The following is a 141,220-nucleotide window of genomic DNA, read 5'->3' on the forward strand; positions in this document are numbered from 1 at the left end:
GATGGCTAAATATAAGCAGTTCTAAGGATTTAATTAATGGTTTATTGTTGCACTTTTTGAATGATGTTAGTCAACATTGTTTGATATTAGTTGAGTTGGTTGTAGCACAAATTTCAACAAAAGTATATTGATTACTTAAAATGGTATAATTTCAAATTTCGCTTATAAGAATTTACTATTCTTCATATTCTCCCGTTTTTAAAATTCTTGTTTCTTTTCTTTATATTTCTCGTCAATTTTATTTTGGTGAAGACATCATTTGGTCACTTTCATTTATGCCATCAACTTTATATCTTTTTGTTGACTAATATTTAGTGTTGTCAAAATGGATTAGAATTTTTTGGTTAATTCGACTCACCACGAATTTAATTCGAGTTGGGTTTGGAAAAAATAATTTTTCTTATATGAGCCAATTTTTAATCTGGTTCACTTAGAATCTAGTTCACTCGGGTTAATCCGTGATGAGTCAGATTGACTCACCAACTTATCTAACTTAATTTAATTATTTATTATTTTGTGGTTTAATATTATTAGTTAAGATTTTTTTATAGTATTGTAAATGAGAATAAAGAAAGATATTTCTAGAGAGAAAAATATTATAAATTTATCCATTCAAGACTTTAATCTTATAAATAGATAAATAATATAAAAATTATCAATATTATAAACTTATTTATTTATTTTTCGGGTTTGTTTTTGGATTACATTTGAGTTGTATGTTAATTTTTTTTTTATTTTGAATTGTCTTTGGAATTTAACATCATTTTATGGTTAAATTATTTAAATTACAAAGAAATTGTATTTTTTTTGGATTAAAAAAAAAACTTGTAATTAAGTGAGCAAGTGAGCGAACACATTTAACTCACCAACTCGTGACTGGGTTCAAATATTTTTGACTCACTAATAAATGAACTGGGTTGGGTTGACTCACTAAGTGACCAACCCATAATGTGTTGGGTCAGGTTGAGCCGGGTGATCTATTTTGAGAGGACTAAATATTATTGATGTTCTCTCATATTAAAGTTGAATTCAATTAGTTTTTGATAGTATTTAGAAGTCTTTGTGAAAGCTATATGGGTCAATGTTATTTTTTCAATTAATATTAGTTAACCTTTTTTTTTATAACGTTTTAATGTTAAAGTTTCAAAAATGGATTAATTTTATTTTCAATTTAAAGTTAAATAACAAAGAACATATTTAATCCATAAAATATTAAACAATTTGAAAGAAAAACATTTTAAATCTAGTGTACTCAAATTTCTTGAAAATTATAAAATTAAACTCTCATGATATTGTATTCTTTTTATATTTACAAATATTTTATTTTCTCTAATAATTAAAAGAATCGCACTTTTTAAGAAGTGTAAAGGAATAAAATGTTGTTAGGTTTTAGGAATTAATTATTCTGGTTTTTAAATATAGATCTAAACTTTAACTTTGTACGAGTGATGTTTCCATATACTATACCTTTTCTACTTATAATTAATCTTTTACCTATTTTTTTCAATTTCTTTGCTCTATTTTCTTTTATTCCTTTACCATCACACTGTATGCTATCATAGTTTCTCTTATCCAAATTAGGTAAAAATGATTAGTTTTTGGAGTCTAATCTTAGATATATCTCATTTATTTAAGTGGAAGAAGTCAAATGTTTCTCCCATGAATCATCTTTTCCAAAAGCTAAACTTACGAAGAGAATATTAGTGAATTGTTCTACATTATATACGTAATAGGTAGAAGCTATGATTGATCAAACCCATTGTTAATCATCTAGGTTATGTTACTTGATTCCACTGTAAATTTTATCATAGTTCCTTGTGTTGTGATTGCTTGCCCATCATTGCATTTGTCTGGTCTAACTTGATGAGGGGCTTTGATCAGTGGCCAGACCTTTCAACCTTGCAAAAAGAGGATCAGAGAGGTTTTGTTTGCCTTCCATGTGTTTGCTGCAAATCCTGATCCTTAGTGGCCTCATACTTGATGACTCAATTTTGGGACATCCCCTCAGTTGAACTTCCTTCAAACTTGGCATAAGGTCATGCATTTGTTCAGGCAGAGAATTCAACTTCTGACAGTAGTTGATTGTTAACAAAGTGAGTTTTGATGCTGCAAATCCACCCTTGGGAAATGATGTGAAATTTGGACAGTGCCTTATGCGCAAGGAATGCAGGGACTTCAAATTTGGACGGTTTGTATCTGATTCTGAAACAGTAAGTGCTTCAAGATTTTTACATCCCCATATATCCAAAGACTTGATGTTGGGGAAGAGATCTAAAGGCAAGAACACGAGTGAGTCACAGCTACCATGCAAGAACAATGATGTCAGTGATTGGTGACACCGAGGTGAGTGTACTTGGAATTCTAGACTCTCACAATTCTGAATGTTCAACACGCGCAGAGATGGAGAATTCGGAAGTGAACAGAGTAGACGTTTACAATCTCTGATTACAAGTAATGCCAAAGATGGAAGGTTATCTGGTAAATCCCCACTCAGTTTGGGACAGTTTCCAATATGAAACTCTCTAAGATGAAATAAAGCTTTACTTCCTGCATTTTCAGCATTAGGATACCATTTCTCCCATAATGGCATAGACTCAATCCTTAGAATTTCTAGTGCAGGAAAGTAATCACTTACATAAGAGGTTCTATTTCCAAGAAACTCAGATCCCACACTCACTAGTCCCTCAAATTTACTGATCTGGAGCTCTTTCAACATTGGAAGTTGTCCAAGGGGAGGCAGCTTGTAGCAATATTTACAGCCATTAAGCATTAAGGACACCAGATTGTAGAAGGATTGATCCCCCAACCACTCTGGAAATTCTGTTCCTGGATAGTCATAGATATCCAGCTTCTTCAAATTTGTATGTGGTTGCAGGCTGTTCAGTATGGTTTTTTCTTTCTGAGAGTTCTCAGTTTCACCATTCCCACACCAGTCCAAAGACAACTTTTCAAGACCATGCTTTTCCTTCAACTTTGCCTTTTCACAATCCTTGATACTAACAATGTGTTCTAGGCAATGAATGAACAATCCTCCATGTAAGCATGATAACTCACCCAATTCACCGAGGGAAGATCCACACCCCTTTCCCACAAAAAAGTCACTCAAATTTTGGAGGCTGTTTAACTCATTGATTTGCAATGGCATCCACCTTAAACTTGTTCCTCTAATATCCAAATGGCGCAAGTTAACAAGCTTATGAATACTTGCTGGCAGTTCAATAAGATTGTGACATCCAACTAGCTTGAGAGTTTGTAAATTGAACAAGCTGCAGATGGATTCGGGTAACCTCACAATCTCAGTATCAGCCACTTCCAGATAGCGGAGATGCTTTAGTTCACCTACTGAATTAGGTAAGCTATAGATATGTGTACCTACCAAAGATAACACCCTTAAGCACCTTAACTTTGTTAACAGATCATTTGGCATGTTGTTGTACAAATCAATGGATGTACCTACTGGTCTTATTTGCAGAAAAGTGCGTAAGCAATTTGCTTTGCTAACATCTTTCAGGTTTACGTATGAGGAACTATCTGCAATAATGTGTGACAAATGGCGAGTTCTTTCTTTGATTTCATTAGAATTGCTACATTCCATTCTGATAGAAAATGTTCCTGACACAAACTGAGCCAAATCATTTACAAGGTGATGCATTAGAAAACATGACTTGCCACGCCTTGATTGCTGGAAAAATGATCTAGATACCAGTTCACTGAAGTACTCATTGCCAACTTCTTCAATTCTTCTATGTCTTTTGGATTGTTGGAGAAAACCCTCTGCCATCCACAACAAAACCAGGTTCTCCTTCTCAAATTCATAATCTTTTGGGAAAATTGCACAATAAGCAAAACATCTCTTCAAATGTGATGGGAGATAATGGTAGCTTAATCTTAAAGCCGGAAGAATGTTACTCTCAGAATATTGCAAATCCCACATCTCACTGTCCAGTACTTTACACCATTCTTGTCTATCACTTTTACACCTCAAAAGTCCTGCAAGTGTTTTCACAGCCAAAGGCAAACCTTTGCACTTCCTCACTATTTCTCTCCCAACTTTGTCTAAACTTTGATGCAATTGCAAACTTGAATCACCATAATCAAATGCATGTTTTGAAAATAAATTCCAGGAATCTTCATTGGACAACTCTCTGAGATTATAGGGTGAAACAGTCTGCATGATGGATGCAACACACCAACTTCGAGTAGTTACAATAATCTTACTTCCATGTTCCCCTGCATGCTTAAATGGACTCCTGAACTTGTCCCAATTGTCATAATTTTCATTCCACACGTCATCCAACACAAACAAAAACTTTTTCTTCATTACATGCATTTTGAGATCCCTCTGCAGAAAATTTAAATCCTCAACGTCACAACTACAAGACGTGACAGCCTCCAAAAGGGTTTTTGTAATCTTACAAATGTCAAATTCCTCAGAGACATAAATCCAGGCTTTGAGATCAAATTCCTTCTGCACTCTTTGATCATTGTATATCAGTTGAGCTAAGGTGGTTTTTCCAATTCCTCCCATTCCAACAATGGGAATAACACCTATTTTCTCATCATGAGTCAACACCAAGTCAACCAAGAATTCTTTATCATTATCTCTTCCGAAAACATCAGATGCTTCCATTACAGATGAGGTTGGAGTCTTGTGTGCCATTTTGATTTCCTTACCCACTTTTAGATCAAGCACTTCTTTCTGTCTCATGATAAACTCTAATCTCTCATGAACATCTTCAATTTTCTCTTCAACCCCTTTACAATAAAAACTCATATGACCAGAGTGGAGCATGTTTACCTGTTTTGCCTTGATCTTTGCATCAGTGTAGATCTCATCAAGTAGGTCCTCAGCAGCAAAGGCCACATCTTTGAGTTCCTCAAGCCACTCCTTCACCGCCCCATTTTTCATTTGCTTTTCCTCAGCATCATTGAGAACAACATTGACTGACAGCAAGATGATTTTCAACCTTTTGAGCAACTTCTCACAGTTTTTGTTCTTGAAGAAGTTGACAACCTCAGTGGAAGCTATCCTGTCAAGCAACACGTTGAAAATAGCTCCCATTAATGGTCCAGCGACAAGTTCCATAGCCATGTAGTGTGTGTTCCAAGATTATAGATTTTTGGTGTATGGTAAAGTGGAGTAACTGCTGTAATTATGTTGCTTGCTTGGCTTTGCAGTGTTGAGAGATCGTAGAGTTGAATGATCATTTGAAGTCAATGTTGGTGTTCTGCAGCTGGCAACCACTCCAAAAAGTTTAAGGAATCTCTGAATTACGTGGAATCCCTTTTCTACAAAGCATAAATGTTGGATAAGGCTAATTAGCCAGTAGCTTATTTAAATAACTTCAAAGTTACTTTTACAAAAATATGTACTTAACAAAATATTTTAAACTAATTTATTTTATTTTAAGAATTTTTATTATTATTATTATGTTTTAATGTGTATCTTTTTTATTCTTTTTTAATTTTTGTAGTTTATTTTCATTTTATAGAAATGATTACTTATAATAAAAATTTATTTTTTAAAAATAAATAAAACACTAAAATATAATAAATATATAATCATATAATAAATTATGTAAATTATTAATTTTTACCTTATTTTCCCTTTAACAACTAGTTTGTTAAATACTTATAATTTAATAAGTTAATTTTGAGATAAATAGTTCCTACAATAAATATAACATATTTTATTTTTAATATAATAAAAAATTACAATTTTAATATAAAAATGTAATTTAATTAATTTTGTTTAAACTCTAATAATGATTAAAATAATGAAATGCATATATAGTATTTAGTAATTAATAAAATTCAAAATTTATATGAACATTGAATTTCTTTACACTAAAAATAAAACAAGTAAAGAAAATATTATATTTAACATTTTATTTGCTATTATTTTTAAGTTAAAAGTATATTTTCTTGTTAGTGTCCAATAAATGACATGTTAAGTATCATTATGAATTTTGATATCTCATTTATTTATTCAGATACTTTAACTTATGCAGACATTCTAAAGTTTATCAATCATTTATTATCACATAAAATTTATTAAAAGGAAATAAAAGAATATAAAGCATACGAAACCACACCAAATTCATGTAAAACTTATAATTTAGGAGACAAAGACAAACTATACCTATTATGAAAAAAATCTAAATAAATATATTGAGGTAAACCATCAAACCACCTATATTGTTCTCTATAAATGAAAGCTAAATTAGTTAATTTATCAGCGCAATGATTTCTTTCACGAAAAACATGAGAAACTTTAATTTATATATGTACAGAAATATAAGCACTGACGTTGTCTCCCTCTAAGATTCCAAGGAACCTCTTGTTGATTCGAAAAACCATGACAAATTAAAAAAGAAACACTTTCCAACCAAATCCCTAACATGTTCTAAAGCATTATCTCTCCCATAAATTCAACATAAATATAAGTTTGTATCCCTAAAAAAGTTGTAAAACTACCCACATATTTACTCCGACTTTTTCTAAAAATACCAGCACATGAAGTCAAACCACGACAAACCCTAGCTACATCATCAGTATTCACCTTAAGCTAATTAGCATGATGAAACTTGTCATATTATGTCCACAAATGAAATCATCCTATCCTCCCTAGTTTGAATATTGAAAAGTTTTAGCATAAAAAAATCAAAGAGAATAGTACTCCTTAATTTGAAAAATAGCATAAGAAAACATAATTGGATCCTGGAATCTACTATAATTTCTCATCCTCTAAATCATCCAAATAAGTGCAATAATGACAACCACTTTAATCACTTTAAGCAAAGGACTACAAGGAGGCTTCATAAAGTGAACAACCAAATCTAAAGAAGAAAATTATAAATCTTGAAAAACTTATTTCAACCATTACCGCAAATGTTTAGTAATATAACAATGAAAGAACAAATGATATAAAGATTCAACATTATTACCACACAAAGAACACATAGCATAAAATCATTCCTTTTTCCTGAACTTTCAAATCAATAGGAAAGAGATCATATAATAATTTCCAAATAACCAGAGGTTTAGCTGGTGGCACCTCATCCAACCAAATCAAGTTCACCCAATCTACATGTTCCATAATAGAAAAGAAAAGTTTTTTTGTAACTTTTTGAGAAAACACACCAGTATCATCTATAGTTCAATTAGGCACATATTCACCCTCATTAACCATTAAAAAAGAAAAGTCATATAAACTAGCAACAAAAGAAGGAAAGTTCCAATAAGTAGATGTCTAGGGTGAACTAACAACAACGTTTAATCTTACTCTCTCAGAATAAGTAATTCTAGCCAACTTAAATATGCAAATGTCAGAACACTAACGATTATTTCAAATATTAATACAATCACCCTTACATAGTGTCCAAAGACTATTTTCCAAAACAACATTATATGCATCCTTAATACCACGCCAAATTGAAGACAATTAAAAGAACATATATTTATGATATTTATACTTAAAAAATCGAATACAAATGAATTTAGTCCAAGTCATTTTGCTATAAGTAAATTCTCAAACTAAATCTAACAGATAAGTTTTATTCTCTAATTGAATATTAGTAACCAACAAATAACCATTCAACTTAGAACCACACAAGATGGACCATTTAACAGTGAGTAGTTCTCATTTCTATGTATCTCTCGTTCATACAAAATTTCTAATCTATTGATCCACCTCAAGAAGAAGCTTAATAGGTCATTTATAAACTTGAAAGCTATAAGACTATAATCCAACAATTATTGAATTTACTAGCTAAGTTCTTTCCATCATAATAAGCAACTTCTATTTCTAAGAAGTAAACTTATTATGAATCTTATCAACCAAAGGTTAAAAAACAGTGCTTTGGGAACTCCTAAAAATATTAACACTTCCAAATGCGTAAAAAGAAGAGATCCTTGATTGCAAGAAAGAAGTCTTTTAAGATGTTGATTTAATTGATTCAGATGTTCCTATTTGTGCAAATTTGCGTCACTTAGGTCCCTATATTTTGAAGTAGGTCAATTTGGTCCCTATTTATGAAAAATTGAAGCAATACAATCCCTACCATTAAATTTTGTGGACATCGTCAAAATTGTTGCTTGGTGGCTAGATGAGGTTGCATTTCATTTGACAAGTACGTGTCACATGTCATCCCCTTCCCCACCCAAAATTAGGGTTTGCCAGATTGGGGAAAAAGAACTTGCGCCGTCAGGAAGTCTCTGCGCGAGAGAAGGAATTTCGATGATGGAGATAAGGTAGTCACTCATAGTGCTTGGTTGGTTGTAGGTTTAGTTGCGCGATTGGGGTTTCTTCTTCATGGCGGCGCGATTCCTGGAGGGTGATTGTTGGGTCACTCTATTGTTTGGTTGTCTTCTTAGGTTTTCCTTTCTTTGCAGATACGAGGCTGAAGCTCGTGGTGGTGGCCTCTTGCAGATGGCGATTCAGAGTTCGAAGGGTTTCTTCGAATTGGGTCTCTATGTGTGTAATGGTCGTTGGTCCTTTGGTTTTTCTGAGTGCAGGTGGTGAGGATGGCGACACGAAGCGTCAATGGAAGATGGCAATGGTTGTGCGTGAATGAAGAAGCGGCGCTGCTCATGGTGGTGGTCCGATGCGAGCTTGGAGGATGATAAGGTGTTGATGGCGACCTCGCGATAATGGTCTACGTGAGTGAGGCTCGAAGCTTGCAAGATTTTGGGTCGTGGTGGCGGAGTGATGTGGCGGCGTTGTGGTGGTTTTGTTGGAGAAGATGAAGGTGTGAGATGGGGGTTATGCGACGACGGCTTGGGTGTTGATGATGAGTTGGAGAGGACGGCTGCCAGTGAGGATGGCGGTGACGGTGCTGGATGATGCGGCGGCTAGGGTTTCTTGGAGAGAAATTAGGGTTTGTCTGGAGATGGTGATGGTGACGTGTCAGGATGGTGATGTGGCAGGAACTTTTTTAAACTTTTTTTAAATTAGAAAATCATTTAAGTCCACCTCAGGCAACAATTTTGTTGTCGTCCACATAATTTAACGACAAGGACTGTATTGTTAGCAAAAAATTAAAGACAGAGTTTTGATGATGTACAGAATTGCACAACACATGATCCAAGAAGACAAATTGAAGATCTCTTATAATGGAAAGCTTTTGTAATAATATTAGTTGATGTATTAATGCTCAAATATGTAATAGGGGTTGATTCTTGTACTCTCTATATGATAAATTGCTGTTGAGAATCAAACACAAGCGGTTTTAATCGATTAAACCTAGTTTTAATCGATTAAAACGAGGCTAGAACTGAAAACCCAAATGGCTCTGGAATAATCGATTAACACTAGCTTTAATCGATTAATTAATCGATTAAAATCTGGATTAATCGATTAACACTAGTCGTTGGAGGTTTCAGGTTTGAAAAACTAGCCGTTGTACTCATTTTAATCAATTAATACTAATATTAATCAATTAAATGCGTTAAATGGCCAGTTTTCGTAAAATGGAAGAGTATTGGTCTGAGTCTATAAATTGGCTCACTATTTCTTTCAAAAACAACTCTTCCCTTGTGCTTAAAACATCTAATACCATTGAGAACATAGTGTTTGTACTGAAGCTAAAGAAACTCTTGTCTGTAAAGCTGAGAAGTGCTACTGCGGTGACAGAGGAATAGCTTGATCATCCTTGGTGCATCTGAGGAAGTGCTTGGAAGAGAATCATCCTTCGTGAAGTATTCGAAGGAGGTGGTCATCCTTTGTGAAGACTCAAAGGAGGTGTAAGTTCATCTCTTGTGGTTTCAAGAGAGGTGGTATTCTAAACTCTTACAAATTATTTTTCTTTTTGATTAATATTTGTAACTGTTTTGTGATGGTGAAAAAGGTTTATATTGGTTTTAAGATAAGCGACTGGACGTAGGATCTTTGTGATCTGAACCAGGATAAAATCACTTGTGCAATTTTTCTCTCTTCCTTACTCTATTAAATTCAGTTTAATTATCTGCTTTGTAAGTGAAATTGAGAAAAATATTAAGAGGCACGAAAAAGGCATATAACCAATTCACCCCCCCTCTTGGTTTGTTATCCCACGCTAATTATTCCGTTGCAGCGATTCTAACATGTATTGCTTTAATTTTTCATAAATAGAGATCAAATTGAACTATTTCAAAATACTGGGACCTAAGTGATGCAAAACTGTATAAATAGGGACCTCCGAATCAATTAAGTCAAAAATATTTAACAAATGAAACAGAAACATCAACAATATAAAAAGTGACTTTTATTAGGACTCACCCATTAAAGAGAGAAAATGTCATATTCATGGAAGAAAAATTTTAAATGTTGAAGTGTTGTAGTATACTATCTTCTCTATAAAAAAACAAATATAAATTGTATCTCTATGGGACCAACAATGAAAAGCACAAGCTTATTAGAAATAAGCTCTAAAATACTCTTTCTTAATATCTCTTCAATAAATAAAAAAGAATCCCCTTGTCTAACCCTCACTTTCAGAGTTGAAGTAATCAACTAAACCACTATTAATCCCAATAGTTAATTTATCAAATTAAAAAGTACTGTTTACAGCATAGCTTCTAAAGTAATTTTACCAAATAAATATTTGAGGTTAACGAACATCATTGGCGTTCTTATTGCACAATAAACCCATGAAACTCTATTATAAAAAGGATCGCTAAACATTTTCAATGACACATTTTTCTTTCTTTCTTCTCAATGATATATTTAATTTAAAGAAAATAAATAAAAAAAAGTTATGTAATTTAAATGATTTGATACAAAACAAAATTTATAAAAAAACAATTTCAATTTTTTTTTTACCAAAAATGAAAGGATAAATAATTAATTAATTTGATAATTAAGTGGGTAAAGTACTATCAATGTAGTTTTAAAAATTAGGTTACATATTAATTTTAGTTTCTAATATGTAGAAGGTTAGGCAATTGAGTACTGATAAGTTTGTGAGGTTATTATTATACTAAAATATATATTTAAATAAGTTGTAAGTTCTTTTAAATTTAGATATTTTTGTTTAAATTTTTATTAAACTTTTTTAGTACATAAAGTATTCAAAACTTTTAAATTTTATAATTGAACAGTTTAATTTCTTTTTAATGGAGTGTTAATATTGGTTATCTTGATAACATGATTTTTATTTTATTATGTTATCTTTGTTCACTTTTTTCTACATAATATTGTTTTATATTCATTAATAAAATCTTATAATTTTTAATACATGGAAATAACTAAGGAAGATGATAAAATGAAATAAAAAACATTTTATTAAAATAATAAGTATAAATTATAGAAAGTCAATTGAAAAATATAATTTTTTAAATATTTAATAAATCAAAAAATGAAAAAAAAAATCAATAAAAATATCTAAATTTATGAAGATTTAAAACTTAACTAAATTTAAAATATTTTTAAAAGAAAATTTTGACAATATAAGGGAAGCCGATTTTGTTATTAAGTTATAATGTTAAGAGCACTTTCAACTGTTTATACATTTAATGACTGAATTATATTTTACATTCTTTCGTATAGACTAAACTCACAATGGGTCACGGATGAAATTTCTCATATATATATATATATATATATATATATATATATATATATATATATATATATGGAGACTTGAAAAATACTTAATAAAGTAATCAAAAGTGTGCTTATATCATTTGTCGATTTTTAATTTTAATTTATGCTTTTCAGGTTTTAGTTATTGATAATTCAATCATGTTCTTTGAAATTTTGTTTTAATTTTAACAAGTTTCTCAATATATTCATTAAATAAGTTTAATTATACATTAAAGAAATATGTTCATATATTCATTAAATAAGTCTCTAAATATAATAATTCATCCAAATAACTATGTGGTTTCATAGACATGTATATCATGTTAATTACTATCGCCAAATTTAAATCTTTAATTCTATTCATAACTTCATATTTTAAAAATTTAATTTATAATAATAAATTAATGTATTTACACCTCTTTACCATTGCATCAATTTAATTACCATTACATATACTATACACAAATCTATTTATAACTAGATATTTCACAAATAATTCAACCATCTTCATTAATTATTTAACTTTTTTTTCATATTATTAACTGTTTTCATATTATAAATTTACATTACATTACATTATATATATATATATATATATATATATATATATATATATATATATATATATATATATATTAGACGGATATAATTTGTTTTTATTATAAAGTGTTAGATTAATACTTGACACATAATCTTTTTAATTATAAAACTAATTATATTTTTTTTTTGCCAAACTTATAAATCCGTTATATATGGCTCTCCTGCCTCCAATGTTGAGTGTGTGGTTTTCAATATGATTACAAATCATATAAATAGCGATTTGCATAATTATATAATATTATAAAAAAGTATTTTAATACTTAAAAGGTGATGATAAAATGTGTATAAATCTAAAAAATAATTATACTTTATGGAGAAACAAGATGAACTCTAATAATTTGTTAACAAAGAAACAAAACAACAATTTTCTTTTGTCAATGTCGAAAACACAGCATGGCATGTCGACATCCAACAATCTTAATCTGCTTTATAAAAGCTACACCATTCAAACAACAATATTCTTTACAAGGAAACAATCATCCTAACAATTATTAATTAATGAGTTAAAAATGCTTTCTATCTTCAAATTATTTTTATATGATAAATAAAATTCTATAATAATTTATAATATAACTTGTAATTTGTTAAAGAAAATGACTTACACATATAATTTAATTTAAAAAAAACGCACTTTTTAAAAATAACTTGAAATCTAAAAATATATTTAACTTCTAAATAATTAATCCTCATGTTTTGTCATTATTGAAAAAATGGTGCATGGCATGTTGGCGTCCAACCATGTGTACTCTTCGGTCTGAATCGTTACCCTATTTGTGTGCTATAACAACAGTTTTTGTATTTCTTTTTCCGTAAATTAGATCTAAATTAACTAATAATTAATTCTAGAGATAAATTAGAAACTAATTTAAATAATTGTTATAGTAATTAATTATTTTTAATTACTAAAATTGATTGTTATTTAACTATTATCTTGTAGTGATATCTTTTTAAATATTTTTTGAAATGTGTTCAAAGTACGTCCACGTTTTACGTGACAAAACGAATGCCACGATGGTGTTTTCTATAATCTTTGTCTTTTACAACTTTTAATTAGCATTTTGGCCACCTGTAAGATATATCATCGTGTTACTAATATATTAACCACATTATACTTACTATATCATAATTAAGACCACTGTTCACAATACTAGCACAATGGTAATAAACATATTCAATATCTAACTTATTAAAAAACCTTCTTCACAAACATTCTTAAGAAATATATAAACTAATTTTTTAAGAAATATCACATATTAATCATTAAATATATATACAAGTTAATTTTGTTTATAAAAAACCTTTTATTTTATAATATTTTTTATTACAAAGAAGATTTAAACTCTTTGGTTGTCCCTATTTATGGAGAGTTTTCCCATTTTCATCCCCTTCTTATTAGAATCTTTATAAGTGTTAATTTAAATCAATTGAGTCTCTGTCGTTAAATTAGCTTAACAATGTTAACTTTTTGATGAACTGGAATGTTGACATGGCTAGTTTTTGTCACATCACTCTTGTCACGTCAGTGTCATCTTCCTCAAGAAGAGAGCACCATCTTCCTCAACAACAAAACACCATCTTCCTCAACAACAGAGCACCGTGTCAGACACTTGAACCCACTTTAGCATAAACACTAAAATTAAATTGCATAACATTGGCAGCTGCACAAAGGGATGAAGCAATTTGTCTACCATGTTATCCACCCAATATTAACAACATAACACTCACCAACCAATTCTACTTGAAATTGTAAAGACTGAACTTTTACAGATATCTTCATTCCACTGAATGACAAGGAAAAACTTAGTTGGGCCAAAATAACAGCAAATGAAGATCAAAATATACTCTACTCAGAAACAACATCTAACGAATGTCATATTGCTACAACTTTAAAATCTCAGTCCAAAATAATAAACACAATAGATTGTCAAGCATCATAACTCAGTCTAACACAAAATAAAGTAATTCCCAAAGTCATTTTCATTTTCGATTTGCACCGTAGTGTTACGTTGTGAGTTCCATGGTCAAGAACAAAAAATTTGAACAAAACAATCTAATAATAGTAGAATACAAGGAGTGGAAAGTTCATCACCAACATGAACAAAAACCTGGTGGTGGTAACAGGTCGGATTGATCTCGTTAAAGTAAAGAAAAAACTTAAGAAGAAAACGGGAAAGAGAGTGGAGATTGTGCGTAACGAGGATGAAGAAGAGGCAAAAGATGAATCACGTATCTGATAAACTTGTGGTAACACAGAAACCCATCATCTATCACCACCTTCAACAACTACTAGAAAGAATCCAGATTCATGGCCGTGATACATGCCATCTCCGGACTGCCACAACGCCTCCTTCTCCTCCTATCATTGTTTCTTCTTTGAAACAATTTCACCACCTTGAAACCATCTACCACCGCAAGTCAGAAAATCAATCAACCAAGAAATCCAAAATCGCATAACCTCTCTTGTCGTCATTTAAACACCACCAAGCCAACAAACATTCAAGCAACCACTATGAGTGTTCTCGCACCACCACGATCCAGGAACCTACAAACAAACGATCCTCTTGCGAACCAGATGCCAAGAACCCTAATCGCAACCCCTTCTAAGGCGTTCAACCTCTACTATGAGAGGATCCCCTCATCCAGAAACGCACCTCGCAACGAACAACCACCCCTCTGTCGCGACGCAGAAGCGCTCCAGTGCCGCTATCACCAAATTGCTCAACCACCCTAAATCCCATTTCGAAATCCCTATTAGGGTTTATGCTATTCAGGAAGATGACGTTGACGTGGCAATAGTGATGAGGCAAAAATTGGCCACGTCAACGTTCCAACTCATAAAAAAGTTAACACTGTTAAGCTAATTTAACAGTAGAGGCTTAATTGATTCAAATTAGCACTTATAAGGACTCAATTGAAAATTCTAATAAGAAGGGAATCAAAATGTAAAAACCTCCCATAAATAGGAACAACTAAAGGGTTTAAACCTTATAAAAAAACATCACTCGAAAAATGGTTTTAATAAAGGTTAAAAAACACTTTTAATGATGGTTTCTGAAACTGACATTGTTTAAACCCTTATTAAGATCTAAGATTTTTAATTAAAATTGTCCATTAAATTGTTCTTGTATGTTTCTTATATGACGTTGATTATAAAGAGAATTTTCATTGCATGTTTACATATAATTTTAATTAATGTTGTATTGCAAAAACATATACTACAGCAAAATTACCAATTCCTAAAGTCAATTTCAATATGCTCAACAAAATAATTAATACAAAAAATTAAAATATATTTTAAAACTAAATAAAGTGGGTCATTTTTCACAATGTAAGCCAAATTTAAAACATTAGCAAAACAAAAATATAAAGAACACGAGATAACCCATCAAAATGAAGATAATAAGATGGATTGAGGACATTGATGGTGATAATACAAATTAAATTGAAACAAGTTGGTAATAGTGCAATCAATGGAGTTTTCATAGGCGAGCAGTTTAAACCATTAATGGATATAATGGATAGTAACGCAACAACAATGGACACTTTTTGCCCATGATAGCACATGTCATTATATAAAATTGAAAGAGGAAATATGAAGACTTTCTTAGTATATACAAGTGAGTACAAATTTCATATTACAAGTTGATTTTGTGAAGTTGAGTTAGATTTAAATTTACTTCTTAACATAGTATCAAAGTCATAGTTTAAAATATATCCTAACAAAATTTGTTGTTAGATAACTATTCTTCCAACTGTTATTGGGTTGGACCATCCATTAATATCTAGTTCCACGCGTGACATGTATATATCTCAACATGAGAGGGTTGTGTTGGAAGTCTCACCTCAACTAACGATAAGGTGATTTTATATTATATAAGTGGATGCGAATTTCACCTTATTAATATAAAATTGGATTACACTTAAAATTTATTTCTTAACATAAATAAAGTGTTCACAATGAATTTTATGAATATAATGATTATATAACAAAGATAAAAAAAATATTATATAATATATATAACAATGATTAAAAATTATTATTATAATATAAATATGTCAATATTATGACAAATAAAATAATTATATATATATATATATATATATATATATATATANTATATATATATATATATATATATATATATATATATATAAAGAAGTTCCAATTCAAAATGAATAATTGAGATAATAAAAACAAAGTTAATTGAGTAGAGGAATAATAAATAAAAATTCTTATTATACGATAAGTAAATTTTCAATGACAATTAGTCTTTGTTTTTTTAAATTATGGTCTAGATTAAATAAACTTTTTTAATTCAAATTTATTCTATTAGGATTAATTAAACTTTAACTAAAATTATTGATTAAAATAAGCTTTTAAAGCCTTGGTAGAAATGGTATGATTTAGATAGACGAGTTTAACTAAATAGTTTAGTTTTTTGAATTGCATTAGATGATCTCATATATATATATATACATGAGCTGAGTTTTAATATAATGTAATGCATAAACATTTCTTCAACATTCTAACTTGTGTTTGGTGTAATTGAGGTATAAGGAAGCTCATAAGTTGTGTATAGATGATATAAAGATGATTATTTAATGGATCTAAAATGTCATATTTTGGTGTAGAAAATCCAGCATAGAAGATACTCTAAGGTAATAGATTTTGTGATTTTATGGTGACTGTGAGAAATTGAGATTATAAGTTTAATGGAGAAATAAAGTATTTTCTTACATTGAAAAGAGAAGTTGATTCATGAATAATCTAGTTAGTGTATTATTAGAAACGTCGTATGGATAAATTTGTTTACTTTGGGAACCACTAAACTTTTTTAATACTTTGAAGACCCATTGGACCGTCTAGCGTGTTAGACCTTCTGCAAATAAAATTTGTTACTTTGGAGTATCTTTTATGCTGGATTTTCTACACCAAAACATGACATTTTAGATCATCTAAACTCACTGAATCCTTTGTAACAAAGTCTGTTTATATTTCTTTCTTATTGAACATTTATATGGGAATCTATCAACATGGATTGTTGATAGTTATGAAATCTTTGTGACCAAATTGGTTACTTTTTGGATCAAATGAATCAAAAACTCAAAGTTTTCATTTTTAAGAAACAAATTTGGTCCATCAAAGACTACTATAAAAAGAGGTCCAACAATGCTCATCAACTCATTACCCACCATGACTCATCACCTCATCACTAACCACTACACATCATACCATATTTTATTTGTAATTCGTTTAATTGTTTTTCGCATGGAAGGTTAAACCTTTTAGGTTGATTATCTTGTGATTTTATAGCTAATTCATAGGTTATGTGCAATTAAAGCATTTTGAAAATTTCAAAACTAAAGTCTATTTCATTTATTCTTTTCTGAAATCTAATTTCTACTATTAGGATTATTTTATAACATTTATTGCTAATTCAATTTTATTCTCTAATTAGATTCTTGTTAGCTTGCTTAATTCTAATAACATTTTTTTTGCTTAAGTCAAGAGGTAAAATAATAAAATATCACACATACATGCTTAGAACAAATTTTGATTGTGGTATAAAACATAATTTGATACAAATCAAATCATGTCATATGTAAAGGATCTAATTTATCCCATTTATCGCAAGTTATATGACTAGACAGAAACAAACATTGCTTAATTTATGCTTTGCCTAACACACACAAGCGTTGTGCACATGCATAATCCGATAAGTTGTTGTGTATAATGACACAAACGAGTATGCCCAGTTAAATGAAATTTTGCTTGAGCAAATGATAAATATACTTGTGTAACAAACAAAAACCTGGATAATTTCATAGTACATGTCGAACTTTAACAAATTCCTATTCTTTGCTTGGAGAAATGTACACTTCTTCGTTCTTTCAAGAAGATCTTACAACTCTTTGTTAACATCAAAGACCTCTTGAAGAATGTATTAAAAGCTACTTTATGTAAGCAAGCTCTCCAGAAATGACAAGATGCTAATGCTACAAAGTTAGACAATTGTGTCAGGCCATGCACTTTGCTTAAAAGTGGAAACAAGCCACATATCTAAACTAAAGAAGCCACACACATTCAATGTTATGACAAGAACATTTAATTTGCCTTGTAGTGTCTAAGCAATTAGCAAAAAGAAGAAGATGGACATCTTGCTTTAATAAAGAGTTTTGATGATAATGATTCAGGGAGAAGTGTTGAAGATTTAAAGAATGCTTGAATTCAAAAGATATTGAAGACTGAATAATTTAGTTGTTAATGTGTTGTAATTATGTATTTTATTTAAATTAGTAGATCAAGAGTCAATAGGCAAATCCCAAGCAGTAGAACACTCAGGAAAGTTTTATTTTTCATAAAAATCTCTATGAATTAATTTCAGCCTTTTAGAAAAGCCTCTTAAAAAATTGATTACCACTTATGATAATCGATTATCACAGAGAGAAAATAATTTTTGAAATAGTTTTTGGAATAATCGATTATTACTTATGATAATTGATTATTAGTGCCAATTATGAATAAACTCTTTAGTTTTCTAACTTAATTTTCAAATTAAGGGTTAAGGGTCTATATATAGTTTCTCTAAACCTAATTTTAAACTTTTCACTTAGAGGTTTAAGAGCTCTGTGCTAGAGAAACTCTCTGTGTTCTAGGAAAAAGGGATTTGAAAAACCTAGTGTGAGTAGAGTGAGAACTTTCGCTAAGCGTGTCATGTGATTGAGTGTTATTGTTGTTGCGAGGAAAATTGTTCATCATTTGTATGTCGAAGGAGATGTTGTTTATCTTTTTTGTGTTAAAGGAAGTGTTTTCTAAACTTAACTTTATTCTCTATTATTGTTGATAGGGGGAGCACTGTGTTAGTTGAACCCAATCCCTATGATGTTGATTTTTGATGATGACAACACATTGATAATAAAAACACATGAATGTGTATTGTGTTATATGTTGAATGTGTACATGCTTACTGTAACGTATATTGTGTTTGTCAAATTTGTTGGACATATTGTGTTGATTGATGCATACATTATTGTGTTGGTGAAGTAATTATATCTGTGTATACACAATGTATGCTTTGGTGATATGAAAACCACATGCACAAAAATATATTTGCATGACTTAATTGATTACAGTGTTATGATAATCAAATAAGGTCATCAGACAACTTGAGTTTTAAACTGTGGCAAAACAACTAGTTTTGAATCGATTACCTTAGTTGGTGAATCAATTAAAACTCGTGTGTTTGCAGATATCTTTTTCAAATGTGTTGTGATGAGTTTTTAGAAAGAAAATTTTTCAAAATTCTTCTAAGTGTTAAAGCTTAATCAATTACATGCTTTATGTATTCAATTAAGTCTGTTATAATTTGAAAACTGACTTATGCTTGTCATAACTGCTATAACGGTCATATTTTTAAATGTGTTTGACTAAGCATTTAATGAAAATCGATTGCATTAATTGAACATTCAATTATGTGCATTGACTGCTATATTTCTGTTACATGTGTTTAATGTAACCGATTACATTAGTGTAGTAATCAATTGCTTTGTGTCAAGACTGATATAAGCTATATATTGACGTATTGTTTGATTTTCTGAACGATTGAACATAATTACATTTTCATATTTGATTGATTTTCATCTGAGAGGTTTCATAGATTGATCAAAAGCTCCAAGAATCAAGAATGAGAAGAGTTTGACAGATCTTGAAGCATTCTTGAGAAGCAATTTGACTGGACTGAATTGATTGATCATGTCTGCACAACTGAAGGTGCATCTTGTTTGATCAAGAAAGAAAACTTGCAATCTTGGATTTTCTATTTCCCTGTACGTGTGGTGTCAGGAATAAGAATGGTATACTTTTGACTTGGAGAGGGGAGATCTCAAAGGGTTGTTGCAACAAGAATGAAGTAGTTCTGTGTTGGGAGGTTTTGTTGTTCTATATTTGATTGAGAGTTTGTGAGTTGTTTACATTTTAGAGTTGCTCTATAAAGCCTTAGCTTTAATACTCTGATCATTATAGTTAATTACTCTCCAATCTAAGGTTGATTGGGAGAGTGACTGGATGTAGGCATTGAGGCCGAACTAGTATAAAAACTGAGTTTGAATTTCTTCTCCCTATCTCTTTACATTTGCACTTACATTTTTTATTGTCTTTAAATACATATTGTTTCATTGCACACAATTGCTTACGACATAAGAAAGTTTTCAAGAACATTATCATTTGCGAAAAATATTTAATAAGAAGATTTTATAAAACACCAATTCACCCCTCTCTTGGTGTTGAGAAACAAAGTCTAATTAGAGATATTAACAATCAATTCTAACAGTTATTGTAAGTTCTTGGTTATTTTTAATGTTTAGTTAGTCTCTGTTTAGAGATATTAACAATCAGACGTAGGGTCCTTTGATCCGAACTAGTATAAAATTTCTTGTGCAAATTCTCTCTTTACCTATACTCTTTAATTCTATTATTGTCATTGGTTTTATTTGTAAAATCAATTTATAAAAAGGGAAATTTTTTTAAAAGGCATAGTTTTTATTAAGTAAACCAATTCACCCCCTCTTGGTTTTTGTCTGCCTACAACATTCCGCCACGCACATTTTCTAACAATTGTTATCAGACTTGCTTTGACGGTTATTCAAAATTTTCAAAAATGGTTGGACAATTTCAAACCTTTGCAGAGGATGCTTCAATTGACAGACCTCCTTTGTTTATCGGGAAAAATTATGCTTTTTGGAAAGTAAGAATGCAAATATTTGTAGAGTCTGTTGATATAGATATTTGGGATGCTATTATTAGTGGTCATTTTGTTTCTACTATCACTGTTAATAATGTGTAGGAACCTAAGCCTTTTTAATAACGGATTGCAAATGAAAATACAGGGGCCCAATATGATTTTAGGGCCAAAAATATAATTTCATCTACTCTACTTTATATGTAGGAACTATTATAAATGGTCATTTTGTTCCTATTATCACTGTTAATAATGTGTAGGAACCTAGGCCTTTTTAATAACAAATTGCAAATGAAAATATAGGGGCTCAATATGATTTTAGGGCCAAAAATATATTTTCATCTACTCTACTTTATGTGTAGGAACTATTATAAATGGTCATTTTGTTCCTACTATCACTGTTAATAATGTGTAGGAACCTAAGCCTTTTTAATAACATATTGCAAATGAAAATATAGGGGCTCAATATAATTTTAGGGCCAAAAATATAATTTCATCTACTCTACTTTATGAGTTCTACAAAATTTTTGTGTGTAGGAGTGCTAAGGAAATGTGGGAAATTGTAAGAGTTACTCTTGAAGGCATAAATGATGTTAAACGTGCTCGAAAAAACTCCTTAATACAAGAATATGAGATGTTCCGAATGCAACAAGGAAAAACTATCTACGATGTGTAGAAACGTTTCACACACATTGTCAATCATCTCTTTGGGTTTGGTAAAAAGGCATGAACTACATGATATTTTTCAACAACTATTGAATGAATCAGAAAAGTTAGATATTGCTCATAGGAAATTAAAAAAGGATTTTATAGAGCAGCAATCAAAATTTGGAAAAACTCTTAGAAGAAAAAAAAATTGAAAAAAAATATCAAATATAGATTTGAAAGAAACTATAAATGTTGAATGTGAATCGTGTAAGAGTTGCATGTTTGTTATTGATATTTTTATTTTTGGTTGCCACTTATGAAAAAGCCTACACTTATGAAAAATAAAATAAAATAAAAGTGTTCTTAAAAGTAAGAACTAAATTAAAAGAACTTGTAGGGTATGAGTTGAAAAAGGAATTGCTTATTATTGGAACCCAAATGTTGTTACATGTTTTTATTGTATTTAAGAGAGACATACTTCTAATAAGTGTAAAATCATACATTTTAATGTTTAAAATGGAAAATATGCTTGAATTAGTAATTTTCCTATAACCTTAAAAGACCCAAATAAGATTTTGGGGACCAAAATTCTTTGTTTTGTTTTTCAGGTTAAAAATTTAAAATTAAGAAAGGCTTTATTGTCTCTTGGTAAATTTTATGAGCTTTGAAAAATGTTAGGAACATTAGATATGTTTTAAAGGATTAAGAATACTTGAAATTTGACTTTTCCAAAATTTACGTGTACATAATCGATTCTCAAGGATGATATTTGATTCCTAAAGTCTTAAAATGTTCATTTTATCTATAAAATACAAATTTGCCTATGGAATAATTGATTATCCCAAGTAATAATCGATTATCTTAAGTTTTAGACAGAAAAAAAAAAACGTATTGTCTTTAAATCTTAAGAATCGGTTTTAGATATAAAAGGTATTACTCTTCCAATAAAGAAAGATTATTTTAATCATTTAGGGGAAATATTAAATTTAGGGGGAGTAAACGTTTAATGATGTAAGGAGAGCTAAATTCTAATTGAATTAATGAATTTGGGGAGCATAAAGATTATATACTTTTTTTATTATGATAGAAAAGATGGAGAAATATTTGGATTGACTCTCTATGATCACTTGTATCTATTTGAGGAAGAGATATATGAATATGTTAATATCTTGTTATTTATCTCTATCAAGGATTGACTATTCTTTTCTCCTAAGTTGTTGATTAAGAATAAGACCTTCAAGAACAGGATATATCACAAGCCTTTGACAATTTTTGGATCATCATAAAAAATGCAGAGATTGTTAGAAAAAAAAAAGACGGGCATCTTACTTCAATAAATAGTTTTGATGATAATGATTCATGGAGAAGTGTTGAAGATTTAAAGAATTCTTGGATTCAAGAGGTACATTGAAGACTGAATAATTTAGTTATTGAAGTCTTGTAATTTTTGTATTTTATTTAAATTAGTATATCAAGAGTCAATAGGCAAATCACTCAGGAAAGTTTTATTTTTCATAAAATCCTCTAAGATAATCGATCATTACAATTAATTTCAATCTTTTAGAAAAGCTTATGGAATAATCAATTATCACTTATGATAAGCTATTATCATAGAGAGAAAATAATTTTTGAAATAGTTTTTGGAATAATCAATTATCACTTATGATAATTGACTATCGGTGGCAGCTGTAAATAGACTCTTCAATTTTCTGACCTAAATTTGAAATTAAAGGTTAAAGGTCTATATATAGTTTCTCTAAACCTAATTTCAAAAGAAATTTTCACTCAAAGGTTTAAGAGTTGTGTGCTAGAAAAACTCTCTGTGTTTTTTTGGAAAGGGCTTTGATAAAACCTAATGTGAGTAGATTGAGAACTTTTACTAAGTGTGTTTTATGATTGAGTGTTGTTGTTGTTATTGTTAGGAAAGTTGTTCCTCCTTTATGTGTCGAAGGAGATGTTGTTGATCTTTTGTGTGTCAAAGGAAATGCATTCTAACCTTAACTTTATTCTTTGTGATTCTATGTTCTTGGTTATTTATAATGTTTAGTTAATCTCTCTTTAAAGAGATTAACTATTGGACTTAGGGTCTTGTGATCCGAACTACTATAAAATTCCTTGTACAAATTCTCTCTTTCCCTATACTCTTTATTTTTATTATTGTTATCGATTATATTTGTAAAATCAATTTATAAAAGGGTAAAAATTTTAAAAGGCACAATTTTTATTAAGTAAACCAATTCACCCCTTCTTAGTTTTTGTCCGCCCATGAAACATTTCATTGTGCACATTTTCTAACAAAAGCTTGATCTGACTCAAGAAGATGCAGTAGCAAAACATGACCCTCACAACAGCTACGAAAGATTTACAATGACTCCTTTCTTCTAAGTCACATATATAGAATATATGGTTGAAGTAGAAAGAGAGACACTTAGGGATGATGATGATAGTCCTTAGATAAGAATATGAATAATATCTAAAGTTTCTAAACCTTGTAAGTGTAGGAAAGAACAATGTTACGTTCATTAGCAAACTAGTAAAGTGTTTTATCCTTGTCTACGTTGAAAGACATTGCCATCACTAGTTTGTGGACCTCTTGACTATTTGTTAAAGAATATTGGATGAGTTAGCTAGGATTTGCTGCACTCCAGATAATACTTGAGTTTTTATCTAAGGGTGACTAAGTGTTCAAACAATACTGACATATTAGGTAAGAGTAGTTACGCTTCAAAACAATACTTGACGAGTTGGTTAGGAGTGCATGATGCGAAAGAATACTCGGTTGTATCTTACAACATTAGCCTATATATATATATATATATATATATATATATATATATATATTGGAACTCAATCATTTGATTGAGAACTAGATGTATTTTGTGCTATAAGACAAATTGGTATAAAAACCTGAGAGTAAATTCTTCTCTTTCTCTTGTTAAAATTAAATGTCATTACATCTATGCTAACATAAAGAGTATTTTCTAATTTAAGTTCTAAAAAGCTTTTGACAAATCATCTATCTAGATATAAACTATCGTCTCACCATACATCAAGGAACGATAATTGCAAAAATAAAAAGAAAACTATAAAAGGTTTTAACACAATTCAACCCTTTCTTCATATGTTTTAACTTGTTTTCAAAGTTGGTGTCAAAGCTCAACCTCTAAAGTTTAAGTGGCTGACAATGTTTAAAGGAGAGATCTATACATTTGATATGGAAGGGCAATTTCCTTCTAAGGGAGCATCTCTCATAAGGTCATCAATGTTTGTAGTGAAAGATGAACCCTATTATAAGGACAAGATGGACATGTACATCAAGTCCACATATCATAAATTATAATTTGTTATAACCAAATGAGATATTGTCATCAAAGCTCCAAAAAAATACTACACATGAAAAGAATTTGGCTCCATACAACTAAATAATAAGGAAAGGCACACTTTTATTTATTCGTTGTTTAAAATTGAATAGAACAAAATTTGAAGGTAAAAAATTAGTCAATGAGATATAAACTCCTTGAAGATAAAATTTAAAGGGATAGAGATGTTTAACTCAAGAAAATTGCAACCCTCGTGTACCAATATAAGTTTTTTATCTTGATAGATGGTGAGACTGTGGATGACATGTTTGGAAGAATGTTGTTTCTTTTAAATAGGCTATAAACTCTGACAGAACTTCTCCAAGACTCATATTAACCTAAATATGCTAGATAGCATGTCAAATGTCTAGGAGAACAAGATAACAATCATTATAGAGACCCATGACATGAAGAAGCTAACATGGAATGAGCTTTTAGGAATATTGAGAATGCATATAAACAAAAGGAGGCCTCTTCATCGTTTAAATAAGGTTTAATGATAAAGTTACATTAAATTAGACAAACATAGAAAAAAAGGAATAAAAGCTCAAAAAGCTTTAGTGGAAGAAGACAACACTTTCAAAGTTAAGTTTGACAACTCAATTGATGAGGAAATATCTAGGTTGCCAAGAAAGTTTAAGAAAATGCTTAAACTAAAGGATCAAGAAAGTAGAAAATCTACCTAAATGAGGAAAGAAAATAATCAAAAAGTCGTACACTATGAATATAGATATCTAGGGCCCATGACAAGTTACCCGAAGTTGAAGAAGAAAAGTTTGAAGGATACATAAGATTACTAAAAGTTAAGCTCCAACTTTGAATCAAATGTAGAGAAGAAAAATTTGTCTCGTGGTAGACATAAAAAATATGGTACACTTTTACCTTAAATATTCTTCTTTTGAAATCTCTTCAAATTCATTAGATTCTTTACCATATGAAAATGATATGTTTTATGAAGATCTTCTTAAAAGATGTAATAAGATCCCTAAGCAACATTTATATTTTTTTAAGAAAAATAAAGTTTTATTTTCAAAAAATAAGTTCAAACCATATCTACTTTCATCTAATGAGAAGATGTCATGTCTTGAACAAACTCCGGACTCTTTTGATGCTTTGAAAATTAAAAACATGGAAGAGAAGTTACATATTCTAAACAAGTTTTTGAAAAATTTGCTGAGAGGTCAAAAGTTGTAAACCTTCTTTTTTCAAACGCAATACATACATAAAATAAGTTTGGCCTTGGCTATGATTTAAGAGGTAAAATGCATATTTATAAGCTTGATAAGCCTACTTGCATTCACATTGGTAACTCTAGGTAAGGAAGTGTTAGATGTAAACTTTAAAGGTAATAATTCATAGTTAACAAGAAAGAGCCGAAAACGTGGATACCAAAAGAGTTCATAACTATTGTTACATGAACAATAAATAAGAGGCAACAAGTAAAGTTTCCTTCTCAATAATGGATGTTGGGTGATGGACACAAACTTTGGTTCAGATTTTTATATCCATTGGGCTTAAGCTCTTGAAACCCCCGCCTCACACAACAGTGAGTTGAAAGATCAAATTTTAAAAAAATTATTCAGTTGTGTGACCTATTAGCAAGTGCACAAAGTCAATTGTAGTTTTCATCTCCTCATGGATTTAACAACTATATTGGTAATTGGTGTTTGGGATTTTTGTAGAAAAATATGGATATTATATATTGATTGAGTGGAGTGGGGGCTATTATTAGATTACATCTCATCCTTTTCTTATGTACCACTATTGTTTATTCTTGTCTATTTAATATGTAAATAATTCAATATCTTGGAAGTGCTCTAAGGTAATTCTAGATTTATCCCTAACATCTAGAACCTAAGGACTTCATATAAAGGCTGATCTCTCAAATATTGATTGAATGAATCTTTGCATTAAATGCAAGATGTCTTATCGCTAGAGTCTTACATTTATTTTTAACATAAAAAAGCACAAGATGATTCGACTGAACCATAATTTAATATTAGTTTTCCAACTCAATCCACATTAGCAAAAAGTGCCCAACTGATTGGACAAGTTATTGTTAACAATCCAGCATTTATCACATTGAGGAAGATAGAAGCTGCTATAGAGATTGTACATACAATACCAAATGCAACAAACAAAGTTTCCTTAAACTCAGATGATCTATTGTTGATTACTGATAAGATATATATGTTATGAATGTACATATTATCTTATAAAGTAATGTCATGTGATGACACGTACTAGACGACTTAACGATTATATTTTGAAATATTATTATATCAATAGTCTTTAATCATATTAATGAATATTCTTTTTGAAATATTTTGTCATACTTTTCTAAATATTTTATATTTTTTTTTTGTATATTGTGGGTTTGTACATAATAGAACTAATATTTCATATTTTCTTTTCAAAAAATATTTTATATTTTTTGAAATATTTTATTCTAAAATTAATTATTATTTTTTTAAAAAAAATTTAGACCAATAGATAGTATTTTTTTTTTTAAAAACACTATTTATTGGTGGCTGGCAATAAATAACAAAAAAGCACTATCTATTGGTGGCTGACAATAAATAGCGCAAACATAATTAGCGTTTAAAAAACGTTATCTACGATAAAAAAAATGTTACTTATACACATTTTTGTAGTAGTGGATTCATCGTTTATATATATATATAATATGTGGTTTATATTCATTTTGATTTGAACACATTTACATCTTGCACATGCCTCCATAATTGTTACTGTAACCCATTCACCGTCCATATATATATATATATAACTGCTATAGGCTTAGATTTTCATTAAGGTCTATGATTTAAGTTCAGCGTATTAAGATTATAATTTTTAATAAATGAAGAAGTTTGTTGAAGTTAAAAATTACAGAGAGAGATGGATTGGGCCAATAACTGTCACCTTAAATGTTGGTGTTTGACATCTCCATTATTGTCCTTTAATTTGGGTGTATTAGCATTGTCTCAAGGGAAACATATTCGTTACACATCACAATTAAATGACTGTTGACAATTATAGTAATGCTGCCACAAAACTTCAAAAAGTCAAGCATTCTAAGCCCTCCATTTTTTGTGATACATATTAAGGATTCTATATATCATCTCTCCTCAGAGATTTTTGTTCTTCCTTCCTTTTCATTACGAATTTCCACAACTATAATTATCATTGGTTTATTTTAACACTCATTAAATAATTAAGGTTTTAGTTTCAAATTAGTCATCAATACAATTATTTGATCTTTTGCATGAATAATATGGTCATCAAAAATTAACTTTAAATCCAATATGATGAGTAAATATTTTATAAAAATAATTTTATTCTATACCTTTTCAAGAGAAAATGTTGGAGATGTCATATAAATTATAAATAAGACTGTTTATAAAAGTGAACAACTGCAATTAATCAACTAAGATTAATGGAAGACGCTTCAAGGAAAAAGACCGGTGTGCGACGCGAACAAGAATTTGGCCTCCTCGAAGCTTCTCTGACGAAGAAGGACGCAGCGGAATGATGAAGACGAAGCTCTAAAAGAGCTGACTCGAAGGAAACTGAGAGAACAGAGAAACAAACACAGGAGAAACCTTAGACCTAAGTTTAAAAGGTGGAAAACCCTAGAACGGAGACGAATCACTCAATGGACCGATTAATCGGTGTGAATCGAAGATTAATCGGTAGAAAGGTGTTTAATCGGTAGGAAAGGAAAAACAATTAGTGAAATCTAAGGACAAAGTGAAAAATGACGAAGAAAAATGGTAGAGAAGGCTTTAATCGGTGAAGATATGAGGAAATGATGGAAAGAGATCTAAACCCTAGAATAAGAGTGAACGAGGAGGATGAATCTGTGAAGAGATGAGGGTTACCTCAAGAAGCTAGAGACGCGAATGAAGGGTCTCTGAAGCGCAAGAGAGAAAATGAAGCAAATGAGGCTGTGAATGAAGCTTCACAAGTTAAGAAGTAGCTCTGCTAATGCGTGGTACAAAGCTAAAGCAGAGTGGTGGAAAAACGACGTCGTGGAGGAGAGAAAATGGAAGCACGGTGAAATTCAAGGAAAATGAAAATGGAGGCAGTGTGCTAGGAAGGTGGCTAGATGCGTTTCCTAGGACTCTCTAGCATGTGACTTTCAAGAGAGAATTAATTATGGGTTTCAAAAATCTAATTTTCATTAATCTCAAAAGTGAAAATACAAGAGAGGAACTGTGTATTTATAGTAACCCGTGCTGCTTGAAAGTTAAGCAACGTGTACAATAAAATGTAAAAATACAAAAAAGAGGACTACGTCAGGCAGGATTCCATCAAAGATATTCCTAAATTAATTGGAAGATGATATTTTTCATTATATAGTGTGCATGTTTGAGAACGAAGAAGATCTTTTATAAAAAAAGATAATGATACTTTGACAATATTTTTTAGACAACATTTTAACATTATCTATATGTCATTATATTATTGGTCCAAAATTACTCCATAATCAATAATAATAATAACCATAAACACTAACATAAATCAATCACAAAATGATATGTAGATAATATTAAAATATTGTAAAAAAAATGTTATCAAAGTAGTATTATCCATAAAAAGATAAGGAAAACATTGAAAAGAGTTGAATAAAAGAGAGCATAGACTTGAGGTGGCAATGGGCCGAACAAAAAGTTTGGGAAACGTACTAAGAATGCGACATGGAAAGATGAGTGGACAAATAAGTATGGGGAAAAGGTAGACAGACCCACATGTTTGAATAAGGTTGGAAAAAAGTAGCAAGATTTATGATCATTCATTTTGAGCAAAGCTATACCTCTTGCTTGGCAGTTAGCAAATAATAGATTCACATACAACGTGTGCAATTTTTAGTCTTTGGAGACTTTCATCATTAGATTCCTGTTTTCTCCAACTGTAACCTTTCTTAGTGAACTAACCATTACAACGTGCATGCTACACATTCTCAAAAACTTTAATATTTATATATTTATGCTAAAAGAGTACGTACTGTTCTTTTTCATGTCAATTAAATGTGAAGAGCCAACAAGGAAAACATTTGGTTTGGTAACATATGTGAAGGTATTTTTCGTTCAAATATGGACAAATATTTGAACAAGTTTTACATTTTATATTGGAATAGTTTTTTTTTTTTTATCAAAGCTCAATTAATGAGGATGATTCTTACTATAAACTTATCATTCCTCATGGTCAGTCCAATATATGGCTTGAATGTGATTTAATACTTGTTTTCAAAAGCCTAATATTATTCCATAGTCTATTAAAAATTGTTGGAACTGTTATTGGACTGTATCTAATGTCATTGATTTTTTTTATTAATGTCATTAATTATCAAGAAGAAAATAATAAATGTAATTAAAGAAGTAGAAAAAAAAATGAGATTCTTATGAAATAGATTTTGACTTCGATTCAATGTTACAAAATCAGCTTGCAATGTAATATTTATACCTATTTATATACTGTAAATTTGTTTTATTGGTCAATGCAAAATCTCTAACCCATTCTTTTCCATGATGAAGTATATATATATCTAGAACGTGTAGTTAGATATTAATAGGTGATTTGATAATGAATGAAACAGTAAATCTAATAAATAACAAATTTTCTTAAAGCAAATAAGATAATAGGTCATACTGATAATAAAATTCATTATGAAAAGTTTCGGATAATTTTGATACCATCTTAAGAAATATATTTTTAATTTAAGTCAATTTTACAAAACTGACTTATAAAATAAGATTTATACTTGTAAATTCATTTCATCTTTAATCACTGGTACAGGAAAGGGATACGACAATGGTTGTTTTTACAATCGATTGTGAGAAGAATTGTTGTCATAGACCCTTTTCTTCTTCGGTTCCACAAATAACCAAGACAATAGACTATATCTCATTTAATATAATTATTTAATTTTAAGGTTCTATGGTAGCGGTTGTGAGAAAAATCACTGTTATAGACCATTTTCTGCTTTAGATATAAAAATAACCAGGGCCAAAAGTCTTTTTTAAGATATTTTTTAAAATATTTTTGTATTAAATCTCAAACATAACGTGTTTGAATCAAGTTTTCCTTTCCCAGTGGTCGAAGGTAAGACAATCCAGAATTGAAGTAGTACATTGGGAGTGTGTTTTATTCATCTTCTGTTTGAAGGAGTTCATCTCCTTCAATGAAGATAAAGCTTAATGTTAGGAATATTAAAAAAAAAATCTGTAAAATCATGGTGTTTGAAGTTAAGGAAAAACGTGAAACAACTTAAAAATGAACTAAATAATGAGCACAAACAAAGACATGATGTGGTTTACATGAGCCACCGTAGAATTTTTCAATATCGAAATCAAGAACCAGACCATTGTTTGCAATTGCGTACAAGAAACGAAGCATATTAAGTAAGTTAGTATGCCGAATTTGCACTATTGTACAACACAAAAACGCAAAAGAAAAAAACAATGACAATTGTGTTTACCACAATGATAGAGACGAAAGAAGCAACGACGACAACGAGAAAATTATGCAATGCCAAGCACTGGATGTCGACACTTGTTCGGGAAGGAAGGAAGAAGAGAAGTGTGAAATGATAACCAATGTTTCTTTTGCGAATATAACCTTAAACAAGACCTACAACAATGATTGTTCAAATAACTGAGTCCATATGTCCTTCCAAAAAAAAAAAAACAAGTGGAAATTTTTGTAATTTTAATCAACCTTTTGGCCTTGGTTGTTTAGGGAGCCGCTACGGAAAGTAGATACGACAGTGATTGTTCAAATAACTGAGGTCATACGATAGTGGTTGTTCAAATAATTTTAATCGAACTTTTGGCATTGGTTGTTTAGGGAACTCGCCAAATTGTGTGCAAAATATGATATAGGACACTTTGTCAAAGAAAAGGAAAAGGAAAACAAACTTAGCTAACATTCATCCTACAATAATGTAAATGGTATCCACCAAGCACACTTTGTCAAAATTGTCCACTAATCAAAAGAGATACAATGATGAAAGTAAGATATAGGACCTACATATAGTGAAAGTGAAGGTTATGAATGATTTCTTATTACCCCCCCCCCCCTCATGGTGGAGCATGAAGGTTATGAATGCTCAGCATGTCCAAAAATGAGCCAAATTGAGTGACACCAAGAGGTTTGGTGAAGAGGTCAGCAAGTTGAAAGTTAGTGGAGACATTAGTAGGTTGAATATGATTTTGTTGTATTTCATCGCGAATAAGATGACAATCCACTTCAATACGAGAAATAAGAAATTTGTGTCAAAAACTTTAATGAATTTCATCACTTTAATAGAATGACAGTACAATAAACAAGTCAAAATGATATGAAGTGACAATGGAACAAAGTTTATGTGTCTTCAACAATCTTTTCAACTACATGGGATACTCCATCAAACCTCATGCACTAGAACACCTCAGCAAAAAGGAAGACTCGAGCGAGAACATCAACACATTCTAAATGTAGCACGTGTTCTACGGTTTCAAGGACAGCTTCCTCTCAAATTTTGGGGTGAATGCATTTTGACTGTAGGTTACTTGATCAATCGCACTCCTTCAACACTTCTTTAAGGAAGAACTCCATATGAAATAGTGAATGGGAAGCCACCTACTTATGACCATTTGCGAATGTTTGAATGCTTATATTATGCACATAACCAAGATAGGAAGGGTGATAAATTTACAAGTAGAAGTCGCAAGAGTTTGTTTGTTAGATATTCGGATGGATAAAAGGGATGGAAATTATTTGATTTGGAAAGAAAAGTCTTCTGGGTTTCGAGAGATGTCAAGTTTGTTGAACATGAATTCCCCTTTGCCTCTCTCGTCCTTGGAGAATCTTCAGAAGTAGAATTGCACTTTATCGATGTTAGGAAAGCAAAAAATGATGAATGCATTGTGAAAAATAGCCCATGATCGAGGAAGTGGCCTCAACTGAGGGGTGAGGGGGTCAAGATACATGCCATGAACAAGATTCCCCCGTCCCAAAGTGTTCTTCATCAAAATAAACTTAGCTAACATTAAGCCTACAATTACATAAATGGTATCCACCAAGCATACTTTGTCAAATTTGTCCATTAATTAAAGAGACACAATGATGAAAGTGAGATATAAACCTACAAATAAGATTTTATTCTTACTAGAACTGTTACATAAAATAGTTACAACCGTGATTTTTCAAATAATTGAGGAGATATGTCTTGTTTAGAAAAAAAAATAAAAAATAACGAGAATTTTGAAAATTTTAAAATATTTTCGATCTCAATTATTTAGAGAACTATTAAAAAAAAATATATACGACAATGGTTGTTTAAATAACCAATACCATATGTCTTGTTAGAAAAAATAAAATTTTGAAAATTTTTACACTATCTTTTGACTTCATTTCTTAATTAACTAATGTCTAAAATGATATATGCTTTGATTAGTTTCCAATTAAAGCTGATAAGTTTGCAAGATTTTAAAAAATATCACAGCATGATTATATATTTCTATTTCTTCAAAACCGAAACATATATGTGAGACTTATCTCTAGGCCAAGTGAAACTTCCAACAATATATTATGTGATTTAATAGATTAGTAACTAAATATTTTAATTTGGTTGAATGCTTCTTCTTTTTTATTTTTTTTTTTCCAAATAGTTAGTTACTTTTACACTAGAATATTTGTACAGTTCTTTTTAATACCTGATGCGGATATGAATGCTTGAAAAGTCCTGTGGGGACAAAAAGTGCAAAAGCACCTTTTCTGACCATAAAGTGATGATATCAAGTTTTACACTAATGACGTAAAAAGCATCACTTTAATTAGGAAACGAGTTAATTTTTCTTGCTTTTAACTTTTATCTGATAAAAATTAAATCATTGACCACATAAATACTGAGTTTATATTAGTTAAACGTTAATTATCAGTAGCAAAATTTTATATATAAGAAAAATTAACATTTTTTTCTTGGCATTAATGTGAAGATATCAATTATTAGTGTACGTCATACAGCTAGTATACTTTATAACATTAAGATTTAGGTTTTTAGAGAAAACTTAATTGTACTGTTAAAATAAATCGTAATTCTTTTTGTGACTGTAGTTGTCTGAAAAGTTTCACATCTTAAAAACAAAGGACTATTTCTTACCAATGATATAATTTAATCCATTTGAAGGTAATTTTCAAAAATTCTTTAGAATTATTTTCCCTTTTATTTTCTCTAAATATGATGATTTTGAATAAGCATCATTTGGGTAAATTATGAAACGATGTTTTCTTTACATATTTATACTATAGCAAAACCTAATTACTATTCCACATGCCACAAATACAGTTCATTTATTTCTCTTTCAAAATTTATTTCAATTTTTATATTGTGTGCAAAGTACTATGAATCCATTAATTTCATATAAACTAAATTTGAAATTAGAAGATCTTAGCATGAATAAAGAGCACCCCCAAATCCATTAAATTTCGGAGGTAACAAGAAACAAAAAACGAAACCCTAGTAATTAGAAGCAATCATTGTTTTTATACAATGGTTTCCTCTCTTTCATATAAAACATATATTATTTTATATTATGTATATAAAATTTTATAAGGGTGAAAGAACAGAAGAAAAGAGGAGAAGTGTACGATATAAATGAATAATTTAGAAAAAAAGGAAGAATTGTTAAAACTTGCAAAAATGGCAAAACTTTTTCTGCTGTAAAAATATTTGGGGCCATAGGAAAATCTTGCTATTAATAACCTAAATTGATCTTGAACCTTGACAAGGAATCTAATTGGAAAAAAAAAAAAGGAAACTAGAAGAAAATGAATTACGAGCACCCAAAAAAACTTACTTTATTTAACATAATACTTGATTCATGTAACTGAGTTATTATCTCAGTTACATCAGAATCATAATCCATACACATATATATACGTACTCATGCAGAATATGATGATGGCAAAATTATATATATATATATATATATATATATATATATATATATATATATATATATATATATATATATATATATATATATATATATATATATTTTCAAAGGTCATCACCTCCTGAATCTTGCCAGCAAACAAGCATTGCAACACACTTTCTGAAGATATAGAATCTTGCCCTCTGCTCTTTAGCGAGTTTACTGCATCTGTGTGCAAAGGATGTGAAAGGGTGAAAGAGATGGGAAATGCAGCAGTTGATGACTTTGTTCTTCATCTCTGAGTGTTGTATTTGCAGAATGATTGGTGATGATGATGATGATAATGATGATATTGAAGGGAGTATGAATGAGAAGAAAGAGAATGGAAGAATATGTGATTTATAAGCACAACGTACGACTCAATCTGAATTATTTTTTTGTTACACTGTAACCTACATTTTATGCTCCTGTCTTATCTTGTACAGGTAGGTATACCATACCATCATCATCATCACCATAATATATATAATATATATAGTATATATACCCTTAAATGATTTATCTACTATGCATAATTAGAATGGGGGTTGAAAGTTTCATCTTGATTAGAAATATGCATGATTAGAATGAGTTGAAAGTTTCATGTTTGATTAAAAATAAGATTAATTTATAGTATATAGGTGAGATATAAATTTCTTTTTATAAACTTGTTTTATAAGATTAAATTAAGTTAAAAAAAATTTTTAATATAATTTTTTTTTAAAAGAGAATGTTATCTTGTCTATATGAAAAAAAAAAGTTAATGTTCAAGTCAATCTAAAAATTATGAATAATAAATCTTGTTGAGTTTGTCTTGGAAGATGTTAATCCATTAATAAAAAAATTTACAATTTTTTTTAGTTAAAGTATATTGATAGGTCCTACAAACTAATTATCTCTTAATTCTCATTTTAATTTCAATCTTACTGAATATAATGCTAGTTAAATTGTTGGAAATAAACATAGACTATAATTTTACATTTTTGTAACTTGAAAAACACCTCGAAACTTAGAAGACCAATATATATAAACCTATGTTGTCTCTTCTCTAAGGTATATAATAAAATTTAAATGGTCTTTTAATAATATATACTTTTGTTGTGTTGGTTTATAATATTAAGTTTACTTTTAATCTCCTAAACTTTGTTCGTTAATTTTAATCCTTAAAATGTTCGAACCTTCTAAAATAAATTTTGCCAACATACATTTATTTGTTGATATGACCTAATTTAATTAAACTGATCATATAATTTTACTATTAAGTAATATTATAACTTACACCGGAAATTAATTCCAAGACTTTTGAATTAAAAAACAAAAGTCAACCATATATATACATATAGAATGGAAACATGTGCAAGAGTTATTAAAATATTAACTAGTTTTGTTTATGTTTGGTTTTAGCATTATTATTTATAGAAAAAGAAGTTATTGTGCGTAAATATCTGGTGTGTATCACATCATCACCGATCACGATCAAATCATCAACAATGGCTACTTACTTATCACCATTTGTCACCACTAATCACTAAAATGATTATCACGTAACACATTTTCTGAATCACACTGATAAATAGTGGCTGGGGATATTCTACCAAATTTCCTAAATTGTTATTCTTGACAAAAAAAGTGTTATACATCACTGTGCATGGGAATATAACATTGCTATTATACCCGTGATGATCACAGTGCTTGGTGCTGTAGGTAAAGCATCGACTACAAAAAAGAAATTAAACTAGAAAATATTTGTTGGAAGTCTGATCACATCGACTATAGATAAGACTAAATTATAATATATAAGTGAGGTACAAATATTATCATACAAATCGGTTTTGTAGGATTGAGTTAGACTTAAGTCTACTTATGCTTGAGATGTTTATACCTCGACGTGAATGGAGTGTATTAAAAGTCTCATATCGACTAGATAGTTTTGTAGAACTGAGTTAGGATTAAGCCCACTTCTGAATAATATTTGGAATTTATCTTATATATATATTTATTAATACATTTTTTAAAGGAGAATAATAACAAATTTTAATTTTAATTTATTCTTTTCAGTTACTTTCCAAAATATTTCATTTAAAAGTAAGTGCATCTTAATATTAAGAAAGATTTTGTTCTTTTTGTATATTAGAATTTGGTATTAACATCAGTTTACGTTAATTAGTTACAAAGATAGGTTTTTGAAGGGAATGGATTAGTATTTTAAAAAAAAAGTTACTTATTAATAATTTTTCAAATAACCTTCTTACAACAATGAATTAAGAAATTAAAAATATAAAAAATAACATCACATGTTAACATTGAAATATGAAAGAATTTAAAATATAGAGAGTTAAAAAGATGTCAATCATCACAACTTTAACGAGTCACTATCTTAAAAGATGGGTTATAATCATATGTACACGTATAAAAAATAATGCACTCAATAAGAATAAATAAATTTCTTTAAAATCTATAAAAAAAAAAAGTTATACAATCATGCAAAACTCTATTAAGACCTCTCGTGAATTTTCAAAATATTAAGAGTATATTGAATTATTTCACCTATTTCATTCGAGTGCAAAATTCTAAGAAAACTTTATGGATTAAAGTTTTAACTCATCTTGAAGAATTTTTAAAAGGTAGAAATTCGATTCTAAATGATTAAAACTAATTAGCTCCAAAATTACTTAGGAAAGCTTTTGATTTAATATAGATCTAACCGATTAATTCGTTATCTTATCAAATAAAATTTTTGTTTAAACTAGACTCCAAATAATCAATTATTAATTAGTATAAGTTAATAATTAATTATAACACGATCTAATCAATTATTTATAATTTTTTCGCTGAAACAAATAACTTATGTTTTAATTTATTATGATGTTTATAAAACATTTTAAAACTTTCAAAAATGTTTTAAAATTCTCTCAAAGGAAATAAAATAATATTAATATGCATAAACTAAAGAAAAAACTATTCTAATACATACATTTTTCACACATTCAGAGATAAAAATAGAATTACATACTTAATGTTACATAATAAAAAAACAAATTATGTTTTAAAAATGTTAAATTTTGCGAGTCTTGATAAACCATGTGTCATTTTTTTTGTGATGACATATGTCAAAGCTTCTATGTGATCAGATATCTGAAACACAAATAATAGCATAAAATATCAGATATCTTTGGGACATGTAAAAAATTCTTAAAATAGATAAAGAAAAGTATTTTATTTATTGAACAAACAAGTTCACTAATATGATAAGCAAATTGATGGAACACTACATGTAAAGGTAATGCTGTCAAAACGGGTTATTTGACGCGATTCGACTTAATTCATTACGGGTTGATTACTTAATGAGTCAACTTAACTAGGCTTATTTATTAGCGAGTCAGAAAAATTCAAACCTGATCTGACTTACAACAGGTTGGTGGGTAAACGGGTTGGTTCACTGGCTCACTTAATTACATTTTTTTTAAATAAAAAAATTTACAAACTTTTTATAATTAAAATATAAACAAATTTCGCTCCCAACATGAGGGTGTTTAATTAGTTTTGAAAATAGGAAACTTAAATAATTTTTTCAAGCAAAAAAATAAATATTTATTTATAAAATTAAAATTAAATTTTAATAAAATAAAATTAGGTAAGTGAGTTAGTGGATCAACCCAGCCCACTATAGGTTCAACCCGAATGAACCAGGTTAAAATCTGATCCGCATAAAAAAAAATATAATTTTTTCAAACCTAAATTGATCTATTTTGACAAAAAATACATTAAAACCTTGAAAATATTTATGACCAGACTAAGAGGATAGAAGAAGATGGAGTTTTAAAAAATAGGAAAGTTTCATTATTTTGGAGAATAAAATATTATAAAAAAAAATCTTTTCAATAGTATAAAACATATCCAAGTAACTATTCATTTTTCTAAAAAATGCAAAAGTCAATACTTATAGCAAAGAAATAGTCTTATTTATGTTGAGAATCATTTGAAGATTGATTAAGCTGTGATGGTTGTATACTCCCTATACCAAACACCTAAAATATAATAAAAAAATATAGTTAAATAATAAAAAATATAATGTATAACAAATGTATGATCAAGTTAGAAGGATTAAATTAATTATCTTTATAGAATGTTTGGCAAAATTAAGGAAAGAATTAAATTTATTCATTTATTTAAATAAGATTTCATAATGTTTGAAAAGCACATTGTTGTAATGTACATTGTCTTTTGTTGTCTCGTATATGAACTTATTGAATTGAGACCTTACTTTGTAGGGATGAGGATTTTTGTTTGTCTAATTTTGTCTTGATAATGTTATTCATGCTATTTTAGTGTTTTGCTAAGTGAAATGAAGTTCAGTAATGCATGCACACATTAGATAGAAAAGTCAATATATTTTTATGTTTACAAGTTCTTTTCTAAGGAGTTCTTCTGGAAGATTTTCTTGAAGCTCACATTTATGAATAATTGATAAAGAAAAAGTTCAAATTTCAAGTGTTGTGTCTTACTTTTGTTGTAAATCACTTAATATTGCTTCTAAAGGAAGATCTTTTATTTTTAGTTATCCAATTCATTTTATTCCACTTTTGTTATTTTGTATTTGTAAGTATTTTCTTAATTAGAAAAAACCAACATTTGTTAGTGGAAGGATTTTCCAAGTGTGGTTGAATCTTGTAAGGTTTCAAGATCAATTGTAATTATATCGTATTGTACTTCTCAATTAATTCTTTTAAAGATTTTAAAAAAAAAAAATTATACGATTTTTTGTAATTATAATGACAATTTCAATTGATTAAAATCTATGAAAATACATTGTTTGTGAGAAAATGAAAATAACTTGAAAATTGAAAGTATGAGACTTGAGATTTTATGAGATTTTTCTCTACATTTTGTCATTCTCTTAACACACAAATCAATTCCTGACAATCATATTCTTATTTAACGTTAATACTAAGAGTAAGTATTATCGTAATATTTCTTCTTTGTATTTCTAAAACGGATTTCGTGATCTCCTTTTCTCTTATAAGAGACGATTGTGAATTTATGTCTTCCTAATAAAATATATAAAACCATGCTTTGTTACATGAATAAAAAACTACTTTTGCTTTCTCATCTTGATTTTTCTTGTTTCTATTGCTTTGTATTTGAATGTGAGTGCAATTAGTCTATATCTCTATAATTCTACATTGGTCTTGTGATTTTCTCATGGCTTCTTCCTTAATTCATTTACAAAGAAAATAATTTTTTTTTTTTTGTCTATCTAGACTTTGTGGAGAATTTTTATACAAATATGAATTTTGAAGGTATTGTTATGAAGTCAAAGGAATAAACTTAACAAAAAAACTAAGGGATTTCATGAATGGATTTAAAGTAGTTTTACCTTGTTTAAATATTCATACCTTATTAGAAACACAAATTTAAACATTTCAAAGCTTTCAATCAGAACCAAATTTTCACTATTTCAATCCATTAAAATGTGAATCAATCTATTAAAACCATTAAAATGTCATTTTAAGTTATTTAATCAATTATATTGAAATTCAATCTATTTGAAATTTTTTTAGCAACTCATTTTACAATATTTCAATCATTTGAAAGAAATCTCAACTTGTTCTTTTTATAAGTTTAACAAACTAGGTTGGTATCTTTAGTTGTCTATAAGATAAATTAAAATAGTTTTTATAAGTGTGTCTTCTACACATTTGAAACTTTTATTGGAAAATCAAAATATCTTTTTCAAAACTATCTTTCAAATATTTTAAAAAAATCAAAACTCGAGTGTTAAATCTCACTTTTATTGTGAATCACCTAGCATTACTTCTAGAGAGAATTAATCCTAGATATCTTTAAATTATTCATTGATTCAAAGTTAATTCTTCATTCACTTTGAAAAAGTTTATGAATTGTTTGAAAGTGTAATTTACTCCCCTCTTGAACTTAGCCTATTCTTTATAACACCATAAAGGGAGAACTATTTATAATCCTTATGTAACCTCTTCAAAAAGAGTCTCAATGATAACAAAAGCACTTCACACGGAAATCTTATTCCTTTCCATTTATTTGATTAAAAAGTAAGCTTCTTTTAATACTCACTTCACTCCTTGATTTAATACATTTGAATCATGTTAAAAGTGAATTAACTCAAAACATTTTTATATGAATTTTGAATTTTTTTTCTCATAAATCACTAGCTTTTCTTGAACTTTTAAATCATAATAAAATAATTGGATTGAGCCAACCTATGACAAATAATTCTTAAATATAATGTAATAATTAATTGGATGAAATCAACTAACTTTGAATGTATTATATATGATAAAGATATAAAATAAATTAAAAAAAAAAGCTTATTTAAATAAATTAATTCACCTAACTCATTAATAAGTTAAGTTTATTTGAATGTGAACCTTAGAACCTTAATTAGGATAAGGGTGAAGGACAAGTCTTCATTCTCAATCATTGAAGGTATGCAAAAGTGTGGGACAAATGATTAATAAGGTTGACGTGTGTTGTCCAAATGTTGGGACATCTTTTATATTTTTATTCTTTAATAAACACATTCTAATTATAAAATAACATATTTATTATATATATATATATATATATATATATATATATATATATATATATATATATATAACTTTGTGTTAAAAATATTGGGAAAAATAGCTTTATAATTTCATCTTGTGTATACACTATAAATTTATGGATTAAATATATTTTTAGTCCCTATACTTTAGGACGATTTTGGTGTCTCTCTTTCAAATTAAGGGGCAATTTAGTCCTTCAACTTTAAAAAACTCTGATTTTAGTCTTTTTTACCAAATTTTTTTACTTTATGTGTTGTTTCAAACGCGTTTCTCAATTAACATTGAAGCAAAAATGTGTCAAACAGTCTAAACAATTCAAATGCAATAATGAAACGTGCTTGAAATAGCAAATAAAGTTAAAAAAATTTGGTAAAAAGGACTAAAACCAGAGTTTTCTAAAGTTGTACCTTAATTTAAAAGAGGGACTAAAACCAAAATCGCCCCAAAATATAGGGATTAAAAACATATTTAACCCTAAATTTATTCACTCTTATAGTAACATTAAGCACATCTGAATTGCTTAATAATATAAAAAGCTTATAGTAATTACAATAATGATTAAATCGAATATATATAGAAATATTATATATATTCGAATATTGTGGAACTCACTTGTTATATAGTTATGATTAAATATATGCGATGCAGATTTTAGAATTTGTAGAAAAAAATATTAGTCATTACTAATTTTGAAATTCGATTTGAAAATTCACATTTTATATATTTAGAGATAGATTAGTTTCAGTTTACTTTTTTGAAAGGCAAAGATATATTACATTACATCCAAAAGTAACAGATCTACAAAAAAACATTCAAGAAACTTACTAAACCGTTCAACAGTACAGAACTTTCATAAACTGCTGAATTAAGTCACATGAAATGAGTTAAAAGCACACAAATTTGAAGAGTATAGAAAAGTTGCATCAATCACTTCAGAGTTAGGGTTAGACAAACATTAGTTCCAACCCTTTGCAAGTGGGGTTCTTTCTCTTTTTTATTTTTTAACTCTATTGGTAAATAGAATTATTTTTTTAGCAAATATATTATATGCAGCCTTTAGAAAGTTTGGCTGCAGAATTTAGTAGTGAGGTGATTTAGCTGCAAGAATAGGAGCTTCACCTCTTCTCTCCTTCACATAGGAGACGTATTCACTATAGTGCATGGTAAATAAGGTGCTTTGGTATCTGGTTAGCTGTAATTGCATCCTAAGTTCATCGGTTATAGGACCATTGTATCCTGATTTACGTATCAAAGAATCAATGGCCTCTACTTTTGTCCAACCTGAAACCGAAGCAAAGGGAAGCAAGAAATGCATCTTCATTTCCACCATAAATGAAATCAATTCCAAGAAAATTGTCTTTGAAGAATTTAAAAAATTATGCATACAAGATTACCCTACAGTTAGAAAAAAAAAAAAACATAGGAAACGGGCATAAGCAAAATAAAAGTTGGACCCTTTGGTCAACATAAATGGTTATTATGCAGATTAAATTGCTACAAGTTCAACAGTTCTCTCATAAATGTCATTATAGATCAACTGTCTATACAATATATGGAAATATTTAATGTTTTCTTGGTTTGTTCTTTAAGATAAGTTTCCTAATTCCTCACTATCACTTAGGATTGTTTGAAATATCATCATTTCATGATTCACTTCCCTAATATGATTAGTATAAATTTATCGGTCAAAGTTGTAAGAAGAAAGGATATATATCATCAATTCAGTGTTTCATTCATTACCTAGAATTCCATAATTTCAATCTTTGTCAATGCTTATATACCAACCAGTCTTGTTAATACTACTTGACTATTGAGCTCCCAAAATTTGAAGCACTACTTATATTTCTTCCTTCAAATCAACTTTAACTCCTATAATCTCACCCCATTTTTGTACCCTTCTGGCACGTTCAATTTCCGCAAGTTTAGCCCTCTTTCAGGTTTTCAGCCATGTTCTCTCTATCCAGGCCATCTTCTTCATTAGCTTTTCCTAACATGCATTTTTCTAGTGTTTCAATCTTCTCCACTGTCCCCATGTCATCACTTACCATTCATTCAGAAAGTATCAGCTAGCCCCATGATAATTCCCAAGAATCATCCTACTCCCTCCATTCTACATTCTAAAATTATGAGCTTTAACATGCAGGAGAGTTTTGGAATATATGAAAATATTTGTTAGAATAATTACATCTATGCATCATCATTAAGCCTAAGTAAGGTGTAGTGTGCTAGATAATTATTAGTTGTACCTATAGTCATACCTAGTTATGCACTTTGGTGTCTAGTATAGTCCCTTAATCTTTCATGTACTTTTGTATCAGTTTTTAATTATAAATAGAAGATTATGAGAGAGATGACTCAAACCCTCCAAAATATATTTCTCTTGTTTTTAATCTTAAGTTGGTATCAGAACGGGATTAACCCACTCTGCCGGTCTCCATCTCTGGCACAATTTTTGTCGCTGTTGTTCACTGGCCGCTTGCCATTGCAGCTGGCCAACACAGTTTTCATCGACAATCATTGGGTCTGGAGTGCCTCTTTAAGCAAGAGCCAACCCTGCCGATCCCTGCCGATGCTCAAGGCTAATTCTCATCCATGCGCCACCATGCGCTTAACCCCTACCAAGCATGTGATGTCCACACGCCACCTTCCACCCACGAAACTATGTTGCGCCACTGTTTCCAGTTTAACCGGACCTTGTCTCCATTTTGGCCTTCAAAGCTTCGCTCCAACGTGGTTCGAAGTCACCCTTGCGGAAGTCACCCTAGGGCTTTTGTTTTTCCTTGTTGTTTTCTCTTCTTCTTGGGGTTCCTTAAATGTGGTTCCTTGACCAAGGATGACCACCTTGAGCACAATGGAAGCCATGTGCCTACTGAAAAAGCTAAACAGTAGAAACACGCAGATTTCCAACTGTGTAGCAATTTGTGGAACCAAGACTTCTAATGTCCCTTAAAGCTTTCAAAACATGCAACTCCTTTTGGAAAAAAACTCAAAACATCTATGCCAATGATATCTAATGTCTCTATGATTATGCAAAGAAACTTGCATCTCTCAAAATGACTGACCATGGTATGGTGTCGTTCATGATTAAAGCCCAATCATATGTGGAAGAACTAAAAATGTTCTTGGAAGTCAAATATTTGGAGGAAATCAAGAAACTTAACAAATATTATATGGTGATGATCCTTCGTGTTTTACATTTAGACTTTAATCATGTGAGCAATCAACTCCTAACAAGTCATTAAGTCTCTTCCATGGATTGCTTGAGCACACGCCTTCTTCGAGTCACAATGTCTCAAACTAAGAAAGCTCATGAACTAGTGGAACCATTTGTCATGGTTGTCACACAAGGAAGTGGAGGATGTGGTACTAGAGGAGAAGGACATGGAGGTCGAGAGCGTTCTCAATGCACATATTGTAGAAGGATGGGTCACACCCAAGAAAATTGTTACTCTCTACATGGTATTCTTACCAAGACAGACAATGTCTCTAAGGTTGAAACATCAAACTCCAAATTCACTAAGAATGAATGTCAAGAGTATCTAAGGTTAAAGTCTAATAACTTGGCACAAATATCTGAAACTCCAAGTACATCAACAACTTGCATTTCTCAATCCATGAAAGGTCAAAATTAATAAGTAATTGACTCAGGTGCTTCTAATCACATCTCTAGTAATGCTTCTTTGTTCTCGTCTCTTTCTTTTCAAGGAAACCATCATTTCATAACGTTGGCAAATGGCTCTAAAACTTCTTCAAAGGGAATTAGTCAAGTTTCACTTTCCCCTTCCCTAAATCTCAAATATGTCAGTTTTGTTCCTAATTGTCTTTTTAATTTGATTTGATTAAGCCAATTAACCAAAACATTAAATTGCTCAATAATCTTAACCAAAACATTAAACTGCTTAATAACCTTTGATAACAAATTCTTTGTTATACAGGAGAGTGGTTCAGGGAAATGAATTGGAAAAGGATATAAAACTGAAGGTTTATACCATCTTGAATCTAGTCCCCATGTGTCTTGTGTTGCATCTCCAAGTCCTAAACTGTTACATGATTGGTTAGGTCATCCACATTTGTCAAAACTAAAGAAAATGATATCTGAGCTCAGTGGTCTCCAGACCATAGAACGTGAATCCAGTCAACTAAAAAAACATGTTAGATCTACCTTGAGGTATTTAGTTAACATGGGATGTTTACCTTGAGGTAGTTGTTCATTCTTTCAGAATTTGCTTACAATGGAATGCCATTGTTTGGAGGTGTCTCTCTACTTAACATATTAACAGTAAACCCAAGCCATACAAAGTAAGGCATGCAATAATTCACTAGAATCAGTTAAATGCAAACCGTTATATTAATTTTAAGATGTAGTATACACAATTGGGATATCCACTCAGGGTAGATAGGAATTGCTCCTCTAAATCCTCAACTTGCTATGGTACAAGAATTGTAGGACTTATTTGCCTCTCTCTGTTTGTTGCTTCGGTTATATGATTATCATGAACTTTCTTCCTAATAAATTTTAGAGAGTCTAGTGTAAAGGAATACACGGCAACTTTTATTTGTGGCATTTCAATTTGGTAACTTAGATGTCATTTCCAAAATGTAAAACAATATTCAATAGAGAACATAAGTTACCTTCATTGGCAGCCACTTCAGGCAGGTACGTGGCACTACGCCTTGTGCTATACACAGGATCAGAAAATTCAATAATTATACCATGTTTTTCTATCTGCGAACAAACACACAGAGTCTAAAAGTGCAAAAGACAGTATAAATAAAATAGTGTCCTAGAATTAATATTTTATATCACTTAAAATTGTACATTATCTAGCAAGTCAGTATTATCTGCGTATTAGAAAGACTCAACATCAATTTAAAAGTAAACAACTGATTAGCTCCATGACATTGATGGAACAAGTTAATCGGATATATCATCACCCATAGAATCCCAGAAAATAAATAAAACGCAATTTAATAACAAAATTAGTGAACTACTTTCTTCGCGAACACAAATGTAAAAATAATCTCTACCATGTTAAAGTGCAGAATGAGTTTAAATTAGTGCAGTGTTGCCAGACTAATAAGGTATTGAGTTCAAGCACCTTTCCAATGGTGCAGTGTTGCTCTTTTAAGACAAGCATATTCATCACTTACTCGCCAAGGCAAACATGGAAGATAACAAACACATAGTCCACTGTAGGCTCCTTGCAATATGCCACTCTCACAAGACATGAGATTAGTTACGGGCATGAATACGGTAATTCTTTAACAGCCCTTGAAGAGAATTGGAAGGTGGTAAATTGTATCCTAATGATACCTGTAGGTACACATGGAACTAGACTTGCTTTATATCCAAACGATGGTCATCAACAGTCAATTAAGCAATTGATGTTTCTCACTATGTCATCCAGGAAAACATGAGTTACACGACAAACTTAGGGCCTCAACCAATTTTCATGACTGCATTATGCTTGAGAATGACAGGAACATTAGAGGCAATTACCAGCTATATACAGTATGTTGTATCTACATTCAAGTATCAGGAGTTAGTTAATCAGGTCATTATAATATATAATTAACCTCTCTACAACAAACCGCAGAGTCAGCATCTAGTTAGGTTTATGTGTATTCCTACATTCTGTAATAATATAGAGAAGTTTCATCTTCAATAAGTTTATTTTCATTTTTCTGTTTCTGTTATAATCAAGTAGTAGTTATTAGAGTTTGTTGCCAGACTCGAAATAAATTAGTTAGCAGGGTTGTCATTGCAGCCTTTAGGCTGTTAAGTTAAACGTTACTTTCCTAACTCCTGATAATTCAATTTTCATTATTAAGTCAATTCAATCCATTACCTTCTCAAGAATTGAAATTTCAAATTCTCTCCAAAATTTTCTTGCTAGGTCTCTCAAACTTTCCTTCCGTAGTTCACAATAGTGTTTTCTATCATAGATTGTACCAAAACATTTGCAAAAAACCAATTTATAAGAAACTCATTTGCAAACAACCAATTTATAAGAAACGACAGGTCAGCAATGAAACCTTCTCAGCAAGTAATAAAACCTTCTTGAACATTCTAACAGCAACTCCTATCAAATCATTAAAATCAGAAGTCTATTGCAAGCAAAAAAACATTGCATGACACTATTAGGGCAGCTAGGTTCTATAGATCTCCTTCTGTTCAAAGGGAAGGATCAGACCTAATGCTTGAGTCTTTGGGAGGCAGCCTTACCTTGCCTCTATAAGAGGCTGGCTGATTCCAAAATTTGAATCTGTAACCTCTGGATCACCTGACAACTGTTCCATCTTGTGCACCAATGCTTCCTTTCTTACACAACATTACTAGGCCCCCATCAAATGTTCCAGAAATCCATTTTTAAATCAAGGTCATTTTTAGTTTCTTCGAAATAAACTTCAGTCTTCCTCTATCCTTTCTAAATAAAACTATTTTCTACTTAATCCACTTATCTCTTACAGTCTCAAATGTTCTTCTCTTTACAAAACAAATCACCAAAGATAAATTAGAACATTACTACATGAGTCAACACCAATTTTCTCTTCCAAATTTATTGTGGACAAGGATGATGCTTGCATTTAATCAGATTATGTCAACTACTGAAAATGCCAAAAACTTTCAAAAGAAACATCAAAGCCAAGGGAAAATAATTATTTGGTTACAATACTTGAGAATTAAACTGTAAAATAATTCTAGAGGGCTTGATTGATCCCTCTCATAATCTTCTATTTATAATAATAAATTGATACAAGAGTACATGATAATTAGAGTAACCTAGACACAACATAAACATGATAATTAGAGTAACCTAGAAACAATATAATCATGATAATTAGAGTAATCTAGACACAATATAATCATGATAATTAGAGTAACCCTAAACACAATATAATCATGATAAATAGGATAAATATCCTAACAACAATAACCAAGGCAACCTGACCAGAGAATAACTACAACTCATAAATATTTGCACAAACTTCTAACAGAAGGCAAAACTTATTTACAAACCCAGATTTGTAATCCAAATACATAGTTCGTAAACACAAAGAGAGTTATGTTAGACGTCCGATTATCCAAGAATCACATGAGAAAGTAGAGAAAGAGGAAGAACAATGATGAACAAGAATAACATAGGATTAGATTTATCTTGTTATACCAAAATGTTATAAGCATGAATGTGTAGAAATATGGATCGTAACAGAATAATAAAACAAGATAAGGGAGCTTGTCATTGGTGAGTTAATTAAATATAGAGGGGAAGTCTAAGAAAAAGGGAAGAGAGGATTTGAGTTGGAATGGAGGTTTCAGCCACTTGAATTGCTGCCTGTACAGTATGTTCATTGTTTTACATTCCGTAACTATTTCCTTGCATTTATCCACCTAACAGTGGTGGTAAGGGGATTTCTTATTATTTGGTTCCTAAATGTCAGACGTTGTATACATATTAAAAGTAATACCCAAACTACCCACCAATACAGGGAAAATCCACAACACAAGTAACTTAAGATCTCATTTGAATAGAGTACTCATTGCAAAAGAAATATTGTCAATAGTGGATGGTGGAAAATCACATAAAGCTTAAACTTTGTTACATCATGATAGCAGACAGCGTTATAGGCAAATAGGAGAAATCACATATTGGGCATGTTTTAAAAGCTCAAAGAAGTTGGGGCAAATAAAGACAGGTAAAAATAGCCCAGAAACAAAAACAAGCAAATCAGAACATACCTCCCAATCTAGATAATTGTTAGCAGTTTCATAGTCAGTAAGAATAGACACTGTACACTCCAAAAACGGCAGCTCATTAGCCTGTATGGGTGGAAACCTTCTGTCCCTGAGGGCACTGCAAGATGATGCAAGCAGAGAACACAAACACGTAAGTACTATATTAATAATGCAAGTATGAGGAGCAAAGTAATTAGTTCAAATAAATGCATGCAAGTGGAATTTGTGTCAACACAACATAAGATACCTATAAGATCAACAAACCTGGTCAGTGCATAATCTTTGAGCCCATTGATCAAGCTGCGTGCTTCCAGAGTTCCAATGCATCCTCGAAGTCGAGGATCTCCTCCATTCACCACTTTCTTCCATGTAACAAACAATGGGCTAAAAACAAAACACAGTTGCTTCAATCAAGGACACCATATCATGCCATGTTGTTAACTCACAAGTAGAGTTTTGTTTGCAAAAAGGATATCCCCAATCAGAAATCAGAGACTAATCCCTTTCAAGGCAAATAAATTTCTTAATGAATACGTCTTGTAAAATATTCTTCCCCATAACACAGCTCAGCTATAAATTCTGACTTAACTAAACATTAAACAAATATTTTCTTTCTTTAAACCAAAGATCAACTATTTGTTCCTCCATTTCCAATTCTTATTTGTAACAAAAGAAAAAACCTCCCAGAAGTTAAAACCAACCCATGCACTTAAATTTTACAGCAGTTATCTTATCTAACTCCTCCAAGAGGTGCATGGATTGGTTTTTAACTTAGAATAAAGCTCAATTATTTCACCTTTTTCTTCTCAGGTAAATGACTAAGAAACTTATGACCTTATTTGACCATATTCCCATGGTAGAACGAGCAAAAATTAAGAAACTTTTAAACATCACAAAATTTAAACAGTAACTCATGAAAAACCCACAACGATTTTATTCCCATTTACAAAGAAAAATACATATTGTGTCAATAAAGAAAAAAAAATATAAATTATTTTAAAAAAAAAAAAAAAAAACGAGAGAGGAATTACTGCTGAGCCTGATCGAAGGCCGGAGGAGGAGGTTCCTGGTTGTTGTAGTGAGAGACGAGGGTGTCAAAGCAGTAAACAACCATTTCCTGGTTCGCCGACACCATTTTCGTGTATTTCTCCGAAAAGGATCTTCTTGATTCGTTATTATGTAATTGAAATCAGTAATCGGGGATTTTAGGTTTGGATGAAATAAACTTAACAGAGAGAAGGAAAGAAGGTTTTCCTTTTTCTCTCTCCCAGCTTCTTGCTTGCAAGCAACCAGCACTCTAAATAAATTAATCAGAAAAATATTCAACCTTCCAACTTTTGGGGTTAAATTATTCAAATAATTATATTTTTTTCTTTTATTTCATTTTATCAAGTTTGCTCCAATTTTCAACACTTTTCAAGTCGGTTTCTTATATATACTATGTTAAGGCATATATTACATTGGAGTTCTTTTAAAATACTTAGTAATAAATGATATTATGTTTTGGTTTATATAATAATTTGATTGGTGTGAAAAATAATTTGAAGTGTCTTAATGTCAAAATGCTTCATAAAAAATTACATCAAGTTCATTAAAGAATATATGAAGAAACTTATTTAGAAATAAGATAAAGCTCATTAAATAGATACTAAAAGTTTTTTTAAGTGAGGGTCAAAATAAAATCTTTCTAAATTTTTTTTTTCAAATGAGTTAAAATCAGGAAGTCCTATCATAATATTTTAATTAACTCTTACAAGTAATATAAGTTATACCTACATATAAAATTATATATTTCATTAAATAATTTAATTTTACTATATTTAAAAAATTTTACATCATATTTATTATTATATTATTAAATAAAATATATAATAACAATTCTTAATTTTTTATTTTGTAAATTTTTATATATTAAATAAAATATATATTTTTATATTTATCATATTCATATATAACAATACTTTTATATCATATTCATATATAATAATATTCATGTATAAAAATAATACTTCATACATATTTCTCATATACCATCATCATATCAAATATAAAAATCTTGAATTATTATTTCTAAGATATTATCCAAATATAGTCCTTGTTATAAAAAGTGTTCATGTAAAATAAAATAAATTGATTTTTCTTTATCTTAATTAGATTTTAATTTATTTAAAATCAAATAAACATTTAGAAAATATAAATGAGATGCTTGATTAATAAGAAGTGACATTGTGATAAAAAAAAATTATTTTTATAGCATTTTAATAGTTTTTTATTTTCTTTTAATTCTATTACAAAGAAAATCAATATGATTAGAAATTTAAGCATAAAGATAGTTAAAACATAATATACAAAAAAAAACTAATAAAATTATATTTTAAAATTTTTGAGTTCAATATAACATTTTATATTATTTTTTTATTCTCTTTTTTCTCTATGCATAATGATAAAACATATACTTTTGAAAATAAACTAATTAATTGAAATATATATATATATATATATATATATATATATAATTAGAAAAAATTATAAGGATAGAAAAAGGATAAACTAATAAACTACATGTTGTATATAATTAAATTAATAACAACTAGTTTAGAAAATTATAAACATATAATCTTTAAATATTCATTCTAATAGTAATTAATTTAGTGAATATTAAGAAATGATATATCATAAATCACTTAATAATGTAAATAATTTATTGCTAATTTTGATTACAGTAAGAAATTATTTATTTAAATATCTTTATATGATTGTAAATAATTTATTTTGATCAAAGTTTAGTAAGAAATTATTTATTTAAATATCTTTATATGATAAATTTATTAATATTTAGATATAAATATAAATATATATAGATATAAATTTTTTGTACAATAAAATTTAATGACTGTTTTATATATTTTAAAAATATGTTTAGTCACTTAAAAAAATTAAATTTGTTTAATTAATTAAGGATTTCAATGTGTTAGGTTATTGTGTATTTTTCTTATATAAACAAAATGAAAACTTAAAGAGTCTAGTTTGATTAAAAATGTTTGTATATAATTTTTTGATAAATTAAAAATATTTACATTTTATGACAAATTAAAAATTAAACATACATTTTGAATTTAAAATAAATTTTTTTCTTAAAAAAATTCCATTGATCTATTCTAATCTACATAATTTCTGTGAATGTTTTAATATTGTGAACTTTTTCACTTAAAGTTTTCTGATCTAGGAGTATTTTTACTTCACGTCATGTGTATAAGAAGAAAAGGATATATCATATAAGAAGAACTAAATTTAAATTTACAAATATAATAAAAAAATTAAAGGTGTTTTCACGGGTGACAAACGAATCATCAAACATGAATAACTGGCAAAACTAGAATGACAAAACAATTCACAGGTAAGCTATCCGCTGGTAAAATTTGTGGTGGGTAGTTATTATCAGCGGATATTTACTACCTGCGGGTAATAGGTAGTGGGTATTTTAATATTTGTTTCTAAACGGGTTAGGTACGGGTAGTATACTACCGATCCGCAAGTACCCGTTACTCGCAAAAATAATAAAAAAATATTAATTTATATATATTTTTTTAATTAAATTTAATGAAAAATAAATAAAATAATATTTTATTAGGTTAAATTTAATTAAAATTAAATTTTAATTTATATTTAACTTAATTTATATTATATATATATATATATATATATATATATATATATATTATAATTTTATTTAAATTTTATTTTAAAATGTACAAAATTTATTTTTTTATTTTTTGCGGGTATCTGTAGGTACCCGCGGGTTTTAAAATACCTGCAGGTATTTTTTAAACGGGTACCCGACGGGTAGCGAGTTGGGTAGCAGATAGGATTTTATCTGGCGGGTCGGGTTGCGAGTAGGCACTATCCGTGCCCGACCCGACCGTTGCCATCCCTAGACATAACACAACTTTTTGGTTTTTGTACGTTTATAGGCCAATTTAAAAAAAAAAAAAAAGTTATAGATCTAGGCAAAAAAAATTTCATTACAAATTTAGGCAAGTCGTAGGGATCCAGACAACTTCAAATGAAGAAGTCGTGTCCCCTACATGGCTTCAAATGTATGTATATATGTATGTATATATGAATGTATATATGTATGTATATATGAATGTATATATGTATGCATATATATATATATATATATATATANATATATATATATATATATATATATATATATATATATATATGTATATATGTATGTATATATATGTATATGACAGGGTTTTAACTCAGCAACAACAACAACATTCAATCATAACTCCCGTGAAAGTTCTCACTCTATGCTGACACCAAGTTCTCTAAGCTATAAGCACAAGGTTACACAAACCCCAGAACATACTTATCACAACACACAACAAAACATATAAGGTTTTTGAAATTTATGTATTTTGTATATTAGAATAAGATTCTCAATCTAATTTATAGAGATCTCACTCAAGGATACCTTCAAAAATTCGTTGTCAACTATTTAATGCGTGATAATTGATTATCCACTTATGATAATCGATTATGCATTTAATGAATGCACAACGGTCAAAAAGTTGCTTGAAAATTCTCATAATTGATTCATAATCGATTACTGATAATTGATTATCGTTATTTGGTAATCGATTATTCTGAGTCAAAATGAGGTTTTCTGATTCCAAACGAATTTTAAAGCAAACTAAAAGCATACAATACATTGAATCAACTTCTTATACATAAAACTACAAAATTAAAAAAGTTTTAACATAAGTCAAGTCTTCATGAAGATCTTCTTACAACATAAGTACTTGAGACTTGACTTTAAGACGTCATCAAAACTTCTAAACTTCATCTTTATGCGAACAGAACCCTAAGGCAAAACGATGTTTTTCATTAGTTATGGATCAAATATGTATGACTACAGGTTTTGAGATGACCAAAACAAGAAAATCATAAAAAATGTTACTCTTAATGAAAACATGTTCTATAAAGACAGGACTGCAGATGCAAATGAACAGTCGAAGCAAGTATCATTAGAAGAAATTTCAAAAAGTAATGTAGTCAACCAAAGGCAAAAATTGGAAGTAGAACCTGAGTTAGAACCTGAACACATAGTAAAGTCAAAAACTCCTGAAGTCGCGATTAAAAGGTCTAGCAAAATAATTGTACCACCACAAAGGTCCTTCGTTACACTACTTATTGTTGATTGATGCTAGTGAGCCAGAACATTTTGCCAAGACTTTGTAGGCGGATGAATATATTAAGTGGGAGCTAGCAATGAAAGATGAGATAAAGTCTCTTCAGAAGAATAAAACATGATCTTTAACTAAGCTACCAAAAGGAAAGAAGGTTTTGCAAAACAGGCGGGTTTATAGGTTGAAAGAAGAACCAGATGGCAATAAAAGATATAAGGCTAGACTCGTAGTAAAAGTGTTCTAATGGAAACAAAGAATTGACTTCACATAAATTTTCTCTCTTGTTGTCAAGACGAATACCATCAGAATCATCTTGGAGTCTTGAGGAGGAATTATTTATGGTACCACCAGAAGGTTTTGAAGCATAAGGCAAAAAGATTCTTGTATGCAAGCTTCATAAAAGCTTGTATGGATTGAAACAAGCATCGAGACAGTGGCACAAAAATTTTAATGACTTCATGAAAAATTTAGAATTTCACAAATGTTGAGAAGATCATTGTTGTTACACGAATAAACATGTTGCAAACTATATCATTCTTACTTTATATGTTGATAACATGTTGATTACAGGAGCTAATATGATAAAAATTAACAGGTTGAAATAACAATTTTAAAAATTTTTTGAAATGAAGGATCTTGGTCCAGCCAAATAAATTCTTGGTATGAACATCTCCTGGGATAGATCCGAAGGTATTCTAAACTTATCTCAGGAGAGATATGTAGAAAAATTGCTTACAAATTTGATGTTGAAAATGCTAAAACTAGGAATACACCTTTGGAAACTCACCTAAAGTTTTCAAAAGGACAATCTTCTCAAACAGGTGAAGAAGAATGTTACATGTCTAAAGTGTCATATGAATTTGCAATAGGGAGCTTGATGTATGTTATGGTTTGCACCAAACTTGACTTATGTAGTGGGAGTTATAAGTAGGTTTGTATCGAATCTCGAAAAGGAGCATTGGAAAGGTGTGAAGTAGATATTGAGATATTTGAATGGCATTTCAAAGATGCATTTATCTTTTAGAAGAAGTAATCTCACTTTACAAGGGTTCTCTAATGTATACTTGGTAGGAGATTTGGATGGTAGAAAAAGCACATGTTACATTTTTACGTTGGGGGTACAACTATTAGTTTGAAGTCTAAACTTCAAGGAAAAGTCTCCCTCTCAACCATTGAAGCTAAGCATATAGCTATCTCAGAAGCAGGGAAGGAGATAATATGGTTGAAGAATTAGGGAAAAAGCAAGATGATTGTTCATTGATCAATGAAAGTCCGAGTGCTATATATCTTGCTAGAAATATAATTCTTCATTCTAGATGCAAGCACATTAAGTTGAAGTATCATTTTATCAAAAAACTGGTAAATGATGGGGACTATCTTTGTTGAAGATTCCAAGTATAAAGAATCTAACTAATATGTTGACCAAGACTATCACAACTAATAAGTTGAGGCTTTGTATTGCCTCAACTAGCCTTCAAGAATAATTGATGATGAAGGGAACTACACTGGGTGATGGTGTAAATCAAACTCCATGTGGGAGAATTCTTAGTATTTGTAGATTGATTTAATCTTATATATCTTAGTAGTGTGAGATGTTGTTCTCTACTTTGCTATATAAGAAACCCTATGTAAGGCTTGAACGGCACACCAAAATAAACATACTTCCTAGTATAGTGTGGACGTAGGCATACACATTATACGTTGTTCTTCTAATGTGTTTGACGATCCTTCTTTATACCACTAATTCGTCGATGCCCTTCAATGTCTTACTTTCACGCGACCAAACATCTTTAGGGATGAGTAAAATTAACTGAATTGCATTGAACTATCAATTAACTACACTATATTAAACAAAAAATAAATAAATATTTACAATAAAAACTATTGTACAATTTTATAGGTAAGTTTTAGAAAACTGAATCTCTAAAGTTATCGTTCAGTTAACCACTCATTAACTTAAAACTAATTTATTTTATACTTTTTACTTATTTGAGAGTCTCTAAAGTTGCAGTTTAATTTTCCATCTACGGATTAGACCAAACTTTCGTTGGGACAGACCCAGTCGAATTCGGTCAATTTTCGGCTAGGGTTGAATTCGGTCGATTTTTGGCAAGGGACAAATTAGTCAAATTTTGGTTGGGACTGACTCGATCGAGTTTCGGTCGTGCTTGACTTGGCCGAATTCAGCCAATTTTTGGTTGGGGCTGACTCAACTAAATTCGATCGATTTTTTATCAGCAACATCTTAACCATTTGTGGTCATCATGGCCGAATTCCGTTGATTTTCAACTAGTGTTGACTCGATCGAATTTGGCGAACTTCGATTGATACCAACTCGGCTAAGTTTCAGTCATGGTTGTCTTAATCGAATTCATCTGATCTTTTGTCATGATTGAATTGAGCAAGTTTCAATTGTGATCGTTCTAACCAAATTTGTTTGATTTTCAACTGATGTTGATTTTCAACTTATGTAACAGATTAAAAAAATTTAGTTTCAAATCACTCTCACTTATCTTCAAATCCATTCAAATAAACAATAAAAAAAATTTATCTTCAAATCTATTCAATCACTCTCCTCCAAATCCATTCAAGTGAACAAAGTTTTAATAATATGACCGAAGTCCATTCAAGAAAATTTTCAAAAGATTATTATAAAAAATATAATATAACCGACAGAATTAAACTCCATTAATGAAGACGAACATTTATGTTGGTATAGAAACTATATTTAAATGCGTTGGTGTTGAAAAAAATAATTAAGGCATAAAAAAAAATCATGATAAGTCTTCACATATAATGTGAGAGTCTTGAACTTCATAATCAATAAAAATTAAAAATAATCATCCATACGCAGTTAACCTGTTACATCCTTCTTCCATCTAAAATTATTTTTCTATGGCCATATATTATCATTATTTAACAACCCTTCCAGACTTTCGGAATCTCCCATGTTACCCATGTTAGTTGCAATTGGACACTAAACAACAAAGTACATTTATATATATGGAACAATAATTTCATTTTCTTACTCTTTGGGTTAATTGTTACCTTTTATTTTAAATTTACAATCAATTGACTTTATGTCGAAATATATGGGAAATTTAGTCAGTGATCCTTAATTTTTATTTTTAATTTAATATAAAATGAATTAATATAAGTTTTCTCTTATGTTGTGTTTACTTGAGATTATTTCTTGTTTACGATGATGAGCGAGTAATGAATTGTATTGAAAGTTGTGTTCGTATGAGATGAATTGTGCGGAACGAATGCGATGGAATTACAGGATATCCATTTTTTTTGTCACCCGCTATCCATAAGCGATTTGCACAGATTGTTTACAAAATGTTTTATTTACCCTTAATATTTGCAAAATTTCCACCTCTTGAATAATTTAATATTTGGGCCTCCTGTTGCATTTTAAATATAATATATTGTAAGTTTGTATGTGATAAGCGTGGTAGATAATGGTTAATGTGGATTCACAAGCTCAGAGCTGGAACTTGGAGAAGAGATTCCTGGCATTCAACAGTGAAGGCTGAAAGCTGTAAATTGCAGAAGAGATTCGTGAGCTTTGCTTCACACAGGCATTCAACAGTGAAGATTCCTGCATGCATTAGTCACAGTCCACTGTATTTGCAATAGCTTTTGACCATGTCGAAGAAGGATTAATATGTGCTTCGACTATGGTTGTTGTTGTGTTAACTGAGGTAGCGAGAGCGAAAAGAGCATTGTGTCTGTGTTGTGCAAGTGAAGGACGTGCAAGTGTGTTTCAGTGGTTGTCCAAGAGAGAAAGCTAAGGCGAGCTTTGGTTCTACGTGCTTACACCGTCTGTATTTCGTTTTGTCATTGCAGGAGTTGAAGAACATATGTTGCATCCATGAAGGACATGAAGAAGACGATGGTTGATGAAGACAATGAGTGTGCGAAGTGGAGAAGAGAAGACGCTGAAATCGTAATTGGATCGAAGCACGCGTATCCGGTTACAGGGCTGTGAAGAAAATGAACTGCAACGCGTATTCGGTTACGTCCTTTGCGTATTCGGTTACGTGGTTTGTATTCGGTTACGCAGATGTGCCCCAAAACCGGTATCTGATTACAAGAGTTGCGTTGCTTGGGACATTGCAAAAGGAATCCGGTTACACACAATGTATTGGGTTCCCTTCACGTTTTGCTTCCTCGTTGCAACTCGTTGGCCCGTTGATGGTTGAAGAAGGTCGACCGTGTCGTAGCCATGCGAGGAAGGTGGTGTTTGTAGAGGTGGTGGACCATGCAGCGAGGACGAAGGTGTTGGTGACGATGGAGGATTCTCTTCGTGGTGGTGGACGACGCAGCGCGCATCCGATGCAGGTTGAAGCAGTCGAGGAAGTTGTCCGTGATAGATGGAGGATGGAGAGAGCATGTGATGGTCGTTGAAGCAGCGACGACGGTGTCCGTCATTGTGGAGGATGGCAGCACGATGCGATGACCAATGAAGCACTGCACGAAGGCCATTGAAGCACTGGACAAAGCTGAAGGATGCCCAGATAACAACATGCAGAGAAGAGAGCAGGATGTAGAGTTCGTTGTTGAAATTTGAACACCTTTAACCATTTGTTTGTGATGCAGGTTTTCAGTCGAGCTGTTCGAGATGTTGGACGTGTGTTGTGAACCTTATGAATGTCAACCGTGAAGGTGGGAAAGTGATGCGTGGTGGAAGGCGAAGGTGGTGCATGGTGGAAGTTCATGCAGTGATTTGAGTTGGTATTTTTCCCTGGATTTGGAGTTTTGTTTCTTTACATGGGAAGGATTTGATGAGGTTTTATTGTAGGTATTCTAAAGGTGGTGGAATTGTGTACTTGGCTGAACAAAATTTTCTATTTACTTAGGTGAACAAAATTTGCTATTCTACTACGTTTTGGACAGCAAACATGATGCACATTTTTACTTGAAGATTGAAGAATTTATGTTATTTCAGTTGAATGTTTATTTCTGTCAAAGGTGTTAAAGGTAGATTATAATTTAAGAAATTTATTATGAAATCATTGGTTGAAACATGAGCTAATATTATGTTATTTACAGGTTTGGTTTAGGTTCACTCTTTTGTTTGGAAAAAATTTCAAATTATCATCTATCTAATTGGAGAATCTATCTGGATAATCTCAGTGATTCTTGGACTGGTTTACGGTGACTGAATTCACTCTTGAAATCTTGAGAAGTCTTATACTTCAAATCTTCATATCGTCTTCAACAAGTAAGTATTATACAATGTTTATTTTAAATAAATATACAAATTAAATAATATGTTATGTAAATTGTGTTAGTTTCTTTTTACTGAATATATGAATGTATTCATGTCTTATGGTAATTTAATATATGAAATATATGATATATGAATGTATGAAGTTACTTTTTACTGAATATATGAATGTATTGACGTCTTATGGTAATTTAATAAATGAAATATATGATATATGAATGTAAGAAGTTATGAAGTGTTAATGTTTGATTCATATATGAATGCATGATTTTAATTATAGTATGATTATTTGTTTAAGTAAAAATAGATGGAAGAAGAATTAGACTTGTCGTACTTGGATCGTGAAGATATAGATGATGATGTAGTTGGTGTAGACTTTAATATAGTCGTAATGCTACATCAACACTTACAAATAACGACCTCCCTGGCTGCACTAACAATGTTATGCATTGTTTGTCATGCTTTGAATATATTGAATATGTTCTCGAGTGATCCAAGTAGTGTTAACAATTTCCTTCCCAACAAAGACCGTCACAGACAGCAATTAATGTCTTACCTGGTGCATACTACTCGATGTCGTGACATTATTCAGATGGGTCCAGAGGCATTTATTAATCCTTATGAGTGATTAAGAACAATTGGGTTAGTTAAATACGCCATTCGTTATACAGTGGAGGAACAAGTAGCTCAATTTCTTCATATAATTGGGCATAATGTTAAGAATCAGAGTGTCGCATTTTTCTTTCATCGATTTGGGGAGACGGTTAGCAAACACTTTCACAATGTGTTAGATGCTATTATAACTCTAGAATCAAAATTTTTAACTCAGCCATCAGGAGATGAGGTTCATCCATATGTCTTGAACAACAGTTGGTTTTATCCTTACTTCAAGGTAATGATTTCAATGTGTCAGTCACATTGTGATTTTATGAAACGATGTTAATGTTATGCAATTGTATGATGACTTCTTAATTCAATGTTTAGGATTGCTTAGGGGTCATAGATGATACTCATGTTCATGTAAGGGTGCCAAGAGAAGATGCTCCGAGATTTCGTGGTAGAAAAGATTGGCCAACTCAAAATTTGTTTGCCGCATGTGACTTTGATATGAAATTCACATACGTTCTAGCTGGTGGGAAGGCACAACATCTGATTCTAGAATCTTAAAAAATGCTCTTGATCGAGATGATCCGTTGGTGATCCCCCAAGGTAAGTGTCTTCATTGGAATATAATGATTGGTTCTTTATTACTTAATAAATACTGATGTGTACATACCTGTAGGAAAATATTATCTCGGCGACGTTGGATTTATGCTGAAAAGTATGGTTATGACACCATATAGAGGCGTCAGATATCACCTTAAAGAATTTACACGCAGAGGACCACAAAATGCATGAGCTCTTTAACCATCGACATTCATCACTGAGAAATGTTATTGAAAGAACATTTGGTGTATTGAAGAAGCAATTCCCTATCATTGCAAGTGGCATTGAACCACATTATGGATTGGAGACAATGACTGATATTATTTTAGCTTATTGTATCCTACACAACTTTATCCTTGGAATTGATAGGAATGACCCATTGCTTAATGAGGTTGATAATGAGGAGAATGAAAGGGAAGAGCAGAATGTGTCATCCTCTCAAGTTCAAGAAGATGAGTATAGGGTTAGTAGTATGATTAGGGATGCCATAGCGGATCAAATATGACGAGATTATCAAAATTCATAGTTTTTGTAATTCATATTTTGTTATGACTATGTTATTTGAATATGACATCTTTTTGGTTTTATCAATAATTGAACTTCACTTCTTACCATTTTCTCTATCAAATAGGTTTAATATGGACACGGGGTAAGGGTGTTGCGACTGAGTCCTCCGGTGGTATGAGAGAGTTCTGCAAATGGATTGAGGACATGGATGCAAGGCTTTTGCATTCTATGATTTAGGAGAATCATTTGGGTAATAGGGTTGATGGCAGCTGGACAATCCAAGCATACAATAACATGGTTCAATACCTTCACAACTCTGGTTATGTTTATGTTAGTAAAGCTAATGTAAAAAATCCTCAAAAGGTATTGAAAGACAGATGGCGTGAGGTTCATGACCTCTTTAATGGATTGAGTGGTTTTGCTTGGAACGCCGTCACTATAAGGTTTGAAGCTGAAGACGAAGTCTGGCTGACCTCATTGAGGTATTTGTTAAACATTCACATTTGGTGGATTCTTAAAATATATAAGTTCAACCACTAACTATTTCATGTACGTTGTTTCAGTTGAGGCCAACTGCATCAAAGTGGAGAGTTACCAGCATAAGACATTATTATTTAATGGTGGAGTTGTGGGCTGCTGATCGAGCTACTGGGAGTGGTGTTCGGACCGCTCATCAAACACGTTTTCGGGTTGCGCCTCGTGTTAGTGTTGATTTGAATAAGAACATTGAGTACATTCCAAAACAACCTGATTGGACAGGGTATAGAGACCCAACTCCACCATCACCTCCTCCATCTATAGATTAATATAGTCCAAGGAACACTCAATCTGTGCCTTCTGTTCCATCTGATGGAACTTCATCATCAAGAGGCTCCAAAAGGAAGGCATTGTTGGTCGATGTCGTTGATGCTCATTTTGAAAAGTTGACGACCAGTCTGGACAGTTTCACAAATGCCCTCACCTCTTCAAATGTGCATTTCGGGGTAATTTTTAATGCAGTCGTAGAACAAGTCTCAGCGATGAAAGAAAGGAATCAAATACTCTATTCCCAAACGGAGATTCTTCGTCACACCCTGACCTACACATATATAGAAGCTGACATTTATGAAATGCTGAGTGGTATGAACATTTTTGATGATCTTTGCTCGAGCAATGTTATGACTTCTTATGTGGAAACCCCACATATTTGAAGAGGTTGATGGGACTTCCACCACACAAGCGGTGGAATAAATTATGTAAAATGATATCGGGGGGAGATTGTTAGGATGTCTTATCTAACTACTTGTATTAGTATTATATTATGAGATGTACATGTAATGTAATTATGACTTATGGTTTTCATCCATCTTAAATTTTGAAGTAATGTTTATGCTTATGATCTAATTATTTTACATTGTTTGTTCTTGTTTATAATATTCAATAATTTGTTTTCATTTGTTGTTTTGTTCAAGAAATTGTAAAATGGCCTCATCATCAACCAAAAGGCCCCGAAAAAGTCGTAAGGGAAAAGAAACCCTAACTAAGCCAGAAGATGCAGCATATGTCAGACCATCTCTCGTGGAACAATTAAATCAACGTCGTTTCTTCAGTCATAGCTAGCAGATGGAAAACTATGCAACTGATTTCTACACGAGGAATCTTATCGTTCCTAAAATAATGAATTTCGAATCATTTGCCGGTTCAGGGTTATTTTTCCAACATCATCTTATATTTCAAGGGGTGGTCGAATTTCTTACACTGCAGGCACCGTTCTATCCTGATTTAATCAAAGTTTTTTATTCAAATTTGAAGATTTCTGCAAATGGATATTTGCTTAGTGAGGTCCACAAGAGAAGAGTCAGATTGAAACCTACCGATTGGTTGAATATTGTTAATATGAAGTATGAGGGTCAAAAGTTGTGTTATTCGACTATCCCAAACGACTTTCCTTATGATCGGGAGATGACATTAGCTACTATGGTGAGATCAGAAATGCAGGGTCAACGTGTTAAAATAATTGGTTCTTTGAATATTAATGATAGATTTCTGCATTATGTTGTTGTGCACATGTTAACTCCCCGACCTGGAAATTTTGCAAGGTTATTGTAGGAGGATATCTTTATGATATGGGTGCTTAAAAATAATATAGCTATCAATTGGCCTCATCGCATCATGCAACATATGCTCAAATGCAAGGCCAGTGACACACCCCTACCATATGGTGTATTGATCACCCAAATCATGCAATATTGTGGAGTACATGTTGATGTCGATGTCAACACTCATATTGGGATTAGACATCATTTTTCAATTAATTCTTTGAAGAGGTTGAATATTGTTAATGTCAACGGTGTTTGACAACACGATGTCGGCGATGATGAAGAAGAAGAACAATCATAGCATGATGGCAAACCTGTGCAACCTCCTCCAGATCTTTCAAATCCGAATATAATGACTCAAATATGGGAGGGGGTACAAGACTTGCAACACGGAATGTAGGGTATGGAACAAATGCAGGAGCGGGTTCAGTGTATTGAAGATAACTTGGCAAACCTATCTCTCGACATGAACTGACAGTTTGCTCAGCTGAATCAAAATGTTAACTTAATTCTTCACCATTTAGATGATTAAGTTACTGACTATTACGTCACTGTATTACATGACTTTTTTCCTGTACTTGACTTTTGTGATTGATTTCTTGCATTACCTTATATGAATTGTACTTAGTTTAACATCACTTTTCACACCTTTATTTATTGTCAACTTATTGAACTATAAAATAGATGGATCCACGAATAATTGATGAATTAGAATGAATAATTACTCAAACAAGAAGACTATATGCGACTCTTGAACGCCAAGAACAGGCCATGGAGCGTCAAAATGAATTGTTGCGTCAAAATGAATGGTTAAGGGGCAGGAATCAGTCATCTAATCCAACTTTGGAACAAATTCATAACTGATTACAGCCTATGAACATTCAAGATGGCAATTTATTGAGACAGTGCTTTGACTTTCTATTTTCACATCCATCCCATACAAGACGTTTAATAGGGATGCCGGCACAATATCATTTCAATACATTGCTTAGATACCTCCGTGAAGCAACATCATGATGATCTATTATAAATATATTTGTATGTTATTATGTTTGCACTTTTTATTTGATGTAATGGATAATTATAACTTGGGTTAATTATTGGTTGTCTTTAAAATTAATAAATCTCACTTCCATAACAAATAAATTCATACTACTTGGAACTAAATTATATTACAAACAAATACTACATTTAAAAAAAAAAATTCATTTCACTAAATTATAATTTAATTAAATTTTTAAAATTATTTTTAATAATTATTCTAAATTTTTAACTCTTAATATACATTTTTACAATTAAATATAACATTAACAAATATCATTTTACATTACTTTAATACCTAGGGGCATTTTGGTAATCTTCAATTTCTACCAATTAAACAAATTTTTTAAAACTGTCACATCAATCAAATCCTACACTAATTCTCACAAACTTTACATCCAAATCCACTCTCAATTACCTTCAAATACACTCAAGTAAACACAAAAAAATTCACCCTCAAATCCACTCAATCACTCTCTCCCAAATCATCTCCCTCAATCACATAATTGTTCCTATATCATATACATAATCATCGTCACATGTACCTCCATCAAAACTAATCTCATCATGCATCCTTCATCATGAAACACACCATGAGCCTCCACAATACCATAACTCCACCGTGAAAAGAATCAGTCACATTCATGTACCCTACCTCAAACCTGTAGCCTCTCCACAGGTCCCCTGTAGCCTCTCCTACAAGTCTGCTCGAGTAGTCCCGCCTACCTGGCTAAGGAACATGTTTCCTGTCACTCAAGGACAAGGCAAACACCATCACCCCACACAAGGCCAAAGGAAGTTGCTATCTCGACCGATCTTCCACTAGAAGCTTGCCAGGAGTCGCTCCTTGTCCGTGCCCCCTGCACCATGCCTCTTGCACCGGCGATCACTCTCCGCCCTCGTCAGTGCCCGGGTGTCACCAGAAAAACTTCCCGGAAGGTCACCCATCCCAGAATTACTCTAGGCTAAGCACGCTTAACCATGGAGTTCTTATGAGTTAGGCTACCGAAAAGCAAATGCATTTGTTGATATGAGTAGCCAAATCAATTCCTTTAAGCTATCCTTCAACCGTATAGTCTCATACCTATACAATCTCTAGATCCCTCTCATTCCGGTGTATGTTCGATTCGTCCATGTACCCCTTCCACTGGAAGTCTGCCAGGAGTCGCTCCTTGTCCGTGCCCCCTGCACCATGCCTCTTGCACCGGCGATCACTCCCCGCCCTCGTCAGTGCCCGGGTGTCACATTCTCACTCTCCACCTAATACTGGTCATTCATCATTATCTACAGTCTCATTAAAAAGTCTAATGTACTCAAACTAAACCCTCCAGGTTTTCAGTCCAACAGTAATTTACAATTAAATAATAAATAATAAATAAAAATATAAACATCATTCCAAATAAATAATTAAATAAATATCATTCCAAATAAATAAATAACATTCCATGCCAATCCAAATCAATAAATTATTTATTACTTTAATTAATTAAGTCTCATTACTTTTTCAATTAATTTCTAATTCCAAAATATTTAATTTGATTTCCAATAAATTACTTTCCTTCTTACTCCAAATTAATTTCTATTAATTTCTCTTTCAGTAATTAATTTGATTCCAATTAACTACTAAATAATAAACTTCTCCTTATAATAATAATAATTAATATTATTACCATTTTCTTCTCTCTCTTTACAATTTAATTTTATGGGCGTTGATCCCTGCACCTCCATGTTTTTGGACCTCTACCTCCCCATTCCACTTTTATCCCTTCTTTTTTATTTATATTCCTATTTTTTTTTTATTTATATTCCTATTTTTTTTTATTTATATTCCTATTATATCCTTTAATTTCAATCACAAAAAGTTAAAAATTAATTACTTATAAAATAAACTAAAAACTTAAAAATAACAAATGGTTGAGGGATCTGTGATTTTGCTCAATTTTATTCTTGCATAATTAAGCATCTGAAGAATTATATTGTACTTCGGTGATTACTTTTTTCGTTTTCACTCGCAATGAATTAACTTGCGTTTTTTTTGTTTGATTCCATTGAAATTGATATTGGTGATGTAATGCTACCCAGATATCATCATATCTTGTCCGAGATAGAATCGATGTCAGGTATAATCTGTAAATTCTACATTTGCGTGATTCACGAGCAGTGTTAGATTTCTTACAGCGGATGTCGACATCCGTTTGGTCCTGAAACGGATATCGATCTTCGTCGACCGATGTGCGACATCCATTTAGGCGTCTTCTTCCTCCTACGCACATATAAACAAAAACAACAGAGAAAAAATGAAGCAACAGAAAAATGAAATCAACAACCTTATATCATGCGCAACGAAATAAATTAACCTCTCGTAGACGGCAAAAACGAAACGAAGCAACAACCACCGCGCCGCACACACTCGCCGCACCGCTACACACTCACATTGCACCGCCACACACACTCGCAGGCAGAAACGAAACTACGAAGCAACAACCACCAACCACCGCGTCGCACCGCCGCACACACCCGCTGCACACACCTAAAACTAAAAGCACAGGAAGAGATGACTGCGAGAGTTGGAAAGTTTTGTTTTAGAAAATAAACGTGGAGCGTGGGTGTAAGAAGGGGAGGTGGGGCTGTCTTCGAAAGGCTGTGAAAGCTGAACTAGAAAGTTAAAATTTGGGTTACTTAGTTAACAGGGTTAAAAAAGTAAAAAAAATAGAAAAAGGTTATTTTTGTAATTAAGGAAAAGTTAAAAAAAATGGGGAGGTGGAGGATGAAAGTGGGGAGGTGGAGGGATCAACGCCCTAATTTTATTAGTTAATATCTGGCCACGAATTCTACACGTCCCAAACTAGGCCCAAATAAACATTCTTATTTCTGTTCAACTCTGGCTTACGGCCCAAAAAGGTTCCCACTGTATCCACCTAGATTCACTCCCGGCCCAAAAAGAATTTTGCCGCTGCGGAATGGTCATTCAGCGTAACACCACTTGACCAAGCCAATTATAAGGTCAGTCACCGCAATCTCCATGGGTGCACCACTCACGCAACTCCGACAACCTTCACGGAACATAGATCGCGTACGCATCACAGAAAAATCGCAAGTATCAGAACCCAAAGAACGCCTAACCCCAAAAAAAGAGAACAAAAGGAACCCTAAAATCAAAACCCCCAAATTCCCAATTTTGAACAAGCTCAGGGACCCTAAAATCAAAACATCACGTGCCACCACAAGAATGCCCACGAATCGAGATCCCCGCGTTGCAATACGCCTGAGAACTAAGACTCTTGTCGCCGAGGAACGCGGAGAATGAAATCCTTGTGTCGTCGCAGAGATGCCGCTACTATGGCGTCCACTGGCTGCGAAGATGGATGTCACGTCGGAGCAACTGGTTTCGCATCCCTCTTCCTGCAACCAGAACGACACCAGAAACAAGAGAAAGAACAAGGAAAGAGGAACGCCTCCCCTCTCTACCAACACGAACCTAGAACCAGGAAAGGAGAAGATGAAGGTGAGTGCCCCCTAGCCAGCTTCTCGCGCGAGATCAAAGAACCCTCAAACAGAGTTTCGTCGTGAAAGAAGAAGAAGAACAAGAAGCTAAGAGGGGAAAAGTTTCCGATTAAGTGAAAGAAAAGAATGAAAAAGTTTCTGATTTAAGGATCAACTTTTGGAAAACTAATTAGGGTAGATATCTAATTGAATTAAACAATTAGAATTAGAATTAAGAAGGTAATTAGAAATTACCATTCACAGCTATTAACATATTAACATTAACAGATTCTTAATCTCTAATTATTCCTAATTAACATTTTTCAGGATTCCAAATCATTAATCGTCCCATTATAATAAAAAGAAACCCTAACCCTTCCTAAATTTTTAATGACAATTAAAAGGAAACTTTAATTTCTCAAAATTTATTATAATTTAACGGAAACCATAATTTCTAATTTGTTCTTTTATTCTAGCTTTTACTCTTTACATTTTAAATCATCAATCAAATATTTACATTAGATTATGTATGCATACAAATGAGAATCAACATAAAATGAGAACTATCATAATTTCATAATTCTCCAAACAATCACATATTTCAATGAATCATTCAAAACATTCTGAATTACTATCAACCAAATAAATATATAATTATTTAAAGTATGCTTCCCATGATAAAAAAAAAAATAAGCTTTCACTCTTTCTTTTTACAGATTCTCCTTCCTTCACTTTCTCTGTCTAATGCTATCTTTTTCCTTTTCTTACAAAAGTAACATACCACTCTTTTTTTGTACACCGTGCATTGATGGGTGGTGAGGCCCCATATTGACTATCATGAAGTCCTTTCTTTTAGTTGAGATATTTATAGGTTTTTACTCGATTTATTCTTTTATGAATCGCTTAAAAAAAAAGTTCATCAAAATTCAAGATCTAATAAATCGAATAATTGAAAATTACTCTTCAATTTAACGAATTTGTGACTGTCAAATATTAAACTGATTGATTAATTTTTTATACCGTATTCCATCTTTCTTTGACAAATAAGACAGTAATCTTTGCCGTTTTCCCAAAATTTTACGTAAACCTCTTTGGGATGAATAGTCTTTTCGGTGCAATTCAAAATGTGAAGTAAGTCTTCGTATTCTATTGGTAAATTTGAATATTTGAAATTCAACCAATCATTGAGCCTTATACACACATATCTACCAATAAGCCAACACATCATATTGATAATTTCAGACATTATAATTGTAACAAACAAACAATAATTTATGCTGCATTTAAATTAACAAAACCATTAAATAACAAACTTTTATGTTCTAATCAATATTAGAGCATATAATCATTCAACACCTCAAAGAGCTCTCACCCATTGAGCTACATAATAACATGCAATTTTCATTAAAGTTACTCACGTCTCATCACGTTATTATTCATAAGCTTTATATTTTCTCGGATCTTACACTAACCTCTCTTAAATCTCACAACACCATTGTTGCCAACAATGTCATCCCTAAGGGTTGGACTCTTTCTCAGACATATACATCAGTTGTCAACTTTTGAATCCAAACTTTCTATTGCTTTCTATCATCTCCTTCTACCTCTTTTACTTAATAATACTTCAACAAATATTCCTTATTTGTTCAACACATCAACCAAAAAACACATAACACGGTAAGCTAACGTGCAAAAAGAGTTTTCATAAACAAATATAGAAATAATCATCATAAATCACTCATTCATAAAATGATTTTATCACATATATAGATTCATTCTAGACCCAATTATCCAAATATATATGTATTGATATGAAACTCTGGTGAATTATATGCACTTGTGGTGGTGGAATAGATCGATCGCCCATCCGAACTACCACACACAAGGTTAGTCTATCAACCATCTTTGGCCAAGGTAAAACCTCTAGACTAGGACCTCTTGCATCCCTCACTACCCCACCCTTCTCTACTTGAGATTGGATGGTTATTAGAATGACACGATAACTCCTAATACTGAATCCATACACTAAAGAAACACGACCATTGAATCTCCCCATGAGATCCTTGGAAATACTCCTCTTATCTAATAAAAAAAATCATCATCATCATCATCATAATATCATACATGAATAAACACCCACTATAAGAAAATTGTGTTGCACATACGAATTATTACATACCGATTTTGATCCATATATAATGGACATGTTACTTACGGATATTACATACGGATTTTTTCATATGTATTGTGAAAAAAATTTACGGATTATCCATATATATATAAAATCTATATGTAACTTCGCGCGTTTGAGTATGAACGTTTCCAATGATGTATCAATATATAAAATCTGTATGTAGATGAAAAAATAGTTACATGCAAATATTAGATACGAAACTTTAATTAATTAATAACTAAAGAAAATTAAATTATTTACATAGACTTTGAAAAAAAAGCCTCAAGCTTCTTCTAACTTTGAAAAAGAAGAAACCCTAACTACAACTCTCCAAAATCACTCCCTCCCTTACTCACGCTCCCTTCTTCCTTCATTTCGGATAAAAGAAACCCTAGAAACCCTTTCTTCTTCCTTTTCCTCGGATATAAGAAACCCTCAGTCTTCCCATCTCATACCCTTGTTTCTTTCTTCTTCTTTCCTTGTAGCAAAGAAACTATCGTCTTGTTTGAAACCCTCACCGAACTCTAGATAAGGTGAAAACCCGATCGATGTCCACTGCATATTCGAGGTGCTTGCTACTCTTTCTTCATTTTTTATATGGCCCTTAAAAATTCCTCTTATGTTTCCTTTTCTTTTTTTAAATCCACAAGTGTGCTCATTTGTTTGAGGGTTATAGGGCATTGACTGAGGCATTTGGACGCTAGAGAAGGCGACATAGATGAAGGTGCGAACACAGTCTGCCACGATGCAAAAGGGGGCAGCGTTGGCTTGGGTGTAAAGTCGCCATGAGTCGAAGAAAAATGGCATGGAAGAGATGAACAAGGTGAGCATCTGGCGAGACTCGAACTTGTCACGGGGTAAATCAAAAGACTCAATTGGTTCAACTGTTCTCGATTTTTCTTTTAGGTTTTGATTATTCTCCTTTGTTCTTTTTTTTTTTAGCTTAGTTGCTTGATACCATATCTACAGTGGAGATTAGGCAACTAGGATCCCTTGATGTTGGGGTTCTAAGGAAGAAGGCAATGTCGATTTCTTATTCTCTTTTCTCTAAAGGAGATAGTTTTGAATTGTGTATCATTTCCACAGCTTGATTTTGGCCTTTTGCATATGTGTCTTGTGTCCAGGATTTGTTGTTATGCCCAAATGCAACTTCTTTGTTGCTTCATAACTTCTGCATTTATCACATTGATGCACCTGGGCATGAGGTCGATATTTGCATTCTCCTTCTTCATTCCAAGTTTCATGTTCCAAGTTATTATTATCGAATACGGCCTTGATGGTGAGGAAGAAGAAATTTATTTTCCCTATGCATCGTGCCCTACTTGACATATTGGGTGTGTTTGTGTGATGGTAATATGATGAGGAGGTCTGATTTCATTTTTAATGAGCTTTAGATTTAATAATGTAATTTTTTTGCGTTGGAGTTCAAGAAGGAGGAAGAAGAAGATGGTGATAATAATATTAGAGGCATTCATGAGGGTAAGGTTAAGGAGGAAGACACTGAAGGTGCCCATGGCTCAGCTTCTTCCAAAGACACTGTATTTGTTCAAAATATGAGTTTCTTTCTATTAATGTTTTTCTTTTAGAATTTTGATGATGCTCAGTATTTGTTTTAAGTTTTCTTGTTATAATTGAATTATAATATGTGTGCTTTCATACTCTTCCCAAAACAGAGGGCCAGTTTAGACATCATGTCAAATTGTAGGTTTTATTTTCAATTATTAGCTTCTTACATTGTGAACTAGAATTGGGTTGTCAATTTACTTGAGACCATGGGATAAATCTTGTAGTCCATCATCTATACATAGTTTGATAGACTCTTTTAGCCTTATTGATAATTTGGTTTGCAAAAGAGATGGTTTGTGATCTTATGCTTCTAGCATTGTGATTTTCGTTTGTGTTCAGCTTATACATGCTCACTTATCTCAGTTTTGTTTCCTAGTTTCTTATCTCTTATTGTTTCTCTTGGAATACTTGAAGAGGGATACACATTCACTAACATTTTATCCTTGCCCTTTTAGTGTTCCTTTGAATCCTTTACAAAGGCAACACGACAAAAGGCTTTATATAAGGATTTTCTACTGTATATAATAACAATTTTTCTTGTAGTGACCATGATACTCTTAGACATACAAAAGTTACATTGCATTCTATCTCAAAAATCCAAAAGAGAAAAAAATTTCAAACATACAATTTGGCACTCAAAGATGACGTCCAACACAATACTTTTCACAAAAGGTGGCACTCAATGTCATTCTTCTCATAACAAGTTGCGCTTAACGACACTTTCTAACGCTCTACGCTCTAAAGTTAAATATTCTAGATATGTAGTATAAGGATGATGCTCAGTGACACCATACCACTGTTTAATGCCAAATCATTTGCAAAATTTGACGTGCAGCATCACCTATGCACTCCTCAACACTATCCCATTCGTAAAATAGGACGCTCAACGTCACTTTGGTGTCGCTTAACGGTATACTAGATATCAACACTTATAGTTTGTGCTTTTAAGGGAACTTATACGTGTTCAATTGATCAAACCAATACTCCTCTTTTAGTGCGTGAGTTCAAAACAATTTTAAACATGAAAGCTCGTACCACTTGACCAATTACTTAGATTTAAGCTCTCTTAATCACACAAAACTAAGTTCAAATCAATCAAACATCTAAAAATCAAATGTTCAAATCACATATGCTAAAACATGCAAATTTTAGATTTTACAATCTTTGCTAACTCAATAATTTCATAACACAAATCAAACAATATTTTCACATTTCAACATATCACATTCATCACACATATCAATCATTTAGTCAATTCATCATACAATCATAAAATTAGAAATTTCAAAGTATTTATAACTTAAAAGTAGTGTCATTAGCTTCCTTTACACGAGAGACAGATGAACTTACTCTAAAGAATCCCAAATCCATTTAAGCTCACAGGACCATAACCAGCAAAACTCTTCTCAACCTATAGGATGCTTTATCTACACATAGAAACATCACAAGAATGATCATGACATACCATTATGATCATTGATCAGTAGAGACTCATAAAGCTGACTAAAAATACGCATGCAAGTGGAAGAAGACTTACGTGCATCAGATAACAAAAAAGGGTTGAAACTCAAATTACATGAACGAAGAAACTGATTAGTCCAAATTAAAGAGCTCACCGCATGGATTAATCCTACGATTTTGGTTCTTCAATTAGACAAGCAGAGAAGAAAAACTCTTAAAGAGAAGATTGAGAACTTCAGAAAAGTGGTTTCTAAAGAATTAATGTGTTTTAAAATAATGAAACTCATTAATAACAAAACTGTATATATTAAAACCTTTTAACATTGAAATAATCTCATATTTTAAAATCATTGTCAATCCTAAAATGTTATTTTCTAGATCTTTACAAGTTCGATTCCGAAACAACAGTAGTAAATATGCAATGCAATTAATGAGTTACCTACCACTTTATCACAAACTTCTATCTATAATTTTTTTTTTGTAATGGTTTAATTATTGCCCAAACTCCACTAACTTTGATTTGACAATTAATAAAAATGATCTTCTGTCTCAAACTGTTTCTCCTTAATTGTTTGGTCTTCCTAGTAAAAATATCACCTTAACCACTCAATTAATTATAACAGAAACCACATTTTACATTGATTGAAGTGTTGAACGTTCGACTGGACGAGACATGCTAACACTTGTGGAAGAAAAAAAATGAGATAAAACACCTACTTTAATGACAATTTCAATATCAAAAGAGATTATAGAGATTGTGATAATTAGATTATGTGATTTGAAATATTTATATGTATCGCAAAAGAAGTTTAGATGACAAACTTCAAACTAGTTCTCATACCTTTTGTTTCACATATTGAGTAATGTACATTTTCCTACGTGGGAATAAAATTATATGTATTTCATGTGAAAACAATATTGTTGGTTCTTTGATGTAATATAGAATGAGTTTATTTCCGACAGTTTTGAAAACCTTCAAAACTTTTCAACGGTTTTTATAAAACCCCAATTAAGTTTGGAATTTTTTTTAAATAAATTATCTGCAGTTTATGAATGAAACAGTTGGTAAGTGTTGAAATATTATTTTGTTTTCTGCAATCCCTAATTCTCTCTTTTCCTCAATTGTGCTCATCTTTCGTTCTTCTTCTTCAATTCACATTTTCTGTTGGAAGTCCCATATCAACTAGAGATAAGACTAATTTATAATATATAAATGAGATACATTTATCAGAATAATATAAAAAAAGAATATAAGTATAAAAATATACGTGTATTTTCACATCTTTTTCACTAAAATCGATTCTTTCTTTGCCTTTCGCCCTTTATTATTGAGTCTTCATCTTCGCCCAATCCTTGTTCTACCATTATTGCTTGAGCTTCGTCCCTCATCCTTAATTTATCTTCTTTGCAATTTCCAATTCCCTCGTCACCTGAACCTCGTCTTAATCTCCTTTTCCTTTCCCATACACTTTTCCGAAAAACCTTAGAAATTAGAAAACCTAATCTCATTCAAATTTAGGGTCTTTTTTATCTGTGGCATTTGCTTCTTTCTCTGTTCATTTAAATTAATTTTCTTCAATTCATATCTCATTTATTAATAGTTTTTGTTTACAGATTCAAAGAAGAAAATAGCATGTTGCTCTCAAGTTTCTTTGTAATTGGTATAAATTTCAAACAGTGTTGTTTTGAAGGGACTTATGATGTGACACACTTAAAAATATTTTCCTTTGCTGCATCTCTCTACATTCAGGCTTCTTCGACTTAGCAACCCACCATGACTGAGGTACCTTACACTTCTTTCTTTTCATTTCCATTCACTTCTTTCCCTTCTTTTACCACAACAATACACACATTAACAAATCATTAATAAAACACGTTACAATTACATCACATCTAGAACAACCTCACACTATTAATTCAAGTTTGTAAATATTTTGTTTATTAGCAATGAGGCAAGGGAAATTGGTGTATAGACTGGTGTGGCAGCCATGCTCACGGCTTAGTGGTTCAAGGCTAGTGGTAAGTTTTCCTTCGCTGTTTTTTATTTTAAGACTGCTTGGATATATGCAGGAAAGTTGGTCAAGGTTTGTTCGATGCTGGATCAGTGCGGTGCAGGAACATCAATTTTCAAAGGGTTTTGATAACTAGAAATGCCACTTGAAGCTAGTTCATCATCACCGGTAATAATTATTAAATTTATGATTTTTTTTAATACATTATTCACTAACTATTATTTTATAGTGTATAGATATCCGTTTAATACTAAATGATGAAGATAATGAAGAAAAAAATTAATGATTTTTTTTAAAATATCTTTTTTTTTTAATTTTTACTATTAAATAATGTTATTTTTTATTATTGGTACAAAAAAGGATTTTGATGTCTTGTGTTCAGTATTGTAATACGAAAAAATCAATGTAAAAAATATTGGTGACATTTTTATAAATAAATGTTGAATTTCAACGTTGGAGTTCTCAATTTCTACGTTATATTAAAGAAATTTGATGAAAATGTTTGACACAAAAGTCATAATTTACTCATGTATTATGTTGAATGTACAAGTTTCACACATTGGAAAATTACTTTATAGACGTTATATGTTAGTGAATTCATTAAAATTTTGAAAGGGAGGGTGAAAATATATTCATTGCAAAACCTTTTTCTCTAGTCAAACTCTTTTCGAACAAAATTTAGATAATCAACACATGCAATCTTTCTTTTATTTTACACCAATGCACATTGATTAACTACTTTACGTATGATTTTATTTCGTTTTGACTGATTGATTTCGTGCACATATACTCTTTGGAGCATAGGCGCATTCTCCTTTCTCTCTCACTAGTGACAACACTTTATTTTGGCGGCGAACCCAGCTTCAAGAAGGTTAGATTCATTTTGGGTTTTTGATGAATTTTTATTTTCATTTTAATTTTTTTATGGGCTACAAATTGGTTGAACTTGTTGGTATTTTTGAACTTGCTTGTTGTTCATACACCGTATACATCCAAACTTAGGGTAAAACTGAGAGTATATTCAAAAGAACTCCAAATGACTTGAAAATTTGTTCAAAGCACCAAAAAAATAATGAGAAACCCCAAAAAAAAAAATTAGATCAAAATTTAGGGTTTGTTTACTTTGAGGAGATTATTTGTGGGAGAATGAATTTGAGAGGATTTGAGGATAAATTTTTTGTTGTTTATTTGAGTGGATTTGGAGGTGAGTGGATTTGAAAGTGAGTGAGAGTAAATTTGAAAGTAAAATTTGTGAAAATTAGTGTATAATATGATCGATATGACAAATAAAAAATGATTTAATTGGTAGAAATTAAAGATTATCAAAACATCCTTAATGTAAAAATATTATATAAAATGATAATTATCATTATATTATTATTATTATTATTATTATTATTATTATTGTTATTATTATATTATTATAATACGGGTGATATTATAAAATTTATTAATTCCTTACAAATCTCTCCAATTATGAGAGATGAGAGTAGATACCCAATTCCGCAATTCCATATGCACGATCACCTACGTTTCATCTCAAGCGAACAAAAAAAGTTTTCTATTTCCATCATCTTAAATCTACGGCTCCAGGAGAATATGCTAATAAAGGGTTAAAGTTTAATTTTGCTTGAAAGAAACAAAATAAATTGACTGAAAAATAGAAAATGACTTTTTTTGAAAATATAGAAGAAAAACCTACTTTTTAGGCTGTCACGACATTGGAAATTATATTTTTACTCCAAATTGATATATAATAATATTAAATCTACCAACTGAAACAAAAGTTATGATTGTTTAAAGATATGCAACAACTAACTTTTCAAATAACTTTTAAACATACAAACACAACATAAGGGCTCCTAGTGGTATTTCCAGGGGTTTCAAGGAATGATAAAAAAAAATCAACCAAAATTAATAATTATGACTATCAAAACCAAAATTCACAAGTAAATAGTCACTATACATACTCATTATAAACATCATTCACTAATACTACTACTTTAATATCACTACTAACATACATAGTAAGGATTAACAAAATCACAAATTTTTCTTCTTCCATGAGTGATGGTGATGGTGCACACAAAGTTGTGCTGGCCACATTCTCATGGTTTTTCAGGATATTACTTGTGATAGTTTTAGTTTATATTAGTTCATACAAATTTGAAAATGATTTCTGTATATATGAAATGTCAAAATCGAGCTACATTTACTAGTTTTATACTTTTCAGGCTTGGTAAAATTTTAAAAATGACTAATTTATTAAAAACATAAAACATCAACGTCTGAAAGTGCATTTTTAGATGCCATTTGACGTCAAAAATGTCCATTTTCACTGTCAATTAACGTTTGCAAATGGTCATTTTCGATGCTAATCAACATTTCTTACTATGACATCGATGTTTTTACATACACTAAAGGTAAAAAATAATAGATATCAAAGTTTTTTTTACCCTAGTGTATGCTGAATAATTAAATGTATCGACCATTGTTTATAGTTTATTTTATATAATAATATTTAATTTTAGTTTTAAATTATTTGATTGTGAGTAAATAATTTCAATAATACCAAAAAGAAAATTAAATGATTTTTAGTCTCCACCATTTTGAAAACCCAAGTAACGGTGGTTTTGAAAACCCTCCCAACCAACAAGTATCGACGGTTTTAAAAAATCTCAGCAAGTAACGGTTATTTTAAAAACTCCCACAAATAACAATAGTTGAATAAAAAAGTACCAACGTTGTTTTTCCTGACGATTTTCATAACTAGGAAAAATGTATTTAGCTGGAGTTAAAATTATCGAAAAATTGAAAATAAACCCTTAACAAAATTTGACATTTTTGTGGTGTATGCAATTATTTTTAGTCTTCTTAACATGTCCTATGTTATGGATGTTAACAAATTCATGTCAAATTTTGGACGAGCTCACTCTAAAACTTTTAAGTTGATTCTTCAATATTTGTACCAAAAGTTTCATAAATCGTCTAGTTGTTTCAGTTTGTAGGTACTTACATGTATTTTGAAATGCTACATCTTTTACAGAAGTTAATTATGAGTATTTATGAGGAATCTGTAACGATAATTTACAAATAAATTAGAATTGTTATTCAAATGATACATTAAAGAGATATTCAAAGTTCTTTCACTCATTAATTAAATCTAAATACTTCTTTACTTGTTTTGCGGTTCAGTTACCTCGTTTGGTCCTATAAATACCATACTATGATGCCTTATTTCTTACATATATCACAAATTATCACACCACCTACGGAAGTAACAGCATCCTAGTTAGCATGTCTTATACGCTTAAACATGCATTGTCTCATTCACTCACTCTTCTAGCTTCCTTTTCAATACTCCTAGTGGTCCCTTCTTCTTGTTTCAACCCCAAAAAGATTGTCAATGCTTCAATTGATTCATACTCTTCATATGGTTCATGGTCATCTGGTGTGGCTACCTGGTATGGACCTTCCAATGGGGATGGAAGTGAAGGTACTAGAAAAATTTGGACACATGCACTTTTCCCTTAGTAATAATTGTTTAAAGGGTTAAATAATAAAATTTGTTAATTATATTTGGACAATGGTACATTGATACCATTTTTTTTTTTTTATTTTCATTTGATATATCTTTTACTATTTTTGGATTAAATATATTGTTGGTATCTTAACTTTAAGTGAAAATTAGAATTAATTTATCTTTAAAACTTTGGTCCAATTTTGTCTCTCATTTTTAAAACTTTGTGGATTTAGTCCATTAACAAAATTTTGTTAGGTTTTCAAACACATTTCATAATAGCATTTTAGTTGTTTATATCGTTGACATATTTGAGTTATTTACATTTCATTTCAATGTATTTGACATACTAGAGTTGTTTATATAATTTGACACATTTTTGCTTCAATATTAATTGAGAAACGAACTTGAAACATTAAATAAACTTAACAAAATTTGGTTAATATAGGAATTACAGGTGTGAAATAACATTCTTTTGCAATATATATGCAGGTGGTGCTTGTGGTTATGGCAGAACTGTTGGGGAACCTCCATTCTCATCAATGATAGCTGCAGGAAGCCCTCCTTTGTTTGATTCAGGCAAAGGTTGTGGTTCTTGTTACGAGGTGCCAATTAAAACATGTTTATTTAGATACTTAATATAATCGTTTATGAACAATATCGCAGAAACATGTTATTAATACTTAGCATTCAATTTTGTTACAATATGCAGGTGAAGTGCACAGGGAATAAAGCATGCTCAGGCAACCCTGTGAGGATAGTCATCACTGATCACTGTCCTGATTGTGGTTCTGACCCACATTTTGATATGAGTGGCGCTGCTTTTGGGGAAATGGCAGTTTCAGGTCAAGGCGATCAACTGCGCAAGGCTGGCAGAATAGCCATTCAATACAGCAGGTAACGTATCTTAATTTCTATATTCTTTGACATATGTAATCATACTCAAGAACATCAAACACAAAAATAGGAAAAAAAGAATTTGTAAATCTAAACAAATATAATTTTGTTAAACCTCATCTTACAAACCGCTTTTCTGAAATTGAGTTAGGCTTAAAAACTACTATCAGACCATCCATTAATTTTATTCTCATACTCGATATGTCTATACCTCGGTGTGAGAGGGGTGTGTTAGAAGTTTCACATTGACTAGAGATAAAGCCTATAAGTGCGTGTAAACATCACCTTAGAACTCGGTTGTGTAGGATTGAGTTAAGCTTAAAAACCGTTTTTTAATATTTTATGTATCTCTTTGAGGGTTGCATGCAACTACGGTAGGTCAATAGTTTTTCATGTGGACTCTGGATCGAACCAAGATTATTTAGCAGTGATGGTTGAATATGAAGATGGAGATGGTGGACTTAAGAGAGTTGAAGTGAAGGAAGCATCTTCAGAGGCATGGGAAGCCATGGAAGAATCTTGGGGTGCAGTTTGGAAATATAACAAAAGGTCACAACTCAAAGCACCATTCTCTATAAGGCTAACCAACTTTGAGTCCAAGACTATTGAGGCTACCAATGTCATCCCTGCTGGCTGGAAACCTGGTGGTACTTATCCATCAAATGTTAATTTTTGAATCTTTCTTCATTTTCTTTGGATTGGATCATCATTTTGTAGCTCTATTACTTAATATATATAATATCATAAAACAAATTGTCCATTAATTTACCTTCCTTCAGATTTTTTCTGTATATATAGGTTCATTTTTTTTTTCATTATTTGTTATTGTTGATAAAAAAAAAAAAGTGTTCATTAGTTTGAATTAGATCTTACTTACCGTTATAAATTAATATGGTCATTGAAGAAACCCTAAATGACAAGTGGTAATAACTCAATGAAGAGAGAAAATTTGTAATTGCTCTTTAAATGTGTAAAAAATGTTAACTTTCTTGAAAACTCTTTTTATTATAATATTTATGGATGAATGTGACGCTAAATTACATTTTTTACTCAACTTTAAAAAAAATAAAAATAAAAGTATAATTAGTAAAAATGATAATTAATATATAATCTTAAACTTTGTAATCAACATATAAATTAAAAAAAAAAATTGAACATAGAACCGAGAAGAAACGCAAGAAATAATTGTTACACCTTTTATAAATTCAAGAACTAAATAAGAATTTTTGTTCATTTTAAGACTAAGTTAACACCTACACTTTCAATGAACAAAATCATCATTCACTTTTTTATTTATTATAAAAGTTGATTGTTCAATTATTAGTATTTTAGTGAGTGAATTAATTGATACGATACATTTTAAGCACGATTTTTTATTTTATTAAATTTTAAGACAAATTTGATAAACTATAACTTTATGGATTAAATTTGTGATTTATCTGTAAATTTATTCACTATCTTACCATATTTATATATTTTGAATTAAGGTCTTTTTTTTTCACCCTATTTTATATATTCCAAAAATAACTCCTAGTACTTTGTCCTGTCATTCATTCTAACTTAGTCTCCGAATGGAGTTAATATAATAAGTAAAAGATAAATTAATATTTTAACTTTTAGCAAGTGATTACTTTCTATATTTTAAAATTCACTAGTTTCCAGAATGAATTTAACTGAGAGAATTAAATGTATTTAGAAACGTAAATACGATGCTAATAATGCCAATAAATGTATTTAGAAACGTATATAAAATGCTAATAAATTAGGATTTAGGATTTCCATAAAATATCACATTGTATATTTTATTAGCATAAATCCAATTTCTTATTCAAGCCTTTGTAGTTGTTCAATGAAAAACATTTGACTTGTTAATTTTGTGTTCTTGTTATTGTTATTTTTGGTTCATGTTTATTCTTAAACTATATGATATAACTTTTTATAATTTTCTAATATTTAACCTTATTTAAGGTGATGCTTTGTATTGGATGGGTTTTAATTAGGCATTGCATTATAATGTTTGGATTTTGTAGACTTATTTTGAAATTAAATTACACCTCGTGCCTTCAATCCAATTCTTTTAATTACCACATTATTAAAACAGACAGGAAAAATGACATTTCAAAAAAGCAATAATATTTTTTTAAATAAAAAAAATTGCGGCTCAACACATATTAAAGGACACCACCCAAAAATTAAGTCTTTAAAAATTATTTTAAAACTTTGTTAGTAACACAAAAAAAAAAATATTAAATCATCTTACTGTAAACAATATTTTAATTTACCCATTTTAGCATCGACTTTTAGTCCATGAAATAATATATTAAATTGTAATTACACAGTGTTAGTTTAACTGACATAATATCTAATTAATATTATATAGTTTTCTATGTTTGTGTCGTTTGCAGCGTCGCTCAGACGACGTTTTAAGTGTCCCTTCATTTTTTCCTACACTGCTATGTATATGATTCTTGGGACGCAGAATTGAGATTAATTTTCTCGTTAGAGTCGACTTCTCTCAGGCTGTGTTCACCGGATAACTGGGGGAGAGTGATTGAATGGATTTGAAGATGATTTTTTTGTGTTTATTTGAGTGAATTTGGAGGTATTTGAGAGTGGATTTAGGGATGAAGTTTGTGAGAATTAATGTAGGATTTGATTGATGTGACATTTGTAAAAGATCTGTTTAATTGGTATATTTAAAAATTACCAAAATATCCTAAGTATTAAAGTAATATAAAATGATAATTATTAATTTTATATTTAATTATAAAAATGTTTATAAGAAGAAAAAAATAAAAATTAATTTTTAAAATGTAAAAAAATGGTAATTTAGTAAATTGAAATAATAATAATAATAGTTATTACTATTATTATTATTATTAATATTATTATTATAAAGAGAAAAAAATCATTATTTTGATTATTATTAATTATTATTATTACTATTATTAACTATTATCATTATTAATTATTATTAATTATTATCATTAATATTATTAATTATTATTATTATTAATTACTATTATTATTATTTATTATTATTAGTTATTATTATTAATATTATTAATTATTATCATTAATATTATTAATTATTATTATTATTAATTATCATTAGTTATTATTATTAATATTATTAATTATTATCATTAATATTATTAATGATTATAAGCATGCTTTTTGTTTTTTATTTTATTGTCGTTTAATTACATGGACGTAAATTATTAAAAATAATTTAATGTCATTAAATATTAATAAATAAAATTGTTAAAATAAATAAAATTATATATTTTTTTTTCTAATAAAATCCTTTCTAGCAACACAAACAAAACACAGGGTTAGGTTAGGCTGCTGCTACATGGTGGTGCATCGTCAGGTTTGTTACCATCGACACACTCTGCATCCCACCCAGTCTCCATCCTTCCCTTCCACCATCGTCCACCTTCGTGCAAGTCCAGCTACAGACGTTCAACCTAGTAGGAGAAAGCAGAACACGTCCAGCTTAGGAGGAAAACAAAAGGAGGGGCCTTCATGCTGCAACATCTTAACGCACACCCACGGGCAACAGCAGCTCCAACATTCTTCAAGGCCCACGGTGGCAGCAACGTAGGATTCTTCAAGCAGGAGCTGCAAACAACAGCGTCCATCATGTGAAACAGCTCATGCAGCACATGCTTCATGCGAGGGTCGAAGAAGACGTGAAGTAGCTCATGCAGCTCATGCTTCATGCGAGGGTCGAAGAAGACGTGAAGTAGCTCATGCAGCTCATGCGAAGAAGAAGAAGAAGAAGTAACCGGATGCTACTCGCAGTTGACCGAATACAACACCCAGTTTCACACAAGAAGAAGAAGTAACCGGATACATGCTTCTTTGAACCGGATACAACACCTAGTTTCACACAAGAAGAAGAAGTAACCAGATACGTGCTTTTGTGTAACCGGATACATGAGCTTTGTGTAACCGAATACGGCGCCCGAGCTTCCTTCTTCGTCTTCAGCCACATGCCAGCCATTTCCTTCCCTTTAAAGCAGACCACCCTTCGTCTTCGTCACCCAATACGCTTGCAATCACTCCTTTCTTCATCTTCCACCAAAGCTTCTTCATCTTCCTCCTTTAACCGAATACACCTGCATCATCTTCTTCTTCATGACAGCGATTGATCCACCAACCTCAGCTTCTTCATCTACCACTACCCCTGCAAATATTACACAAACATACCATACAAAGAAGAAAACAGTGGTATGGAACCTCACCTCAGTTGACCTTTCTCTTCTTCACACCTATTCCAGCCACCTTTCTCTTCCTTCTTCTCTTCTGCACTCAACACATGCACACAAGAAAATGTTCTTCTTCTTTTCGATGAACCAACACAACAACCAAATACACCATATTAATACATCTTCTGTGAAAAAGCTTTTGTATACATGTCTCAGTGTAATGTATTTTCAATGGTGCAGGAATGAATATTTTCTGTGTGTGGAACGTGACCATGTCTGAATCAAGCAACGTTTCAGAAGAAGCTCAAGAATCTTCATTGCTCTTCAGTGGCCGTAGCTCTCACTCGTGAATGCACAGTGAAAGTCTGCAGTGTAAGGAGGTGGGTTCTTATATTTTATGGTTAATGGCATGTGGGAATTATTTCAAATGAAAAGGGGCATTTTAGAGAATACATCTTTCATCCCTCCAGATCTTTGCAAATATGCGAGTGACGCTACAATGCAAAAATCCTGTTGTTACCTTCAATTCCTCGCTCGCAATGCATCGCAAGTGAACACACTTTTTTTAATCAATCGCTTGCTAACGTTCATGAAGAGGAACACGGTCTGAGTTTTCTTCTTTAAATAATATTTTATTTCCTATATTTGGTAATTTTATTCACTTTGGTCTATTTATTTTTTAATTAAGTTTTATTTTGTATTAAATTAATTTAATTTAATTTTTTCTATTAAATTTGTATAAATTATGTTAATATGTTTTTGTAAATAACAAGTATTACTTCATAGTATTTTTATTTATTTTTGTGAAGTTTTTTTCATGTAATAAGTTTATGTCGTGTCATGTAGTAATGTCACTCTCACATAATAATATCAGTGTTATATAATAGTGTTAGTGTTAGTGTCGTACAACATTAATGTTATGTGATAATGTATATTATTCAATTAAGTTTTATATCTATTTCTTTTTTACTAATTTGTGTCCCAATTTTTTTTTCTAAAATTGAGCAATGAACAAAATTAAGTCTAATCATAACTTATATATATATATATATATATATATATATATATATATTTAAAATTTTATATCAAAAATTAATTTTACTTTTTAATTTAAATTTAAAAAAATACCTATTTTAAACTTATAATATTTTTAAAAAAATTATCGAATTTTTGTGTGTGTCTATCTTGTCTTATTTGGAAATCTTTACTATATATTGAACTATAAGAATCAACTCACTTTTTAAATAAAAACAAAAAAAAAAAAATTTAAAATGTTGTAAAGTTCTTACTGTAATTTTTATATTTTAATATTTGAAATAATTTAAAAAAATATATATTTTCCTTTGTTAACTTATATATAAATTTAATTCTTCTAAAAGCAAGTTAATTTTCATATGAAATTTAAACTAAACCATTAATAGATTTTACTTCTTTTTACTTAATTTTTCTACTTAAATCAATTTTATAAATTATACTAATATTTTTTTATATTTTTTCATGAAATAGAGCAAGTTTTCTAATTTATTTATTTTTATTGGTAACTAAATAAAATTCAACTATATGAACAAATACTATTTCTCGATATAAAATAAAATTGAAACTTTAAAAAATATAGAAACTAAATTGAATACAAGATATTGACAATTGATATTGGCCATCATGCATTGTTAATACTGACACGTAACATTAAAATTGATATATGATACTGTTATTGTCTCTGACACAACATAAACTTAACACGTGAATAAAACTTAACAAAACAAAAAAAATAAGGAGATCAAAGTGGTAAAAACAACAAATATAAAGATCGAAATAGTATTTAAACATTTTTATATCTATGTTTGAGTGTTGTGCAATATTATATATGTGTGCAAAAAGGATTAATTAGGTTTATGACAAGTAGTTCTTAGGAGTTATCTGGTATTTATATCATAATCACAATGTAAAAATCATTATCCACGATGTTAATTGATGACACTAATAGTAGAATCGTCGTCAAATGGGTGATAATATTGTAATTATTATGAAGTTTTGAACAACAATTGACTGGGAACCATCACTAAAAGTCCTTTCAAGACAAATGACGATGATTTTATTGAGAACCATTGTTAAAAATCTTATATATAATGACATTTTTGTAACCAACTTAGTTAAAAGTCCTGTCCAGACATATGCTGACGATTTTACACTAGTGGAAAATATATATTTTATACCCATTTTTTACACCTATTAAAATTTAGCAGCTATAGAAAGTGGCATAATGGCAGTTTTATAAATATAAGAAACTTTTTTACACCACTTATAATGAAAATAGATATAAAAAGTGTTTTTTATACCTATTAATATTAGACAGGTATAAATTATTAATCTACTCTACATATTTAGTTTTTTTCCCGCGATACTTTCTTTTCAGGAAAAAACTTCTTTTTGATTAACTATGTTGTCGGTTCAGTCGTAAGTGATTGGGTAAAGTTGTACTTCTCGTTTGAAGTTGTTCGTGTTTCTCATCTTCTACATTTGAAGTTGTTCACGTTTGGGTAAAGCAACATTTCTCAGCTTCGTGTTTTTCTCTTTCGCACTCAGAAGACCATTTCTCAGCGTCGTCTTCCTTGCTTCCAGTGGCTCGAGCTCATCCTTCACCATCACAAAGCATCTTCCTTACTTTCAGGTTAGGGCTTCTCCCACATTTTCTCATTTCTTCATCTTCCACCGATTATAATCACATTCTAGGAATTATAATCCCTTTACACCATTTTAAACCCCTTTTCCACCGATTAATCGGTCCATTCTAGGAATATTCTTGTTTCTTGTTTCTTGTCCTTGATGCATTACCATGGTAGGTGCAGGTTCCATGAATATTCTTGCCTTTATTATAATGTCAAACTGACCTAGCCCTTATTCAAGTAGAAATTAGGGGTTGGAGTTTGGTTGAAGAAAAACATAAGTTGAGAAAGAAGAAAAAAAGAGGGCAAGTGTGTGGATTGGAGGAAAAAGATAGTTTGAGTGTTGGAAGATTTGAATGGAGTGCTTTGTAGTTCTTTAAGTTGGAGGGGTACTGATTGCGGTAGGAGAATGGGTTATGTAGGAGAAGAATAAAAGGAAGATCAAAAGGATGAAATAAAGAGTGGTGTGAGGTGACGCGTTGGCAACGAAAGAAGAAGGAAGAATTGAGAGGAACATTAGGTTAGGGAATAGGGTTCTTATTATCTAGGAGAGAAGTGTTAACAGAGAGTCAGAGAGTAAATGGTCTAGCCTTTAATCCTATGTTTGTTGTAATTATAGAAATAAGACTCAAAACTTTTATAATCAGGAATATCTTTCTTATATCTATTATTAGGAACAATTTTTACATATTCCCCGTATCATGTCTTTATTACTAGGGGTTACAAAATCTCTTTATTTATTGCATTGCTTTCATTTTCTGAATATGAATAAAAAGACTTATGCAGTCTTAGAAACACTTATACTGTCTGAATACAATTGGGCTTGTGAAAGTATTAAATGACCTGACAATATGCATTTAAATTATAATGGAAAAATATGTGGTAAGTTATGAAAGAAAAATTAAGTTGTAGCATAATTATGGAGAGTTTATGTTTAACTAAAGAAAAAATAATTCATGTGACATTTATCATTAAAGTTATAGCTATTCTCAGACAAAAATGATTTTTGTTCCAAAACTTATAATTTTGAAAAGCCAACAAGCCTCTTAATGAATGATTATTTTGATTAAAAAAACGAAAGAAATTTAATTTGTGAGAAGAAAAGACACTAAAATGAAATGGATTAAATTGTCTTAAAAGAAAATAAAAGAGGAGGAGATAAGAACAAAAAAGAAAATAAAAAAGAAAAAATGATTTAAAAGAAAACAATAAATAAAGGTGGAAGGTTCCCCTTGTTGAGTAGTAGAAGTAGTAGTTAATATGCAGCAATAGCATTCATGAATCCCTACCAATTCATTTTTACCTATCCACTTAATGAATATTTTGTTTTGTTATTTTATCTATTAATTATTATTAACACTTAATGATTTATGTAGGGAAATGTCTGTTGACGCTCTGGTGACCTCCCACCTTCACAAGGTGTGTTAGAATCCTCTTTAATTGATTCTTATCTGTTTTTTACTGTGTACTTTACCGCCTTTGTCACCCTATATATATAGGGTACTCTTTTACTTTTAATAGATACAATACACATTTTATTCATAATATAATTGTGTAAAAAGTTCTCTTCCTCTCTCTCGAGCTTCTCTACTTTTTCCAACTTTAAATTGTAAGTTTTCTTGTTTTCTTCTTGAATGATTATCATGATGCACACGGATCACTCATGCCATGGATATGATTCTTCAAGATCATACTTTGCTGTTCTTCTCTGATGGTATCAGAGCTCTTCTTTTGAAGAGCTCTGTTGCGCCTCGGGACCCTAATTTTTTCCCTTTTCCCTCTTTTTCTTTTTCTTTCTCTCGTCTTCCTTTTCTTTGTTCCTCTTTTCTTTTACAGGATATTCGACGATGACGGAGGAACACACTCAATCTTCCGGTCTCTTGTATCTCCATCCAAGCGAAAGTCCTGCAATTTCTCTCGTTTCCCCTCTCCTAGAATCCAACAATTATCATGCTTGGAGCAAATCAATGTACACAGCCTTAAGTGCGAAGAACAAGGTTCAGTTTATTGACGGTACTGCTACTCCACCGCAAAAGGAAGCCGATTCTTATCACGCATGGACAAGATGCAACAACATGGTGGTCTCGTGGCTCGTACACTCTGTATCTCCGGACATACGTCGTAGTATCCTCTGGATGGACAACGCCCAAGCCATTTGGGACGACCTAAAATCAAGATTCTTCCAAGGAGATCTCTTACGTATTTCTAAATTGCAAAACGAAGCCGCCGCTCTAAAACAAGGGGAAAGCACTGTGACAGAGTATTTTACCAAGCTGCGCATAATCTGGGATGAGCTCGACAACTTTCGTCCTGAGCCAACCTGTTCCTGTGAAGTCAAGTGCTCTTGCAAACGTACTTCAACAATTACTCAAAGAAAGAATGAGGATCGGATTCTACAATTTCTTCGCGGACTGAATGAACAATACGGTAACATTCAGTCTCACGTTTTATTAATGGATCCTATGCCTCCCATCTCGAAAATCTTTTCCTATGTTGTACAGCAAGAAAGACAGGTTATGAGCAATAATTTTCTCAATGGGCTGGAAGTTAAACATGTTGTCGCTGTTGGTATTGTCACCTGTTCCTATTGTGGCAAGAATGGTCACAATGAATCGGTTTGCTTCAAGAAACATGGATTTCCTGCTAACAAAAATACCACTGGTAAGAAGATTTGCTCCCATTGTGGCAAAATCGGACATACCATTGAAGTCTGCTACAGGAAACATGGGTTTCCTCCAGGTCATAAACTTCACAATGGAAAAAGTTTCATGACTACAAATCAAGATACCAAGTCTGCAGATGCCATTGATCAAGAGGTCCGCTTGACACAACAGCAGTATCAAGCTCTCATGGCCCTTATCAAGCCCTCTAATGACACAGGAGCCCCCATCCACTAATCAGATCAGTTCCATAATATCTAATTCAACTGATACAGGTAAATCCGTTTTTACCCTTACTTCTCATGAAGGCAAATGTATTATATCATGGATATTAGATTATGGCGCAACAGATCATGTTTCCTCTTCTCTCACTCACTTAAGCTCTTATGAAAAAATTACCCCTGTGACCATTAATCTACCTAACGACATGCAAACCAACGCCACACATAAAGGCATTGTTAAAATCAGTAAACATATTATTCTCAAAGATGTTCTGTTTATTCCAGATTTTTGTTATAACCTCATCTCTGTCTCTAAGCTGGTTGCACATAATAATGTTTGTATTAGCTTCACTAATGGAACATGTTTTATTCAGGATTTGACCACAAACAACAAGATTGGTTCAGTTGAGGTGAATGGAGGGTTGTACATCTTTCGCGGATCCATCAACACTACACACCATTTTACTCACTCTGTAGATAAGCACACTGCTGCTAAATTTGATTGTAAAAACATTTGGCACAATCGGCTAGGTCATTTGTCTGATCAAGACTAGAAATTTTGAGACACAAGTATAGCTACATTGATTTTAGAACTGACAATTGCAATGCTTGCCATACTGCTAAACAAAGACGTCTTCCTTTTTCTCCTAGTATTACTCATACCTCTCATGCTTTTGATCTTATACATATTGATATTTGGGGACCATGCTCTAATCCCTCCTTGCATTCTCACAGATATTTTTTAACCATTGTTGACGATTATACTAGATATACTTGGATACATTTGATGAAACATAAATCTGAAACTCGTCAACACATTATTCATTTTATTGCATATGTTAAAAATCAGTTTCAAACTAGCATAAAGATCATTCGTTCTGATAACGGCAAAGAATTTGCTATGACTGATTATTTTAACATCGAAGGTATAGTTCATCAAACATCTTGCATTGAAACTCCTCAACAGAATGGTATAGTTGAGAAGAAACACCAACATCTTCTCAATGTAACTAGAGCCTTGCTTTTTCATTCTAAAATTTCTACTCAATTTTGGACATATGCCCTCAACTATGCTACTCTTTTAATTAACATAATGCCTACTCCTTTTCTCAATAATAATTCACCATNTGACAGATTATATCACANTGACTTTGACATTTCCAGGTTGAGAGTCTTTGGCTGCCTCTGTTATGTTAGCACTCTTCATTCCAATAGAAAAAAGCTTGATCCCCGTGCCAAGCCCAACCTCTTCCTTGGATTACATCCTACAACTAAAGGTTACATTACATATGATCTTGACAGCCATGATATTAATGTTTCTAGAAATGTTACTTTTCTTGAAAATGAATTTCCTGCCATTAATTCCCCTTTTATACAAGATCAGAATGTTTCAATACCTTTATCTACTAATCCCTTTATGTATAATGATGATCACAATAACACTGTTGTTCCCATTGACAATGTCACCATAAATGATGAACATACTTAAGACCCTGCCGAAAATGCACATCATGAAAATGACTCTCCCAGACGATCTAGTAGAGTTAGAAAACCACCAGCCTATCTAAAAGATTTCCAAATCTCTTCTTATACTACTATTAAAACAAAATACCCAATTAGCAATGTCCTATCTTTTGCCAAATTATCAACTGCATATAAAGCTTTCATTTTCTCTTTAGATAGTGTTACTGATCCGTAGGATTACAAAGAAGCCATACAACATGATCACTGGCGGCAGGCTATGAAAGAAGAAATCATGGCTCTAGAACACAACAATACATGGACCATCACCACTCTCCCTTCCCACAAAAAGGCTATAGGCTGCAAATGGGTATACAAAACAAAGCACAAGGCCGATGGGACCATAGACAGATTCAAGGCTCGCCTTGTTGCCAAGGGCTACAATCAAATGGAGGGTATTGATTATTTTGAAACATTCTCTCCTGTTATTAAATTAACTAGTGTTCGTTTCATACTATCTTTAGCTTCAGCTAAAAATTGGCACATAAGACAATTAGATGTCAATAATGCCTTTCTACACGGTGACTTAAACGAAGAGGTTTACATGGAAATACCACCGGGGGTCCTTACCACAGGTAAAAATCAGGTTTGCCTTCTTCATAAATCTCTCTATGGTTTGAAACAAGCTAGCAGACAGTGGTATGACAAGTTATCATCTTTTCTTCTCTCTCACAACTTTTCACTAACATCTGGAGACCACTCTCTTTTTGTAAAACATACTGGAAATAACATTACTATAATGCTTGTTTATGTTGATGATATAATACTCACTGGAAATAATATTCATGATATTGAACAAATCACAAAACTGCTTAATGACAGTTTAAAAATAAAAAATCTTGGTAATTTATCTTACTTTTTGGGCTTTGAAGTTGCTAGAAGTAGTGCAGGGATCCTTTTAACCCAGAGGAAATATGCTATTGATCTTCTCACAGAAACAGGGATGCTTGATGCAGCTCCTGTCAGCACTCCTATGAATTTTTCCACCAAAATATCTTCTGATGGTGTTCCTCTTGATGACCCCGCTGCATTTAGAAGGCTAATAGGAAGGCTTATATACCTCACCAACACCCGTCCAGATATCACCTACGCTGTCCATCGTCTCAGCCAATTTGTTGCTGCTCCAACCACGCTCCATCACCAAGCTGCCTTTAGAATCTTACGCTATATCAAACAAACTCTTGGACAAGGTATTTTTCTAACCGCAAATAATAACCTTCAATTACAAGCTTACAGTGATTCCGACTGGGCCGACTGTCCTGATTCTCGCAAATCTACCACTGGCTATATTGTTTACTTGGGGGACTCACCAATAGCATGGAAATAAAAAAAGCAAAACACGGTCTCCCGCAGCTCATCCGAAGCTGAATACCGCGCTCTTGCCCAGACCGTTTGTGAACTCCAGTGGCTTAGTAATCTTATGAATGATCTCCATCTTCCTCTTCCACAACCTGCCACCATATATTGTGACAACATCTCTGCCATCAAAATCGCCACCAACCAAGTATTCCATGAACNAACAAAACACATAGAGATTGACTGCCATCTCATTCGGGAAAAAGTTCAACAGGGCATTGTGAAGCTCCTCCCCATACACACTACTCTACAACTTGCTGATATATTGACCAAGCCTCTTCCTCCTTCAACCTTTCATAGCATAAATTCCAAGCTTGGCACTCTTAACATCTACGCCAAGCTTGAGGGGGGCTGTTAGAATCCTCTTTAATTGATTCTTATCTGCTTTTTACTGTGTACTTTACCGTCTCTGTCACCCTATATATATATAGGGTACTCTTTTACTTTTAATAGATACAATACACATTTTATTCATAATATAATTGTGTAGAAAGTTCTCTTCCTCTCTCTCTCGAGCTTCTCTGCTTTTTCCAACTTTACTCTCTGTAAGTTTTCTTGTTTTCTTCTTGAATGATTATCATGATGCACACGGATCACTCATGCCATGGATATGATTCTTCAAGATCATACTTTGCTGTTCTTCTCTGAAGGTGCGAACGACGTTCATATGCCTACCCAAAAAAGAGGTAGGTCTGGGACTAGGTTGAGAGAGTTGGCAACCACCCGCAACGCTGATTATAGGATTCCCATTTGTTTTGATATGCAAACCTGTAAACCCTTAGGAGAAAATAGCACGAAATTCATCAGTTATGTAGCCTTACTAGGTAGAAGCAAGGCATCCATTCTTTGTGATGATTGGGATCATGTTCCAGAGAATGTGAAGAACCAGATATGACATAACATCCTGATATGAAATCTTAACTTTGATATAATGTGTCATTAACATATACAATTTAACATATATAATTCTCTATTGAGTTTTTAGTGTCAGATAAATTCATAAATTTGAATATATTTTGATAGCATTACTTTTGTGCACCTCAATTGATCTCTTTGATATGATATAGTACAACAACCTGATAGAAATACGTTTAGGACGTGTTAGTTCTTTCATTAGATTGAAAGTTTGTTAGATTAATGTACTAAAAAGTCAGAAGCAAAAATAAGCAATCTGGTTTGAGTGTTATTAAAAGAGGCAAAGCTGAAAATAAGAACTGAACATGTGAAGCATATCATAAACAGAACCTGTAACAACTACTCCCCTCTTCATGTTTTAGACTGATACACCTCTACCATAAAAAAAGTGCACTCTGTATCTTAATCTTAATCATCAGAGGTAATATAGTTACAATTAAAGAAAGGAAACCTAAATGAAGAAACTACTGTAACAGTAGCAAAAAGCCAACAAGCAAAAATGAAGCAATTGCAGAGTAAACATAACATAACACTTAGTTTCTTTGGTCAGTATTATCTTTCTCTAAGAAATTGTGTGACAGTTATGATGATATTCTTGAAATGATATAGCCCTACTTTATATATACATACTTAGTTTCTTTTCCTGCTAAACAATTTTAGCCTTTGCCTTGTTCAGAGTTAATTGTTCTTATTTGGGTAAAGTATTTTAAAAGAAATTAAAATATTAAAATTTGTAAGTAATCTATTAAGATTAGAGAACTTTACATTTTTCTTTTATGAATAATTTGAAATTTTGTATTGCTTTTTTTCTTTTGTATTTCTTTTCCATATAGTCTCTTCCATTTCAGTATTTAAGTTTTTATAACAACTTGGTTTTTCATATTACTTTTGTATTAATACTAAAATTAATCATTATTCTTTTTCAACTAATATCGTACTAATTTTTCATAAATACATCATTATTGTTAGTAGTTTTAAAAATAAATAAAATTGTTCAATTTAGTAAGACTTGGAATAATACCAAAAATTACATTAATTTTAGAATGTCAAGCTCAAAATAAACTATAAAAGGTGAAGTAAAATTAAATAATAAGAACTTAAAATAAAAGTTAAAACTAAGTTTTGTAGTATTTTTTTTTTTAAATATGAAAGCACATCAGATATAGAAATATATAAGATACATTGGGATTAAGTTTCATCACCTCATTCTTTTAATACATTTCTTAATTAAATTTTGTGGGCTAGGAAAGATGGAATGAATACTTTAGTCATGCTACAAACTTTTTCAATTGTGAAATACTTGTTCAAACATAATTCATGTTTTAATAATATAAAGAGGACATAGTTAATAGTTTATGTAATGTTGGCTGACCTCATTCTTATCCATTGCAATATAGAAATCTAAGTTCCTATCCAAATACTAGGTTTTCTTGTTGACCTTCCCTAGATTTCCCAGATAGCATCAATCATAGACATAACTAATGCAAATTTACGCCTAATATATTGTTATGAAAAGATGCTTCTTTGCAATGCCTGCAAAGTACTTTCCCTGATGGAAAGCTTGAGCCAATTCTAACTCACTAGGCTGCCTTACAAGCACTGATACATAGAAAATCAAAGAACAATTTCTAGTAGCGAAAACAAATTTAATGGTGAATACATTTCAGTCCTCAACTTATTCTATACTAAAAAAAAATCTTACATTTATAAACTGCAATAAGAAAAAGTCAATATACAGTAGATACATCCCTATATTACTTTCAAGTGCATTGAGTTTTTTACAAATATATCATTCATTCTTATTTCACAGGTCACGTATGATGTTCCAAACACTAATATATTGAGGAAGAAATGGATTTCATATGCCGGTGGAAGATGGAAGAATTTTAAAACCATGCTTACAAGTCATTATATTTATGGTTCCAAAACTGATAAAAGTCCTTGTGAAAAATATCAATTTCTTGATGAGGAAACATGGCAAGCCTTTAAGTTGAAGCGATTAGATCCTACCTTTCAGGTAAATTCATTTTATATCATAGTTTAACTATTTATGTTAACATATTGCTAACATAATTAATTATCTATACACTGATGTCATAGGCTAAGAGGAGAGTTGCACAAGAGATCGCAAAGAAAAATGTCCACCCCCACATATTGTCTCGTGGGGGTTATGAGAAATTGGAGCAGAAGATGATGAAAGAGGCATCTGCCTCTAATTCTAGTGGGGCCTCCAATACGAGTACCATAACTCGTCCTCCACGCCATGTTACATGGAAGAGAGCTCGCCAAAGACCATCTGGGGAGTACACATCTGAGGAAACAGCGAGCATAGCTAGGCGCATTGTAAGTCCCTATATGAATAACATATGATCTCCCATATGTGATTAACTTAACTTTAAATGTTTGGTTGTAGGATGAGTTGGTGGAGCAGAGCACACAAGGTACATTCACTCCTGAGGGCCGTGAGGACATATTAGCAGTTGCCATTGGTCGTCCAGAGCATTCTGGACGTGTTCGAGGTGTTGGTAAATTTATTGGCATCCGTCAATTCTTCGGTCCTCCAACAAGTCATCATAGTAAAGCCTATGTTAGTGAGGAGGTCCTCAAGGGTATAAAAGAAGAAATTAGACAGGAGATGAGAGAACAATTGAAGAAGGAGTACTCTGATATGCGGGCACAATTGTTAGCAGATGTGCGAGCAGAATTAGCCTCCTCCTCAAGCCAGCCTAGGAATCCCCCTCAACCTTCTCATCTTTGTGTAAGCACAAAGGAGAGTTGTGATGTTTCTCCTCAAAATGCATCTCCCACTATTGATGCAGACTACGAGTTGTTTAGTGATGATGCCCTACAGTACTTGGTGGCCTTAGGTAATTTATCTTATTATATTGTCTAGATGTACTTGTTTGTTGAATTATATTCTTTGATATATTTTACAAATATTATTTGGATAACTTAGGTAAAATGTATACATTGGGGTCAACCATACACCATGAAACCATTACAGCTGATATGATGAGAGTGGTGGTTGTAGACGTACGAGATGCTACAGCTCGAGTCCCTGTGCCCACTCAAGATGTTCAGACAGTGGGACAGGCCCCTGGAAATTTTATCCTTTGGCCCCTTAGATTATCAAGAGCAATTGTAAAGGAGGTAATTGTTTTAATTACACACTTTGTTGTTTTTATTGGTAATACTAATATTTTGTAAGTTTTTAAATATGTATACTAGGTTGAAGCACAAGGGCAAAAAAATATGAATGAATCACTGCAACAAACGCCACAGCCGCCACAACAAATAATTCTAGAACAACTTAGTGTGTTGTTGGCAATGAAGATCTCCCTTTCTCCTGTAGAGTTACAAATGCCTCCTGAAGTCACAAACAGGACATCTTCACTCTCTTTCTTTATATATCAGAGGGATATTTTTGAAATTCTCTCTGGCACTGATATGTTATGTATATCAGTACTACAACTTTGGTTGTTGTAAGTAAATTTCTACATTTATGAAGTTTAAATGTATTCAATTATTCTAACATTATTTATTTTCAATGTTTAAGGTATTTACATAGGTTCAGCATTGAAAGGAGGAATGATCACATTTATGGTTTTATCGACCCTGTTGCCATTCAAGGAGTTGGAAATAAAGGTGAAGAGGTCCAAAAGTACCTCTTAGAGGCTTTTGTAAACGGAAAAAAACAAGTGTACTTAGCACCTTATTTGCAACAGTATGTATATAATTTTTATTAATAAAATTCTATTTATGTAAATGTTATTTAACACTATTTTTGTTTGAATTTGCAGGGGTAACTAGCAATTGTTACTAATTCTTCCTCAACAGTTTCTTGTAGTTCTCTTATGTTCATTGCACAAAAAACCTCGCACTTTGGCAATTAAAAATACACTAATATCGTAAGTTTTTTAATAATTTATTTGTTGTGTACACATAATTGATTTTACTAAGTTTCTTAGGACTCATTTTAATGTACATTTTAATAATTCATTTCAATAGAGTGGTTGATGCATATTCAAGGTTGCAAGGAACACATATCGTCTCTAGAAAGAAGTTGAAGTTCGTTGCACCAACTGTAAGTAGTTAATCTTTCAAACTATAAATACAATTATAAATTTTATGATACTTTATAAATTTAACTTGTAGTGCTCACGTCAACCGGGAAGCTTTGAGTGCGGATATTATGTCATGAGGCACATGCAGAAAATTATATCCGCCAATGTTGTTGACTCATGGAATTTGGTAATGGAATTTGGTAACGTGGACATTTTATAATTAAGATATTAAGTCATTAATATTATAACTTGATTCAAACTATTCATTGTGTAGATATTTGATGACACGTCTCCAATGGAACAACATGTCATAAAGGATATTCGGGAACAGTGGGCTACATTTTTTTTAACCATTTGTAAATGATTAGATGTTTTAATATTACATTTTGAGTTTAAGAACTATTTTATGTGTAACTATCTTAAGTAACTATGTTAGGTAAATATATTTAGGAACTTTGATAGGTAAATATTACATTTTGATGTGTTAATAGAAACGATATTGATTATTTAAACTGTATTCTGGGATTGAATTTTATGCAGATCTGGATATGGATAGTAGTACGTACAAATCAAATATTTAAAAAAAAAATTCACTTTTTACACCGGTTATAGTATTAGCAGGTATAAAAGTGAGATTCTTTTATACCTATTCTAGCATAAGTAGGTATTAAAGTGATATTCTTTTATACCTATTCTAACCCCAGCAGGTATAAAAAAAAGAGTTTTTTCTGTGTAAATATCAGACTTTTATACCTATTATAAACAGAATAGGTGTAAAAGTAAAGCTTTCTTCACCTATTTTAGAGTAGGTATAAAAAATTGAAAACTTTTTATACCCCCTACTTCTATACCTACTTGAAAATTGGTATAAAAAGCCTTTTTTAAGAGGTATAAAATACCTTTTTTTGCACTAGTGTTAAGGTGAATGATTGTTGAAAGTCTTGCATAAAATGATGGTTTCGTGGTCAACCGTTGTTAAAAGTCATGTTTTTAAGAAAATAAAAAAAGAAAAAAGACCTGCTTTTTTCACTTTCTCGCTCGTGTTGTGTTTTCGATCTTTCCGTGCTAGTTGCCCTTTCAAGCTCGCCACGCGTCGCACCTTCAAGCTTTTCGGTTGTTATTGGAAGTCCCACATTTATAACATATAAGTGGAGTGCAAACCTCACCTTATAAGTCGGTTTTGTGGGGTTGAGTTAGGTTTAAAAAACTCATTTTCTAATATGGTATCAGAGCCATGGTTAGAGTCTATCCTAGTGATATTTCTTATTTCTTGGACGTTTCTATTTCACCCGTTGTCGAGCCGCTATTGGACCATCCAAGTTCTACTATCACGCATGAGATGTCTATACCTCAATATGAAGAGGGTGTGTTCGAAGTCTCACATTGACTAGAGCTAAGGCCAATTTATAATATATAAATGAGGTGCAAACCTCACCTTACAGATCGGTTTTGTAGGATATAAGACCAATTTATAATATATAAATGGGTGCAAACCTCACTTTACATACCAATTTTTTGAGATTTAGTTAAACTTAAAAAACTAATTTCTATTAGTTGTCGTACCACAAACTCGAGTCGTCTTGCTGCCAAGATTGTTGCATTTTTGTGTGGGCTCACTTCACATTTATATGGAGTGGTTTACTCCCTCTCGCCCGTCTTTGTGACATCATCGAAGCTCGTAGTCGCTGACCCATTTAGAGTCATCATCACTAGTCATCATAGTTAAGTATTATCGTCGTTGGTCGCTCACCATACCACCACCATTAAAAGGAACAATTAAATGATGTCACTGTTGATCACTATCACCACCCACATGATGATGACAATTTAATTCACCTGTAGTTAATTATTTGAACTTATAACAATAACTAAAATTAACAACAATCTATGACTGTCTTTGAAAAAAAATATAGCTCATTAAAAGCCTCATCTATACTAGTCAATGTATAAATACAACATATTGATTTACATTTTTTTTTTCATTTTAGTAAAAATCTAGATAACTCTTATGCCTTAATATTTATTTATAATTCTTTTTTTATAGAAAAGAAATATGTATGAACCAAAAGTTTAATATAACAAACAATTTAATATTATACATAATGTTGAAAGGAACAGATATTTAATTATAGCGAAATAAAGAATTAAATCATGATATAATGTTAAGGTATCACGTTAAAATAAATAAAACTAGATACATGTACTTATAAAAAAATCATACAGAAAATAGCAAATTCTAACCAAACCACAAAAATTGTTTAGTTTGGTTTTGATTTGTTTAAGTTCAAACCAATTTGCGAATAATTTTTATGTTTGAGTGAAATGTATTGTTAAGTAAAAATAAAACCTAAGATCATCATAAATATTCATATTGTGTATCATTCCTATCTTAGGCATCAATAGTTGAAATTGACAAGGATTAGGCTTGTTAGTAAATATGGTAGTTATTAAAGTAGCAGCCCAACTCTGGAATGGTCAGGCCCAAAAGTCACAGGCCCAAAACGCCAAAACTAAAGTTTCATCAAAAGCTTCTTTGAATCAGTGAGTAGGTGAGGTCGTACTTTAAGAGAGACTTTGCGAGAATGAGAAAAGAAGAAAGCGAACCCTAGTCGTGGCTCAGGTAATTTCCTGCAGCAGTTCCAACGAAGATTTAAGCAAGCGGTGATAGGACAGGAATGGGTCAGAAGAAGATGGAGGAAAACAAAGGTAAGAAGACTTTGGGTATTTGCTTTTCTGATTAAAATACAACGTGTCTATATTATTGGGAACTTTCTTCTGTACAAAACAACATACTGGAACCCTTCTTATATAGGGTTCCGATAATGATAAAAGCTTAACATAAAATGGTTAGAACCTCTAACCGACAAACAGAAAATCCTAATCTAAAACAAAATAAGAAACAGCTCTTTAAGAGCATTAGCTAGAATAATAGAAAACATTAATACTCCCCCTTCAAGTTGGATGGTGGATGCTCACCAGTCCAAGCTTGGGGATGATAGATCTAAAATGAGTTCGGTGAGGAAACTTAGGGAATACATCAGCAAGTTTCTCTTCTGATCGAATAGGGAGAAGGTGCAGAAACTTGACTTGAATCTTCTCACGGACCACATGACAGTCCAGATCGATGTGCTTCGATCGCTCATGAAAACTCTGATTGTGGGCAATGTGTCTTGCAAAGTTGTTATCACAATATAGTACAGTAGTAGCAGTAGGCTGAATCTGAAGATCTTGTAGGAGGTAGTGAAGCCACTGCATCTCACAAATAGTGGTAGCAAGGGCACGATACTCTACTTCAGTAGAAGACCTCGACACTGTGTTTTGTTTCTTTGACTTCCACGAAACCAACGACGATCCCAAAAAAACGCAATAACCCGTAGTCGACCTCCTGGTATTGGGGCAAGTGGCCCAATTCGAATCACTAAACCCTTTAATCTGTGTGTCAGAGTCAGCGGCAAAGAAAAATCCTTCTGAAGGACTAGACTTGACATATCTTAAAATATGTTGTAAGGCTTTATAGTGATGTCTAGTAGGTTCCTGCATAAATTGACTCAATAGATTAACACTAAAACACAAGTCAGGCCGAGTATTAGTTAAGTAGAAAAGCTTCCCTATTAGTCTACGATAGGTACTGGGATTATCTAGATAATTCTCCGCTTTGTATAGCAAACTTGTGTCGTTCAAAAAGGGAGTAGTACATGGTTTGCTTCCTAGCATTCTTGTTTCTTCAAGTATGTCAAGGGCATACTTTCTCTGGTAGAGATGTATCCCTTTCTTTGATCTAGCAACCTCAAAACCTAGAAAGTACTTAAGCTCTCCCAAATCTTTAATGTGGAATTGTTGATGCAAAAAGGCCTTTATGTGATTGATCTCCTTCATAGAATTTCCTGTTACAACAATATCATCTACATATACAAGGAGGGTTGTAAAATCTGTGGGAGTCTTCTTGACAAAAAGAGAATGATCAAATTTTGATTGAACATAATTAGCAGAAATAAGAAAATTAGATAACTTTTCAAACCATTGTCTGCTAGCTTGCTTTAGCCCATATAGAGATTTAGTCAGTTTGCGTACTTGTCCTTCTCTGTCAGGCTTTAATCTGGGTGGAAGTTCCATATAAACATCTTCCTTCAAGTCCCCATGTAGGAAGGCATTGTCCACATCGAGTTGATGTAGAAACCAATTTCTTGAGGCAACAATAGCAAGTAGAAGTCTGACATAAGTAAGCTTTGCAACAGGAGAAAAAGTATCTAGGAAATTTATTCCTTCTTGTTGAGTGTAGCCCTTGGCCACCAACTGGGCCTTATACCTCTCTATAGTGTCATCGACTTTGTGCTTAACTTTATAAACCCATCTACATCCAATGGGCTTCTTACTAGGGGGAAGTTGAGTTAAAAACTAGGTGGAATTGTCTTGTAGAGCCTTAATTTCTTTTCTCATGGCATATGCCCATTCAGGGTTATCTTTGGCCTCCTCATAGGAGTTGGGTTCTTTCGCAGTATTCACAGCAAGAGTGTACCTTAAATGTTTCTTTGATAAATTTTCATAAGATAAGACATTAGTAATAGGATAGGGAGTTTTCAAACCATTTTCATACACAAGGGTGCAGATGGTAGCTGATTTGTTTGGTGTACATAATCCTTTAAATATTCAGGGGTCTTTCTCATTCTGTTAGATCTTCTTTGATTGATTCCTTGTGTCCCTTCTACGAGATCACTCTCCTCAGCATTGATATCAACATCCTCTGTTGGCCTTTCACCACTTTCTCTATAGCTGCAGGGCAAATTGTCAAGGAAAAACCTACTGTCTTCATCATTATTATTTTCAGCTTTATCACTTTGCCCATTTTTATAAGGAAAAATGTTTTCGTAAAAGACAACATTTCTACTAATGAAGATCTCTCTACTATTAATATCAAGGACCACATATACTTTAACTCCACTTTTATAGCCCATAAATATACCTTTTTTAGCCCTAGAGTCAAGCTTAGTCATGTTATTTTCTAAAGTAGATGCAAAACACAAGCAACTAAACACTTTTAGGTCAAGGTAAGTAGGAGAATTATTATGCAGTACTTCATATGGGGTTTTATTTCTAATAACAGATGATGGAAGTCTATTTATTAGGTATATAACATGAGACAAATCATAGGACCAATAAGCATGGGGAATGTTAGACTGAAAAATTAAGCTTCGAGTAACATTCATTATGTATTGGTGTTTACGTTCCACAACAGAATTTTGTTGTGGGGTTTCAACACAACTTCTTTGATGCTCAATGCCATAAGAATCATATATGCTATTACAACTAAATTCAGGCCCATTGTCAGTTCTAATAGTTTTTATGGTTTTATTGAATTGTGTCTTAACTTTTATGATGAAAGCTTGTAAAAGGTCTCTAGTTTGACTCTTGTTATGCATGAGAAAAGCCCAACTGTGTCTACTACAATCATCAACAACAGTTAGGAAATATTTATGTCCATGTATAAAAGGGATAGAGATAGGACCCCATATATCACAATGTATTAAATCAAAGCAATTGGCAGATATAAAAGTACTTTTAGGAAAAGGCAATCTGTGCTGCTTAGCATAATGGCATATATCACAAGTATCATCAAAAACAGTTTGAACATAAGGAAAAATCCTGCATATTTTCTCAACAATTTTGTGTCCAGGATGGCCTAGCCTATAGTGCCATAGATTTACATTTACATGTTCATATGAAAAAGTAAAACTAGATGTTGGGTCCCTTTCGAAAGGTTGCAAGTAGTAGAGTCCCTTGTACATATTAGCACATCCAATCATCCTCAAGGTAGAGCTGTCCTGAATTTGACACATCTTAGAGCCAAAAGTTAGTATGCAATCCATGTCTTTAATTAGACTTTGGACAGATATAAGATTGAAATTGAACTCAAGTATATATAAAACATTAAAGATTTTGAATTTATTAGAAAACACTACAGTCCCTGCATAGTGGGCTGTAACAATAGAGTTGTTTGGCAGTTTCACAGATATAGGTTTAATCTTAGTGAAAGTTATAAACTGATTCTTATCATGGGTCACATGATCAGTGGCCCCTGTGTCAATAATTCATGAGGACATACCTTGTTTGTCCTCTACAGTGTCTCTTTGTATTTGACTAATACTATGAGGAGAGTTGTCCACCTTTTCTAGCATTTACAACAGTTTCTGCATTTGTTCAGGAGTGAAAGAACTTTGCACAGGACCTTGCTGTTTGGTCTGTTCGCTAATTTCTCGGGTAGCAGATGTAGAACAGACATTAGCAGATCCCTACCCACTTTGTCCCCCATTGATCTGATTATTATTGTCATTTTTCTTATACCATGGTGGATATCCATGTTTGGAGTAGCATTCATCAACAGTATGGTTCATTTTACTGCAATAAGAGCACTGTTTCCCATAATTTTGGTTCCTTCCTCTCCCTCTTCCTTGACCGCGAGGTACAGATCCACGTCCACGACCTCTCCAATTCTGTTCACTCCTCCACTGACCCTGTTGCTCAGTGATATTGGCTAGGACCTTAATGTCACTCTAGTGGGTAAGCCCAGAATCACACTTTTCCTGCCTTTCTTGTTGTATGATTAAAGAAAACACTCGGTTGATATTGGGTAGAGGCTCCTTCATCAATATTTGAGTTCTCACTGTACTGTAGTAGTCATTTAGGCCTTTTAAGAAGCAAATCACATGTTCCATTTCTTTGTATTTATGAGAAATCTTAGACAATTCACAGCTACAGGGGATCTTGCAACTGCAGTTTGGGATGGGTCTGAGGAACTCCAGTTCTTCCCATGAGATTTTCAAGTCAGTAAAATACTGGCTTACACTTCTTTCTCCTTGTTTAACGGAGTGAATCTCTTGAAGTAGATATGAAAACTTAAAATAATCTCCTTTACAAAACCTTTCTTTTGATTCTTCCCAGAGTTCTTGGGCGTTCTCTACATATATAACACTTTTTGCTATTTGGGCAGAAAGAGTCTTGGTGATCCATGAGTCAAAAAGAGCATTAGTTTCTTAATCCCTCCATTGATGAATTTTAGCTTGTTCTTGGAGATGAGAGCTCTTCTCATGTTCTTGCTCCAAGAAGTGTAGTTGGATTCATTGAGGATCTGAGGAATGAGAGAGGCGCCAGGATTCTCTCCTGGGTGAAGGTAAAATGGGCTGGAAGGGTTGTTAGATGTATCCTCATCTCCCATATCAGCAAGAAAACAAGAAACTATCAAAAATTGGTAGCAAGAAAAGCAAGAAAGATTTAAGCGTAGTAGAAACGGGGGCAGAACAGGTACAAGACCTGCTCTGGTAGCATATTAAAGTAACAACCCAACTCTAGAATGGTCAGGCCCAAAAGTCACGGGCCCAAAATGCCAAAACTAAAGCTTCACCAGAAGCTTCTTTGAAACAGTGAGTAGGTGAGGTCGTACTTCAAGAGAGACTTCACGAGAGTGAGAAAAGAAGAAAGCGAACCCTAGTCGTGGCTCAGGCAATCTCCTGCAGTAGTTCCAACGAAGATTCAAGCAAACGGTGATAGGACAAGAATGGGTCAGAAGAAGATGGAGGAAAACAGAGGTAAGAAGACTTTGGGTATTTGCTTTTCTGATTAAAATGTAGTGTGTCTATATTATTGGGAACTTTCTTCTGTACAAAACAACATACTGGAACCCTTCTTATATAGGGTTCCGATAATGATAAAAGCTTAACATAAAGCGGTTAGAACCTCTAACCGACAAACAGAAAATCCTAATCTAAAACAAACTAAGAAACAACTCTTTAGGAGCATTAGCTAGAATAACAGAAAACATTAATAGTAGTTATATGATCAAGCAAGATAATTGACAATAATATGATGAGAACACTTAAATTGATGACATGTTATCACTTGGGGCTTCTCCTTCACCATCGTGAACCCAGGTTCACGTTACCACAAAAGTTAATCCATGGATAGACTATCTTTCTCGTGCTAGCCTCCATCACAACAGTGCCACCACAAAACCCTCATGCTTTCGTCAACCATGTCCATCGCAGCACCTACAAACAGAAGCAACACAACCCAAGAACAGAACCCAATTTCCTTCACGAACCACTGCAAGACCAAAGCAACCACCATGACACTCATCTTCAGCAAATATTCTCTCCTTCGTTGCAATCACAGAACATACAAATTACAAAACATGATCCCAAATCTGTTGACCACCTCCATGTAAGCCACCACGAATAGCGCATCTCACGCCTTCATCTTCCTCGCGCCTCCATGGAAACCTACGAGAACCATAAACCTAATGGCAGAGAACCTCTGTTGGCTACGAGTTTCATTACGCCACCCAAAGCATTGCGACACTACCACGATCTTCTTCACACCAGCTTCTCGACCTGCAAAAGCCATGAAACAACAAAGCAACATCTTCGCACCAGAATCTCGTAAGCCGCCGTGCATGCAACCTAATATTGAATGAAAGATGAAACTGTCATGTGACAGTCTCTCATTGGGAAAATGTCACGTATGTCAAAAGACTTATCCCTCACTGAGTAATGGTTAATCTGGACTCCGTGTCGTTAACGATTTAGACGTCGTTAGGGAAATCGACCAAATTTAACATAAGTTACAAAAATTGGAATCACTTTGAATGCCGAAAAAAGTCGAGGACCATTCTGAACAAAACTAACAAAATAGGGACCAAAATAGATATTAAGCATAAAAAACTCTTAGGTTTAATTGCTTTCTTTGTCCCTAATTTAGCTGTAGTGTGTCAAGTTCTTCCACCCTTTTAAAAAAGTTTCAATTATGTCCAAACTTGATTTCAAAGTGTCAATTTCGTCCAAACGAGGATAAAGTTTCCCTCAATCAAATTTCTTCTGTTAAATAGACAGAAACAACGTTAACTTTTTTTTTCTCTCTATCTTCTGTTCCTCTGAACACAACAACTTTTTACCAGTACACTCTTCAATATTTTAACAATTCATGTGTGTGTGTCAGTCACGTAATCATAAGCAATAAATTTTAAATAATTTATTAAAAAATAATATATATAATATTTATGGATAAGATTTTTTGTGCATCGAAGTTGGAGAAAGAGGGTTTAATCATTCAATTATTGAAAAGTGTTAATTCTTCTCTCTTACTTTGTTCAACATCAAACATTTATTGAAGATCATTAATCCTACCATCATAACAATTTCTTTTTATCTTTATTTTTTTTATTGAAAAGAATACTATGTTCAGACAGTTATCTTGTTACACCATATACTTATCTTTTCCTAAAAAATAAATACTAAATTTATTTATCTTACAAACAAATAAATTAATTGTAAGCTCTTTTAATTTTTATTATCAATATAATTTTTAATTTTCGTAAATTAAAAGATCTAGAAGAAACATTTACAGAAACACAGTAAACTTCAATTAACAGAATTCAAAGACAAACATTTTTTTGTTTAAACTAGAAAAGAAAATAGAGAAATTTTAAATGGACTTTGAATTGAAACTTTCGGACAAATGATGGTACAATACTTTAAATTGTAAGTATTTTGTTGAATTTTACCCGATATAGAGATTTTTCAAACGATATATTTAAATATATTGAATTTAAATTGGTATTAGTTTAAACTATTTTATTTTTCATTGTTCATTTGGATAAGAAATTTCAAATTTGAATTTTTTTTTATTCGGATGAAATATTTCAATTACTAATACATACAATTATTTAAATGTAAAACAATCATAATTAAGGTTGTTGAAATTTTTTTCAGTCAACATTTACAAAAGTTGAAACAAACTATTGATAAATAATAATATTTGTGTTGATAGTAAAAAAAAAAAGTCATTACAGATATTAAAAAAATAAAACTGCCAATTAGCAATTCATAGCAAAATTAACTTTTTTTTTTCATAAGCTCTATAAATTATATTTCTATTTAATTTTATTATAATATTTTTATTAATTTAATATTTTTTTGAAATTGGATGCCAAACAAAAAAAACATATACTTTGGCTAGGTATATTTACACAATAATATATATATATATATATATATATATTGTTTTTTCCTTTTATATTTTTAAAACATTGTTTTTTATTTAAAGAAGGATATATATGTAATATAATAGTTAGGTTGATAAAATGTGGAGTGGAACATAATGTTATCTTTTTCTCGTGAAGTTGTTGATAGTATCTCACCACATATGGATACCACTCAATTTTTATAGGTTTAATTGTTTTTTTTTTATACAAAGGTTTAATTGCTTTGTTAAAATAAATAGGGTTTAATTGCTTTATTTGAAAAGTAATCATTTTTATGTTTCAAACAGTGACAAAGAGACTACATTATACAAAAAAACAGAAGAGAGAAAAAAAAATGTTAACGTCATTTCTGTCTATTTAACAGAAGGGACTTGATTGAGACAAATTTTATTCACGTTTAGACAAAATTGACACTTTTAAACCAAGTTTAGACGTAATTGAAACTTTTTTAAAAGGATGGACAAACTTGACACACGGAAGCCAAATCGAAGACAAAGAAAACAATTAAATATAAATATAACTCTAAGCATTCTTTACACTAGATACTAGTTTCACAAAAGTGGAAGATTTATAAATATAACTCACTCTAGGTCATTTATCATATGATCTTGAAACTAAGTTCTAGACACTTGTGAATGTTTTACATACAACATTTCGTGTAGTTTGTGTATAGAGTTTATTTAGCTTGACTTTGTTTATATACATTAATTTTACTAATAACATATAATTACTAGGGTAAAATAGTGAAGACAATAATTTGGATGTTATATGAAAAAAGTTGATGGAAAGGAGCTTTTGACCACTAATAGATGTGAGCCAAATCTATTGCAATATGTTATTCATAAAATGTTCGATATACTCTATGATGTTATTTTTATTATGTACATACTCTAGGAAGAATGCTTTATAATTTAGAGAGTATTTTGTAATGTTTAGGATTTGAAAAGACCACAAGTTGTATCATAATATAGTTTTTTTTTTTTTTTTTTTTTTTTTTTTTTTTTTTTTTTTCTACATTTATAGGCAAATTTGATTGTTTTATTATCGAAGTAGGCAAAAAAATTTTAAAATTACGTTTATAGGAAAGTTTTGCAGTTCTCACACGACAATGAATAAGTCATGTAAGAGGTGCACAACTTTTGTTTTGAACCATTTAGAAAGGTGAAGTGCACTTCCCACATATTTTTTGACATCTGTAATCCATTACATAATGTTCAAAGTGTTAGAGAGTGCATTATATGTGATTGATTACCCGATAGAAAAAAATGGTAAACTAAAATATAATTAATATGATTTAAGTTTTGATTACAGTTAATTATAATTAAGATATAATCGATTATGATTATGGATAATGATATTTAGATAATATTTTTTTGACAACATTTGAACATTGATTACATGTTAATACGTGATTTGTCACAAATTACTCTACAATAATGTTTATGATTATTATTATTGATTGTGGAGTAGTTTTTGACCAATCATAAATTGACACGTAATCAATATAAATGTTGTAAAAAAAAAAGTTGTCTAAATATCATTATCCTATGATTATAAAGTATCTACTCTTTTTTCTTATTATTATAGTTAAGATATAATTGATTATGAATGATTGTGATTTAAGTTTTAATTAAAATTGACTATAATTAAGATATAATTGATTATGATTAATTATATCTTAATTTATTAGGTGAGTAATTATAACAAATGAATATCATGCAAATAGGTATCAAGAATTTGATTTAAAGAAGATAATTGAAATTTATTAATTTATTTTTTCGAAATAATATTTCAATCACTACTAAATATAAAAATATTAAATGCAAAAATTGCCAATAAAAGCATTAATAAAAATAATTATGTAGACATTGATGAAAAATAATTTCATTATCATAAAAAATCTTAGAAATGTTAGGAAAAATAGTTCAAATCTATATTGGCCAATCAATGACTTTAATAATCTCAATAAACAATCAATCTCGATTAACACTGAATAAGAAAAGGTTTGAAAAATAATTCCAGAGATAAAAAATAATTCGACCAATAGAAAATACTTTTGACATTTTTATCCTACTTGAAGAATTCTTTTGATAAATTAATCAAAATAAGATAAAAGTTATTAAAAAACGGTTTAATTTTCCAAAAAAAATTTAAGATCTATCAATTTTTAAAATTATGGAGATAATCAAAACATAAGAAAGAAAAAAATGATAAAATGTTATTTAATGGATCAGAATTAATATATATATATATATATACATATATATATATATTAAAAATTAAATATTATATCATAAATCTCATAAAAAAATCATATACTTTAAAACAAATCTCATCACAAAAAAAAGTCATATACTTTAAAACAATTTTACTTTATCATCAAATTATAAACTATATTTTATAATAAATTAAGATATAATCAATTATAATTAATTATATCTTAATTATAATACATTCTAATTAAAATCTAAATCATATTAATTCATAATCAATTATATCTTAATTATAATCAGAAAAAACATTGATAAATATCTTATAATCATAATCAATTATATTTTAATTATAATTAAAACTTAAATTATAATCAATTATATCTTAATTTATTCCTACTGATAAATACAATATGGTTATAATCGATTACAATCTGAACCACAAAAATTGGTAATTAATTGATCACAGTGTTTTTTTTTTTTATAATCAATTAGAGATGTCAAAACTTTGTATGCACGATATATGACTTGCCTATAGTAATTTTAAAATCTTTTGTCTCCTTCGATAATAAGACAATGAGATTGATCTATAAACCTACAAAATCCCATGATACAAAGTTTGTTATATGGAGGTGTCTTTCACATATATTTATTTACTGAATAAGATACATGAACCAAGAAAAAAAATTGGAGCAAAAAGAAATCCAAAACAGACAACATTATCAATAGCAAATAGTGCAACAAAGTAATAAATAGACATTTGAGCTTAATTCCGATATGGAAAAACCAAACTGTGAACATAATCATATGAGAAAAAATAAAACTTGTCGTCATTGAAAAATTCACGATCATCTATTGTATTGTCTTTCTTATTGTATAGAATAAATTCCGCAGTATCGTAGCTTGCAAGCAGCATAAGATTATGATCCTCAGACAAACACAAAATGACTGGAAGAGCAGGCAAGCCATGAGGATCACGAATACGAAGATGTTCATAACTTACATTCAGCAACAGTGTCCATGATTTTGCAACTCCAAACTCCTTCATCATCCAAACAACAAAACAAGTCCCTTGATGATGAGAAAGACACAAACAACCCTTCAAAACCTCAAGCACAGGCACATCAGGAGGCACTTCAGAAAGACCATCAGGCATACACAAATACCTGCATTTCTCATTCTTCAAATCGTAACAAAATATTTCTAACTCCTTCATTGTAACAGTTGCCCATCGATAACCAGAACCGCATTTCGGAAGTGCTAACCAGTTTAAATGCCCACTCACATAAGCTCCATGAAGACCCAACGCAGGAAAAGCATCACCAGTTAAACTGTTTCTCCAACAACTGTCACCTAAACAATAAACCCTAATCTCCAATTTCTGTGATTTATTATCCAAAAAAACAACTTGGTATCTGTCACTCCAATCATCGTACCCAAACCCAAACATAAACAAATAAGGATAGTTGTAATCACCGGAACGAATACGTATGTGTGGAGAATCTTCGCACATGACCCTTGTGGATGGATTCCAGAACCGAACCCAGTATTCTTCAAATTCATCTCCACGGTAAGAATCTTGCAAGCAAACTAAGCCGTTGCATACACCCAAGATAGTGTAATCGTGGTTGAATCGCTGAGAAACGTCAACGGTGGATGTTGGGTTGTGAAGTAAGTTTTGTAAGGAACATGGTGCTGCACAGTACCTGCTTTCATCGTTCTCGTAGTCTCTGAAGGTTAATAAGATGTGTGTGTTTTTGGACGACCTTTGAAGGTGCAGTTTAACAAATGTCGGATCGAAGACGAGGTGGTTCAACCATGTTGAAACGCATCTGAACCGCATGAGATCCTTCACTGGAAGCCTCGACAAAATTTCTGCCATGAGTTCTTCAGGAACAACCGGAGAATGTTGAAAAGAAGACATTTATGTGATCAGATGCACACAAAAGAAGGAACGTGAGAAACCCTACTTTACGCAAACGTGCTACGTTAGTTGTCGGAGAGAAGAATTGTAAATCCCATAAGAAACAAAGAGATCTGGAGGAGATGTTTTCTGAAAAAAAAAAAAAAATTAGGGAAGATGATCCGAATTTTGGAAAAGATGATTTACTGTGTCTATGATCCTAATGTTTGCATTGATTTTCTCCACAATATTAAGAATGGATGATCTTTATAGATGAAATTAATGTATATAAAAAATAACGTGCGAAAATGTAATAAAAAATATTTAAAGAGAAATAAAGTGATCATGAAGAGATACTCAATAACAATTTTCATTTTTTAAAATTTAATTTACATATAACTCTTGCACTCAGACTGCGTCAATAATACATCTAGTTGCCCTCTATTGATCTTTAAATATTTTTATTAACATCATTTAAATCTTATAGATATCAAATAATTTACACTAAAATATTTAACATATCTTTCACCCTCGTTTGATTGTTATAATTACATTACATGAATATTAACTTATAAATAGGGTGGATCAAAGTTGGCCAAAAACGAAAATAGTACAACACGATCGAGCTAAGCCAGGTCAAAAATTGGACCAAGTTGGTTGGTTCATTCCGGCCGTGTCAAAGATTCAGTGACTCATGACAAGAGAGTTACTCCTTCCATCATCATATACTACTCCCTACACATCCCCCATTTCTCTTTTTGCCTTTCAGTAATATTTAAACGAATGTGAACATATATTAGATTCTGATATCAACATCCAAATACGAATAAGGGTCCACAGATGTTGACATCCGTTTAAGAATAGAGGGTCCACAGATGTTAACGTCCGTCTAACCATATTCAAGAAAGGATCCTAATATTTTGACACCATATTTTTAACACTCTTTTAACAACGCCACGTGTCAGCATGTGCTTGGATGTGGATTTTTTAAAAAAAAAAAGTGAAATTGTGACGTCATTTTGGAGGCAGAGCTTTGAAGTTTTTGATTCCAAGTTTTCCCTTGTCCCATATTTCTCTGAAATTAACATTGTCTTTTATCTTGTTTCATCAAATTTGAAAAACTCATTCTTCCCATTTCTGCATTCGAACTTGGGTTTGCTTTCGCCCTTCTGCTGTCTTCACTCTCGCCGTTTTATTGCCTTCGTTTTCGCCTTGGTCGTTGTCGTTGGCTGTTAGCCTTCATAAGCGGTGTGGGTCTCGCTGTCGTTTCGTCTTTTGGTTCGTGGTGTGTTCGTTTTGCGAAATGGCGAGTTCTTCTTCCAGGATAAGCGCGTTAATGGTTTGCGGGTTTTGGAGTTTAGGTTTTTGTATATTCAGTTTTGGTTTTGTGTGTTGTTTTTGATTTAGGGTTTTTAATTTTTGATTTTTGGTTTTTGTTTGCAGTTGACAGTTTGTCACTCTGTTTCAACCAAGTACATATGTGGTTTGAACAAACATCTGACAAAGGAGCACCGGTCACTGATTGTTGGCACTCCTTTTGGATGGTTTTTAGATTTTATTGATAATGTTAAAGTTGGTAGGAAAATATTGAGTGAGTTAGTCTTCAAATGGGTAGATTCAAGTAGCGGTTTCTTAATTGGAGAGAAAATCATTCCTATGAATGAGAAAGAATTTTGTTTAGGGTTGGGGTTGAGTTTAGATGGAAAAGAGATTAATTTAAACGGAGAAATGAGATTAGTAGATGTGTCAAATACATTGGGAAGAGAACAAGAGATTTGAATTTGGTTTACAAATGTAAGATGAATAAAGGAAAAAAAATTCCTTGTACCCCTTTTTGTAGCTTGTACATATTAGTTGGGATTTGTGAGATATTATTTCCCCAACGTAGTGGAAGAGTCTTTCCCATACTATTTGAAATTGTTGATAATTTAAATGGTTTAGGTAATTATTGTTAGGGTAGTTTAGTTTATTGATATTTGGTACGCGGTCTGAACAAAGCTTCAGATGCTCTGAAGAAAGGAAAAGCCACAACCAATATTTATGTAGATGGTTGTATTTACATGTTGCAAGTAAGTTATCTTTATTCAGTTCAAATTTTATAATAGAATTTGGTTTTGTGGCTTGCATTGAGTTATTGATTAACATGATAAATTTTGTGTAGGTATGGTTTTGTGAGAATTTCATTCCTCCCAAAGGTGCAATACAAAAAAAATCCAAGAATATTGCATTGGATTAATATAAATTTGGGAGACAAGGTGGTGAAACGAGCATTGGAAACTGGTCCGGTATGTGGTTTAATGTTAGAGTGATTTTTGTTAGAGTGAATTTTGTTATTATATATGTGTTCCTACAATGATTTGAATTGTTGAATTTCAGGTTAATGATGATGTTGATGTTGATGTTGGTCCAACGAAGGATAAAACTGATTTGAAGGATGAACCAACACAAAAATTGAAAGATGACAAGGCATCAACAAAGAAGGAACTTAAGAGAAAACGTAGAGAGCGTTTTATGCAAAGTTTACACCAACAACAAAGTATTGTGGCAGAANTTAAAAGGAGGGTGNTTGTGTTGGAGGAAGAGGTCGCATTTGAGAAATCTAGACGAAGAAGACCACATGAAGGTGGACACAGTGTGCCACATGAAGAACCGTCCATCTCCCCTAGAGGCATCTCCCCTGGAGGCATCTCCCCGGGAGGCATGTCCACCGATCCTCCTCCAACGAAGACATATGTGAGGATGGGGTCACGTAGGCGTTACAAGAGTAGCGCTTAGGACTCCTTACGTAGGATTGCTTAGAATAAAAAATGAGTGAACTGTGTATAACTTTGTATAAATTTTGATAGCTTTCTTAGGACATACATGAACATATTTTTTGTAATTTGGTTTCTATTATGTTTAATGTGAAAAAAAATGCAATTTGCCTTCATTGTCATATTGTTACTTAGATAGTGAATTGCGTTTCAAATTGTAAATGGGAAATCTGGTTTTGTTTGAATTGTTAATTAATAAAGTTTTCATAGAAATGTTGTATTAATTTATTTGAAGGATGAAGGAAAGAACAATTGCTTTACATACACAAGAAATGTGTTTTGTGAACAAAAAGAACTTAGTGCATGTTTTAGAAGAAGTTATGCAGAAACTGCGGTGGTAATCGTTTACCACAGTGTCGTAAACGATTACCAGAGCTGTTTTTGTGATTTGGACACAAAGTTGTTCACAGAGAACCCATATTTTGTTCACAGGGGACCACAATATTAGTTGCTATTTTTTCTGAAATTTTGGACCTGTTTTGGTGTCATGTAGTGTTTGGGAGGTGTTATAAGTGTACTTGTTCATGTTTGGGTAGGCAATGAAGGTATGATGTTGAGTGGAAGCCCCCAAATCATGTCCTAGAAGAATTTATGCAGAAACTGTTGTGGTAATCATTTACCATAGTGTCGTAAACGATTACCAGAGCTGTTTTCGTGATTTGGACACAAAGTTGTTCACATAGAACCCATATTTTGTTCACAGGGGACCACGATATTAGTTGCTATTTTTTCTAAAGTTTTGGACCTGTTTTCGTGTCATGTAGTGGTTGGGAGGTGTTGTAAGTGTGCTTGTTCATGTTTGGGTAGGCAAGGAAGGTATGATGTTGAGGAGAAGCCCCTAAATCATGTCATAGAAGAATTTATGCAGAAACAACTGTGGTAATCGTTTACCACAATGTCATAAACAATTACACGAGCTGTTTTCGTGTTTTGGACACAAAGTTGTTCACAGGAAACCATATTTTGTTCACAGGGGACCACGATATTTGTTGTTGTTTTTCTCAAGTTTTTGACCTGTTTTGGTGTCATTTACTGCTTGGGAGGTGTTGTTAGCGTGTTTGTTCATGTTTGGGTAGGCAAGGAAGGTATGATGTTGAGTGGAAGCCCCCAAATCATGTCCTAGAAAAATTTATGCAGAAACAGCTGTGGTAATCGTTTACCAAAGTGTCGTAAACGATTACGCGAGCTGTTTTCGTGTTTTGGACACAAAGTTCTTCACAGGAAACCCATATTTTGTTGACAGGGGACCACAGTATTTGTTGCTATTTTTCTCAAGTTTTGGACCTGTTTTGGTGTCATTTACTGCTTGCGAGGTGTTGTTAGCGTGTTTGTTCATGTTTGGGTAGGCAAGGAAGGTATGATGTTTAGTGGAAGCCCCTAAATCATGTCCTAGAAGAATTTATGCAGAAACAGCTGTGGTAATCGTTTACCACAGTGTCGTAAACGATTACGCGAGCTGTTTTCGTGATTTGGACACAAAGTTCTTCAGAGGGAACCCATATTTTGTTCATAGGGGACCACGGTATTAGTTGATGTTTTTCTCAAGTTTTGGACCTGTTTTGGTGTCATTTACTGCTTGGGAGGTGTTGTTAGCGTGTTTGTTCATGGTTGGGTAGGCAAGGAAGGTATGATGTTGAGTGGAAGCCCCCAAATCATGTCCTATAAGAAGTTATGCAGAAACAGTTGTGGTAATCGTTTACCACAGTGTCGTAAACGATTACCAGAGCTGTTTTCGTGATTTGGACACAAAGTTCTTCAGAGAGAACCCATATTTTGTTCACAGGGGACCACGGTATTAGTTGCTGTTTTTCTCAAGTTTTATTGTCATCTTATAGTGGATAATAATGTTGCTTTACTTGATGATGGACACAAGACACAATTTTCAATAGTTCACCCAACTTCATTCATTCGAAGAAAGCATAAAAACACTTTTGATGAAATATAAAAACAACATAACTTGAACTTAAATTGTGGATGTCTAATGTGGTTCACACCGATATTGGGTGGTTAATATTACAGTGACATCCATTAATGTGAACTTCTATTATGATATCATCTTACACTTTGTTTTCTTGATGCCATTGGACCTACAGTGATAACAATGACCAAAAAATAGTTAGGTTTTGCTACAAACCAATACCTCTCTATTGGGGATGAGATTGCAGTAAGTTTCCAGTTCCACTTACCCCAAATATAAGAACAAAACCACAATACCCAAGCACTGACAAAGCCTAAGAACTGAGAACGACACCACGATTCCGAGAGCACGAGAAAGAGACCACGATTCCGAGACCACGAGAACGACGACAACACCTGAGAATGAGACCGCGATTCCGAGAGGACGACCAGAGCATGAGAACCAGAGGAAGACAACCAGAGAACGAGAGTGATGAAATCTGAAACCGTGAAAATGAAAAGGGCACGCCAAATCTGAAAATTCATTTTTTGGTATTTCCCAGCTTGCCCTCACTTATATCAGAAAAGCATTAAAATTTGGAGCCAATGCATAAATGCCATCTGGCGTTGTCAATGAGTGTTAAAAAAAAGGTGTCAACGTATCATTTTCCTTCAAGAAATATGCAAACAAGGAGTGTTAAGAGTAATAGTAACAGTAAAAGTAACAACTTTTTTACATTCTACATGAGCATGGGGTCTGCACCAACCTGATTGTTGCAGATTTAAGGTGAATCCATCAAACAAGGACTGACCCTAAACATGAGAATGCAGAACTCCGTTTGACTAAGAGCAGAATCTCCGTCCAAATCACCCTCCATTAGCATGCCCATGACCTCATCGTCTCTGACGTAAGTAACCGTTGATCTTCAAGCTTTCGAAGGTGACAGGACCCTTGTTCACATTCATGAGTAAGCGAAAGTCGTTGCAGAGTTCTCCAATGAACCCTTCTGCCCCCATGTGCGCAATCATGGAGGGGAAGTAATTCTTGAAGTCCATAAGGTAGTCCTTCCATCTCTCGAGGAATCTCCACCAACCCACACATCATCAATCATTTCACCACAATGTAACATATTTTACTTATTTTATTCCTTGGCTTGGCTGGAAAGAGGATCAAGAGCATCCGAACTAAAGAACCACTAGCTACATAGACTCATTTTGGGAACTTGATTAAAATAAAAAACTAAGAGAACAGATGGGAAAGGGAATTGAAAACCTGAGGAGAAAAGGAAAAAGGAAGCATTGGCACATTGAGGGCAACAATAAGAAAAAGGAAGAGAAGAAGCTATAGAAAAAAGTAAACCAAAAGAAAGAGCAAAGCAGAGAAAGAATCTGGAATGAGGGAGGAGGAAAACAAGAGTCTGGAAAAAAGAAACCTTCCCGAAACGGAGAATTTGGAATGCATGATGTCTACGCTTTATTCACGCTTTCTTCATCCTTCCTTTTGTACAACCATTAAGGACGCAAGGAGGTGCAAAGACACATCCATATCTATCACACTTTTTCAATTCACTTTTCTTCCAATGATTTAGGGTGAAGTTGTGGGGTATAGGGAGATTTAGAGTTTTAAAAAAAAGTAAATAAAATTAAATAGTAAAATTTAAATTGATGTAGGGTCTTTTTAGAATAAAAAAAAGGATTCCGTTATTTTGACACACTTTTGACAACGACAGGTGTCAAGCTGCCATTGTTCCGTTTTTTTTAAAAAAGATTTGGGCACGAAAATGAATAGGGTTTGAAATTTTTTTTGTTCCAAATATACCCTTGGCCTATTTCATTGCGTTTTGTCTCTGATTTCTTTCTCTCTCTCACATTTCGTTGTCCCCCCTGCGTTGTCGTTCTCCCCCTACTTTCTATCTCTGAAGTTTGGTTTGTGGTTCTCTTTTGTCGCCGTTTGGTGGAAATGGGAAGTGTCGTACAACAACTTCGTTGGAGCAAGGTAAATGTGTTCTTGGGTATTGGGATTTTGGTTTGGGTTCTTGGGTTCTTGCATTCGTGTTGTCAGTTTTCGGATGTTGTGGTAAGGGTATTATGTTTTTGGTTTTGCTTTTTGGTTTCTTTGTGGGTTCTTCGACCCCTTTTGGTTTGTTGGTTATTTCCTTTTGTGTTTACATTTGTTTTGTTTTGGTTGAGCAGTTGACGGTTCGTCACTATTTTTCAACGATGTGTGTTTACATTTGTTTTGTTTTGGTTGAGCAGTTGGCGGTTCGTCACTATTTTTCAACGATGTATGTTTGCACTTTGAACGAACACTTGACGGATGAGCAACGGTCAATGATTTCGAAGACTCCATTTGCTTGGTTTTTACATTTGAGTGGTACAGTTAAATTGAATACTAAAATTTTGCGAGAGTTAACGTTGAAATGGGTGGATTCGAGCAACAGTTTTCTTATTGGAGACAAAGTTGTCAATATGAATGAAAAATATTTTTGTTTTGGATTAAGGTTGAGTTCAGAGGGTGGTAGTATAAACTTAAAGGATACAATGGTTAAAAGTAATTGTGTGAAATACTTAGGTAAGGGAAGTAAAGATTTGAATTTCATTTACAAATTCTTGTTGAAGAAACATGAAAAAGAAATACCTTGTGGTGTTTTTTGTAGCTTGTACATAATGGTGGGGATATCTGAGATTTTGTTTCCAAAACGTTATGGACGAGTGTTTCCTATCAAGTTTGACATTGTTGACAACCTAAGTCGTTTGAGTAATTACTGTTGGGGTAGTTTAGTCTATCGTTATTTGTTGAAAACTTTGAGATAAGCTTCAGATTCAGTGAAGAAAGGCAAAGCTATAAGCGAGGTTTATGTCAATGGTTGTGTTTACATGTTGCAGGTATTTGTTATTTATTGATTTGATAAATGAATGATCGATTGAATATTTTTTATTTAATTATGAATAATTTTTAACGATTACATGTTGTTTAGGTATGGTTTTGATAGCATTTCGTACCTCCCCAAGGTGCAATAAAGAAGTCTCCAAGGATCTTGCATTGGATGTATACAAATGTGGGAGACAACATCGTCAAACGTGTTTTCGAGATGAGTGTGGTATGTGATGTGTTATTTGACTTGTGAATGTTTTCATATATTGACAACAGTTATCTAACATGTTATATATTGTTTAATTTCAGTTTCATGTTGTTGATGATTTAGGTGGTGATGCATTGAAGGATAACACATATGTGAAAGAAAAATAAGCACATCCAAAAAGGAATGATGACCAACGATAAAAAAAAATCTTAGAAAAGAACGCAGACAAAGTATGCTGCGTAGTGTAGAAGAGCAAGAATGTGTGATTGAAGAACTTAAAAGGAAGGTGAATGTCTTGGAGGCAAAGTTGGTGGAAGAGAAGGCCAGAAGAAGAACTACAAGGCCAACTAAAGACGACGTTGAACATAGTAACAGTGCATTTCTTTCCCCTGGTGGAATGTCCAACAACGAACCGGGTGGGTTTTCGAAGACCGAACATGGTGGAATGTCGCAGAACACACTGGATGGAATGTGCAACACCGAACCACAAATGAAGACCTATGTGAGGATGGGAAGAAGAACACGTTATAAGAGCCAAGCCCTAAGGACACCATACACCGGAAATGTAGGACCTAGAAAGAAAAATGAGTGATTATTGTATGGTATTTTGAATAGGACAAGAACTTGATGTTGTAATTAAACCTATTTCTTGCAATATATAGTAGATGTATGTTTGGTTCCATGTATTTGTTACTGAAGTGGTTTATATTTTGATTTGGTGTACATTTGAAATTTTGAAGAGTGTATTATTTGGAACTGATAATGTTAGTCATAGAAGAATGAAGTAATGTTTGTCATATGATGAATTGGACTGAATTGGTGAAGATGATGCTGCTAAATTGTGTCTTGTAAACGATTACGTGAGTTAAACTTAAATTTTTAACAACTTGTTACACATACGGAGGCACCAACGAAAACATAAGGAACCACAATTGTAGTTCTGCAATGTCTGGTGTGAAAACCTCCATTGTAATCCTTTACAACCCCTTCTAAATGATTATGCGTGCCTGAAATGGATTCTGCACATCCTGTTGAACTAAGGGAGCCACCAGTGAACACGTGGAGGACCACAGTTGAATACTAGTGTGTTTTGACACAAGTGCACTTGTTTTAGTTGTAACTTCATGTTCTTGAGTGAGGAGAGGGTTGAAATTAATGTTTTTGGTCCCCCATGAAGGTGGGAGAAGCACCCATGTTGAGATTATTCAGAGAACTGAAGTTCTGCCATGTCTGGTGTGACAACCTCCATTGTAATCATTTACAACCCCTTGTAAACGATTACGCGTGCCTGAAATGGATTCTGCTCATCCTATTGAATTGAGGGAGCCACTAGTGAACACGTGGAGGACCACAGCTGAATACTAGTGTGTTTTGACACAAGTACACTTGTTTTAGTTGTAATTTCATGTTCTTGAGTGAGGAGAGGGTTTAAATTAATGTTTTTGGTCCCCCATGAAGGTGAGGGAAGCACCCATTTTGAGATTATTCAGAGAATTGAAGTTCTGCCATGTCTGGTGTGAAAACCTCCATTGTAATCGTTTACAACCCCTTGTAAACGATTACGTGTGCCTGAAATGGATTCTACACATCCTGTTGAATTGAGGGAGCCACCAGTGAACACGTGGAGGACCACAGTTGAATACCAGTGTGTTTTGACACAAGTACACTTGTTTTAGTTGTAATTTCATGCTCTTGAGTAAGGAGAGGGTTGAAATTAATGTTTTTGGTCCCCCATGAAGGTTGGGGAAGCACCCATGTTGAGATTATTCAGAGAACTGAAATTCTACCATGTTTGGTTTGAAAACCTCCATTGTAATCGTTTACAACCCCTTGTAAATTATTACACGTGCCTGAAATCGATTCTGCACATCCTGTTGAACTAAGGGAGCCATCAGTGAACACGTGGAGGACCACAACTGAATACCACTGTGTTTTGACACAAGTGCACTTGTTTTAGTTGTAATTTTATGTTCTTGAGTGAGAAGGTTGAAATTAATGTTTTTGGTCCCCAATGAAGGTGGGGGAAGCACCTATGTTAAGATTATTCCAAGAACTGAAATTCTGCCATGGCTGGTGTCAAAACCTCCATTGTAATCGTTTACAACCCCTTGTAAACGATTACGCGTGTCTGAAATGGATTCTGCACATCCTTTTAAACTGAAGGAGCCACCAGTGAACACGTAGGGGACCACAGTTGAATACCCTAGTGTTTTCAGCGTTGTATGTGATTATGTACTGTTTAAGTGTCCATTAAGTACGACTTTATTTTACTACTTAAGATTTTCTCACATATAATACGAGAAACATTCAACACAATTTGACATGAAACAATGAAATTCGTTCTCATGTCTGAAAAAATAAAAAGTTAACATAAACCACTTATGACAAACTACATCACTTATGACAAACTTCAATAATCCACGGTTAATCTCCATAGCCTTACGAAGCTGCAAACACCAATGAAATGGGGTCATCAAAATTCGTTCTACATTGACATCTCTTAGTAACCCATTCATAAGAACAATGATTGATGAATCAAGAGAGACTCGAACCCGCCACTACAAAACATTAAAAAAAATTATTACTTACAAAAAAAATTAAAACAACTATATATAATAACAAAACTTTAACTTACTTTTGGGTTTCCAGACGCCATTGCAACTGCACAATAAATCAATGGTTGATTAGCATTCACAAAACACAAAAATATAAAAAAAAAAAAATCAAAATTTAAGTACGCTTCGAGAAATACAATGCAAAACAGAGCCAAAACCCAAAACAAAGCCACAACTCCCAAAACGCCAAACGCCAAAGAGAGCTTACCGGTACAAAGACAAAGTGATTGTGAAAGAAGCGAATGGAGAGAGGAGGCCGAATGGGAGAGACGAATAGAGAGACCAAGGTTTTGGACAGATGAACCCAATAGAGAGAGGAGGCCGAATGGGAGAGACGAAACTTCAGAATGAAAGTGAAAGATTTCCAAAATGAAACCGCCAAATTAAAATTTCATAAAACGAGAATTCCTAAATTACCCTCCTCAGTGTTTTTTAAAAGGGTTTCTTCTTTAACTCAAAAAATCCAATAGAAAAGCACCACGTGGATGGGTGTTAAAACTGTTTGAAAAAACGGTGTCAAAGAAACATTTTCCTAAAAAATATAATGGGAAGGTATAGGGAGAACTTGGGAGGGTGGAGGGAGCAACTCCCCTCATGCCAAATATGGAGCAAATTTGGGCTAGATCAAAGTTGAGATGAATTGTTCTAAATAAAAGATCAAGCTAACTCAACTCAGGTTTAATGATGAAGTTGAGTTTGACTTAAAATAAAACTTAAATTGCTTTACCCAAACATTGAAATCGAAAATGGTTTAATTATTTAATCCAAACAAATTATTTAAGAAATGAAGAGAAATTAATTGAAAGTAATTCAAATACTGTGTATTTTAATTTTTTGGAATTCTTGAAATCAGTTATCAAGTTTCAAGTTGTCTCAATTGGATCTCAATTTTTGAAATAGGCCCTTTCCATTAAGTAGACAAAAACAACGTCAAGATGTGGATGTGGCGCAGGTGATGTTAGCTCATGCGGATGGGTTTATCACGTGAAATTTGTATTTAATTTATTCAGTAAAGTTGTTATTAATCTAATTCGTGAAATTTGTATTTAATTTATTTTGTGAAATGAATTTATTTCTGAACATTTTCTCTATCTCTCTATTCGTTATACACCAGCCATGTCATTATCTTCAACCTTAGAAACCCTAACTCTCCTAGCCACCATCTTCTGTCATGTGTCGCCACTAGACCAACCAGCCCTAAACAAAACCACCTCAAGGCCATCGAAAACCATCGCAAGAGCGGATTTGAAACATTTCACCAGTCACAGAAAGAACACTAAAATCGTGAATTCCATCATCTCCTCCACGATAGCCTCGCCTACATGTGTCGCTTACATCTTCCTCCTCTTGCAACCACCGTGAGAACCATCATTGTCCAAAACCTGTAGAAAAATCCAGCCACAAATATGCAAATTCGAACCTGTTGGAAAAAACAGTAGGCTTCGTTTTAACACGAAGAGGGGGGGGGGGGGGAATTCGTGTGTTTTCAAAATTAGAATCTTTTTGATCGCAATCTTTAACATAAAGTACAAAACTTTACAAACTTTCTTGAATCGCAAGTAATAGAAATTTGTATGCAGCGGAAAAACAAAGTTGACTACGTGAAATGTAAAGTCAACTGAATGTAAAAGAGTAGGGATAGAGAATTCAAACGCAGGTTTTTATACTGGTTCGACCTCAATGCCTACATCCATTGTCCTTCCAATTCCAGGAAGCAAATGCACTATAACGGTCAAGGTTTTTACAACAAGGCTTTTATAGAGACCTCCACGTCAAAAATATAAAACACCTTTCTAACCCTCTAACCAAAATATAGGCAAACAACACAGCAAGATTTGTAGCAAGATATCCCCTCTCCTGTAATCTGCAACCCACTTTAAACAATCCTCAAAGTGTACCAGACTCCACGAGTCCAACCCCTGTAGTCATAACAGGTCCAGCAAATACCACAGAATGCAAACACAAATCTTGAAAACCTAGATACACCTCAATTGTGCATATTCTAATCAAGAAATAAGCGTAGTACAATTCTCCTTCAGAAACTCTTCAAAGAAAGATCACCACCGTCTTCTTGATGAGTTCTTGGAGCTCTTAATCACAAAGAAACAATCTGAAACAGAATATGAAAATGTTAGTTCATCAAAAGTTCTCTGAAATGATCAGGTCTCATCTATTTATACATTTCTATAAATCAGACGCTCCTGTAGTCAATTATGCTACTAATCTAGTCGACTGTGCTATGACAATTATAACAGTTAAGTCAAAATAGTAGCAGTCCAGTCAAACAAATTAATTCCTCATTCATTATTGTTGATTATCATTTAATGCTCAACTAACTTTTAAAAATATAGTTGTTATTATTCATGACCATAACAGAATTCCAAATCAAGCAACTAATACAGTTGAATGCATGGCGTACAGAGTCGACTTCGACACAACAGTTCATTCTGAAATTTTTTTCAATGCAAAATCTCACATAGCACTGCTTTTGAAAATTTGTACAAAGTCTTTAGTCACAGTCGATTCAATTAATAATGAAGTCGACTTTAATTGTCAGCTTTGCCACACAATTTAAGTTTACAAAAGTGCATGTGGTTTTCTTCTTTCAAAACATGTGTAATGCAACCAGATATGATGTAACATATACAAGCTCAGTAAATGTGAATTCACATATAAAGATAAACACAAAAACATGTTCAACAAGATATCAATCAATAAGTAACAGAACAAGTAACACATCAACAATACATGTGTTATTAAAAATGTGTTGTCATCATAAAAAACCAGAGTGATATAGATATTGTGTTGTCAACAATCCCAACAAAACCACTATTAAAACCTAATCTCACCGCGAAGCACATCGCTTCCATGGAACTTGTAAAAACATCCAAATCATAGAACCCAGATTGTGAACGCGTCTTCTCCTTTGTCGTGTCCCCATAAGCCAGCATATCACACCTGCAATCAAAGGATCAACCATAAAATCCGTCATCGTAGAACAGGTAGAGCTCCATGTGAAACCACCATTATCTTCACTATAATCCAAAATTGCCCCACTACAAACCACTCAGGTTCGTTCATCTATTATCCATAAAGCTTAATCGGGAGTTCATCGTGTATCAGAAACCTATCATGTACAAAACCCAAATTAGGAACAACCTCGCACCACCACGATCAACTTCACACCTTCATTTGTGATCCATACCTGCAAGGAAGAAAACCCAAAACCCGAACTAGAGGGATACCGCAAAGAATAAACCAAAACACGAGCATGTTCATCATTTGCTTCTTCGTGAAGCCTTCACTGCCAACACACCGCAAAAAGCAACCTTACTGCATGAAATTCGTATCCCTAATTTTCATTGTACCAAATCCCTATAGATATTGTGTTGTCAACCATGTTTGCACAACCATGATTAATAAACAACCATGTTTGCACAAGAACAATTCAATTCAAAGTAAGCACTTGATATAATAATCAAATTTCAGTTCAAATACTCTGAATGCAACACAATCAATCAGCAATATATCAAGCAGATAGCATTATATCAATACTTCTCCCCCTTTGTGCATTAACAAAAAAGGTATGCTTCTAGATATTATATGCTGATAAGCCAAACAAAGATGGATCAGTAAGAATATAAGCAGTTTGAAAACATGCAGTGATGCTCCCCCTATCACATTTATTCACATATAAAAGATAATTCCCCCTGAAGTATAAGCATGTGAAGAATTATATGTAAGAATGTAATGCTTCCCCTGTCATCATGCATAAATTTCTCAATCAAATTCATATGCACAATACAGTATAGTAACAATCAGAGCAAACATACAGGATTGTATGACAGTTAAGATATCAATCAATTATATCATGCAAAGATACAATCATCAACAATCTCACAATATCATCTGATATAAGACATGCATAATCATTGCAGAACATAGATATATTGCAGATAATCAGAAGAAAATAATCAATCAACATAATAATCAAATTCCAGTAATGGAATTTATAATCCTGTCATGATCAAGTCGATTGAATTATTTTTCCAGTCGATTCCATTTCTTTCCAGTGAATTTGGATTCCACCTGTGATTTCCAAAGCAATGTTTTCCTGCAAAACCTTTCAAAGATCTCTTGTAGATTGATGGGTGTCGCACTCCATGCAAAATTTAATGTGCATAAAAGAATGCAATATAGACTAGGAAGTGACTCCTGGGTCGTCTCTCAGGCTGTGTTCTTTCCTGAGGATTTGTGGGAGATGATTTGGGGAAGATGATTTGAATGGATTTGAGTGGATTTTAGGGTAATTTTTTTGTTGTTTTTTTTTGAGTGGATTTGTGAGTAATTGAGAGTGGATTTAAGAGTAAAGTTTGTTAGAATTAGTGTAGGATTTGATTGATGTGACAAATTTAAAAAATTAGTTTAATTGGTAGAAATTAAAGATTACTAAAATGCTCCTAGTTATTAAAATGATATAAAATATTATTTTTTAATGTTATATTTAAATGTATAAATGTTAATAAAGAGAGGAAATTAATTAATAATAATTAAAATTAATTTTTAAATATTAAAAAAATTATAATGGAATAAAATAAAACCTGCAAAACATACAAATGCTATTGCTGCTGCAAAATAAACCTTGTTGGAGTTTCAATTTTCGTACAGGGGCATATGTTGGAATTTCAATTTTCGTGCAGGGACATATAAGTATTTATACACTAAATCAGCTTAAATCCTCTCAAATTAGAGAGATGAGTTCAACAGTAGTATCAGGCAAATCAGCTGATTTAATTCATTGCAAATCAGTGCAAATCGTGGCATGAGAACAAGAGCCATCTCTCAAATCCATCCGTGCTTATGACCGTGAATAGTATTTTCCTCTCAAACGAACACAGTGTCAAGGACCAAATGCGGTTCGAAACTTAGGTCTAACACACAGTGGGGGGTTTTGGTGAAAAGTTTTGTTTGTGAATGTAACTGATGAAATTAAAAATAAAAATTAAACACATCCGAACATTATTGAAAGCATTAAAGAGAGTGAAAATGCTACATTGAACAATTCTAAAACAAGGTACGTAAATTAATTAAAATGCAACACATACTAAAGAAACTTGTGGCGTGATATTTAAATGCAATGCTTAAAATAAAACATTAAATTCACTAAGCAGCTTGAAATAAAAGAAAGAACACTTAGCTAACAATTGAAATGCAACTCATCACAAAGATACTTTAAATGAAACATTAAAACAGTTAGCTAAAGGAAATTAAACATTGCAGCGGACAAATAAAAATGCATGTGTGCCTTGCATAATAAACCATCATCTCCATTTTTTTTAAAAAGAAATTGAATGTTCCAATTAAAAAAAAAATGAATCACGTGTGCCCACCGAAATCTCCAAGAGAAGCAACATGAAAATGACACCAGCTGCTGAAATCACCATCACGCTTCTTCTCATTCAAATAAAAACTAAGGCTCTCATCTAAAGAAATTTAATGTGTGTGCTTCACTCTCCAGCCAGCTCACTACCGAACACCTACTCCTATGTAAATTAAAAACGGCACTTCAACTATAATAAGGCAATGCTTCATCCAGCTACTTCTTCAGCAAAGCAAAAAGGAATTGAAAATGATTCTAAATTCCTCCTTAGTTGTACGTCCCAGCACACCATTTCTTCTAAACAAAGAAAGTAAATGTAAGAAATATAAACAATGAATGCACCGTGGGCCCTCTTTCAAGCAAATGAATTAGCAACTCAATCTTTAAAAGCATGGAAGAAGAAACCGGAACTCCTGCAAGATTTGACAACACCCACCTAATACTAAATAAAACAAAATGAAATTACTCTTCAAAAGCTAAATGTGATGCATCATTCTCTCAAAGAAAAGACATCTATAATCCATGCTGCACACTTTCAAACGGACCCCACAAGACAATGAATTAGAATAAAATGGAAGTGTGCTTCCCTCATAAGCAAAGAACGCTGCAGCTTGCTTCATAGCAAAAGTAAACTAAAAGAAAAATTGAATGCACCGTGACAGTAGCTCAAAGGAAATCCACCAACTCCCATCAATTCATTTTTTCATTCATCAACTAAATAAGAGAAAAGCAAGTGGCGGCTGCACACAATAAAAAGGTAAAAAGAAAAACTTTCATCATTTATCCATAATCCAAAAATATGAACGTTGTTTCCAAGAAGAGAGAAAACATTACAGCCCTCTTTGCACCCTCTGCCGAGAATGAGAGAGTGGTCTCCCAAGTGTGACAGCTGGTCACTTTTCTAAGGGGCCATGTGTCCTAAAATTGGGGTGGGGTCCACCCTAAAAATAAAAGGAAACCCTAAGTCAAGTGTCCTACAATTTTGGGCCCCTCATAATTTTTAACAATGGCTCAATGTGCAAAAGTTTGTCCAAAAAGTTTAAACCATTAAATTACAATATAACTAAAATTTAAAATGTCTAATTGGAGAGTCTTGAATTTATTTGACAACACTCCAAATGTCCCAAATTGTATTTCCAAAATTTTCCCTGAAAATAATAATGCAAATAATTAGCTCAAAAAATTCAAACTAATTAAAATTAGAATTTCCGGTCAAATCAAGCACAATTAGCAAAAACGCAAAAAATATCGGACAATTAAGCACAATTCCCTGATTAAATTCGGTACAATAAACTAAGTGAAATCAATAAAATATCGACTCATCATAGATCAAGCAATTTAGTTATGCAAGAAACAAATAATCCAATATGAAGTGAATATGCAGAATAATGTAATAGTGTAAACATGCATAGTCGACTTCAATCAATTCTAAGTCGATTCAAACATTCAATCAGATCAGATTAAAGCAATTGAATCAAAACACTGATTTTTTACAATGGTAAGCAGAACAAGACTAAAAACAAAATGCAGAATGGCATTCTAAGCCATCATCAAAATGATCCTGAGACAACCTAAGTCTCAAAAACAAAGAAAGCAAAGGCATAAGACTTCAAGAGACTTAAAACACTATTAAGAAGGCAAAACTTTATTTTGATTCAGAAGTTTCAGTAGGGCTCTCTTCACTTATGCCATCAACATCTTTCTTTTCTGATTCTTCTGATGACGTGGAAATTTCAACATAGTGCTTGAATATTTCATCCATTTTCTCATTCAAAGTCGTTAAATACTTATTTAAGGTATTTATTCTTTTGGAAGCCTTCTTAAATTTGTTTCCCACACGTCTTTCAAACTCAGAATAAGAAGGAGGGAATTCTTGATCACTGTTAGAATCAAGCAAGGTCTCTTTTCCTTTTGTAGGATCCAGCTCATCATTGAAGATCCATCCTAGTGTTGTTCTTTTAAGTCCTAGGCAAGTTAGAGTAGCTTTCCCAATAAGATTTTCTTTGCTACATGTGAGTTTGTTCTCTCTAGTGAGGTTAACACCACATTGTTCCAGTAGTTTGCTTATAAACACATCGTACGGTAGCCTGTGCCAGTTATTAATCCCGACGTTCAGGATATGCCATTTGAAGACAACTACCCAATTTGTTGGTACCTTCCACATAATTGCATTTAGTAGATAAACATCCTTGGGAGTTAGCTTGATTAGATTGGGTCTTCCTTCCAATGATAAGTGCAACAACCTTCTCTTCCTTGTCAAGCCATTTGAATAAAAAACCTTTCTCCTTTTTGTATCTTCCACGGTATCTCATAAAATCCTTAAACATTTCTGTTTTCCTAATCCACTTGTTTTGTAAGCAATCAGGTTGATGAGACAATTGACCCTCATCTTTTAGACTAGCAATCTTTAACCAAGTATCGTTGTTGATAATGATATCTACTCCTTTCATGCGAGAGTGAACAATGCCATCCACTTTCTTAACATTGTTGTAGAATACTTCAACCAATCCAGGGTAGCAGTCACCCTTAATTTGAGTGAAAGTATCTAGGCCCTGAAACCAGAGACTTTTAGGAAAGGTGAATTTTTCCTAACTGAACAGAGCCAGCTCAATTGTTTTATGTATAACAACCTTCTTGAACATTCTCAGCCCCATAAATCTTTCTCTAACATTGTCATCACTGATCCACCCCGAAGGATTCTCTTCTCGAGTTGTAAGCATAGATAGTTTTCCAAGACGTGATGAAGAGACAGCCATTTCGCAGAAGTGTAGAATCTCTTGAGTTAGAACAAGGGTTTTGTGTTCATAGTGTATGAGTTCAAGATTATAAAACAAGCATATATAGAAAGAGGCGCGCGCGCAATTTCACTCAAGAAGCCCAATTTTAAAATTTCACTCTAGAAACAGAGACACAAGTCGATTAGATTAAACATGCAGTTGACTACTGTGTGACTTCTAAAATTCAAAACATAGTCGATTGAGTTCATAATAAAGTCGCCTGAAAGTCGTGAAATCAATTTTTCAAAACAAATCAATCATTCAAGCATACAAACAATCATACACACAATCAAGCATCAACAACCAATCAATTTATGCATGATGCAATAGAGTGATACATATTACCCGTTGTAGACATTCAAGAAGTTTGATATGTCCAGTGTAGTTCATCTTTGAGTTCCTATTGCACCTGCTTGTAATCCTGCAAAACAGTTTAAGTTTTACTTGCAGGTACCCATTTGAACTTGGGTCCTTGATTGTCAGTTTTGGTTAGTTGTTCCTTTGGTTTCCACACATATAGTCCTTTAGGAACACAACCAGTTCTATAGTAATAGTTTCTAACATTGTGACCAACACAACTGCAGTAAAAACATGCATGTTTAACAGGCTTGCTTAAATCAATAAACTTCTTTGCATTGGTTTTATTAGATTGAGCTTTATAACCTATTCCTTGTCTGTAAATTGCTCTGCCAGAAGATTTTAGTACAACATTAAAATTGTCTCTACCTTGAGTAAATTTGGCTAGCGTGCTAGTCAAGTAATCAATTTGCTCAATATGTGTAGGACATTTATCACAATCATTTTATATTGTAACAGTCTCAATCTTAATCTCTTTAGCAGATAACAAAGCATCATTCAATTTTTTTTCTTGTTTCTCATTTTCAGATACAAGGTTATTAATTCTATCCTCATAATCTCTTCTCTCAGAGTTTAGTCGACTGACCTTGTATTGTAATGGCATAGCTTCAGCATGTATCTCTTGAAATGTATCCAGCAGCAGATCATACTTGACTTCAATTGGTTCATTTGAAATGTCTACATCGTTTTCATAGTCGTCCCATGTTACTTCAGCCATATAGCATATGTTGGATTCTTCCTCATGATCAACATCTTCATCACTTGAGCTGTCAGAATCACTATTCTCCGAAGCAATGTAGGCTCCTTTTTGTTTCCTGCCTTTGTCTTGAGGGAACCTTTTATTTCCTTTCTTCTTTGGCTTTCTGGACATTCTGGCTTGATATGTCCTTCCTTTCCACATTCGTAGCATTGGACAACGTATGACTAAAGCTTTTCTTTGATATACTGTGACCTACATGGTTAGTAAGGTGACTATCATTTTTCATAAATCAACTGAACTTCCTTACCATCATGGTCATCATTTCTTTGTCGTCCATCTCTGCCTCTGAGTCATCTGACTTTGAGTTTTTCCTGCTTGTAGCTTTTAGAGCAATGAATTTCTTTTCATCAATCTCTTCCCCATCCTTTAGCCTTCCAAGTTCCAATTCATGTTCTCTTAGCTTGCCAAACAAGGTAGTTGATGAGTTAATATTTTCTCGACTTCACTTAGTTTATTGTGCTAGAATTAATCAGGGAATTGTACTTAAATGTCCGGTAGTTTTCCGATTTTGCTAATTGTGCTTAATTTGACCAGAAATTCTAATTTTAATTAATTTGAATTATCTGAGCTAATTATTTGCATTATTAATTGCAGGGAAAATTTTGGAGATACATTTTAGTCATAATGAAGAGTGAAGTTCCTTTTTTTGATCTATACAAATTGAATATAAATTAAAAATTTACAGCAATTGATGCATTCCACCAAATGATTCATACTGGCTTCACTGCTAAAAGAGAAACTCTTTTTAACTTTACAAAAGTCTCATGTTGATAATTTGTTATCCACCAAAATCATTCATTTTTATCTATTATCAATGATTATCTCATGTATTGAAAGAGATGTGGAGAGAGGTGTGGATTAATATGATTACAAATTGCAATTATAACATGTAAACATGATAAAGAAGAGAAGCATGAATGTGTAGCATATGAGTTAAGAGTTGTGGGCTTAGGTTCTCTGCAAATTGCAGAGAGAAAAGAAAAGTTTCAAACACTTAGGGTGTGTTCACTTGGGTGTGATCGGAGGTGATCGGGGGAGAGTGATTGAGTGGATTTGAGGATAATATTTTTTGTTATTTATTTGAGTGAATTTGGAGGTAAACGAGAGTGAATTTCGAAGTAAATTTTTTTAATTTGTCATATAAACTAAATCCTACACCAATTCTCACAAACTTTATTTCAAAATTCACTCTCGTTTACCTCCAAATTCACTTAAATAAACAACAACAAAAAATTACTCTCAAATCCACTCAATCACTCTCCCCCAATCATCTCCAATCACCCCCAAGTAAACACACACTTAGTGTGCACTGTAACGGGTTGGCTTTGTCTTTGGTTGTACAATTCTCTTTTCTCTATAATTATCTTCTCACAAGTTTTGCTATGCTCAGCCATCAACCTAAAGTTTAAAACACAGTACAAAAAAAAATACACAAAAATTGAAAAGCGAAACAATACATAAAATCATCGGATCTGGAGGTGCAAAGTATAATTTTAAAAATATATACATAGAATGAAAGTGTTGGAGGTGTAGAATGAAACACCCCTTTCTAAAATGAGATTTTCTCAAGAATGGACTAGAGCTAATCCATGGTCCAAAGGATGAAATTTACACTTCTACTTAAAAATAGTTTCTTCCTCTGCATGATGTAGCAACCGCATTCGGAAAAACTATAAACCCTTAAAATATTACAAAAAAAGTATAATATCATATAACTTCTACATATTATTTTACATGTTATTGAAATGATAATTAATTTAATATTCAACTATTTTTATTTCTTTAAGATTAACTTATGAAAATAAAAAAATAATTAATTAAATAGTTGTAATTTTTTTTCTCTTCACGTATAAAAAACAAATAAATATATGTATAAATTATTTAAAGATGAGAAGAGAACTAAAGGTTTAGAGTTACTTGTAAGAGAACAAAGAACAAAATCTTTAACTTCTAAAAGTTAGGAATAAAAGGAAACCAAAATTTCGTGTGGAAAATATTCATTTCTTAAAACTTTCAATATTTGTTTTCATTAAGTATTTCTTTAAATGCATTAGTTATTGGAATTAATGCCTTTATTTATATTAAAGAGTCTAATAATGACATAAATTAGCAAGTTTGTATTGGTATGCAGTAAATATTAAATGTTCGTTTGTATTCAACATTTAGTGAAAGCGCGTGTGACCAACAAATTTAAACATCAAAGCAACTTCTTATTTTTCTTCCTTTATAAACCACTTTTATTTACAAGTTTGAACAGAATATATTATTAATTTTGTTGTGTTATGGAAAAAAATATATTAAATTAATTAATTAAAAAATAAAATAAAAGTGATGATCTTACCCGACTCAAAAAAACATAATAAAAGTGCCATGCAATAAAACACTTTATTATAAAGGAGTCCAAACTTACCTTTGATTATATTCAAATATTATTGTTAGGATATTTATCCTATTTATCATATCATGATTATATTGTGTCTAGGGTTACTCTAATTATCATAATTATATTGTGTCTAGATTACTCTAATTATCATAATTATATTGTGTCTAGATTACTCTAATTATCATAATTATATTGTGTCTAGGTTACTCTAATTATCATGATTATATTGTGTCTAGGTTACTCTAATTATCATGATTATATTGTGTCTAGGTTACTCTAATTATCATGTACTCTTATATCAATTTATTATTATAAATAGAAGATTATGAGAGGGATCAATCAAGCCCTCTAGAATTATTTTATAGTTTAATTCTCAAGTATTATAACTAATAAATTTAAATAGATTGACATATTAGTTCTTATTTATCCTATCTGTTATTATTTATTAAACAGATATTATTTTTTTATGTAAGTATTATTCTAATGGAAATATTTATATTCATCCTATAAATATAACTAGTATTTTCTAAGGAATACTACATCAAACTTCATACTTCATAACCACTCTCATAAAAATCCTAACCCTCTTCTCAAAGTACCCTTAGGACTTTGTCACCTATTTACAAAGTCTAGGCTATGCTCACCAGAAACTTATGTTTATGGATGACAAAAAAATTTGCGGGTATGGATATCCGCGGCTAAAATTTACGACGGATAGTTACAATCCACGATATTTACTATCTGCAGGTAACGAGTAGCAGATATTTTAATACCCGCTTCTAAACGGATTGGATACAGGTAGTATACTATCTGACTCGCTAGTACCTGTTACTAGCAAAAAATAACAAAAAATAATTTATATATATTTTTAATTAAAAATAACATTAAATTATATTTTATTAGGTTAAATTTAATTAAAATTAAATTTTAATTTATATTATATTATAGTTTTTGTGATTTATTTAACTTTTATTTTAAAAATGTATAAAATATGTTTTTTGCAGATATTTACGAGTACCCGCGGGTTTTAAAATACTCGCAGGTATTTTCTAAACGGATCGAGTAACAGATACAATTTTATCCGACGGGTCGAATTGCGAATAGATACTATCCATACCCGACCCAACCCGTTGTCATCTCTATTTATGTTTCTATCTAACCCAATAGACATATTAAAAAGTGACTCAATTAACGTGGCCCAATATGTATATTAGAAGTGTGACCCAATAAGATCCTTCGTTATTAAGTATTCCAAACTTATATTTATTTGGACCAAATTTATATATTACAATTTAATCTCACATATTGATTATTATTATTATTTTATTATTATTATAATGTTATTATACTCTAGTGTTAATTTAATAGGAAGATAAACTTACATTCCATTTTAATTCTATATATACAACTAATATTTTCAAAATATACTCATTTCATAATAACTTTCACATGAGGTACATTTTTCCTCTTATCAATAAAGAGGTCGAACAATTAAATCATCTTTAGGATTTATTCCATTGTTCCAAAATCCACGCTCAATATTCGATAAGATGTGAAAAAAAAGATCTTTTGTATCTCTTTACTTTTTTAGAAAATAAAAAACAAAATTATGGATAAGAGTGATTAGTAGAATGTTGTATTCTTAAAATAGATTTGTGATTTGTTAAATTTGTCGGGTGTATTTGATAAGAATAAATAACATTTTTTTTATAACATTTTAATACCGTGTCATTATGTGATTGGTGCAGGATGATTTTTATAATTATTATTATTGATTCGAGTCACGTAGAGTCGTCAAAACGGGTCACAATCCGCGAGCCAACCCAGCTCAATTTTTATGCGGGTCAGATTTCAATTCGATTCATTTAAATCCGGCTCATACGGGTTTAAGTCGTGGTGGGCCGGGTTGACCCGCCAATCCACCTATCTAATTTTATTTTTTTAATTTACTATTTTATTTATGAAACCCTAAAAAATAAAATACTCTTGTATATAAAAAAAGTAACCTCTATGTAGGTTTGTTGTGTTTGTTTTTGGATGACATTTGGATTATATTGTACTTTTTATTATTATTTTGAATTGTCTTTAGTTTAACATTATTTTTTGAAAGTGAAATTTATTTAAATTTGAATATAGAAAGTTTGTAATTTTTTTATTTAAAAAAAATTGTAATTAAATGGGCTAGTGAGCCAACCTGTTTACCCACCAATCCATGATTAGTCGAGCTCGGTTCAGATTTGTCTGACTCGCTAATAAATGAACCGGAATTGGCTCATTAAGTGACCAACCGGTGGACCGGACCGGATCGAGCTGGGTTACTCTCTTTGACATCTCTACAATCACGTAATGAAATTAAAAAAAGTTGTGAAATTATCCTTATCTATCATGTATTTGATAATATCATTTTCAATAGTATTTCTTCATCTTCTTAAGAAACTTGAATGCGTGTGGGTCCACATTCTGTGTATAAAATCTTGCAGCACGCAACAACTCTTCATCGTCTTTCCTTCTCTGTTTTTTGCTTCTTCAATTTGCATTTTTATTTTTCTCTAACAGTTAAATATTTGCACCTTTGTGTACATTAGGTTTTCCCCTTCTTCGTCAATGTTTTCTTCCCAGACAAGTTGCGTTCTTTCCCAAGATATGATCTTGGAAATTTTGTCTTGGCTTCCGGTGAAGGATCTCCTGCGATTCAAGTGCGTTTCAAAAGGGTGGAACCAACTTGTCTCTGATCCTGCATTTGTGAAACTTCACCTTCAAAGGTCCTCAAAAAACACTCACATGTTATTAACCTTTTCAGATTCCCTTAGCTATAGAACAAGACATTTTGCCATCGTTTGTCCTATACAAGATTTACTTGAAAACCCATCATCCACCCTCGAAACTTTACATCACAAATATCTCCCCTTCAACCGCAATTACAATGTTTTGGGTTCCTGCAACGGCTTGGTGTGCTTACAAGATTCTAGTATTGACGATGAATTTGAAGAATGCTGGTTTCGGATGGGGAATCCCGCAACAAGGGTGATGAGTAATGAGTCCCCACATATTCGTATCAATCGCAGCCATTATGAATATCCTTTCTGGTTAGTGTATGGGTTTGGGTACGATGAATGGAGTGACACTTACCAAGTTGTGTTATTGGATAACAACAAGAATAAATCACAGAAACTGGAGGTAAAAGTTTGTTCTTTAGGGGATAATTGTTGGAGAAATACTTTAACTTGTGATGCTGTTCCGTTTCTAATTGGGCGTAGGCTTCGTGGAATTTGTGGTTCTTTCGTGAGTGGTACTTTAAACTGGTTAGCATATCCGAAATCCCGCGCTGGTGATGATGAACGAGGAGGAACTAAAATGAATGAGTTAGAAATATTTTCTTACGATCTAAAGAAGGAGATTTGTAGCTATTTCTGTATGCCTGATGAGATTTTAGAAGTTAGTCCTGTTGGGGCTGCGCTTGAGGTTTTGAATGGTTGTCTGTGTCTTTCTCATTATCATGAGAATGATTTTGTTGTGTGGATGAAGAGGGACTTTAAGGATGAAAAATCTTGGTCAAAGTTGCTGAATTGTAAGAATTATCCTTCGAGTTGTTGCTGCTGTCCTCGTTACATGGACATCATTTGTATGCGTGAGAATGATGATGTCGTGCTGATTGCAGACGCAGGTTTCGAATCAGCATTTATTTGGTGTAACATCAGAGACAATAGAATGGAGGGTAGTGAAATTTACAACGATGACAAATTTAATCTTTCCTCTTATGATTATGTTCATAGCTTGGTTTTGCCGTATAAGATTTAAGTACCTTTATGTTTTTTTTAATTGATGCTCTTGATTATTAAGGCTACGGAGGTTCCTAAGTATGCTGTGAATGGGTTGTGCTAGCTTGGTTCTACCTTGTCAAGCTAAGGATCATATGAAGTAAAGAGTGTATGGTTAATTAGGAGAAACAATATTTTAATATAGTTTTTTCTTATAATTTTAATATAATATATATGTGTTATTTTTTAATTGATTGATTATTTATTTGTTATTATAATAATATATTTTAAACTCAATTATGATGTAATGTATTTGGTTTCTATCCAATAGTAACCATAATAATTTTCTGATAAAGAAATTGATATTATTAAGAGTAACAGTAGTTTTTGTGTTTTCATTTTATGATTTTTTGGTTATTTAGATTATCTAAACTCATTCACTTTCTCTTAAATAACATGGACAATGTGATAGTGTAACATTTCATTTGATAATTCATAATTGATATATTGTAATATCATACCGGGAAATATAAAAGATTTTACACATGACACATTTTTTTAAGTTATTCTCTACTTTCTCTTTAGATTTCTAATATCATCTTTTATCTTTTTTAAGATAAGAGATTAATTATCATAGAAATCCTTCATCTTTTTTAAAGATTAGAGATTATTATAGAAATCTTAACTAAAAACAAAAACTATTTTTGTCATTAAAATAAGTTCAACTTTTGCTTCTTTTTTTTCTTGAGTCATTTGAAACATTTTAAACTTAAGTGTGTACATATTACTCATGAGAACTCAAGATTATTAGGATATGTTTATATCATTCATGTGAATTTTCTTTATGTAAATAGATGAAGTGAGAGTTAGAGCTTTTAGAAATAAAGTTGAATTAGAATTCTTCAATCCAGGTACAATAAGTTAGTCAATTTATAATAGTATTTTAATTTAATGATGTAATGTTGAAGAAAGCATGATTTTTGTTTTGTTAAAAGAAGTTTAGTTTTGATTAATTGAAAGGTACACCTAGGTTGTTGAATGTTGAGTACCAAGGTTGAAATAGAATGTTGTTTTAAAAACTTTTTCTCTGAACCATACTTTCAAAAACCCTGTACTTTCTCGTGAATTCAATTGACACAACAATAAGAAAAACAATCAAAGATGATAGAGAGAAGCAAAACACACAAGTATTTATAGTATTTCAGATTTCACTTATTCAACGTCTTGTATGAGTTTTTCAACTCACTAGTATAGAATCGACATCAAACTACAAAATATCCAACGTAAATTATTGACCGGTGGCATTTTCGTAATAAGTGGTCATATAGACATCGGTTAGGAGGGACCTGACATCTATAATTTTATAGATGTCACCCTCCCCTCCTAACTGTCGTCTACAGGACTGACAGGTAGGTGATAAGTCATTTTTTCCACCATATAGACGTTTGTTTCCGCCACTCTGACGTCTATAAACGTCGGGCCCCCTTGTAACTCACATCTATAAATGGCCTGACAGAGTAGGTGAAAAGTTGTCTTGGACATCTATATACACCACGAATATTAATTTTTAATTTGAATGAACGTCATATTAGTGAGGTCACTGACGTCTAGTCGAGAATAGAAGTCGGACACTGGGGGGTCCGACATTTAGATTCCTATTAAATCAGAATTCGTGAACCCGCGGTTACGCGCACTTCATCGTCTTCCTCCTCGCCTTTTCTCTCTGTGGCATTGCATTTCCAGGTGCGTTTTATCTCTTTTGAACCGTTTAAACTTACTTTTACTCCGATTAAATTAGTCTTTGACGGATTATCTTCTATTTGAACCGATTAAAATGAGTTTTCGTTGTGTTTTAGTGCAATTTTGCTCATGTCTTTAGGTAACGTAGTAGCACCTTCTCCCTTTGCTAGCTTCCTTGTAAGAAAAGTTGTGTCTTTTGGATCTCTTATGGCATTTCAACCCAAAACCGAACTTGGGTCCTTGCCTAGTTCTCATGTCACCGTATTCTTTTTCATTGGCGATTGGAATGGAACTAGGCAAAGACCAAGGTTCAGTTTTGGGTTGAAATGCCATAAGAGATCCAAAAGACGCAAGCTTTTCTTATGAGGAAACTAGTAAAGGTAGAAGGTGCTACTAGGCTATCCAAAGACACGAGCAAAACTGCATTAAAACACAACGAAAGCTCAGTAGACATTGGTTAATGCCATGTCCAACGTCTATAGTGCCCTTAGACGTCGGTTAGTGCCATGTCCGACGTCTTTATAGTGTCCTTAGATGTCAGACATGACATTAACTGACGTCTTTATAGTGCCCGTAGACATCGGTTAATGTCATGTTCGACGTCTTTATAGATGTCGGATTCTATAAGTCCGACGTCCCATTAGCGTCACCCATAAAGACGCCGGATCAGGATCTGACGTTAATAGCCTAAAATAACATATGTCTAAAGTGTAACACCCCGAATTTTTGAGATGTCACAGCGTAAATTCTTTTTTAAAAAAACATAACCTTTCCATAAAATATTCATTAAAAATGATCAAACTTTACTCTATTGAAATGCAAATGCAAAACAAATATATAAACATTGTCTGAAAAGTTTTGAATATCACTTTTACATAAAAATATAGCAAATATGAAAACTCTTTAAGTAATAAACAATTAACCCCGAAATCAAAGATCCCAACTCTCGTCAGCTACTTCAATTCGATCTTATCTACAACGCCATCTACTCTCGTACAAGTACGATCATTGCAGGTGGAAACCACAACCACAACATTGCAAGGGTGAGCTAACATAAACAAATCATCAAAACAATTCATTGACAACTACACTATCAGGAATCAAAGTCACCTGCATATAATCATACAAATATTTATTACAGTAACCAAATCTCACCCAGACACACTCGATCACTCACCAACTCATACTTAATTTATTGAAACCATTCACCACATATTTTGAATCACTACCGGTTACTTACATACAACATTAAGGTTAAGTGTCACCCCCCACCATTCTCTTAAAGAGCTTCACCGAGTCAGTACACTTTATCACACCCTTACACAATGACATCTCCCACCACTCTCTGAAAGGCTTCACCAGCAAGTACACCACTTCCTACCACCCTCTTAGAGCTTCCCCGGACAAGTATACGCTTTCCACCACCCTCTTGGGCTTCACCGGACAAGTATACACCCCCACCACTCTATTCTCAGAAAGTTTCACCGGACAAGTACCAGTGCTATTTCCACCACTCTTCCAAGAGCTTCACCAGACATCACAAACATAAACTCGATTTCCACATGAAGTAAATAATATTACACTCCCACAAACAAACGACAAATCAATACATTATAAACATTCTTCAAACAATAATAAAGTAATTATCAAAATAATTACAAGTCAACCTATAAATGTTTTAAGGAATGCACAAGGGATGAAATAAACCCCTTTCCCTCTCGTAAAACGTTTTCCCAAGCCCGTCAAACACAATGCTAACTTTCTCTTTTCTTCTCTATTATGAGATAAAACCTATATTTCAATCCTTCACATTTAAGGTTTCTATTTTTCCTAATCCTGTTCAATTAAATTTCACATGCCTATCTCTTTTCCAATTTAATCACTAAACCACCATTATACTAAAAGGAATTCATTTTCTTCAAATATATATAAACACTTTAACAGACCAACTGCACCTAACATATTATATTTAAACAAAAAATTATTATATTCATCATTTTAATACTTTAAACTATTATGTATGGTTGACTTATTATTGAGACTTTGGCAAGTGTACCAAGTCGTGCAAGTAGTAAAACCGGTAAGACCGGATATCGTTTCCCAAGAGACTTCGATATTACTCTACACTCGTATAATTACTAACTAACTCAAGCTAAAGAATGATTCCAATTTTTGGTTGGTATTATGCAATGAAAGTAAAATTTATGCATAAGTAAAATTTGAACTACTTGACGCCAAAACTAGTGAATATGAAAATGATTGATAACTATGTGGAATGAACATGTTGGAGAATGATTTCAACTAATTCCTTGCTATGCAAATGCACTA

The 141,220-nt window shown here is 32.0% G+C and overlaps 7 protein-coding genes and 1 long non-coding RNA gene across 8 annotated transcripts; 5 read left to right on the forward strand and 3 right to left on the reverse strand.

Moving 5' to 3' along the window:
* Nucleotides 1–1,538: 1,538 nt before the first annotated feature.
* On the reverse strand, nt 1,539–5,319 carry LOC106769968 (putative disease resistance RPP13-like protein 1). Its single transcript, XM_014655786.2, has one exon. The coding sequence runs from the start codon at nt 5,090–5,092 to the stop codon at nt 1,856–1,858; it is 3,237 nt and encodes a 1,078-aa protein (XP_014511272.1). The 5' UTR covers nt 5,093–5,319; the 3' UTR covers nt 1,539–1,855.
* Nucleotides 5,320–42,253: 36,934 nt separating this feature from the next.
* Nucleotides 42,254–50,494, reverse strand: LOC106772510 (uncharacterized protein At2g38710). Its single transcript, XM_014658947.2, has 5 exons — nt 50,224–50,494; nt 49,457–49,576; nt 49,196–49,310; nt 46,087–46,180; nt 42,254–42,735 (listed from the first exon to the last, which is right to left on the reverse strand). Exons 1-5 carry the CDS (start codon nt 50,325–50,327, stop codon nt 42,533–42,535), a joined length of 636 nt encoding a protein of 211 aa, XP_014514433.1. The 5' UTR covers nt 50,328–50,494; the 3' UTR covers nt 42,254–42,532.
* A 27,923-nt stretch (nt 50,495–78,417) lies between these two features.
* LOC106771759 (expansin-B15-like) lies at nt 78,418–80,249 on the forward strand. Its single transcript, XM_014657755.2, has 4 exons — nt 78,418–78,652; nt 79,169–79,281; nt 79,389–79,573; nt 79,931–80,249. Exons 1-4 carry the CDS (start codon nt 78,454–78,456, stop codon nt 80,247–80,249), a joined length of 816 nt encoding a protein of 271 aa, XP_014513241.1. The 5' UTR covers nt 78,418–78,453.
* An 8,048-nt stretch (nt 80,250–88,297) lies between these two features.
* LOC106770160 lies at nt 88,298–89,347 on the forward strand. Its single transcript, XM_014655982.1, has one exon. It carries the CDS (start codon nt 88,298–88,300, stop codon nt 89,345–89,347), a length of 1,050 nt encoding a protein of 349 aa, XP_014511468.1.
* Nucleotides 89,348–92,272: 2,925 nt separating this feature from the next.
* Nucleotides 92,273–96,929, forward strand: LOC106770161. The gene is made up of 9 exons (XM_014655983.1): nt 92,273–92,561; nt 92,859–93,085; nt 94,934–95,140; nt 95,224–95,466; nt 95,537–95,990; nt 96,128–96,273; nt 96,352–96,572; nt 96,680–96,803; nt 96,924–96,929. Exons 1-9 carry the CDS (start codon nt 92,273–92,275, stop codon nt 96,927–96,929), a joined length of 1,917 nt encoding a protein of 638 aa, XP_014511469.1.
* A 212-nt stretch (nt 96,930–97,141) lies between these two features.
* LOC111242244 lies at nt 97,142–97,541 on the forward strand. The gene is made up of 3 exons (XR_002669021.1): nt 97,142–97,207; nt 97,279–97,374; nt 97,462–97,541. It is a non-coding gene; the product is annotated as an uncharacterized LOC111242244 (long non-coding RNA).
* A 12,652-nt stretch (nt 97,542–110,193) lies between these two features.
* On the reverse strand, nt 110,194–111,351 carry LOC106770162 (F-box/kelch-repeat protein At3g23880-like). Its single transcript, XM_014655984.1, has one exon. The coding sequence runs from the start codon at nt 111,349–111,351 to the stop codon at nt 110,194–110,196; it is 1,158 nt and encodes a 385-aa protein (XP_014511470.1).
* A 24,494-nt stretch (nt 111,352–135,845) lies between these two features.
* Nucleotides 135,846–137,303, forward strand: LOC106770163 (F-box/kelch-repeat protein At3g23880-like). The gene has a single exon (XM_014655985.2). The coding sequence runs from the start codon at nt 135,999–136,001 to the stop codon at nt 137,190–137,192; it is 1,194 nt and encodes a 397-aa protein (XP_014511471.1). The 5' UTR covers nt 135,846–135,998; the 3' UTR covers nt 137,193–137,303.
* Nucleotides 137,304–141,220: the final 3,917 nt, after the last annotated feature.

This window comes from Vigna radiata, chromosome 8 (genome assembly GCF_000741045.1).
Source record: "Vigna radiata var. radiata cultivar VC1973A chromosome 8, Vradiata_ver6, whole genome shotgun sequence".
In the NCBI taxonomy this organism is placed as follows: Eukaryota; Viridiplantae; Streptophyta; class Magnoliopsida; order Fabales; family Fabaceae; genus Vigna; species Vigna radiata.

What these genes read in the sequence shown, in the direction of transcription:
- LOC106769968 (XM_014655786.2), bottom strand. Translation starts at nt 5,092, where the DNA reads ATGGCTATGGAACTTGTCGCTGGACCATTAATGGGAGCTATTTTCAAC.
- LOC106772510 (XM_014658947.2), bottom strand. Translation starts at nt 50,327, where the DNA reads ATGGTGTCGGCGAACCAGGAAATGGTTGTTTACTGCTTTGACACCCTC. An exon ending in AAAGATTATGCACTGACCAG is followed by an intron (nt 49,311 to 49,456) that starts GTTTGTTGATCT and finishes ATCATCTTGCAG; the next exon opens with TGCCCTCAGGGACAGAAGGT. An exon ending in TGAAGTGGCTGCCAATGAAG is followed by an intron (nt 42,736 to 46,086) that starts GTAACTTATGTT and finishes CTTCGGTTTCAG; the next exon opens with GTTGGACAAAAGTAGAGGCC.
- LOC106771759 (XM_014657755.2), top strand. Translation starts at nt 78,454, where the DNA reads ATGTCTTATACGCTTAAACATGCATTGTCTCATTCACTCACTCTTCTA. An exon ending in CAATGGGGATGGAAGTGAAG is followed by an intron (nt 78,653 to 79,168) that starts GTACTAGAAAAA and finishes ATATATATGCAG; the next exon opens with GTGGTGCTTGTGGTTATGGC. An exon ending in ATAGCCATTCAATACAGCAG is followed by an intron (nt 79,574 to 79,930) that starts GTAACGTATCTT and finishes TATCTCTTTGAG; the next exon opens with GGTTGCATGCAACTACGGTA.
- LOC106770160 (XM_014655982.1), top strand. Translation starts at nt 88,298, where the DNA reads ATGACGGAGGAACACACTCAATCTTCCGGTCTCTTGTATCTCCATCCA.
- LOC106770162 (XM_014655984.1), bottom strand. Translation starts at nt 111,351, where the DNA reads ATGTCTTCTTTTCAACATTCTCCGGTTGTTCCTGAAGAACTCATGGCA.
- LOC106770163 (XM_014655985.2), top strand. Translation starts at nt 135,999, where the DNA reads ATGTTTTCTTCCCAGACAAGTTGCGTTCTTTCCCAAGATATGATCTTG.